Raw genomic sequence first — 144,179 nt, 5'->3', positions numbered from 1 at the left:
GTGACATAGTGATCATCGTCATGTTCTCAACATGACGATGATCACTCTGTCACGTTTCACCAATGCAGCCTTGTGGTGGAAGAAAAATGTGCGAGTTCAAACTCCGCGACGAGTCCCGGTCTCCACCGCCGCACACGCACACAAATAAATAAAGCCATCATGTCATGCAAAGTGATATCGCAATAATTGTCAATAAACATCAGAAAAAACACTCCCCCCCCCTCTCTTTCCCATTTCCCTTCTCCCCTTTTATGCTGTCATCTTCCCTCGAACCTTCCTGCCCCCCCCATATCAACTTTCACTTCTCTGCTAGAGGCTCCCCACTTGGGTGGGGAAATGTGCCCAATCAACCCCACCTCCACTGAGCCCTGCCACGCCGATCTCGGCTTTTTACTTGCGGAATCTCTGCCCCCCCCCCTCCCCCTCTTGTTCTGCGATCGGTGCTATGTACCGCGCTCGAGTTAAATTAATTGTATTTATTAATTCCCTCGTATCGACATCGTGATGAAAACACAATCGGGCGGTGGTGGCGGCACGCACCTTCTCGCTCTCGGCGTCCAGCGCGGACGTGGCCTCGTCCAGCAGCAGCACGCGGGGGTCCCGGAGGAGCGCACGCGCGATCGCCACGCGCTGCTTCTGCCCGCCGGAGAGCTGGGCGCCACGCTCGCCAACCACCGTGTCGTACGCCTGGGGCAGCACGGCGGACACCGCAGCGACGGCGAGGGCGGGCGAGGAAGAGGAGGGTGGGGGAAGAGGTGGAGGAGGGGGAGTAGGGGAGGAGGAGGAGGGGGAGCGCGCACGTTATGGAACGTCGACGCGAACCGCGAACTGAGTGGAAGCGCCCGGCCAACGTTCGCTCGGCGATGACGACGATGACGGTGATATTGATGACGACAATAAAGACGATGTTGATGACGATAAAGACGACGCTGATGACGACGATATTGATGACGACAAAAATGTCGATGTTTACGACGACGACAACAATGCTGATGATGACGACGATGACGGCCACAGGTCTCGTCACGCGAACCCGGCCCGCCGCTCGTACCTGCGGCAGGGACTCGACGAAGTCGTGGAGGTTGGCGGCGCGGGCGGCGGCGACGACCTCGTCGCGCGACACCGCACGGCTCACGTCGCCGTACGCGATGTTTTCGGCGATGGAGCAGCCGAACAGCACCGGCTCCTGCGACACGACGCCCAGCTGCCGGCGCAGCCAGCCCAGGTTCAGCTGCCTCACCTCCACGCCGTTCAGAAGCTGCCCGCGCGCGCAGACAAAGATCCACCGTGTAGCGTTAAAAGACTGCCCGGGGCAAGTGCTGTTCAGCGGGCACCTATGAAGGCTGGCACGGCACGCGAGGGGGTGGGTGGCCAGCACCGCACCCGGCTGCCTTTGTCTCCCCAGTGGCGATGTTTTACACACTGCACCGGGTACTTGGGGAGGTTCAGGATAGGTTCTTTCACGCCGTACGTAGCCCACTGTGCTAATCGGAGGCGCGGTAAACTTGGTGTGGAACACCACTTGGTGTTGAACACCACATCAAGTGTTCCTCTCACTTTGGCTGTGGCTATTAGTCACGACAAAAAAAATAAACACAGCAAACAAAATGGCAAAAAATAAAACGAAAAAAGAGAAACGGGATTCATGAATTGAATTGTGACCCTGGAATTGTGACAAATCATGGCATCTCTACATGGAAAGGGGGCGGTGAGGGGGTGAGGGGATGGATCGTGATGACTTAATCTGGATCGGCACGCGTTCAGGGGCCGATCATCTTCATCGCGTCGAAGTCCAATAGTCCCACACGCGCGAGTGATCGTGGGACATGTTTGATCTCAGCGGGCGACACACAGTCAACTTGATTAGGCCTCTCCTGGTGGTAAAAGGCGAGTTGTAAAATAATTATCCATTCGCCACTGGGGGAAAGGATTTGATTTTAATTTAGTGCTCAAATGTCGTAGCATCTCGAAGCGCAGCTTTACTTCTAGCGAAGGAGCCGTGACAATTGAGGGTGAACTGCTTGCATAGCCGGCACCACGAGAATTGACTTGGTGGGGAGACCATCATCCAGGAGTGGATTGATCATGGCTGACGATGGTTCTATTATTGCGTATTGCAGCGATGTGTTCGGGACCTGGATGCCAAAGTCGTTGTCTGCTAGCCGTGACGAGAGGGCTTCAGGACGAAGAATTCGTGTCGCTTTGCTTTTCCTCCTCGTCCGTTGAAAGAGCGCAGGCCACATTTGTTGACTCTATCGATCCATAGTCTGGGTTGCATGGACATAATCGCACGACTGTGGCCTGTATCTATGGGTTTAACATATGGTCCATAGCTTGGTTTTCATTGCCACAATCACACTACTGCAGCAGCTTGTCTTTAATGTATATCTATGGGTTTCTATGTATCTCAATGTGTCTATGTGTCTTTATTTGTCCCTGTGTAGCTCTATGTGTATCTATGTAAATACTATACGGTCCATAGTTTGGGTTGCGATGATTTTAAATGCATGCCACCACCGAATGCTCAAATGAGCATGGGCTGTTGCAAATTTTATTCTTACAGCCCTAAGCTAGTGGTGGAAATTCCATATTCCTATGGTGGGTGGTGAGTCTATCCAGAATACACTATCCAGAGGATATTCACTTCCGAGAAAGTGGTTCCCGTTTAATCAACACCACAGAAATGATTGATGATAGTGAGCTGAGTTATTTACATTTGGAAACCTCAAGTGGAACTAATAATACATGTGTATGTATTAAACATGTATTGTTATTATTTTTAGCTGTTTTGCTTTTGTTCTTTGTTTAATTCAAAGTGTTTTTCTCTATGATCTATTTATTATGACTCCTTAGATAAGTAGACTTCCATTCTCAATGGGCTATTAATAATGAATTTTACTTGTAGGAACCTCCTGGTTACACCAGCCCACAGGGGATTATTGCGTCCGTCCGTCGTGCATCCAAAAATGGGAGGGGTGGGGCTGGGCGGAGAGGGGAGGGTGGGGAAGGGCTGGGTAGAGAGGGTGGGGAGGGGCTGGGTGGGGAGGAGAGGGGAGGGTGGGGAGGGGCTGGGTGGGGATGGAGGGGCTGGGTGGGGAGGGTGGGGCTGGGTGGGGGGTGGGAGGGGTGGGGCTGGGTGTGGAGGGGCTGGTCACCCCGTGGTGCCTTTATAAAACTCAACGTTTAACCTACTCACGCCGGCTTGTGCCCGCCCTAACAGTCGGCCATATTTGCGGAATACACCACGCCGCCGTTGACCCTGGCCATTGACCGAGCAACCCAATGTTCCTACCAGCTCCCTCCGCAGGAATGTGTTTTGTATGTACGTTGAACTTCTTTTGCACCGTACGTAGCCAAGTGTGCTTATCGGAGGTGCGGAGCAAGGACAATACACTAATAACAAAGAGAAGTTCTCAAGAAATTAATTTTAAATTTAGAAAGAAAGTGCATAGCTCCAGTGGCTTCCTAATATAGGAAGGAAAAGCGTTGCAGATGGACGCAGAAGCACATCTGAAAGCTCTCGATGCGGTGACCGTCTTTATTCGATGGTCAGCCAAAAGCCGCCGCTAGAATGAACAAAGTTTGTGGTGATGATTTATGCTCCTTGACGAGATCAGCGAGGCATTGGTGGCTCATTTGTGGCAATAACTTCGTGTGTAAAGCGCGTGACCTTACAGTTAATTAACTGTGACTGGTAATTAATACATTAATCTTAACAACTCGAAATCCTCCTCTCCCCAGGATAGCCAGATCCCCGCGGCCGCCTCTTGTATTCGGATGCTCTCTAAATGCTATTTGTGCCGCACAGCATTCATTGTATGTGTCAGTGCGCGCTAGTGGGCGGGGTTGGCAGACGAGTGGGCGTGGCCTGTGGGCAGTGGGCGTGGCGAGAGAGGGAGGCAGCCAATCGCCGTGCAGACAGCGGCCGAGTGGGCGTGGATAAGTGAAAGTGGGTGGGGCCGAGGGAGAATGAGGGGAATGCCGTTTCACACACAATGCCGTTTCACAATGGTTGAGCCTCATAAACTCGGTAGCTTTATAACACTGGGTACATGGGACTCCTCTGCTTGCGAACGAGTTAGGTTCCAGAGGTCTGCTCGTAGGTGGATTTGTTCGTAAGTCCAAATTTAATCCCGTCGATGCCAAACGTGTTGTACGGCACGTACACTAAACAAGAGGAATGGCTTTAAAAGTTGTATAATCTCATGTAGATGCCACTGCTTCTTCCTGTTCTGCAGATGTAGATGCCACCACCGTCATCTATTGCGCGGCGGTTGAACCTTATACTCTGGGTCCAAACAGCTGCAACTAGAAACACGGACAGGTTTGTTCGTATCTCTGAAAGTTCGTAAGTCGAATGTTCGTAAGTAGAGGAGTCCCTGTGTTCTGTCTCCCCCCCCCCTCCTATCTTCCCCCCTCTCCCCTGCATGCTCAGGATCTCTGTCTGTAAGTTCGTTGTACCACCTCCTCTTCCCCAATCATCCCCGCTCCCCCCCCAATTTAAAAACCCCTTTTCCCCCCACCTCGACCTCCCCCCCCCCGGCCACCGCTATCCCCGGCATTTCCGTAGCATGCTGGTTGTTATTCTTCCCCTACCCTTTTAAATCTTCATCTTCCCGCTAGTGAACGGTCGTCAATGGGGCAGGGCAGCAGCCCCCCCCCCTTTTCCCTTCTTTTCTCTCCCTTTAGCGCGGTTCCGTTACGCCGGAATGGATGACCGCCGAGTTTAGTTTTTGTACCCTGTTACTGGAACTTTTCGGACGTGGCATGCCGGACTCACGTTTTGTCGTAACATCAAAAAAAGCCACAAAACACTGGGTGTTCTGGGTCGCCTGCTCCCCACTGCCCTCCCAAGCTGCCTCTCTCCCTAAGATCCAGGTGGGGGCAGGAGGTGTGTTGGTGACGAACGGCAAGCATTGCGCCACCGAGCCGGACGCGGCGCTGCCCTCACCAGCTGGCCGGCGCTAGAGTCGTAGAAGCGCAGGAGCAGCTGCATGATGGTGCTCTTGCCGCTGCCGCTGGGACCCACCAGGGCCAGGGTCTGGCCCGGGGCCACGCGCAGGCTCACGCCGCGCAGCACCTCGGCGTGCGGCCGCGTCGGGTAGCGGAAGTGCACGCCGCTCAGCTGCAGCTCCCCGTCGAAGGCGTCCTGCGGAACGGCGGGGGACGGGCACGCAGCAAGGGGATGTTGGATATAGGATGTGAGATACGGGGGGGTCCCTCAAATGCACTGCTCATGATTGTTTCCCCGACCGTGGTCGGGCCCTCGTTCGTTCACTCATTTTGAGGGTGCAATAATTCCGGCCTGCTGCATGTTGTTCCTCCGTCCTTTTGATATTCCCACTGATATGTTGGGCTATGAAAGACAACATAAAAAATGCTTACAATAAAAGATACGGGACACAGGAAATTGAATATGGGACACGGGACACAGGACATACTAGAGGTAACAAAGACATTAAACGTGAGGCGTGGGACGGAGGATGTATAAGGGATATTGGACCTGAGGCAGATTGTGACACGTGAGAAGAGGAACATGGGATACAGGACAGAGAATGTGACACGTGACGTGGGAAATCAGCCAAAGAACATTGAACACAGGACAGAAGATGTGGTGACACGGGACACGTAACACAGGCACATGAGACGCGTAATAACGTGATATAGGACGCAGAACGGATGACATAGGTAGAAGCAATGTTCGGTTCCAGGGACCAGGGAAGCATGACACGTGGCGGTGAGGGCCAGCGAGCCTCACCGGCTGGATGCCGCCCTCGCTGTAGCTGTCAATGGCCATCTCGCGCCGCAGCAGGGCCAGGATGCGAGCCGCCGACACCTTGGCTCGGCCGTAGTTGGGCGCCATCGCCATGGCCTGGCCCACCGCCATGGCGCCGAAAATGATGGCACCGAACACCCTGAGGGGACAGTGCGCGTCTGCATCAGCGAGTCCCCTCGCTGCGGGCGACGTCCGCTAGGTTTCCAGTGCGAGCTCCGATTCAACGATTTGCCAGGGCCCCCTGAAGCCAACCGCTTAGATCGAAGACGCTGATGTTACACCGTTGCTTCCTCGTCAAGGGTTTTTTTCCTAAGTCTCTGACGAAATCGAATGAGGACGCCGCGTCACAGCGAGTTCGATCAACACTAATTTGATGAATATGTAATAATTTAATCAAAGGGGGTGATAAAGTACGTGCGTTAAGAAGGCTCGATGACCCACCCCCCCGCCCCCCCCCCCCAAAAAAAAATCCATGGGGACTCCGTGGCAACACTGCAAAAAGCCACCCCTTCTTGTGCCACGGTGAAACGAAAAAAAAACTGGGTTCGAATAAAAGCGAGAGAGGACCAGGGTGATGATGCCCCCAATAGACGCCGTCACTCCAGAAATGTTGATGCGGTCCAGAAGATGGCGATTTGCGACAGAAGATCAACAGGCAGGAACAGAGCTGAGGCAGTGGGTAACCAGGTGGGGGGTCATCCCGGTGAGACGTGTGGACAGGGCCAGATTAAGTTTGAGGAAAGCTCGGGGTTGTTATGGTTTGGGAGTCCCTATTTATTCAGTTCCTTCGACTGTTTTACCATTACCCGCGCCCCGTACCAAACACTCCATTGATATTCTCCCCGCTGATTTCAGTTTTTTTTTTACTGAGATGTATGCGAATTGCCATACAGCTACATTGATAAGTGACAACGAACAGATGTATTTCAATTTTGGCACAAAAGGTTGGCAGTCATACACACGGTGGTACCTTGTTAAATTACTGAGAGCAATGGTGCCCAACTATTCCTGGACGCGTGCGACTACTGTCAGCCCTCTAAAACGTTCTTCTCATGGACCACCACTCGGTTTTGTGAAAAAAAGAAAACACCGCAACAGCTCCGTGGACCACTTCGCGCGTGTGGCCTTGCGGAGCACCAGTGGCCTGCAGACCACATGTTGGGCACAACTGCTCTATAGTGTCGCGGATCAACTGTTAGAAAGTGGAATATAATTATTGAGATCGGGAATGGGGGAAAGATTTTGAGGCCCGGGCATCAAGCTAAAGTAAACTATTTTTATTTTACCAGGTAAGGCCTGCTGAGCAATATAAATATTTTTTATCTGAAGCGACCTGGCCACAAATGATGTGGCTCAATGACGTGGCTGATCACGTGGAAATTTATAGCAGCCAAATAATTGAAATGCACGTTGATTCTAAATTGTGGAAGGAAAACCAGAGGACCTGGAGAAAAATGCACGCAACCACAGGGAGAGAGACATGCAAACTCCAAATATACAGCAGGCGTCAGGGTCGGGATTGAACCCACGACCTCCTGCATACCAGACGGGGTAGTTCACATCTCAGGAACGTAGCGCATCAAAATCGGATGCCCCCCAGCCAGTAGCCCCTAAATGCCGAGCGGCTGCGTTGATCAACCTCCGCGTGCGTGCGAGCGAGCGAGCGTGCGTGTATGCGAGCGAGCGTGTGAGCGTGTGTGCGTGCGAGCGTGTGTGCGAGCGTGCGAGCGTCGATGCAGACTCACTTGTAGACGTCCTGGAAGGTGAGCTCCCTCTGGGCCACGAGGAACCCGCCCAGGCGGAAGACGGCCGCGTACGCGAAGCACAGGATGCCCTGGGTGAAGCCGAAGGTGACGCTGAAGAGGTAGCCCCTGCGCTTCATCACCCTGCGGGCGGCGCGGCGGGGGAGACGGGCGCGCAAAGTTCGCGATCAAAACGGTGGGGGAGGGGGGGGGTTGCAACGTGTGCGAAGTATTCCCTCGTAAAGTCACGTAGAAGGGAAATAATAAAATAATAAAAATAAAACATTATTAAATAATTCTCACGACGTTTCGGCCACAACGCAAGCAGCCGTCCTCAGGTGAAGAACAGGTCTGTCGGAAAGACAGCGTCTGAATGAACACCACTAAGCTTGGCAGCGTATATTTAAGCTGGTGGTGTTCATTCAGACGCTGTCTTTCCGACAGACCTGTTCTTCACCTGAGGACGGCTGCTTGCGTTGTAGCCGAAACGTCGTGAGAATTATTTAATTATGTTTTATTTTTTTATTATTTCCCTTCTACGTGACTTTACCGAAAGAACCAAGAAGATTAATCCCTGCAGTCACAAAAGCTTTAAATCGAAATATTCCCTCGTAATTCACGAACTTGCTAACTGCAATTTTGGCTATCCGCGAATCGCATCTGGAACTCTGCATCGAGAGAAAAAAAAAGAAAGAAAGTGATGATGCGAGCATTATAATTTAAGGTAAGTTCATTTATAAACTATTATTTAATAAATCTTGACTTTAAGCACGTACATGGTTCAAAGAAAATAACAAAAAACTACGACGTTTCGATCACAACACAAGCGATCGTCATCAGGAGGAAAACAGAGGAGCAAAGCTGCTGAGGCAGACTTTTTTTAAGGTTTAAAATGGATGTAGCCCAATGGTCATGAAATGGGCGGAGCTAGTTATGTTAATGTGAGAAATTAGCATGTTAATGTAACTAAGCGACATGTCTCGGACCGTGTTCGTGAGCATAAGGCAGATTTGAAACACGGTAGGACCGACACGTCGGCCGTGGCTGATCATTGTTTTAATGCGGATGGCTCACACGAAATTGTAAGCCCACTGGCTATCAACAAAGATTCGTTCATGAAGCCATCCACATATACAGACACAGACACAATTTCAACGGAGAAGATGGGTACAAACTTAGAATCATTGGAAGGACGTTATTAACGAGTTTTAGTCATAACTGGCTGTGATGTTCCCATCCTGCCACCTTCCGATGTTAGTTGTTATTTTCCGATTTTACATTAACAGGTTCAGTTTCTCACACCAACACAGCCACCTCCGCGCGCCGGTCTCGACGCAGCGGTGGCTCTGCGATCTTCCATTAACATGCTAATCTCTCACATTAACATGCTAATCTCACATGAACATGCTAATCTCTCACATTAACATGCTAATCTCTGACATTAACATGATAATCTCTCACATTAACATGCTAATTTCTCACATTAACATGCTAATCTCTCACATTAACATGCTAATCTCTTACATTAACATGCTAATCTCTCACATTAACATGCTAATCTCTTACATTAACATGCTAATCTCTCACATTAACATCACTAGCCCCACCCACTTCGTTTATTACCCTTGGGCTACACCCATTTTAAACCTTTAAAACAGACTGCTTTTTGCAGCTTTCCCCCTCTGTTTTCCTCCTGATGACGATCGTTTGTGTTATGATCGAAACGCCGTGGTTTTTGTTTATTTAATTTTATTAATTTGAACCTATCTACGTGACTTGACCGAAAGAGGCAAATATTATGATTTAATACTTTAACATTTATTTAATGATAACCAATTGTTATGTTATTATATTTTTTATGTATTTTAAATGTTTGTTTATTTATTTAAGGTAATCCAATAAAAGTTGTTCGTAGGCCACCAGCATTATCCGCGAAATTTGCCATTCACAAGCATCTCTGGAATGCATCCCTCGCGAATAACGAGGAGGTACTGTACATATGTTGAACTTCTTTCGCACCGTACGTAGCGAACCATGCTAAACGGAGGTGCGAAACAAACGTGTCTTCAATTTAGTCTCAAAAGTGCATAGGTGCGAGCGAAGAGTATTCGGTTGCTACAAATTTCCACGCGACAAGCCACTTTGTTGATATACCATTTGTGGCAAAACAGCCACACAGATAGCTCAGTGGGCCTTACCTGGCACAACAAAATAAATTGCTTAGCTTAGTAGTTTCAGAACGAACGGCGGTGGGTCGACGGTCCGCACCTGTACGGCTCCAGGAGGCACTGCTCAAACATCCCGCTGAACTTCTCCTCGAGGCACAGGGACGCCACCGTCCGGATGTTCTGCACGGCCTCGGTGGAGATCTGCGGCGAGTTCACGGCGTCGCTCCGAATCGTCGCTCAAGAACAACAAAGTCGCCCCGACAACGCGACCCGCTTGCACGAGTTCCACCCGCGCTCCCAATTTGGACGAATTATTGTTGTTGCAGTTGCAGTGGTTGCGAGATAAAACTACGCAGGTCTTCGTCGTTGTGTCTTGCAGTGCAGCTCCCCGGTGCATTCTCAGGTTGTGCCGCGTGTTGTTCGGCACCGCGTCCGACGTTTCTGTTTTCCGAAGAGTCTCCCGGAAGCCCGTTAAACATGCCCGACGTTAGGCCAACGTTGGCATGTGGTTGGAACCATTGGACCAACACGTCCCGATTAGCATGGTTGGCTACGTACAGTGCGAAAGAAGTCCAACATACATAATTGTTCACGTGAAATTGTGTCATAAAAATAACAAGGGCTACACAAGTGATGTTTTTTGTTGCGTGCGCACAGCCGTACGAGCAGAGTTTAATTAATTCCCGCTCGAGCGCGCCACCATAGAAATGTGGAATTCCCACCACTGACTTGGGGCTGTAAGAATACAATGAGCAACAGCTCATGCTCATTTGAGAATTCGGTGACAGTCATACATTTAAAATCATCATCATACACACAACCTTGGCCTCACGTTGGCCAAATGTTCCACGTTTCACCAGGGGGCGTCTCGACAATTTAAATGTCACGATTCCACCGCCGTCGCCGCCGCCAGCGCCACCACGTGTCCCTCCTCGCGCCGCGCGGACCGCTCACCTTGCTGGCCTGCTCGTACGCCCGCTTGATGGTGGTGGCCTCGGAGCCCTGCAGGACGCTCTGCACGAGGCCCGCGCCCACCATGAAGGGCATGAAGGCGAGCATGAGCAGCGCCAGCTTCCAGCCCACGAGCAGCGCGATCAGCAGGCCCGTGGCCAGCCCCGAGAAGTTCTGCACCAGCATGCCGGCCCGCCGACCTGTCGCCTGTATGGCACGGCACGGTCAGCCGAAATCCTAGAACGAGCCAAGCTATCGGGAGGCGTCGGCGGCACCTCTGTTTTATAAATTGGAGGGGCCAAGAGAGCGTTGTGATGGCGGTGGACAGGGGTCGTGGGGGAGAAGGGAGGGGGGGAAGGACAGGAGCGTGGGGCTGCGGTGATGCGGCAGATGTTAATTAGGAGCTAATTGGCTTTTACTGCATGGAGGAGCTGTAGCCGAGGGGATGGGATACAACGCAGCTCCTAGGCGAGAGCGTCTCACCCGCACCGAGGGACGATCACTTTTGTAAGCCTGCAGCACATCGCGTATTTTGTTGTTCAATAAACCAAGGCCGTAGCCATGGAGTCAACATTGGGGGGACCAAATCTTCCAGGGTGTCTGGGGGTCCCAACCCAGAAAAATATCTACATTTGAAAAGTCCTTTACTGCCTAAAATATAAAAAAATCACTAACACATGGAATGGACTTTTCTTTTATACAAAGTCTAATAGTGTATTGTATTACATTGCTCTGTTTTTACTTTTTTTACCATTTCTTGTTTCATTGTATGTAATGGCAGAGATTAGGGATTAATAAAGTACAACCATAACCACAATCATATAAACATAAATCTATGCATTGATTTATCTGAAGACAAGTCCAGATATTGTGGCCAAGGTTTTGCAAATTGTTATTTTTATTTGCATAGCAATTATTATTTTTAATAGCAATATATTGGGGGGACATTTTGAGCATATTTGAATATTGGGGGGGATGTTTAATTTTTGTATTACAATTACGGCCTTGCAATAAACAGCAGATGCTATCGTAAGAGTTACGCGTCACATCGTCATCGTCGTCGACAGCGCGACGAGGGAAACTCACCCCCTGGACCTGAGCCGCGTCGGTGGACAGCTGCGCCGTGAGCGCGCCGGTGTTGTTCTTGTGGTTGTCGAACCAGCTGATCTCCTGCAGAGCACATCCCAGCACCAGTACCATCATCAAACACCCCCAGAGGTCGCAAACGGGTTTTGATTCCTTACCCGTACCCGGCCGCACCAGGGTCGCAAACGGGTACCCGTACCCTACCCGATACCCGTACCCTACCCGTACCCGGTACGGGTACCTGATTGCGACCTCTGGGATGAAGCCATGTTGCAGGCGCGGGTGGGTTGATTCTAGGATCTTGAATTGTGAAAAGAGACAAGACGTTGGGAAATGAGTGACAAACGGTGACTCACCAGTGACTCACGGCCTACCCGTACCCGGCCGCACCAGGGTCGCAAACAGGTACCCATACCCGGCCGGGTACGGGTAGCCGGGTATCGGGTAGGGTACGGGTACCCGGTTGCGACCTCTGACCACCCCCCTCCCGCGTCATTCCTTCCAGCCGAGCGGCATAGCTTAGGGACCGTCCATAAATGACGTCACGCGATTTTGGACGATTTTTGACCCCCCTCCTTAGTCACACGGCGTCAATAAAAGTCAGACCCCCCCCTCAAATATGACGTCACAAAGCTCTGCCCCCCCCAAAAAAACATGCTTTAAATCGCTTTAAACTATTGTCATTGTAGTGCGTATTTAATGTGGCGCTGCACTTTGATGTTGTAGGAGAAAACATTTATTAAAAAGTCTATTTAATTAAGTAGAACGTGTTGTCTATATTTATTGAAAGTTGCGCATTTTGATGTGACGTCACATTTCTCAAACCCTCCCCCCTCGTCACACATCGTCACAAATGTCTGACACCCCACCCCCCCCCCCAGGTGCGTGACGTCATTTATGGACGGCCCCTTACCGAGCACGCAGGCGGCACAACTGCCCGAGGGGACTCTCCCCCACGGGGCCGACGAAGAGGTCGGGGAGCCGGGAGCGCTGGCGGTGGGTTGCCTGGGGGCAACGCCCCGGCAGCGCCGGTTTTTTGGGGGCATTGGCGACGGAGGAATATGCCCGGGGGCCGGTAGCCACGAGTTGGGACTCGGCTCGCAAAGCGGGGGGGGGCAGAGGTCGCGAACGGGTTTTGATTCTTTACTCGTACCCGTACCCGACCGCACCAGGGTCGCAAATGGGTACCCGTTCCCTACCCGTACCCTACCCGAAATGAGTGACAAACGGTTACTCACCGGTGACTCACGGCCTACCCGTACCCGTACCCGGCTGCACCAGGGTCGCAAACGGCTACCCGTACCCGGCCGGGTACGGGTAGCCGGGTATCGGGTAGGGTACGGGTATCGGGTACCCCGTTGCGACCTCTGGGGGGGGGGGGAGGCTGCAATTTCCGGATCTGCAGCCGGGCATTGCTCGCCCCACACCACGGTCGGCACGAGGGGGACGCGAGCTCGACCGTACGTGCGTCGAACTTCTTTCGCACCGTACGTAGCTAATCGGGAGGCGCGGTACGATTAAGTAGCCGGAAGGTCAGCGATGAACGAGCGAATGGATGCAATCCAGAAGACATCGCGGCTTTCAAGGACTGGAATCGTGCACGAGATCTCGGCTCCGGGCACTCCGTGGATGTCGCTGCCCCGTCATGGTGGCGTCGCGAGGCACCGCTGGCCACCAGCGTGCGTTGTGGCTCATCGGCGGAGCGAGCGGCTCGCGATGGGAATGTCGCAAGTTCAAACGCTGGTCTGGGTGTTGGCCCTGCCCATCATCCCTCCCGGGTCGATAAAGTGAGTACCTTACCACTTTGTGGAGAAGTCAACAGTGGTTCTCCAATGGAGAGACTCACCCCCACCATAAGAATGTGGAACTTTCTGCCCCTGTCTCGAAGTTATAAGCAAGATTTCTGATCTCCTATAGATTTATATAGCACCTTTTCCCGAGGCATTTTACTACAATTTTCCAATTGTACATAAGATGTTAGTGGTTGTGATAAAGAGTGGGGTTGTTAAGAGTGGTGGTGGAGGAGAACAGGCGAGAGTGGTTAAGGAGGGTTTGGGGTAGTGATAGGGGTAGTGATAGGGGTGGTGATAGGGGTTGGAGTAGTGATAGGGGTAGTGATAGGGGTGGGGGGTAGTGATAGGGGTTGGGTAGGGTTAGTGATAGGTGATAGTGATAGGTGTATTGATAGTGTTTGGAGTAGTGATGGGGTAGTGATAGGGGTAGTGATAGTGTTTGGGCTAGTGATAGGGGTAGTGATAGGGGTTGGGGTAGTGATAGGGGTGGTGATAGGGGTTGGGGTAGTGATAGGGGTAGTGATAGGGGTGGTGATAGGGGTTGGGGTAGTGATAGGGGTAGTGATAGGGGTGGTGATAGGGGTTGGGGTAGTGATAGGAGTTGGGTAGGGGTAGTGATAGGTGTATTGATAGTGTTTGGAGTAGTGATGGGGTAGTGATAGGGGTGGTGATAGGGGTGGTGATAGGGGTTGGGGTAGTGATGGGGTAGTGATAGGGGTGGTGATAGGGGTAGGGTAGTGATGGGGTAGTGATAGGGGTGGTGATAGGGGTAGGGGTAGTGATGGGGTAGTGATGGGCTATTGATAGGGGTGGTGATAGGGGTTGTGATAGTGTTTGGAGTAGTGATGGGCTAGTGATAGGGCTAGTGATAGGGGTAGTGATAGTGTTTGGGCTAGGCCTTGTCGTAGCTGGGGGCGGGGACAGGAAGTAGCAGTAGCAGGATTAGCTCGGGAGATGAGATGGTTGACTACGTATGGTGCGAAAGAAATTCAACATACAAGGGAGGAGATGAGTACCAACGCAATCCTCAAGTTAGTCGGAAACCACTCTGCCTTTTGCAGCAAAGCTCAGGGGCGTGTTCACAGATCACTCTGTGTGTGTGTGGGATGATGCCGATGATGACGACGACCACGACGATGAGCCGTGCGCTCTGTGGTTGTGGGGTCGCACCTGTCTGACCATCGCTTTGAAGCTCCGCTCACGGAGCCTCCGCGTCAGCACCTCGCCGGACTTCCCAAACGTGTAGCCCTGTGGGGCGCAGCACACCGAACCGCCCGGCCGTTATGATTAAATATCCTGAGTTCGATTCCCGGCCACGGCATATTGCCAGGTGAGCGATAATATCAAATCTCCCGCTCCGTCAGCACATGTACAATGCGCGAACGCATGCTTCCTACCTGTATGGTGTTCACCACTAAGGCTGACCCTCCGATGGCGATGAACATGAGGCACCAGAAGACCGATGTCTCCCTCTGCTCCTCTTCTGTGGGCAGCGTGAACGTCTGAGGGCGCAGGCGGACAACATGAGAACGCGGCTCGCTCATCACCTGGTCAACAAAGTGTCCATCCGGCCCGCTGGTGGCACAGCGGCGGTCGAGCGAGCGGCTCGCAATTTGGAAACTTCCGAGATGTTGACTACCTCGCCTGGTGTACAGGAGGTCGTGGGTTTGATCCCGACCCTGACGCCTGCTGTATATGAGGAGTTTGTGGAATCTCTCTCCCCGTGGTCGTGTGGATTTTTCTCCGGGTCCTCCGGTTTTTTCCCTCCACATTTAGAAACATGACGACAGTGATGACGATGGCTGCTACTGCAGCCAAATACTCTAAATGCATCCAGCAGTAGATTGATAATGGCTGCTGCTGCTGCTTCTGCCGCTGCTGATGATGATCTCAACGGTGTGATTACCGAGGCGCGCGCTGTAGCCTCACCCCGATCAGCTCGGCGAAGATGATGGCGAAGACCGGCTGGATGGCGCCGTTCACCGCGGCCACCATGATGCCCAGCAGGATGTACGGCCACTCGGGGGCGTTGAGCCTCAGCATCTGCAGGAAAGAGATCCCTCGCGCCGCCTTCTTCTCGTCCTGTCAAGAAAAACCGCCATCATCACAGTCGTCATCACTGACGTCATCACAGTCGTCATCGCAGTCGTCATCGCAGTCATCATCACAATCGTCATCGCAGTCGTCATCATAGCCGTCATTGTAGCCGTCGTCATCGATATCACCGCCATCACGCTCGCCGGCATCGTTCGTCGCACCTCCGATTAGCGCGGCTGGCGTAGCCGAGCGTGCGATTTGCAATCGTAGTACGACTGGGAGATAACAGAACAGAGATCTGCGTCCCGTCCCTCAGAGCATCAACAGCACGGCTGAGTCACCAACCTCATCCTCCTTCTGCTCCTCCTCGTCGTTGCCATCTCGAGCCGCCACCGTGAGCTCCTCAATCCCCTCGCCATCGTCCGGTGAAGCCCCCTTGTCCGTGCGAGCGACGGGCACGGGGATGTACGTGAGCGCCGGGCGGTCGCCGGGACCCTCTTCCGCGCCCGCATCGCGATTCTCACGCGGCGGCTCAGCGACTCCGACCGCGTCCTTCCCGCTCGACTACGAACGTCAATGGTAAGCACAGATCATCGTCAGTGTCGTCGTCATCGTCATCGGGTTCGATGTGTCCACTGCCGGACTAAGGTCTCTGCGAGACGTCACCATCCGCCACGGTCCTGCGATGCGGAAATGCTTCGAGCCGCAGCTCGCGAGTTGGATTCACCGCTCCATCTCCGCAGTGGAAGTACTCTCGGGAGGGTCCCCTCCCCTTGATCGACATTCTGGCATCAGGCTTCTATCTCAGCCGGTGATGTGTCCTGCCAATCACTGGACATGGGAGCTTTTTATTTTTTGTTACCACGTCTCACCGTGCTGGTAAATGTGGGTTTAGGGAGGGGAGGTCGCGGAAAGGACCGACTCGTCGATTTAACCGAGCTGTGAAGTTCTTGGCTTCGTGTATACGTTATAGGGAGGTAGAGGGAGGGGGGAGAGAGGAAGGGAAACAAGGGAGGGAGAGGGGGGGAGCGAGCGGAAGGACCAACTCATCGGCTTATCTGAGCTGTGAAGTTGTTGGGTTCAAACTTGATTTGGCGCTTTCGTGACTGCAGCAATTACTCTTTGGTTCTTTCGGTAAAGTCACGTAGTAAGAGAAAATAATAAATTAAATAACAGCATACGACGTTTCGATTGCAACACAAGCAATCATCATCAGGTACAAATGAAAGAGAAAACAAAACCTAGTAAACTTAGAAATACAATACAACACAGAGAGTCGGCTAACATAACAGTCAACACCCTATCTGTGTTGATTACGCTCTTCCAAAGATTGCTAAATTTAAGAGAGAGATTAAACACAGAACAGGAGACACATAGACAGACACGTAAGCAGAGAGAGATAACACAGAGACAAAGATCCCCCGTATAGCCTTAACAGACTGTAGGGGCAAGTGCTATTAGCGAGCACCTATGAAGGCCGGAACGGTACACGAACGAGGGGGTGGGTGGCCAGCACCACGCCCGACCGCCTTTGTCTCCCCAATGGCGATGTTTACACACCGCACCAGGTACTCATTTAAGGCTGAGTCGACCTAGGAGAGGCCCAGGACCGGTTCAGATAATCGTCACTGGTGTTAGCCGTGAGCGGGAATCGAACCCGGGTCGCCAGGTTCATAGCGCAGCGCGCTAACCGCTACACTACCGCTCCCCATATAACACAGAGACACACGGAGAGAGACAAACACATAGGCACACAGAGAAACGATGCTTCTGTGTCGAGGCCTTGTTGGGTTCGTCTATAAGTAAATCATGTATTTAGAGCAATGGTTCTTAACCTTTTTGGAGGTACTGAACCCCACCAGTTTCATATGCGCATTCACCGAACCCTTCTTAATTGGCAAAATAAAATATGATTTTTTGAAATTCAAAACATAGGTATATGTTTTACTGGTGCACAATCATATGAGTCGGGTGTGTGTCTTAACCTCCGCCGAACCCCTGAGACTGACTCACCGAACCCCTGGGGTTCGATCGAACCCAGGTTAAGAACCACTGAATTTTAGAGGGAGAGGGAGTGGGGGAGGGGGGGGGCACACCTGTGCCTGGGTGAGGTTGAAGTAGATCCCCCGGCGCTGCAGCAGCTCCTCGTGGCTGCCCATCTCGGCCACGGCGCCGCCCTCCAGCACGGCGATGGTGTCGGCGCTCTGCACCGTGGAGAGGCGGTGAGCGATCACCAGCGTGGTGCGGCCGCGGCGAGCCTGTGTGCACGCACGACGGGCGGTCGGTCGGTCAGCATCGGCCGTCCCATAAAAGATTCGAACTTTCGATGTAAAGCTTTGCGTGACCGCAGGGATCCATCTGCTTGGTTCTTTCGGTAAAGTCACGTGGAAGGGAGATAATAAAATTATAAAAATAAAACATGATAAAATACAATTCTCACGACGTTTCGGCCACAACGCAAGCAGCCGTCCTCAGGTGAAGAACAGGTCTGTCGGAAAGACAGCGTCTTTGTATTTTATTATGTTTTATTTTTATTATTTAATTATTTCCGAAAGAACCAAGAAGATTCGAACTATTAGCAGCGTTGAAGCTGTCGGGGCAAAGTGTGTCCGCTGATTTGCAAAGTGTCCTGTTTTGCTTCGGACCGGGTCCCCAAATTTTAGGCAATGCTTTTGATCAATTTGGTCAGTAAAATTTTTTTTTTTATATAAAAAGGATACGTCCCCATAACAACGCAACTTTGCACTCGAGTTTTGGTCATATTGGATCATCTTTACGAGAGTTATCGCGTGTGTCCCACCACCCCTCCGCTGTAACGGATGTACAGACAGAGCTAATGCCTAAACTTTTTAATTGCAGTTGTTCAGTATTGCGAAGTAGAAACGATGGAAACGAAACGGTAAACACGGGACGAAAAAACTATCGCACCGTGAATCAGATCACAACCCGGCAGGTCGTGAAAACTCAGGCAAGTTGCGTTGAGGCCGAATCGCCATAATACTATCGGCGACGATTTTGCATTGCGGCATTTCAAGCAGGAACCAAAGCCGATTGCAACTCTAACAGCGCCTTCTTGGTTCTTTCGGTAAAGTCACGTAGAATGGAAATAATAAAATAATAAAAATAAAACATAATAAAACAATTCTCACGACGTTTCGGCCACAATGCAAGCAGCCGTCCTCAGGTGAAGAACAGGTCTGTCCAGAACAACAATAACATTGCTTTTATTATGTTGAATTTTTATTACTTTATTATTTCCATTCTACGTGACTTTACCGAAAGAACCAAGAAGATGAATCCCTGCAGTCACGAAAGCTTTAAATCGAAATCTAATAGCGCCATCCGTCGTTGGCGCGCCGGACGTTTTGGGGTCCTTGGGGGCTGTGCCCGACAAAGTGGGCGACGTGCCCAGTCAAGGGGCAAGGAGGTCGAGGTCAAGGAGGTCGAGGTCAAGGGGGTCGAGGGCAAGGAGGTCGAGGTCAAGGAGGTCGAGGTCAAGGGGGTCGAGGGCAAGGAGGTCGAGGTCAAGGAGGTCGAGGTCAAGGAGGTCGAGGTCAAGGAGGTCGAGGTCAAGGGGGTCGAGGTAAAGGGGTCGAGGGCAAGGGGGTCGAGGTCAAGGAGGTCGAGGTCAAGGAGGTCGAGGTCAAGGAGGTCGAGGGCAAGGAGGTCGAGGTCAAGGGGGTCGAGGGCAAGGAGGTCGAGGGCAAGGGGGTCGAGGTCAAGGGGTCGAGGGCAAGGAGGTCGAGGGCAAGGAGGTCGAGGTCAAGGGGGTCGAGGTCAAGGGGGTCGAGGGCAAGGAGGTCGAGGTCAAGGGGGTCGAGGTCAAGGGGGTCGAGGGCAAGGAGGTCGAGGGCAAGGAGGTCGAGGTCAAGGAGGTCGAGGTCAAGGGGGTCGAGGTCAAGGAGGTCGAGGTCAAGGAGGTCGAGGTCAAGGGGGTCGAGGTCAAGGGGGTCGAGGTCAAGGGGTCGAGGGCAAGGAGGTCGAGGGCAAGGAGGTCGAGGTCAAGGGGGTCGAGGTCAAGGGGGTCGAGGGCAAGGAGGTCGAGGTCAAGGGGGTCGAGGTCAAGGGGGTCGAGAGCAAGGGGTCGAGGTCAAGGGGGTCGAGGTCAAGGGGTCGAGGGCAAGGAGGTCGAGGTCAAGGAGGTCGAGGTCAAGGAGGTCGAGGGCAAGGAGGTCGAGGGCAAGGCGGGTGTTGTACCCGGTCGAGGGCGGCCTGCACAATGCCCTCACTGGCCGTGTCGAGCGCCGACGTAGCCTCGTCCAGCACGAGCACGCGCGGGTCCCGCACGAGCGCGCGCGCGATGGCGATGCGCTGCTTCTGCCCGCCGCTCAGCTGCGTCCCGCGCTCCCCCACCGGCGTCTCGAACCCCTGAACGGCAAAACGAGCATGTCAAAGCCATCGCAATCATCGTCATTAATATCGTCATCATCGTCATCGCCATCATCGCCATCGTCATCATCAAAATCGTCAACACCGTCATCGTCATCACCATCGTCATTATCATCAACGAGTACGGTATTCCCTCGTTCTTCACGAACTTGCTATCCGCAATTTTGGCTACTCTCAAATCGCATCTGAAACTGCACAGACTACATCAAGAGAGAGAGAAAGAGATGAAGAAAGTGACGAGATAAAGTGCTACCGTCTCCCACGGCTACGCAACATTGGCAGTCCCTATGCCAAGCACCTGCACGCGATTGTTCCAGGCTGTGTCTGACACTCCGTCGTTCATCTTGACTACTTTCATGAACAGTCAATGTGAGATCTATCTAACCAGTGGCATTTTACATCATTGCTTCTCATTATTATTGCTCATAATAAAGGTTTTTGGGTTAGACCGTGTTATTTATAAATGTGTCGCAATCCCCCACCACCCGACACGGCCAATCAGTAAAAAAAATTCACTACTTTAGCCCACCGGTGTGTTGAAGAGTGAATCCACAACATTTACAATTTTTAGTACGACGTTTTGCTGGTAATGACATCCAGCATCATCGTCAAAACGCCTCGCAGATCCTACTACAGTCTGTTCTGCTGTGGTGTGTGTGGATTTCATCACGCGAATTGGATACGACGCAATGAATGAGGGAACACATTTTTGTTATAACACGGATGCGAATTGAATATAACGTGATCGAGCCAACGTAACTACGGCGCGTGAGTAGGAGTAAGCGGCCGTACGGCTGCCTTGGCGTGGCATCACACAAGGCAGTGGGATGCTGCTGGATTCTTCAAGATGCTACCCACACGCCTCGGTCTTTGTTCGGCCTGCGTACGCATCTCACGTGTTATCACGGACTGTGCTTTGCATTACATATTCTTCATTACATCGCAATTTTTCCATAACGTGGTGTTCTTCAGGAACGCAAGCTACCACCGCGTTACAGACTGCATCGATAGCTATTCTCGTAACCCTCCACCACCCGACACGGCCAATCAGCAAAAAAAGTGTCACGTTGACAAAAGACAAATAGTACACTGCTTTAGCCCACCGGTGTGTTGAAGAGTGAAACCACAACATTTACAAAAAAAAAATTGTAAATGTTGTGGTTCCACTCTTCAACACACCGGTGGGCTAAAGTAGTGAACTATTTGTCTTTTGTCAACGTGACACTTTTTTTGATAGCTATTCTCGATTGTCACGATTCCCCGCCGGAGTCCGAGCGGTGGCGGCAGCGGCGGCAGCGGCGGCATCACCTCCGGCAGCGCCGCGATGAAGTCGTAGGCGTAGGCCTCGCGCGCCGCTCGCTCCACGTCGCCGCGGCTCACGCCCTCGCGCCCGTACGCGATGTTCTCGGCGATGGAGCAGCCGAAGAGCACCGGCTCCTGCGACACGACCGCCACTCGCTCCCGCAGCCAGTGCACGTTCAGCTCCCGCACGTCCTCGCCGTCCAGCAGGACCTGGGGGCCGCCCCGTCGCGCAAACGGCGAGTCAAGCGGCGGCGGACGCAGCGACGCTCGGACCACGTGTGGGCCAGGGCAGTTTTTTTTATTTTTTACCAAGGACATGTTGATCAATTTGCCAGGCATGGAAAGTCTGCAACAGCTTAATTGTGTATTTATTCAGAGATATGTCAAGCAGTGTGAGGGAACAAAGGTGAAATGTTTTGATCTGCAGTGAGGTGATGGACAAGTTTTTCACGGCCCTCAGATCTGTGGGGGCCTCAATAAGAGCTCAAGGGGCACCAGACGGGGCCTCATCCAGCATATGGTCCCTGGCCTCCAAAATGCTCTTCATGGCCCCTGGTTTTGTCTAAATGTCCGTCTCAGGACGATTTGCTCATTTTCACACGAAAAAACTCCCTAACCAATCGCTAGGAAATCATTCACATGAGCGAAATTGTAAAATGAATACTCTCAAAACATTATTATTTTCTCTATGCTGCATACCCAAGCAATCACTGCACGCGTGTTAGAACACATGTGCACATGTGTTTGCACACGTGCCTACAGCATTACAAACCTGTCCCTTTATGGCTCCCTTAATAAAATGGCTTTGCCAGCTTGTTTAATGTAATTGGTGGTGGTGCACTCCCTCAACGGAGAAACAGCAAAACTACACAAACTCCTTGTCCCTTGAAGCCCTCTCATCGTGGCAAGCAGAGCTCAATATTGGCATTTAGCTCCTGAACATATTTCCACATGCACGAAGAGTGATAGTGGCGGCAGTGGTGATGGTGGTGATGGCGGTGGTGATGGCGGTGGTCATGGTGGTGGCGGCGGTGGCGGTGGGGGTGACGGTGGTGATGGTGATTGTGGTGGTGATAGTGGTGGCAGTGGTGATGGTGGTGATGGTGGTGGCGGTGGGGGTGATGGTGGTGATGGTGATTGTGGTGGTGATAGTGGTGGCAGTGGTGATGGTGGTGATGGTGGTGATGATGGCGGTGGTGATGGTGGTGGCGGCGGTGATGGTGGTGATGGTGATTGTGGTGGTGATAGTGGTGGCAGTGGTGATGGTGGTGATGGCGGTGGTGATGGTGGTGGCGGCGGTGGCGGTGGGGGTGATGGTGGTGATGGTGATTGTGGTGGTGATAGTGGTGGCGGTGGTGATAGTGGTGGCAGTGGTGATGGTGGTGGTGATGGCGGTGGTGATGGTGGTGGCGGCGGTGGCGGTGATGGTGGTGATGGTGATTGTGGTGGTGATAGTGGTGGCAGTGGTGGCGGTGATGGTGGTGGTGATGGAGATTGTGGTGGCGATGGTCATGTCGGTGGTGATAGTGGTGGCAGTGGTGGCGGTGATGGTGGTGGTGATGGAGATTGTGGTGGCGATGGTCATGTCGGTGGTGATGGTGGTGGTGATGGAGATTGTGGTGGCGATGGTCATGTCGGTGGTGATAGTGGTGGCAGTGGTGGCGGTGATGGTGGTGGTGATGGAGATTGTGGTGGCGATGGTCATGTCGGTGGTGATGGTGGTGGTGATGGAGATTGTGGTGGCGATGGTCATGTCGGTGGTGATAGCGGTGGAGGTGGTGCCCGTGGTGGGGGCAGCTCTCACCTGCCCCTCCTGGGGATCATAGAGTCTCTGCAGCAGCTGCACGCAGGTGCTCTTCCCGCAGCCGCTGGGCCCCACCAGCGCCACCGTCTGTCCCGGCCGCACCTCCAAATCCAGCCCATTCAGAACCTGACACCAGCCGCAGTCGTCTTAGAGAAACCTCAGACTCGTTTGACCATACTTCACCATGTGGGACCCTTTTGCCAGTATAAAAAGTGATGAAGAAACAAGAATAGGCGTTAAATTTTGACTTGAAACTTTCGTGACTGCAGGAATTCATATTCTTTGGTTCTTTCGGTAAAGTCACGTAGAAGGGAAATTATAAAATAATTAAAATATGACATAATAAAACACAAATAAAATAAAAATAAAATAGCTTTTATTATATTTAAATATATATTTTATTATTTCCCTTCTAGGTGACTTTACCGAAAGAACCAAGAATAATAAAGTCAATAAAAAAAAATTAAGAAAAAATAAAAATAAAAAACAGGACGTTTCGATCCCTTGTGTTGCCATAGAAACGTTGTGTTTTTTATTTGTATTATATATTTTTTTGCATTCACTTTGTTATTATTTTTCTATCTACGTGACTTTACCGAAAGAACCAAAGAATTAGAATAGGCGTTTACCCATTTCTGGCAATAAAACAGGAGGTGTTCAAAGACAAAATCGATATACCTATTTCAAGGCATTGAGTCTGCATCAACCACACATATTTGCGGCAAAACATGCAAAACAAAGACGCTCTGATAATATACGCATCTTAACACCAGTGTTATCTTCAGAAAGGGCAAACCCTATTGTTATCATCCATCATGCTTCACCACTCTGGTCGATGAGGGTTAGTGATTGGGGAGCGTGGGGGGGGCACGGTGGGGCGGGGGTTTGGAGAAGTCATCGTAGCCATGATCGGCAAGTGAGTTTGGGTCACAGAGTTCACTGTGACTCGCTCAGTGGCACGCATTTCAGTGTCTCTGGAGGAGTCAATGAACTGTGGAATTGACCCCTGACCGGAGTTCGAACTTGTGGCTTCATGATTAAGGGCCCCAATGCTCTTACCACAGTGCCACAAATTCCGAATGTATTATTTGGTAGATGTAGTGTTTCATCATCGTCGTTGAATCCGTCTATCTTACCTGCTGTCATATGGATGAGAAACATGGACACTGACAAAGAAAATGGAACTAATGTACTATGAAGAGTGGAGAGGATGTACGATTGGAATGACACGAGAGACAGGAAGAGGAACACGTGGTCTAAACCACCCACTCCACCCCAAACCACCCACTCCACCCCAAACCACCCACTCCACCCCAAACCACCCACCCACCCCAAACCACCCACTCCACCCCGAACCACCCACCCACCCACTCCAAACCACCCCACACACCATTGCCCCCGCACCTTATTGTCCTTCCTCCTCACCTCCGATGAGCACGGTTGGCTACGTATGGTGCTAAAGAAGTTCAACATGAATACATTCACCCACCCCAAGCCACCCCGGCCGTCGCACCTGCACGTCGGGGCGAGTCGGGTAGCTGAACTTGAGAGCCCTGAAGCGGATGTGCCCCTGGGTGGACGAGGGCCGGCGCCCCGAGTCGGCGGCGCTGTCGATGGCCGGCGTGCGCTTGATTATAGCCAGCACGGGAGTGGCGGCGGCGCGCGCCGTCGAGATGTACTCCATCTGGCTGGCGGCCTCCCCCAGCGAGGACGCACCGATCAGCACCGAGAAGAACACCTGAGTCGACACACAGCGCGGGGGGGGGGAGGGAGGCCGGAAAAGGATTAAAAAAAAACAACCGCTGGTGACCATGGGCACTCGCCGCTACAAACGCCCGTGGTTGACGCTTTTGGTGGCACATTGGCGTTTCTCGAGTGGATTGCGAGGCCGGATCGGCGTGGAAAATCCTGACCTGTGGTGCCGAATTCACGGCCCAACTCGACTTGAATAGCGGCGTACGTGGAAAGGCGCAACCCTGGTTCGGGCTCAGGGTTACGGTTCGAGTTTATTTTGTTTAGGCAAGTGGGAACTTGAGCAACCAGGATACAGAGTCTCGTTTATGAGAGGGATTTGGGCTCACCAACTTGACAAAAACCAAGCAAATAAAAAAATTCGTCACCTCTTAAAAACTGCGGCGTGTTTCTTCGGGGAGAGTACACTTATACTCGTGAAACCCAGACAAAGTGTTGTTTCACATCTGTGTGTGTGCCGCAGTGAAACCAGGCACAAGAGCGTTGCGCACACACGGGGCGAGTACAGCGGCGTAGCGTGGCTTGCACGGGCCCCCCGATGCCGGAAATGAAATGGGCCCCCCCCACCCCGCTGTCCAATTTCGCCGTCTACGTGGCCCAGCGACTGCGCACTCTCCCGGCCCTGCACGCTCGACAACCACGGCGGCACTTGGGGGTCGAGCGGCTCGGCTCACCGTGATGAGCGTGCCAACCGTGTAGTCGTCGCTGTTTGGGTCCAGCACCAGCGTGGTGCCGTACCAGAACGCCAGGCCGTACGTTCCGTACACAACCAGCATCGTCATCCCGATGCCGAAGCCGTTGATGAGGCTCTTGCGCAGCCCCATCTTGCTCGCCGGCGCCAGGCTCCGGCTGTACCTGTGGCGGGATGGGCGGGGATGGGAGCGACGCTTTAGTGGGGAACAAGCATAACCCGCAATAACAAAGTTTTTCACTATAAATCCTTTATATGCGTGGCGGCTAGAGTCCTCTCGTCCTCTGGCTTGAGATGGCTGCCACCTATGGGTCAGATGATTACATTGCACCATTAAGCAATTGGTAAGTAAATATAATATTTTTGTCCTAAAAAGTGTAAAATTTTGGAAAGAAATTTTAACGAACATTAATTGTCACGCACAACGAGTCTGTGTGGAAAATGTCAGCTCGATTGGATCACGGGAGATTAAACTGGGTCTCAATGTCGAGTGAGGTGAGTGTTTCAGCCCAGTTACCGATGACTGCACGCAAAAAAACATCAAATTAAATTTGGCGATGCTCTCAAATGGGATAAACTGCAGCTCTGAAACTTAAAATACGTCTTCATGGCGAACGTGACTCAAGGTGGCAGGGTGCGAGAAAATCTGCTGCCCTCTACTCTGTGGACCAGGGATCAATTGAAGGGATCTCAGAGATAGCTCTGTGATATCCGCTTCTGTGGGCCGTTCTCAAACGCGAAGGGTTGCACTTCCTCCGCAAGAGACCCCAATGGATTCACCTCATGACATGACACCGATAACACAATCGCGATAAAATTAAGAGAAACGTTTTTGCGAAAAAGATAGCACAGTACAGATAACGAATGCAGTCAGATATTCTATAAAGATGTTCGCCGTAATTTGACAACTCCAACGATGCATCTCTCACCGCTCCACCTCCCGCGCCTCCCCTCCGAACGCCACGACGGTGCGGATGTTGGAGAGAACCTCGCTTGCGATGGCTCCCGCCTGCCCGTACGCCGCCAGCTCCTTCCTGCTCAACGCCGTCGACGCCTGCAGCGCGCCGTTGAGACAGGATGGGACGGGATGAGATGGGGTGAGACGGGATAGGAAAGGATGGGACGGGATGAGATTACATGGGATTGGACGGGATGAGATGGAATAGGATCAGATGGGATGAAATGGGATTGGACGGGATGGGATGAGAGGGGATGAGATGGGATGAGAGGGGATGAGAATGGACGGGATGGGATGAGGGCCGCCAAACATTTGAAACGGTTGGGGTTTTGACAGCATGATGGGGGTGTTTTCACATTTGTGTATTGTCGGCGGCCCCATGTCAGGGTCTGCACTAAAGCCCACCGGGGGCCGCCGGTGGCCCACGTGCCTTTCAACGAAGAACACTGATGTAGTGCAATAGAATAAAATAATGCTCAACTCTTTTCCGATTCACTGGAAGATGAAGGCCTCCGCATTCCGTGTCAATCATAAGCATTGCTCGACCATACTTCCCCGCGCTCGTCGGTGTTAGCCGGTGTAGTCTAAGGAGTCCAGGACAAGTTGGGGCTATCACCCGCCACTCATGGTAGCCGTGGTCGGAACTCAAAGCAGGGGTCGCCGGATTCATAGCGCAGCACGCTCACCGCTGCGCCAACTGCTCCACACCCCTCAGTGGATGGTGGATTATAAAATAAATTAAACGAGACAAAGGGCTTTGCCCTCACAAAACAAAATAAATAAATAAAAACGCTGCTTCAGAAGGCCATTTGCCTTTGGAATATCAACGTTATTTTACGTTTTTTTTGTTCTTTATATTTGGCTGGGTAAAGCGCACCCTTGAGTGTTTATTTTGGTGTTACATTTACCCACAATCACCCAAGACGGGTGCCCTAATAAATCTGGTGAGAGCGCGACTCTCGCGCAAACGCCACGGCGACCGAGGATCGCGTAAACTTTGATAAACGCCGGGCGGTAGATACGGTGTTTTGAGAAAGCGGTTTCTCCAATGTCACCCCGACTGACGTGGAGCCTTGAGGAGCCTGAGCTCTGCCCTTGGACAACCACGTGGCCCACTGCATCATTGTCGTGACCGTATCGCCCGGAATGTCTACATCACTGTCACCGCTACATCTGCGAGTCGTGGCGCCATGGGCCAGGCACTGTGGAAGTTAGGACGTGGAGGGTGGGGGGGTGGTGGGGGGTGGTGGAGGGTGGTGGGGGGGGGGTGGTGAGGAGAGGAGCGGGGGGGGGTAGAGTCCGACCCGTGAATGGTTCCCAGTGGTTGTTGACGCCGCATTGGTGAGATGTTAACTCCCTCGCCTGATATGCAAGAGTTCGTGGGTTCGATCCCGACCCTGACGCCTGCTGCTGTATATTTGGAGTTTGCATTTCTCTATCCCCATGGTCGTGTGGATTTTCCTCTGAGTCCTCCGGGGTTTCACTCCGCATTTATAAACATTCTTTTCGAGTATTTGGCTGCTATAAATTCCCACATCATCTCCATATTGCTGGAATGTCTATTCGATAACCTAGCCATCAAGCGAAGACGGTCGCTGCATCGCGCGCTCTCAGATGCGCTTATGCGGCCGTCTGGAACGCTCTTCCACCCGATCTTAGGAAGCCACTGGAGCTATGCACTTTTAAATCTAGATTGAAAACTAATTTGCTAAGATCTGCTTTTTCTGTTTAGTTTGTGGTCCTTCCCCCGCACCTCCGATTGGCGCGGTTGGCAATGTACGGTGTGAAAGAAGCTCAATATACATATATGATAAGCCACTTCGTTGATCTATCATGTGTGGCTAGGTCGCTTCTGAAATAGGTGAGCCTTACCTGCTAAAATAAAAATAGATTAGTTGAATAGTTAAAAAATACTTTCATTACAAATCCACAGTGAGCCGCTATGAGAGCATTACTGTTGTTATGCTATATGTAGGATTAACAAACCATATTTAACTTTGACCAGGACTGGGACATTGTGGGTGAGAATTGGCCACAGCTAACCGTGCCGTGATGTTTCTTAGCCACAGCTAACCATTCCGCAGGTGTCTCTTAGCCACAGCTAACCATGCCGTGGTGTCTCTTAGCCACAGCTAACCGTGCCGCAGGTGTCTCTTAGCCACAGCTAACCGTGCCGCAGGTGTCTCTTAGCCACAGCTAACCGTGCCGCAGGTGTCTCTTAGCCACAGCTAACCGTGCCGTGATGTTTCTTAGCCACAGCTAACCATGCCGTGGTGTCTCTTAGCCACAGCTAACCGTGCCGTGGTGTCTCTTAGCCACAGCTAACCGTGCCGTGGTGTCTCTTAGCCACAGCTCACCGTGCCGTGGTGTCTCTTAGCCACAGCTAACCGTGCCGTGGTGTCTCTTAGCCACAGCTAACCGTGCCGTGGTGTCTCTTAGCCACAGCTGACCGTGCCGTGATGTTTCTTAGCCACAGCTAACCGTGCCGTGGTGTCTCTTAGCCACAGCTAACCGTGCCGCAGGTGTCTCTTAGCCACAGCTAACCGTGCCGTGATGTTTCTTAGCCACAGCTAACCATTCCGCAGGTGTCTCTTAGCCACAGCTAACCGTGCCGTGGTGTCTCTTAGCCACAGCTAACCGTGCCGTGGTGTCTCTTAGCCACAGCTAACCGTGCCGTGGTGTCTCTTAGCCACAGCTCACCGTGCCGTGGTGTCTCTTAGCCACAGCTAACCGTGCCGTGGTGTCTCTTAGCCACAGCTAACCGTGCCGTGGTGTCTCTTAGCCACAGCTGACCGTGCCGTGATGTTTCTTAGCCACAGCTAACCGTGCCGTGGTGTCTCTTAGCCACAGCTAACCGTGCCGCAGGTGTCTCTTAGCCACAGCTAACCGTGCCGTGATGTTTCTTAGCCACAGCTAACCATTCCGCAGGTGTCTCTTAGCCACAGCTAACCGTGCCGTGGTGTCTCTTAGCCACAGCTAACCGTGCCGTGGTGTCTCTTAGCCACAGCTAACCGTGCCGTGGTGTCTCTTAGCCACAGCTAACCGTGCCGTGGTGTCTCTTAGCCACAGCTAACCGTGCCGTGGTGTCTCTTAGCCACAGCTGACCGTGCCGTGGTGTCTCTTAGCCACAGTTCACCGTGCCGTGGTGTCCCGACACCCGCGACGCCTACAGTATCTATGCCTCTGCGGCAGATGCTCTGCCTTCGCCAGCGCGTGTTGCAATCGCTCGGCTCGATTCGTGCGCTGGAGTCTTGCGACATTGCCCAAACACGTTGCCGGCGAAGGTCAAGGCATCGGCTGAGCGAAGGTATAAATGACTAACTTGTTTTGGAATGTTGCCCCCGTGTGCCCAGATGCCCACAAACCCAACCCTTGTTGCCATTATAATAAAATATCATTATTAATCGGGCGCCGGCACAGCGCCCAGATCCGCCCTGTGTGTGTGCGCTTCCACCGGGGTGGGGAGAGCTCGTGTCGTGTAGCCGTTCGCACGCTACGCTGCGAACCCGGAGACCCAAATTCAATTCCCGCTCACGGCCAACAAGATTATCTGAACCGGTCCTTGGCCTCCCCTAGGTCGACTCAGCCTCAAATGAGTACCTGGTGCGGTGCGTAACCTTCACCGATGGGGAAACAAAGGCGGCCGGGCGTGGTGCTGGCCACCCACCCCCTCGTGTGCCGTGTTGGCCTTCATAGGCGCTCGCTAACAGCACTTGCTCCAACAGTCTGCTAAGACTATACAGGGGATCTTTGTATATTTTTTTGCCCTCACCTTGCCAGCGCCAACGAAGATAACCGGGTGGCACCCACACACCGTGTCACTACTTGCAAATCGGTAATCTCTGCCCCTTTGCAATTTGATTTCTAAAATTACGTTTTAAGTATGTACCTCTCAAGTAGAGATTATTTTATGATCTTGCATTTGGCAGTAGTGCACAAGGACAATTAATTTAAAAAAAACTCAACGCATTCGCCAAAAAAATCCCTGTGGCCTTAAAAGAAAAAAAATATTGATATAATAAGTGGTAAGAATAGGTTTTACCCCTTTCTGACAATAAAACAGGAGGTGTTAATACGTTCAAACACCAACTAGATACCTTTGGCAGGGAATCAAGTTCGCATTAACCACAAGTACTTGTGATGAACATGCAAACAAACATGCTCTGATAATAGATGGCATTGTCTTTGAAACTGATTGGCTTACACCAGAGACAGCATCCTTCTTGATGGCCTCGTCCCATTACCAGTGTCAGACCAGAGAACGTCAAAGTACAAAGACAATGCACGTATCAGAGCATTTGTAGCTCGGGGTGAGCAGCTATATAATGCAACCTTTTTGCCAGTATCATGCTTTGATGCTGGCAAAAAAAGGTACCATGATATAAAAAGTGACATTTCAGGCGATTTTAGGCGATGGCCTTCATCGAACAGAGAGGGCAGAGAGAAATAATTAATAATGGTTGGACACCGCAAGTTACACCATGATGAGAATTACATTTTGATGACCAGAATTTAAATAGGCATATGACTAGTTGCCTAAAATTAGCCATTGAGTGACATACGATCCCTTCAGGAATGAAGAAGTAATACTCCGAAACAAACTTATTTGATTTCAAAGTAAAATTATAAAATGTTGTTGGCGCCTTGCATTGTGGGATGTAGCAGCAGATTTTCTCATTACTGCTTGATGCAATTATGTAATCACACGAACCCATTGTGGCCACTCGAGACGTTACAATATACTCTTAGGTTTTTTCGGTAAAGTCACGTAGGTAAAAAATAATATTAATAAAATATTAATAAATGAAAATAACTAAATTAAATCACGACGTTTCGGAGGCAACACAAGTCTCCGTCTTCAGGTGGGACCGTCACAGCCAAATTTACTGTATCAAGTGACTGTGACGGTCCCACCTGAAGACGGAGACTTGTGTTGCCTCCGAAACGTCGTAATTTAATTTAGTTATTTTCATGTATTATTATTTTATTTTATTATTATTTTTATTTTTTACCTACGTGACTTTACCAAAAAAACCTAAGAGTATGAATCATTGCAGTCACGAAAGCTTCAAATCTAGAACGTTACAATGTACCTCTCAAAATATATCTATTTTTGAAAAAGTTGAATCACAACCTCGAATCACGACAGGGGTTTGAAAAGCAAATGTTGTTGGAACAAATTGTCACAATTCAAGGATCGATTTGTTTTTCTCTGCCTCCTTTTGCACCATCTCGTTTGTATTGTTGTCTATCGTTGTGGGACCGGCACTCGCTCTCTTGTCCCGCGTGCTCAGAATGTATCGCAAAAGCCCTGCAGGGCCCCTTAAGCATCTTTGCGCAGACAATTACTTTATTTTAAAGCTTCTTATGCAGCCTCTGCAACGATCCTCCCCAGGATGGATTAATTCGGTCACGCATTATCCCTCAGCTTCCCCCCCAACCGAAAGCTATTACCGCATTGTTGACAAAATAAAACATTTGCGCGTTAAACTTCACAGAACTTCAGCGCACGCACAAAGACAAAGATCCCCCGTCTAGCCTTAACGGGCTGTAGAAGCAAGTGCTCTTAGTGAGCACCTACGAAGGCTGGCACGGCACACGAGGTGGTGGGTGGCCAGCAACCAAGCTCGGCCGCCTTTGCCTCCCTAGTGGCGATGTTTACGCACCGCACCAGGTACTCATTTGAGGCTGAGTCGACCAAGGGAAGGCCCAGGAACGGTTCAGATAATCGTCACTGGTGTTGGCCATGAGCGGGTCGCCGAGTTCGTAGCGCAGCGCGCTAACCGCCACGCCGCCGCTCACACGCGTGCGCTTGCGTAATAGTTGCGTGCTATCAGCAGCATTTATTCCTGCACATGGCTTTCTGTGACGATGCAACTGGTAAGCCGCTCGCACTTTTGCCACTCTTAACCTTTGCACGCTCGAGCACAGCACTCGCACAGGGGGCGGGCTCCCATGTTGATCTGCAGACAGACCCAGAGTAACCCTCCGGAGTCACCGACAGTCACCCCTCGGGAGTGAGAGAATCACCGCGAGACTAGACCCTTTGCTCACAAATTGCCCTGACAACTCCTTTTCGGGCGATATCAAGCGCGACCGGCAGGAAGCACCGTGTTCGGTGACTTACCTGGCCGATCGGGTTCAGGTGTTAAGGTGCAACGCGGCAGGCAGGTGAATGACCGACACGAACCTACTGCGTGAACCGAAGTAAACTTCGAAGTGGCACACAGCAACCCCCGTTCATCATCACTCAACGTTCTTTTCATATTTGTATGTTTTTGTCTTTCTACCCCCCCCTCCCCCCACAATATATTCCCAAGGTGGTATCGGTGTCACGTGATGAGGAATACGTTCGTTCTCTTGCAGGGCAGGTGCAATGCTTTGTGATACAGAAGATCCCACGGAAGCGGATATCACAGAACTAGTTTTTTATTTATTTGCTAATTGGTGCCCAGGAATGCATTGCGAAGTGGGTTGTGTATTGCGCTCACAAGAACAAATCTTCGCACGTTCCGATGTGCCAGCAACATTTTAAATATTTTAGTTTGAATATAATTGAGTTTATTTCGTAGGAATACGTTTTGATTATTGAAGGGGTTGTCTGTTCCTCAATAGCTACTATTAGTATGACTATTAATATGCCGATTTAATAACTGGTCATCAGAAATACTTTTTTTAAAACTTAAATCCTCATCAGACCCCATGGTGTAAACAAGAGCAGTCTCCAACTCTATACCATATCTCTGGCCTTTCTATGTGCTATGAAGAAGGACCATTACCTAAAACGTTGCCTCTCATTTATACGTATATTTTTTTCCTCTTAAGGCCACAGCGTTATTGACGTGCAATGTGTTTGAGATGTTAGTTCTGAAATCATTTTCCAACGACTTCTCAGCCAAAAGCGCGAAGACTCCCTTCGCGTACCGGCATGGGCCAGCTTGTGTCGTGTCTATGTCGTGTCTATGTCGTGTCTGTGTCGTGTCTATGTCGTGTCTATGTCGTGTCTGTGTCGTGTTTATGTCGTGTCTGTGTCGTGTTTATGTCGTGTCTGTGTCGTGTCTATGTCGTGTCTGTGTCGTGTCTGTGTCGTGTCGATGTCGTGTCTGTGTCGTGTCTGTGTCGTCTCTGTGTCGTGTCTGTGTCGTGTCTGTGTCGTGTCTATGTCGTGTCTGTGTCATGTCTATGTCGTGTCTGTGTCGTGTCTATGTCGTGTCTATGTCGTGTCTGTGTCGTGTCTATGTCGTGTCTATGTCGTGTCTATGTCATGTCTATGACGTGTCTATGACGTGTCTATGTATTGTCTATGACGTGTGTATGACGTGTCTATGACGTGTCTATGTAATTTCCACCCACCAGGTAGACGGCGCCGGCGGTGCCGGCAATGAGGGGGCTGACGGCCATGATGACGAGTGTGAGCTTCCAGCCCTGCGAGAAGCCGACGCCCAGGCCGGCCGCAAACCTCACGACGAGCTGCAGCATGACGCTCACCTGGTCGCTCATGCCGTCCTGCATCTTCATCACGTTGCTGCGCCGGGGACAGGCGTGGCAACGGACATAAATGCATCGCAATCAGACCCTCCGGCTTCACGGCAGGGAGCCGTGTGGCCGCGGTGTTAACCGAGGATTTAATATTTTGTTTAGTTTGTTGTCCTTCCCCCGCACCTCCGATTAGCACGGTTAGGCTACGTAAAAAAGTTCAACACACATCCGTCCGTTTATTTTTGTTCTCCCAATGTTATCCCGGTTGTGCTACTGGCATCACGTCATGGGATGGAGAATTGCCGTGGGGGAGCTCTGTGTTAGAGGACTGCCGATGGAAGCAAGTGGATATCACAGAGCTAATTCCGACTTCACTTCTTCAAGTGAAATCTGGTGCACACACAGTGGCAGTCACCGCTTGTCCACTCGCTCTGCATATGCGAGTGAGGTCCATCACGTGACAGTCAAACCGATATCTGCAATTCTTAAAGTTGGAAGTTAGCCAAATTTAAAGTGATGGATTTTTATTGCGCGGTCATTGGTGACTTTGCTGAAACCATCAACTCACGTGAATTGAGATTTAATCGCAGGCAGTTGTCCGGAAAATATTTCCACTTCCGTCACACCACATTCAGTCTATTTTTCGCCATAGATGTGGCCTGCCGCTGCACAATCTGCTCGACTCACAGGTTTTTTTTTTACTCCTCCTGATAATGTATTTTGTCTGATCGTGCTCATTGTGTTTACATGCTTGCCCTGTGCAGTGCATTGAGATTAAAAGCTCCATTAAATCAAATTATTATGATTATTATTGATTCTGAGAAAGGAGCATTTGAGAATTAGGACACAGGCCAGAAATCAGTACGGCCTGAGGTGGCAAAATGTTTTATTTACGCGGTCAATAAAAGTGAATTATGTGATAATCTACGAATTTAAAAGCTTACCACGTTTTCACTTTTACTCGTGGTGTAAATAAAGTGGGATCGTTAACATTTCGCCACCATCGGCGGTACCGACAGGTGACACCTCTGGTATGTGGCCCGTATAGGAACTGTTTAAAACACGTGGCTTGATTCTATATTTTTTAAAGAATCTTTCCCATCAAATAATATGGAATTTTAAAAACCTGGGAGATGGAGATCAAAACCATGGGATTTTTTTTCATTTTTATGATCCCACTAATAACCCCTAAACCATATTTACATCGCCTTAACAAAGTGGCCCAACACTTAATGTTGCTGATTAGCGCCACTGGCACGAATCAGGTTATTTTTTATATATAAAAAAACACATTTGCAGCAAAACGTTTGTGATCCTCCATTGGAACCTCATTTGCCAGAAGAAAAAATATGGTAATTGGTTTTGTACCCTTTTATCTGGCAACAAAACTGACACCTTTTTTACAAGGAGTCATGTTTGCATAGACCACAATACCTGCAGTCGTAATGCAAACAAAAAACATAACACTGATAATGTATGCACATTATTAAAAAAAGCAATTATCATGTTTGTGATCCTGTCAGGTGCTAAATTGCCCGTCCACAGCGACCGATTAGGATGAGGATCCTTGGAGTGTGCACGTTACGGTGGTCTGAGGAGAAGGCTCACTGCCTGACAGGGCCACCAAAAGGTTTTCGGCCTTTTTTTGTGGTGCCCCCTATGAGGCTCCCGCTGCTCGTTCTGAGACCTCTTCAGATCTGAGGCTCAAGGCAAACTGCTCCACCTGACACCCCCCCCCCCCCTGATATGTTGGTCTCAAACTCCTCTACAAATCGGCAGGAAGTGCCGAGATGATTTTCTAACTTTGGTTAATCAGGAAGAGGGCTACGTCGTGGGTACTGACACGGACGTGAAAACACGAATCTATTTCAACTACCTTGAAGCGGTCCAACCGCCTCCATCCGGCACCAGAGTTTGCCAAACCCGTCCGGAAGCACCGCGCGGTGCTGAATCAGACAGGGTTACCACCTCCGAGCTACAAATCACCGCAATTATACATCATGGGAAGAAGAAGTAGGAGAAGAAGAAAATATCTCGCATTATCAGAAGAAGGGATACCTTCACGCAAAATGAATTGTCTTGAGCGGTGGTGTTGTCATCACCGCTCCTGCTACTACTACTCCACAACTGACAAAAACCGGGGCTCTTTAACCTCCTGGGAACACTCGGAAGACTTCCCCAGGACGGGCTGCCACCTCACAGGGAACGCCACGGGCGGGTGGTAACCGCGGCTGGCCGAGGAAGGGGGAGCGGCGGCGGCGGCGGTGAGCGCCGGTCCACTCACTCGGTGAGGCAGTTGCCGAGCTCGCCGGCTTGGCTCGAGTCGAACCAGGCAGCGTCTTGCCGCAGGATGGAGCGGAAGAGGAGCCGGCGCACGCGTTGGGCCTGGCGTGCGCCCGCCGCCGCCCAGCACGCCACCTGCACCGTGCCCAGCACCATCACGGCCGCGCCGCCGCCCATGAAGGAGTAGGCGTACTCCGTCATCTTGTCCTCGATGCTGCAACGAGCGGGTGGGTGGGTGGGTGCCGACGCGTCGGTCAGCGTCAGTGTCGATGAATACGACAGGGGGATTGACGCTGATTTAATGTGGGTCAGTGTTGATCGTGAAGAGCATGCGATTGACACGCGGCGAATTCAGCGTGCGAAAGTTCAAATAAAAAAAAAATGCGCGGAGTTGAATACCTTTATAAATACAGTGACAGGGAGCCCCTTTGTCAAATCGCTGCTGGATGAGGGGCCTTCCCACGCCGCGCCGGTTATTTTGACCCAAGGCCGTAATTACAATATATATTGGGGGGGGGGGGGAGACATATCCCCCCCAATATTAAAATACTGTATGCTCAAAATGTCCCCACCAATATATTGCGATAAAATAGATTTCTGTTTATATGATTGTGGTTATGGTTGTACTTTATTAATCCCGAATCTCTGCCATTACATACAATGAAACAAGAAAAGGTCAAAAAAAGAAAAAGCAGAGCAATGTAATACAATACACTCCTAGACATTATTGTAATAAAATAAATAAATAGAAGCCCATCCCATGTGTTAGTGATTTTTTTTTCTTTTAGGCAGGAAATGGCAGGAAATTCGTTTTCAAATTTAGATTTTTTTTTTGCTGGGGGGGGGGGGACGCCCAGACCCCCTGGAAGATTTGGTCTCCCCCAATGTTGACTCCATGGCTACAGCCTTGTTTTGACCATACTTCACCACGCTAGTTAGTGCCGGATGGTGGCTGTGGAGAATGGGAGTATATAACTACACAAGTTGATGTGGCTGCTCTGGCGAGCCACGGCATAACCCCCCAAAACGATGTGCTGATGCCACATTTATGCCCGAAGAATGAACGTGACTTCAAACAATACCGAAAGAAAATCGGAAACGATGCAAATGAGAGAACAGATACGAGAAAAAAAGGAATCGATTCTTCATTTCAATGGTGAACCCCAGACCGTGACGATGTTTATAGAAATAGCTTAAGGTGTGATCGTTAAAAGCCTCTTATTACGGGCGAAAGCTGCCCGGTTGTTATTGTTGTCAAAGTAATTAAAATTGTCATCAATAAAACGAATCGATCTGTCCGCGCGCGTGGAGATCTTGCTCTCTCTATCTCTCACTCACTCGAAGGTGACGTTTGCGAGGATGTTGCCGATGCAGGAGAAGTTCCCTTGGCACTGGTCCACTTTGCCGAAGTCCACGAAGGACGAGGTCATGTCGCCAAACACCATGAAGAGGATGGGGTAGGTGACGCCGTGGCCCACGGCCGACAGCGTCCCCACCACCATGAGGAAGACGTCCCACCGGTCTGCAAAGCGGAACTGGGCCCAAGCGCAGACGCGTGTGGAGTTTGCGACATTGCCTTCGTTTTATTGGCCGGGGAATTGACTGAAATTAACCCCCGAGGCGTAACCTGAAGTAAACTCTGAAGTGACACCGAGTAACCTCGTTCACAGTCCCCGCATTTTCCTTTCACGCTTACGCATGTCGCGGTGTGCTCTTTTGTAACCACCCAAAATGTTATTACGATTGCGCTATCGACATCGCAACCTTCGATTCGCGCCGCTGGCTACGTACGGTGCGAAAGAAGTTCGACATACATACGTACACACACTGATGAAGCGTCCATTCGGACCTCCTTCAGAGCAGTTCGACCATTCGTACTCGAGTGCGGCCCCGCGGAGGCGGATATTGGAGAGCTACCTCTGAGATCCCTCTGGTCTACGCAGTCGAGAGCTGCACTGTCCCACCCACCCTGTCGATCACGGACTCACTGCGGTTGTACTCATTTACAGTGCTGGGCGGACAGAGGCCGAGGGTGGCGGGGGGGGTAGGGGCCTGGGAAAGCCGCTGGCCCCATTGTTTCAACTGCCGCGTCCTGGAGGTCAAGTGGAGCGGGCGACCTCTGTGAGTGCGAGTCCAATGTGCTGACCATTTACACCGCGGCAGCGTCCCGCACCGACACCAATTCCCCTCGTTCTGTTGTGGTGGTTTCGTTAAAGCATTTCTGAGTTTCTGACCCAACGGCTCTGTGTGGTTTGTATTGGTTCATAACAATCGGGGTGGCGGGGGTTCTGGGGGGGAGGGGGGGGGGAGAACGCGTAAAAATCTAAATGTGTCGTTAAACCCGCCACCACCCGACACAGCCAATTGGCAAGGTTTGTCACTTAAACAAAAAGGGCTACTTCAGCACACCGGAGTGTTGGAGAGTAAACCCGCAGCATTTACCATTCGCTGGTGATTACAACCAGCTTCGTCAGGCGATTCGCCATAATTGTACTCGCACGCGCGCACACTCACCAGGTCTAGCGGTCTTACTGGCTGCGATGTCTTCTTAGAGGGATCCTTTTTCTTCTCGTCCTGTAAGCGATACGACGCACATCGACAACGCGCACGTGAGCGTTGTAACAAGGTTGTGTGCCCGTTGAGCGTGACGGCTTTGTGAGAGGCCATCAATCCAGCAGTGGATTAATCATGGCAGATGATGATGGTGACTGATGATGAATATACCGTGGTGCACGACACCCGGTGAAGAGCCGATGACCAAATCACCCGGAATGTGCCCCGGGTCTCTACCAAGGGTGGCACAGCCGGGTTTTTTTACAATCGGGTTTAATTGTCTTTTTATATCCGGTTTAATTGGTTTTAATTGCAGAACCGCACTTCTCAACGATGGGCTTCATCCATTCCAAGCTAAGGAACTCACTGGCGCCTACGATTGTGGAGAAGCTCGTGTTCATCAAGACCAACATGCCCGCCACATTCTACGACTACCCCGTGCCCGCCGGCCCCGAGTACGGTAGCAGCACCGACGAGGAAGCAGCCTAAGCCTTTGATCAGAGTTTCGTATTCATTAAACCAGGTTTTAATTCCCCGAAATCGGGTTTAATTTTATTAAAGTAAAAACCCGATGCCTGCCGCTGGAAAAATCGGTTTTTTTTCCACCCATGCTCTCTACGGATCTCCGAAGCTAAACATGGGTTGGGAGCCAGAATAGTAATTGCATGGGATGGCCGCTGTGCATAGCAGGTGTTATAGGCTGCTGCGGGACTAGTGTGCGGTGCGACAGAGGGCAATGCAGCAACATCTATCGCTGTACTATACTTCTATGCTCCCGCGCCTACGCTTTCCACCTTCATCATGAACCCGCATGGATTCAGCGTGGTGCAATGTACAACTTGCTCAAAAGACACCCAGGAAGGACCTGCGCAGCGCACTCAATCTGAGATCATCATCCAGCAGTGGATTTGACAAGAGGCCTGCTGTACACATGCCGCCGTGGAAGAGGCAGAGCGCCCTAAGGCGTCCTGGCAACAGCTTGGCCACGTGGCGGCAAGCCATCAACGGTCGTGCGAGAGGCCCAGCACAGGTGTGAGTCACCATCACCTGGCCAACGTTGCAACAGCAGCAAGCAGCCGCTGTGGCCAATGGGCAACGTCAACAACAAAAGCAACAACAGCCACTTAGTGGCGGGGACGTCACCACGGGCGCTTGAGCCCTCAAAGGCGCTCGGTGCATTCTGAGGCCACGTGGTGAAGGATCGCTAACAGGTGACGGAAGAGACCCAGGTGCCACGTGTAACCCGCTTCCACCTTCATCTACCTTACCAATTAACCGTGGTGAACACACCAACATAAGCTTGGCCAATGTGCGAGACAAAGATCCCCGTATAGCCTTAACAGAGTGTTGGGGCAAGTGCTGTCAGCAAGGGCCTATGAAAGCCGGCCGACACGCGAGTGTGTGGGTAGCCAGCACCACGCCCGGCCGTCTTTGTCTCCGCAGTGGCGATGTTCACACAACGTACCAAGTACTCATTTGAGGCTGAGTCGACCTAGGGGAGGCCCAGGACCGGTTCAGAAAATCGTCACTGGTTGTTGGCCGTGAGCGGGAATCGAACTCGGGTCGCCGGGTTCGTAGCGCAGCGCGCTGACCACTACACTACCGCTCCCCTCACTGTGCGCGCGTACACACACACACTCACACACACACTCACACACTCACACTCACTCACTCATACACTCACTCACACACACATTCACACACTCCCACACACACTCACACACACACTCACACACGCACTCACACACACACTCACACACTTACTCACACACTCACTTACACACTCACACACTCACTCACACACAACAACAACAACAACCGCCATTCGCCACTAAGTGGCGGTGACGTCACCACGATGCTTGTGCCAGGCCAAGTGCACCTTGAGGCCACGTGAAGTGTCGAAAGCCCGCTGGCAGGAGGTCACGGGGCAGACCCAGGTGCCACGGGTCGACTGACCGAGATGACCGAGATGACTGGCTGATGCACCAACTGTGCCCCCTACTGTGCCAACTTGCTGTGCTTTAGCCACCCGGCGCTCCGCTCGTTGTTGTGAGCGTCGCTCCTCCGCCGTCCGTTGTTGTTGGAGGGCGACTGCCTCCAACTGCCCAGTAGCGTCCTTCACGAGCCTCCTCCACTGAGGCCGATCTTGACACCGCTGGTACCAGTCATCGGCAAGTCCACTCAGCTCCACGTCCTCCTGTACCACATCACTCCATCTCTTCTCCAGCCCGTGCCGCGCCCGTCTAGCCCCCTCGATCCGGCCGAACAAAAGCTGTTTAGGCATGCGGTGGCTGGGCATGCGGGCTACATGACCCAGCCAACGCAGCCTTGCCTGCCGGAGGAGCTCACTGATGGGACTTTGCCCAGATCTTTCAAGGATTTGTGAGCTCCTCACACAATCCAGCCTGGTTAAACCCAGGATGGATCGTAGGCAGGCCAGCCTAAATGTTTCCAACCGGCGAAGATGCTCCACCAGGGGGGTCCACGTCTCGCAAGCGTAGAGAAGGGAGGGAATGACCGTGGCCGAGAAGACCTGAAGCTTCGTGCGGAGCGACAGACCAGGTAGCTTCCACACAGCGTTACGCAACCGATGAAAAGATATTGCCGCTCGACTGATTCGGAGTGAGACCTCTGCTGATAGACTGGAGCCGGTCATAAGCACACTGCCCAGGTATGGGAAACTCTCCACTCTCTCCACAACTGCCCCATCACCAATTGGGAGTTGTGGGGGTGGAGTGTCCGATGGTACAAAATACCCAGGCAGGTGCTTGGTTTTGGTGGGGCTGATGGTAAGGCCCCACCTCTTAGTGGCACGCTCCAGTCTCAGCAGCAGCGCCTCCAACTCCTCTTCTGAATGAGCAGCTATTACCAAATCATCGGCATACATAACGTGGTTGACCAATAGGGAGCCATCCCTTGATCGCACCCGGGCGTCGATCAGCCTCCCATTATATCTGTACCAAACGGAAATTCCCCCGGTACAGCTATTGAAGGCTTCACGAACTACGCGGTCAAAATAGATGTTAAATAATGTGGGAGCCAGAGGACATCCCTGTCGCACCCCAAGGTGTACAGGGAAAGGCTCCGACTCCCGGCCACGTAGTTTTACCCGGGCCCGCTCACCATCATGAAGGTCCTTAATGATCGTGAGCAGAGGGTCAGGGACTCCGAAAGCACGAAGAACAACCCAGAGTCCAGTCCTACTGATGGTATCATAGGCCTTGACTAGGTCAATAAAGCAGAGATGTAGGTCTTTTTGGAATTCCCTACACCTCTGCTGTAGCAGACGGACAGAAAATATGGCATCTGTGCAGGACCGCCCTTTCCTGAAACCGCATTGGGGCTCCGCAAGCCCCTCCTCAGCGTGCCTAGCAAGGCGATGTTGAATAATCCTTGCCAGGACCTTACCCGGCACACTGAGGAGTGAGATGCCCCTGTAGTTGTTACAGTCTGTGCGGTCCCCCTTCTTAAAGAGGGGGACCACCAGGGCATCCTTCCAGTCCTGCGGAACCCGTCCAGTGGTCCAGACTGTTGTTATGATGTCATATAGGGCAGTCTGTGCACAAACGCCACCCTCCCTCAGCATTTCGCTTGGGAGATCATCTCTGCCCGGTGCCTTCCCTGGTCTCAGACTCCGGATCGCCCTCAGTACTTCCTCAACAGCTGGAACCTCAGCCAGCCACTCACAGGGGGTGACCTCTTCCAATATTTGAGGCACCGCAGCCTCAGCAGGGTTATCCCCACTTTGTGCCATGATGTTTTCCTGGCTGAGAGAATTTCCCTCCCCCAGGACCTCACAGAAATGCTCAGCAAATCTGCAAACCTGTTCCTGGGGGTCGGAGATTGGATCACCGTTTTTTCCTCTAATGATGGTAATAGGTGTGGCGCTGCAGGTTACTTTTTTGATGGAGTTAAATAGTGATTTGTGATCACGGGCCACTGAGGCAGACTCCATCTCCTCAGCAACCCGCGACCACCACCCATCCTTACAACGCCTTACGGCTCTCCGAACTTCCGAGCGAAGGCTGCGGTAAACCTCCTCATTCTCTGACGTGGGATGCTGTAGGCGATGAGAGTGGGCCTGTCGCTTTTTCTCAATTAACCTGAACACCTCCTCTGTCAGCCAGGGTTTCTGGGGAGGTCTGGACCGCGTACCCAAAGCAGCCATTGCAGCTGCATGAGTCACAGTCCTAAACCTCGCCCATTTACCCTCGACATCAGGTGGAGTGGGGGACGATGCCAACCCCAGCTGCAAGCGATGATGAAATTCTCGCTTGCAACTTTCATCAGCTAACTGAGACCAGGCCACTTTTGGTTGGAATGGGATCCTGGGTGTACACCCACCACCGGAGTGGAAGAAAGGCAGGCGCATCTTACAGATGACTAGTCGATGGTCAGAGGACAGATCAGCTCCACGGTAGGTCCTGGTGTCAAGGACATGGGTTCGCATCCGCTGGTCCGTCACTATGTAGTCCAGCAGATGTTCTTGCTTGGACCCGGCATGTATCCATGATGTTGTGTGGATGCGCCGATGCCGGAAGAGCGTGTTGGTAATTACAAGCCCATGGGCTGCACAAAAATCTAGCAGCCTCCTACCGTTATTATTGAGCTGATCTGGCCCATGCCTTCCAATCACTCCAGACCAGGTGTCAGCATCATGACCAACTCGGGCATTGAAGTCACCCAACAAGATGACTCTGTCCCGAGTGGCCACTTTAGCCAGCACCTGTGACAGGAGGTCATAGAAAGCGTCTGACTCATCGGCTTTGCTTGCATCCCTCCACGGATGTTCGTCTTCGGTGGGGGCATAAGTAACCACGACCACCACTCCTCGCCTCTGGTTGATGGGAAGGCGAGCCCAAAGTATCCTGGGGCTTACAGCTTCCCACACCTCACCGCCACGCTCCCACGCCCCCTTCATTCTTTTGTTCAGAAGAAGAGCCACACCCTGTTGTTTGGCAGTCTCCTGCCCCGAGTAGAGGACTGTCCACCCCTCATGGTGGCAGGAGCCAGAACCGGTCCACCGGACCTCCTGAATGCCACAGAGATCCAGGCGGTACCGGTCCAGCTCCCGACAGAGGAGTGGCAGCCTCTCCTCCGCAGTGAGCGTTCGAACATTCCACGTGGCCATCCGCAATGGTTTTTTGTTGTTTCTGGAGGAGCCCCGAGGGTGAAAATTCAATCTCCTGGCTCCGCCAAATGGGGTTTGGCCAGGAGACGTCATAAAAGCCTGACCCCCCGGGGCCTCCGGCACAAGCTTATTTGTTACAGGTTTATGTTTAATTCGTGGTTTAGTGGTAATGAATTGAAGGTGGAGGGGTTACCAGCCCCTCACACCCGTCCAGAGCCCCCGTTTAGCCACTGTGGTGGTCACAGACGCCATGAGGGGAGAGGCCAATGGGCATTGGCCCTCCCCCCACAGCAATGTCCACGACAGTGTTGCCCGTCCGGCACCGCGAGGAGGTAGGAGGTTGTTTTGCCGGACTACACTTACTCACACACACACTCTCACACACACTCACACACTCACACACACTCACACGCACTCGCACTCACACACACACTCACACAGTCACTCACACACTCACACACACGCACTCACTCACACACACACTCACATGACTGCAAGGGTCCATACTCTTTGGTTTTTTTCGGTAAAGTCACGTAGGTAAAAAAGAAAGAAAGAGAATAAAAGAAAAATAAATGTATTTTTATTTAATTTTTTACCTACGTGTCTAAGTATACTCCACATGTAATCCGCTATGTCTCGGGTAATGATACCTCACGCCTTCTTGTCCGAAACGTTGTCGATGATATATTTGGATTATTCATTTTACGGCCACGGTATTGTTGACGTGGGTGTTGGAGTTGGTTGTTGTTCGTTGTGCACTACTGCCAGTATCACCAAATACTTTTGAGTGCAGTAATACCCCGGTTTACGTCGGGGATGCGTTCCTGAAAAGTTCGACGCATATCAAATGGCGTGTATTACACTGGTCAACATAAAAAAGAATTCTGGCCTGGACTTTTGCAGCTGTTTTAGACTAATTTCAGGGTGTTGATTCTCAGATTTGCTCTATCACATCTCATTTTTATGCTATCGGCATACCCCATTTTCATTGATTTTACCCGAAATTAACTCTGTCACTTATGATTGCAAGTTGTTGCGAGTCAGTGACTGCTTTAGTGTTTAAATATGGTGCTGTATTTTTAGGATAGTGTGTTTATAATATAATTTTATGTAGATATCCACATTTATTTAATATTTTTCTTCTGCAGTTTTTATTTAAAATGCAATATTTGATATCTCAAAAACCTGATGTGATAGACAAAACCTGATGCCAGATTTGCAATCAGCACCCCAAAATTACCTTAAAGCCGTTGGAATACCTTATGCCAGAAAAAGTGTGTTGACCAGTGTTATTATTACTACGGTCTGGAACACTCTTCCTTCCGATATTGGGAACCAACTTTGAGCTATGCACTTTTAAATCTATATCAAAAACGCATTTACTTTAGAAGTGTTTTTTGTGTTTAGTTAGTTATCCGACCGGCTCTCTCCGAAACACGTGACATCACGGGAAATGACGTTGCTTGTTGTCCTTCCCCCGTACCTCCGATTAGCACGGTTGGCTACGTACGGTGCGAAAGAAGGACAACATAAAACAGACACACTGCGGTATTAACCAGGGCGGCCGCTGGTGTCGAACCGCGAATCTCCGCAACAACAATAAACGGCGAACCCGCTGCTTCCACGCAGGTGCCGTCGACAGCAACGAATCACAGGTGAAGAAGAATACGGCGAGTTCACAATCAGAATGTGTTTGTGCTGGAGGAATCCGATGAGCTATAACGATTTTTCACAGATGTCCAGTAGGAGCGGGTAAAAACGTTACTACAACATCAGACAATGCCAAAGACATGCTCGTCGTGCAAAGGAGAAGGTAAACAAATAACCCAAACACGAAGAAATACAACTAAATCATGAGTTCCCCCCGGTAATTTCAGCCCATTTTCAGCCCTGCCATTGTGAGCTTCTTCCCACGATATGTCCCGGTTATTTGTACCTTGGAGGTGGTAACCGTAGCTTGACGTGCGCACAGTTTCCTTTGATGCGCGTCTGTCTCAATGCCGTTTCACACAGCGTGTTGGAACATTCATCGAACTCTCAATATCGATCTGAACATGCATGTCGATCATTTTGATTATTTTGCTGCTATAAATGTCCAAAATCACAAGCCGTTTTTGTTGAGATATCATTTGTGGCCAGGACGCTTCTGAAAAAGGGCTGTATAGAAAGCGCAGTGGGGGGTTTTAGCTGGTAAAATACAAATACGTGTTATGTTACCAACATTACCTTGCCAATCAAAAGCAGCAGAAGAACAACAAGAAGCTGCTAGACGCAGCGATGGACGGAGAGAAACGGGGGAGACCACTGAGATACCGGTGACCGTAATGGACAAGCCCCAACGGCCCCAAATGCCAAGGCACTAAAGATGAAGTCCGTATGGTGGCCGACCTTCGCCGGCTTCTTCTCTGCGTTACGATGACACACCAATGGGGGCCGTGAGTCCTACCTTCATGGTTGGTGTCTGTGGTGGAGGTGCCTCCGATCGCCCGCGTGAACTGACTGCCCCGAGATGTGTGTCCCAACCTCACGTTTATAGGCGACGACACTTGGTGGCAAAGTCCGAACCATCGCCACCCGGGCCGGGCGCCGTTATCAGCGCCCCCATTATTTGCCACGGGTCTCCACGTGGGCAGAATCAGCAGCAGCGGCAACAGCACGCACAGTCATAATTGCACGGTTACTTGGGAGCAAAGAGCGGACTTGACCTGTGGTAACCCGCCTTGTTGCTCCCCCAAGTCGACATAGAAGGTGGGCCCCGCCGCGGGTGTGCGAGTCAGAAGGGGTCGCGATTCCTTGCGCGCGCGTGTGTCCATGTGTGTCTGTGTGTACGTGTGTGTGTCTGTGTGTCCGTGTGTGTCTGTGTGTACGTGTCTTCGACACTTCACGTGGCCTCAAGGTGCACATGACCTGGCACAAGCGTCGTGGTGACAACACCGCTACTTAGTGGCGAATTGCGGTTGTTGTTGTTGTGTCTGTGTGGCGGTAGTGTAGTGGTTAGCGCGCTGCGCTACGAACCCGGCACACTGGGTTCGATTCCCGCTCACGGCCAACATCGGTGACGATAATCTGAACCGGTCCTGGGCCTTCCCTAGGTCGACTCAGCCTCAAATGATAACCTGGTGCGGTGTGTAAACATCGCCACTGGGGAGACAAAGGCGGTCGGGCGTGGTGCTGGCCACCGACCCCCTCGTGTACCGTTCCGGCCTTCATAGGTGCTCGCTAACAGCACTTGCCCCTCCAGTCTGTGAAGGCTATACGGGGGATCTTTGTAGTGTGCGCGGAGCAGTGGCGCAGTGCTTTAGCGCTGCTGCGCTAAGGAGAGCGCGTGGAGTGAGATGGGAATGTGCAGAGAGTAGAGTGAGAATACGTTTTAAGATATTTGAGCTCTGCAAACAATCCAGTATTCGTGTGGTTAAACCCAGGATGGATCGTAGTTGAAGCCCAATACTTAATATTTCAAGCCGGCGCAGATGTTGCTGTAAATATTGTCCACGTTTCGTAAATATAACAAAGAGAACGACGCCCTCCTGTAGCCTGTAACAGACTGTTGGGGCAAGTGCTGTTAGCGAGCACGCGAGGGGGTGGGTGGCCAGCACCACGCCCGGCGGCCTTTGTCTTCCTCGTAGCGACGTTAACACACCGCAGGACCGGTTCAGACAACCATCACTGCACTGCCTCTGCTCTCATCTCACTCTATTCTCCCCACACAATCCCTACTCCAGAAACCAAGGATTTTTGTCGAACCCTCCCCTTGTAACTAACTTCTTCGTCTCCCCCCAGTGTCACAGCAGAGATTCATTTAAGGGTCTACCAACTGCGAGTCCAGAATATAGGCTCGGATAGATCTTGACTTAAAGCTTTCGCGACTGCAGGAATTGATATCCTTTTGGTCTTTCGGTAAAGGTCACGTAGATAGGTTCAAATAAACAAACACGACGTTTCGATCACAACACAAGCGGTCGTCATCAGGAGGGAAAAAAAGAGTAAAGCTACTGAGGCCGACTGTTCTAAAGGTTTAAAATGGGTGTAGCCATAACGTGGGCGGGGCTAGTAATGTTAATGTGAGAGATGAGCATGTTAATGTGAGAAATTAGCATGTCAATGTGAGAGATTAGCATGTTAATGTGAGAGATTAGCGTGTTAATGTGAGAGATTAGCATGTTAATGTGAGAGATTAGCGTGTTAGTGTGAGAGATTAGCATGTTAATGTGAGAGATTAGCATGTTAATGTGAGAGATTGACGTGTTAATGTGAGAGATTAGTGTGTTAATGTGAGAGATTATCATGTTAATGTGAGAGATGAGCGTGTTAATGTGAGAGATTAGCATGTTCATGTGAGAGATGAGCATGTTCATGTGAGAGATGAGCATGTTAATGTGAGAGATGAGCGTGTTAATGTGAGAGATTAGCGTGTTAATGTGAGAGATTAGCATGTTAATGTGAGAGATTATCATGTTAATGTGAGAGATTAGCATGTTAATGTGAGAGATTATCATGTTAATGTGAGAGATTAGCATGTTAATGTGAGAGATTATCATGTTAATGTGAGAGATTATCATGTTAATGTGAGAGATTAGCATGTCAATGTGAAAGATTAGCATGTTAATGTACAATCGGAGAGCCGAAGCCACGGGTAAAATCACAACTAACATCGGAAGGTGGTAGGATGGGTACATCACAGCCAGTTATGACTGGTTGATGATGTCCTTCCAATGGTTGCTGAGTGTGTACCCATCCTTTCCGTTGAGATTGTGTCTGTGTCTGTATATGTGGATGGCTTCATGAACGAATCTTTGTTGATAGCCAGTGGGCTTGCAAAGTACTTTCGTCTTAGAGAAATCAATTTTGTGTGAGCCAACCGCGTTAAACAATGATCAGCCACGGCTGAAGTGTTGGTCCTACCGTGTTTCGGATCTGCCTTGTGTTCACGAACACAGTCTGAGACATGTCGCTTAGTTTCCCCAATGTAACTACTGCCGCAGACACAACTTAGTTTGTAGACGCCAGGGTATTGTATATACGGGATACTATCCTTCACAGATGGGATCAGATCACGAATTTTATGTACTGTGATAAATTGAGCCTGGATCGTGTGTTTGCTCAAGATTTTGGAAATCATTTTGGTGACCCCTGCTATGTATGGCAAGGTGATGGTTTTGATTGGGTCCTCAGATGCTTCTTTCCCAGCGGTTGGGGTCATAGCTTTACGGATTGTGTGGTCCGAATATCCATTAATCTTGAGAGCTTGGTGAACGTGTTTCAGTTCACTGGCGAGGTGATGATTGGCTTGTTGTTGTTGCATGGCCAGGAATTGAACCCAGGTGGCCCATGAATCGTCGTGCGGTGCGCAAACTACCAGGCCACTCACTCACTTTCTTTTTTATAAAGAATCACTCTCGGATGTAATGCTCAACATTTTGTGAACAATGCCAGCCGAAACGTCGTCATCTTCCCATGTTCTCGGTGACAGTAGAAACAACAAGAAACACAGCTTTTTATTCTCAATTAATACTCTCATTCCGTGCATAAGCTCACACCGATGCAGCACCTTGATAACTCCGACACGATCCATCCGTTATTTATATCAGCCGCCGGGTCCTTGCTTGCCAGACAGACCTTGAGCCCCATCCTCCCCCAGCCTCGGCACGCCGAGCAAGGGCAAGGCAAACAAAGGAGCGCCGTTGATCGCTATCGCCGCACCACTGTTAGTCACTATCCCCTTCTTTTCCCCTCTCCCTTGGCAGACGCCCCCCATGGGGGGCCCACGTCTGGGTCAGGGCACGTGGTCTACGCGGTGCGAAGTTGATCAAGGCCCCACCCCCTCCCCCAATCCTCTTCGGATCGGCGGGGAGATAAAACGGCGTCAGCAATGAGAAGATGGACTTGTCGCGCGCGTTGTTTTGTGTGTTGGTGTGACGAAGGCGCGCGGTTACGCACCACACACACACACGCACGTGCGCGCGCGCGCTGGCTCTCACGCCCATGGCAAAGATCCCTCACCTTTGGCCCTGCAAACCGTAGGGGACGAGTGTGCCCTGGGCGAGCACCTATTTGTCACGGTGGCGAGATGTTAACTACCTCGCCTGGTATACAGGAGGTCGGAGATCGGGGGTGGAGGTTCGATCCCGACCCTGACGCCTGCTGTATATATTTCGAGTTCGTATGTCTTTTCTCTCTCTCTCTCTCTCCTCGTTGTTAATACCAGGGAATTCGAAAAGGAAGAGGATTTGACGGGAAAAAGAAACGGTCAGGGGTGGGGAAAGAAGTGAAAAGGGGATTGGTGAAAGGGGGGACTTGGGCGGAGGTGAGTAGAGATTTCAGAAGACGTCGGATGAGAGGGATCGCCGCGGTGGCGAGATGTTAACTCTCTCTCCCAGCATACAGGAGGTCGTGAGTACGATCCCAACCCTGACGCCTGCTGTGTATTTGGAGTGTGCGTGTCTCTCACCCCGTGGTCGCGTGGATTTTTCCCCGGGTCCTCGAGTTTTCCCTCCACATTTAGAATCGACGTGCATTTATAATTTAGAGTATTTGAGCTATAATTTGTGGCCAGGTGGCTTCTGAAAAGGGAGCTATATAGCTCAGTGGGCCTTCCCTGTATAAATAAAAATAGTTAAATAGTTTAGTTTTAATAACGGTGTGGTCAGCGACACGTTCCAGCTGCCTTTGCCTCCTCCCAAGGCTGATGTTTAAAATGCTCCCCCCCCCCGACCCCAATCTACGTGGCACGAGAAATCACTTGGAATGATCTCAGAGGCAGCTCTGTGGTATCCACTTCCACGGGGCGTTCTCTAGCATGATTGGTTGCAAGGCTCTGTGAGAGATCCGACATGACGTGACACAACACACAAAAAGAGGGAAACACTTTATTTGAAGATTGGTACATCGTACGAAGTGGCGGTGTGTCCAGGTCCACGGCCGGCTACCTTTGTCTCCCCAGTCTCGCAGCAGGAATTAATTTAAAGCTGAGTCGACCTCCTGCGGGTCCAGGATAGGTTCAGATAGGCTTACTTGGCTTGTTGTTTCGATTTAAAGCTTTCGTGAGTGCAGGGATTCATCTTCTTGGTTCTTTCGGTAAAGTCACGTAGAATGGAAATAATAAAATAATAAAAATAAAACATAAGAAAATAATTATCACGACGTTTCGGCCACAACGCAAGCAGCCGTCCTCAGGTGTAGAACAGGTCTGTCGAGAAGACGAAACGTCGTGAGAATTATTTTATTTTGTTTTATTTTTATTATTTATTATTTCCATTCTACGTGACTTTACCGAAAGAACCAAGAAGATGGCTTGTTGTTGTTGTTTTTGCGTGGCCATGAATTGAACCCAGGTGGCCAGGTCCCCTATGTCGCAGCGCACGTGGCCCGCCGTGCTAATCGGAGCGCGACGCAGGCTCGAGACTGGATTAGGGCTTGGATGGGTCACCGCCGTGCATGGGCACAGGTGTTATTGTGGGCTTCTGCAGGGCTACGTTGTCAAACGAGTGCAGTGCAGCAAGATCAATTATGTGCCCCCACCCCCCCACGCCTCCTTCGCCAACCCCACGGTTGTGGGGTGGGCCCTCATCCAGCAGTGGAGCGACACGATGAGAGTATGACGGAGGGAGGTCAAGTTGCAGCTTCCAAAGCACCCACTATAACGCGCAACACGTGGGCCTTCGCGACCAATGTTACCCATAATAGAGGCGTGCTTTAGCCGCACCGAACCTCACAAAAAAAATATTCAGGGCCTACCTTGGCTCCTCCCACCCTCAACCAGTATATATACAAATACTGTTTTCTTGGTATTTCTCTCACTTGATACAGCTGTCGTGCTGTGACGGTTCCACCTGAAGACGGAAGCTTGTGTTGCCTCCGAAACGTCGTGATTTTTTCTTATTTTATTTTTATTTTACTTTTATTAATTTAATTTTTTTACCTACGTGACTTTACCGGAAAAAACCTAAGAATATGAATCCTTGCAGTCACGAAAGCTTCAAATCTAGAGTTTTTGGGTGAGATCGTGTAAATATAAATGTGTCGTCAAACCCGCCGCCGCCGCCACCCGACAAGGTTTGTCACGTAAAAACGAAACATGCGAACACTCTCCAACACACCGGCGTGCTGTACTCGTAACGAATTGGCGTGTTTTTTTTGACGTGACAACCGCCTTACTGAAGTGGCTGCGTAGGGAGGTGGCGGGTTTGACGACACATTTATATACTTACGCGGTCTAACCCAAAAAAAGCACCTCTGTTATGGATAACACGCAACCTTCAGCCCCCCCCCCCCCTTGCCCCTCCCCCCTCCGTGACCTCCCTACGAGCTCATATCCAGCTCACTTGGCGGGTACAGGCATGGGAAAGTGGAATTTGCGCGACGCCGCCAGTCGCTGGCACGCGGCCATAGTTACCAGCGGCAGGAGTTGCACTTTCAATAACACATTCCTGCGGAGGGAGCTGGTAGGAACGTTGGGTTGCTCGGTCAATGGGCAGGGTCAACGGCGACGTGGTGAATTCCGCAAATATGCCCGACTGTGAGGGCGGGCACAAGCCGGCGTGAGTAGGTTAAACGTTGAGTTTTATAAGGGCACCACGGGGTGACCAGCCCCTCCCAACCAAGCCCCACCCCTCCCACCCCCACCCAGCCCCACCCCACCCAGCCACACCCCACCCAGCCCCTCCCCACCCAGCCCATCCCCACCCTCCTCTCTCCACCCAGCCCCACCCCTCCCATTTTTGGATGCACGACGGACGGACACAATAATCCCCTGTGGGCTGGTGTAACCAGGAGGTTCCACCAGTAAAAGATTTGACTCTCGGCAAAGTATCAAAAAAGCGACATACCGACATTCAACAAATTCGTAAATAACACCGTGGCCTTAAAAGGGTATACTGTACATATATGTGTGTGGTGACGTTTGGGCATTCGGACCTTCTTCAGGGCACGTCCATCATGAATTCTCTCTCACGGCTTTACTCCAAAAATGTCATAATAACAAAATGTTTTACATGGGGTAGGCAGTAGGTGGCAGCCTTTCCATGCTATGGGAGAGAAACGCGAAGACTCGGGCCCCACAGGTCAGTGTAGAGGGCAGCGCAGAGGAGGGAGCAGGCGGGGGGGGGGGCAGGATAGAGGGAGGCGGAGGGAAGGAGAAAGTGGATCAAGTAGCCCCCCCACCCTTCCTCCAATCGCTATTGAAGGTCTGCCCCCCCCCCCCACCATGCACCAAAACATTCTATAATTCCACGGTGACTCAATTCTAGCCGCGTACCCTTACACGTTGGTCCTTGAACCATTCATTGGACACACTCGGCTTATCGGTAACACCCAGGGTGACAAATGCTAACAATGATTTTCTCGAAACCTTTTATCTTCAGATCACAGCTCCGTATGATAGCAAGGTCGCAGTGGTAGATCTTTCCGAGAGAAAAAAAAATGTCATTAAAGAAGGGTACCGAGATATATTTAATGCAGAATATAATTTGGAGGGAAAAACTAACGTGATCTAAATCATCCTCAGAATATGAAAGTAGGAAGTGTCTTTGAACCAGACGGTATATACGCTAAGATGTTTGCCCAGTGGACACAGACCGTGGTGAATGCTGGTCATGGTGAACACTGCTCGTGGTGAACACTGCCCATAGTGAACACTGCTCATGGTGGACACTGGTAGTATTTGGCACTGCAGGTGGTACCGACAAAACTCTTTAGGTCTTCGATGAAAGGCAATCATTTTCACATTTAAAATGACAGACTGCAAACGCGTGCGTGTGTGTGTGTGCCCATCTGGGCATCCACACTGCATCTCGCAAATCAGATGCACACTTTCATGCGCATGCCCTGGGAACAATCTGCTAAGCCGTCCCAGGGATGTCAAAAGTCCGTTACGTAATAATTCAAAAACATAATCACCATACTAATTCAACCACTCACGACAATGCATGGACAGAGTCTTTGCCCTTGGTCTCGGCTGAGGCACCCGGTCTCCGTTGAGTCTCCCGCGATCCGGTGAGCCAGCCGATCTCGGCTGAGCCACTCGGTGACAGTTAAGCGATGTGGTCTCGGCTGAGCCACCCGGCCTCTGTTGAGCCACTCGCTCTCTGTTGAGCCGTGCAGAAGTTAATCCATCCCACCGATCAAGAGATCGCGCTGTCTCTCTGGTTACGGCAGAAGTGGGTGATGTTCTCTTTAAATTTGTATTCAGTGCCGCCGTCAACAAGGTCACAGCAGTGAACTATGCTCCTACTTAACTTTGCCCCTCGAATCCCTGGGGCCCCCAGAAATGTTGGCAGAACTCCAACAGGCACCACCACCAACACCACCACCACCACCACGACCACGGACCGCTGTGTATTAGAAGAGTGATTTTTTTTATTAAGCGACACTTTGCATATTATACGGTACCACAGGTACATTCGGTGAGCGAAGATGAAAGGCACAGAGTGTATTGGACTAAGTCTGACACACTCTACACGACGTTGAAGGACAGCACACGTCTGTACACGAGAAAAGCACCATACCAACAAAGGGGGAGAGGCAACCTACAATCATGTCTACGTGTTTTCTTATCTCTTTTATATTATCGTATATATTTATATATAAAATCAATTTCTGTTCGATCTAAGAAGATTTCTTTTTTTTTTCTTCAAAATAAATTACAATAAATTAGGCAAATAAATTACCGCTTGGAGGGTTACATTTCAAAATAAAATAAATCGGTCCTTTGCATTCTCTACGCCTCTAGAACTACTACCCACTAGAATTCATAAGCGTTAAATTAGCTGCGACGGCATTAACTTAAATCAAACATTTTTTTAATACATATATAATCACCCGCTAAAAATTCAAAGATCGAGCAAAGACGGACAACGAGGTTGCGGTGATCCTTACAAAAAAACGGGGGAGTTGTTGCACGAAAATCCGGGGAGCAATTTGTGAATGAAAGCAGCGGTGCGGAGACTCCGGGAACGCCTTCGACAGCCTTGGGCCCTTTGCGAATAAACAAAGACGAGGGATAGTGCCTCGGTAAAAAATAAAATAAAAACCCGTGCCAATTAACCCAACAGCGAGAGCACTGCACAGTAGCGAACCCAGGAAACACGGCAGTAGGGAGAGAGGGGGGGTGTGGACGAACTCGTTTCGTCCTCACGCTCGCTCGCTCACTCGCTCGCTCCGACCGCCTTGCATATTGCTGCATGGGCTCGCGTCGAAACCCCCACGCCGCCCCCCCCCCCCCCCCGCGATTTTTCAACTCCAACAGAGCGCGCGGCGGTGGAAGAGACGAAAAGAATTGACCCGTGCGCTAACAACCCCGGGTGCCAGCACGCGCGACAATCACATTGGCACAATACTGCGAGGGCAAAGCGAAAACGCGTCGCTCGGGAGGAGCAAGAAAACAAGAAACGTGAACATCGCAGTGGCCTCACAGGAAAGAAAAACAACCCACAGAAGAGCTGTCGTTCTGTTTTCTTCCGTCGCGTCGGCACGGTTCCTTTTTCAGACTTGCACCGTTAGAAGAGAAGGTCACGGCACAGCCCTGCGTTTCGCTTGCTCACGTTGCTGCTGGCGGAAGGGGCCTCGGCTAACGAGAGGGATTCCCCAGCGCCGCTCGACTACCCCAGAGGGGTAGTTGGCCTACTCTTCCACGATGGCCGGACGTCTTGGAAGGCGTGGGAGAGCCCGCCCACGCTTTGCCGCGACGTAACGGCGATCAGCGATGCTGTGGCTTTAGTGCTGTGCCTGTATTCGCGTTGTTACCGGTTGACTTGGGGATATATTTTGTACCAGCTCCTTCCGTACCGGCGCGGAATGACGACACACTCGAGCTACAATAACAACAAACAACAACAAAAATACGATAGCATCTTGTTTTTTTTTTCTCTGCAGTAAAAGAAACCGGATCGAGGAAACAACTCCCAACGACAGCCGTTGTTGTCTGTGTGTGTGTGTCTGTGTATGGGGGGGTGCTTTTACCTTCAAGTTAATTTCTTTAGCGACTCTTAGAGATACACGTCGCTGGGTGTTGTAACCCCCCCTCTCCCCCAGATCGCAACAATACAAAGTGCCCCCCCCCCCCACTACTTTAGGGATGTACAAAGAGAATAGTAATAATCCGTGCGCGTACAAAACGTTCATTATCACGCGCCAGCCCACCCCCCCCCCCCAATTATCAATCGCTCTACAAAACATTTCCCACCCCGTGAGTTTCCCTTCGCGCGAAGTAAAAATGGTTCGTAAAAGATTGGCAAGAGAAATATCGTCGGGCCGGGCCCACACAGCCCACCCACCCCAAAACCGTGTAAAATACTGTCGTGATGCATAGCTAACCACACCCGGGCGTTCACGGTAATATGCCTTTAGAGCATTTCCATTAAAATAATTTCTATGAAGAAGGCACCAAAACCACTTAGGTCAAAATATCAGGAGCAGACGAGAGAGAGGGGGGGGGGCTGTACGGAAAAAAAACATCACACGAGTCACCCTTTTTTGCGTGAGGCCGGTTTACACCACGGACGCAAATCTGCGCGACCGTAACTACAATATATTATTAATAAATACCAAAGAGGATTTTTTTTTCTATTTTTCCATTTGCGACCATAGCAACAAGGAGAAACCAAAAAAACCAAAAAAATTAAAGTACGCAAAGATGAGGAGGGCTTTTTTTGTTGTTGCCACACTTTGCTACGATTTAAATTGCACACGAAAACAACAGCGGCGTTTGCGACCGATAAACAAATGCCAACCCCCCCCACCAACCAACCTCTCCCCCCCCCCCCCCCACCGAATGACCAGTGTATTGTAAAAAAAATCCAAAGCAATCAACTACGTCAACTTTTATTTAAGCTTATCGTCAGAAACAAGCAACGAAAAGGCTTTTGGCGTCCCGTTAAATGGGCCACGTGTTCACCAAAGGGGGTCCTTCCTTTTCCCTGACCTTGTATTGCTGCTGGTTTCGAGCCTCAGCCGACAATCCCAGCTGCCGCAGAGGCAGACTGCATCTTAACGAGCAATAAATCTGACAAGCACCATCAGCCCACGCCCGCGCGCGCAGACACACAGACAACCTCTCGCGCGCACGCACGCACGCGCAGAGACGCACGCGCACTCCAGGCCAACACCGCATGATGTGTCCACATGTCTCCCAATTGTTTTTTGTGAGGGAGGGGGAGAAGGGGTTGAGATGTGGATTTTTTTTGGGACGTAATAAATTATCGTAACAATGTTTAAGTAGCACACGTGAGTAACGTGTCAGGGTGAATGCCGTCATGAGAAATAAAAATAGGATTTCATCGTCATCATTAGCAGCCGTGACCTATCTGCTGCTGGATGAAGGATCTCTCTCCCCAAAGCCATCTCCATCTCACAATCCCCGTGATGTTAACCATCCACGTAGTTAGTAACAGCACACGTGTCAATTTCATCGCTCCATCACAAAGATGGTCATGTAATTGCTCGAAAATGTTATATTTTAATTTATTTATATAGTGCGCAGAGATATTTTCCGTGCACCGTTTTATTATCGTCGCCGTCGTTTTGTATACCGCATACCGACACGAATGCCCCCCCCCCCCCGTTTACGAGTATGGCGTAAACATAGAATGTCGGCCTTGTGGGTTGGTGGTGTTAAAAATATTTTCAGAATTAAAAAAAATTGAGTCATTGAAAGTAATTTTGCGAAACACGTTTTCCGTTGATGAAGAGATAATGGGAGCGGAGACCGTCAGCGGTTGATAGATTTGCAGTGCAGTCGAAAGGCAACCTCTGTCTTCCGAGAGACTAATTAGGGGCTTCTAAAAACGGAAATTGGCGATCTTAAGCCACCTCATAGTGAATGTGTGTAGAGAACGACCCACGGGCACATAACAGAGACATTGATCCCCCATATAGCCTCCAACGGGCTGTTAGGGCAAGTTCTGCGAGCGAGCACCGATTATTGCCGACGTGGGGATTGGATGGCCAGCACCACGCCCTGTCGTTGTCTCCCCAATGCTGATGTTTACACGCGCACACTCCGTGCAAGGTACCTCTTCTTTTAGGGCCGAGTTGACCTCCGGGGAGGCCCAGGACCGGTTCAGATATACATCACTGACGTATGGCTGTGAGCAAGAATCGAACTCGGATCACCCGTTTCGTTGAACGGTGCGCTAACCACTGCACCACCGCTCCCCACAAGTTACCACACGCAACGAGAGCTTGTCAAACCGTTTCGACACTATTCTGTACGGCGTCTTGAGACGCGCTTGTATTTAGATGTGACACGGATCAAAATTGCGCGTTTCAGAAGGGACAAAGGAGTGTTGCAAACGAGAAGGAGCAAGAGGCACCACTGGGACGGGGCAGCAGTAAGAGTCACAGACCCGGGGGGTGAGATGGGAGGATGCAGCGGAGCGAGCATGCGAGGGCAAGTCGGTGTGTGACTGGAGAAGAGGTGCAGAATAGAAGCTCAAGGAGGGAGACATTCTGACCAGCTGACTCCATGCAGCATTGGGACCCCGGGCTTAGAAGAAGCTCTTAAGTCTACGGATCTCTCTGTAAGTCTACGAAAGTCTATGGATCTCTCTAAGTCTACGTAAGTGTATGGTTCTCTTTGTAAGTCTATGTAGGTGCATGGGTCTCTCTGTAAATCTATGTAGGTGCATGGGTCTCTCTGTAAGTCTATGTACGTGCGTGGGTCGCTGTGTAGGTCTACGGATTTCTATGCGAGGACGATGGTGGAGATGGGAAGATGCGTATAATAGATGCTCATGACTTCTGGCTTCGTGTTCATTGTTTTGTGATGAGAACCCAGCACCTGCCAAGCCGGTAACATCCATAGCGTCTCGATTGCAAGGACAAAACGTGAGATAACTGAAAACCAGTGCGGCGTCTACAAATCTGCCAAGCTACGCTGCGGGACCACAAAAGATGGCTGATGGGGAGGCCTTCATCCAACAGTGGATTGCTCATGGTCACCGCCGCTGAGGACGACAACGACAAAGATGATAACGGCGCTTGTGGGGCAGACGGATTGTCGTTGGAGCCAGCGACAAGGACCCTGGGAGTCGGTGGGGCGTCCACGGCGTCCAACGGTTTTGCTCGCGGCGCGAGAGATCCTTCGCATATGCTCGGGAGGAACGCCGTCCCTACGCGTCTCTCGCCCATCTGTCCCCGCGTCCCCAACGCCCACCACCACCCCCCTGCCACCACCGCCACCACCGCCGCCACCCAAATTCCCCCAACTGCACCCCTCCAACCCACCCACTCCCATCCAATGTAAGTCCACACGCGTTCACGTCTCTCTCCCGGGGCACCCCCACCCCCTCCCTCCCACTGGCAAGTGGCCAGACCCCTCACCTGGCCAGACAAGGCTGCCACCACCACCGCCACCGCGCTAAATCGTACCCATGGGGTGGGTGCCTGGAGAATTGGGAGAGTGGTGGTGGTGATGGGAGGGAAGGGCTGGGGGGGGTGCCGAGGAGAAAGGGGGGGGGGTGTTGGGGGGGTGAGGGGATGGACAGAGCCCACCACCCCAGGGAGGGCATTGTGTGCAGGAGGCGACGGCGGCAAGATAATCGGCCGCAAGTGATTTAGATTTTGACATCAACACCAACAATTAGGCGACTGGCCACACTCGCGCTGCACAATGCACTCTGATAAATAGGCGAATTTTTTTTTTCTTCACTTAATGGAGAAACATTAGCTCCCGTTCGAAATTGGCTTACATTTATTTTTTGTCGTTGCGCGGAATTCATTTACGGTGCCGCACACGCGCACAACCACAGCGACGATCGGGAAGAGTAACCTGAGGACGCCCCAAGAAGGGCGGCTGCCCTGCTTGGCGATTCCTTTGTTAGAATTCAACACGAGCAATTCCACGGCGTGGGTTAACGAGGTTAACGAGGTTAACGAGGTTAACGAGGTTGTGCTGCCCCGGCTCCCCTAAGAGCTCCGCGCGGCGTTTGGCACCAAGTCAGACGTTCCACGCCATGGGCTGGTCAGCTTCTATGGCTCTCAGAACGCAGAGTCGAAACGTCAAACATCGTGCCGAACAACAGGCGGGCGTACACCCCGTTCGATCGGAGAGCCGTACGGCCAATGTTTAACATCGCCAACCGCAAAACGCCAACGCGGCAAGGCGCGAGCGGCTGTCGCTGCTGCTTGCGGCGGGCCACGGTGCGGACTTGCGCCCCGGTGCGGGGACACAGCCGCGTGTTTCACCAACAGGGCCTCCAATTTAATTTTCGGGCTCGTTACGCGCACAGACGCAGCAGCAGTGGCCTGATTGGGGTGGCGGGAGGGGAGCGAGGAGGCAGGGAGGGAGGGAGATGCAGGAGGGATGAGAGGGAAGATTGAGGGGGTAGCAGCAGTGCGGGGGGCAGTTCTATGTCTCCTCCATCAACTCCCTCCCACCATCCAACTCCCCCTCCCCCTGCCATTATTTTTGCTCGCAGCCCCCCCCCCCCCCCCCCCACAGAAGGGTCCGAGACAAAAGTGAGTGGAGGGAGTGGCGGCGCGCGTTTTGCGTTGCGGGCGGGTGGGGGGCGGACTTTAGGGACGTGGATCATCGCCAACAAAAGAGAGACGACGCGGGCGAGTGCCTCCTGATCTGTGGAGGCGTCGGTGGCCGTGACGCGGTGGTGGGGGGCAGAGGAGGCGGGGGGGGGGGCGGAGGTAGGGGGGGGTTGCGGGGGAGGGGGCAAGTTGAGGCCACTGACTCAGGCGCAGACGGGGGGGGGGGGACGCCTCATGACTCAGACGAAGACGCACTCGCAACAAAGCGCGTTGGCGCGGCGCTAAATCCTCGTCGCGTCCACGGCGCTGCGTACACGCACACACGCTCACACGCACACATGCTCTCACGCTCACGCTCGTGTGCGTGAGCGTACACGCGCGTGGACGCACAGCGGTTAGCGGGCTGCACCGAGAACCTCGTGTTGGCCGCGAGCAGGAATCACTCAGGGAGTCAACACGAGCGACGATTATTTGAACCGGTCCTGGGCCTGCCCGAGGTCGACTCGGCCTCAAACGGGAACCTGGTGCGGTGTGTAAACTTTTGTCACCGAGGACAAAACGGGTGGTCGGGCGTGATGCTGGCCGTGCCGGTCCTTCATAGGTGCTCGCTGACAGCACCAACAGCCTGTTCAAACTTGACTTAAAGCTTCCGTGACTGCAGGAGATAGAACAATAATTATTTTATTGTTCTATCTACGTGACTTTACCGAAAGACACCAAATAATAATCCTTTGTGCGCGTGGTGGGGAACACTGAAATTGAACGCGACTAACCGTTTGGTCATACCTTTTATCATTCTGCTCAGTAAATAATAAACAGGCAGCACCCTCAATTTGCTTAAAGGGTCGCAAATAATAATTTGCGACGCATGTTGTGCGCATGTTAATATCATCGTTGATATTTTTCACCGTACGCGAAAAAAGGAAAAAACAAAATCGTGCGAATTCAATTAAATTGGGAGTGCACGCGGAGCACATTTGCGGTAAGGCCTCTTTGCGCAGACTCATCTTCACACGACGGCGGGGGGCGGGGGGGGACACTTTCCCCTCCCTCCCCCCGAAACAAAAATATTTTCAACAACAACCCGCACATCCCCCCAATTGCAGCTTCAGAAATCAAACTCTTGCAGTGCCTTTCCCCCCCCCCCCCCAACCCCCACTTGAGTCATTTCACATAAATAAAAACAGTCCATTCGCGCCACGGCCACAGCCACCGATGGCCCCTCGCCTCCCGACGGCATTCCAGCGGAGCCTCCCGCTTGTCGGAAGTCCCGCCTGGCAACGGTGGCACCGCGCGCAAGAGGCCGCCGCCACGTTTACCTCTCGGGGTGGGAGGGGGTTGGGGTCGTGTGCGCACCGCCAACGTTGGTGGCAACGTTCCGGCAAGCGTGCGGCAACGTACCGGAAAATGTACCGGCTAACGTACCTCCAAGTTGCCGCCAACGTGCCGGCAAGGTACCGACAACGTCGTGACCGACCGGGGCCACCGGCTCGACCCACAGACGGCTGTCTCTCTCTTCCATTTTGCTAAACACGAGTCCAATCTTTCGCGGGGTGACGCACACCCCCCCCCCCCCTTGCGTCCTATGCAGAACCCTAAATAGTTGTCGTTTGTTTCCATTCTAAACTCGTCCCGCAGTTTTAATTCCTGCAAGAAGAACAAAAAATGTATTTTCGCCGTCGTGGTCGTTTGAACACGACCGTCACCGCCGACGCTGTTGTGTTTTACCGAGTAACTTCTCGTGGTTCGTTTCGGGGTTTCTGTGACGAGGCTGGACAAAGCCGGCGGGGGGGGGGGGGGGGCTTGTTTTGTTCTCCCTCTCTCGAGAGCACGTGGCCAGCCAGGCAGCTTGCACTCACAGCCGTCACAGAGTTTCCCCTCCTGCCCCAGCCTTGCGGAGGGAGGCGGTGGTGTTGGGTGGGGGGGCGTTGGTGGGGAGGGCGCGTCACCGCCGGAGGTCACTGCAGGAGGCTGTCCTGCGAGCAGCCGGAGAGACGGAAACCGTCAGGGACCTCCGAGTCCATCTTGCAGATCACCTTGTAGATCGCCTTCTTCCACGACGGGTCGGCGTCCTTCCCGGCGGTGATGGCCGTGAAAAACTCTCGCAGCGTGATCTCGGACACCTCCAGGAAGCGCACCGGCACCTGGGCACGCACCGGCACGCAGATCGATGCAGTCGATACGTTACTCGCTTGGGAAGAACATTATGTACATATATATATTTTTAAAGAAATTATAAAGTATAAAAACTATCAACGATTTTTACGTTACCAGGTAAGGTCCACCGAGTTATTTTGCTCTTCTTCTGAAGCTACCTGGCCACAAACAAAAGCCCAATGAAGTGGCTTATCGAGTGGAAATTTATAGCAAGACAAATAATCTGAACGCATGTTGATGCTATATGTGGAGGGGAAAACCGGAGGGCCTGGAGAAAAAAAATTCACGTAACCAAGGGGAGAACATGTAAACTCCAAATATACAGGAATCGGGGTCAGGATCGAACCCACGACCTCCTGTAATACCAGGCGAGGTGCCCATACATATCAATAACGCCCACCCCCGACTGGCAGACGAAAGCCAATTTGCAAGGCCGACACTTTGAATGCCTTGTTCCACACAGGGACAGCTGCCGCTGGAAGTCCCCCGCAGCAGGGCATTGCGATGGTTGAGATGAGATGCGACGCAAAGCGCTTTGAGTTTCTCACGCATTTAAGCAAACTCCGGGCACCCTGACAGCGGCTTTTGGATAACCATCGAACAAAGACGGGCACCGCATCGCGCGCTTTTAGATGTGCTTCTGCGGCCGTCTGGAACGCACTTTTAAATCTCGATTGAAAAATAATTTCTTTTAGAACTGCTTTTTGTGTTTAGTTTGTTGTCCTTCCCCCACACACCTTCCATTAGCATGGTTGGCTAGGTACGGTGAGAAAGAAGTTCAACATACATAAGCAAGAGCACTGTACATGGAAATCCTAAATCCTCACGTAATAAAGGGGCGAGATAGGTCTTAAATTAAAGAGGGAATAAACATAACGTATAGCTGTCATGGTCAATCTACTGCTGGACGGACACAGCCCTCCCCGTGCCATGTCAGTCATTGGGGTTTGTTCGGCCATATTTCTACAAGCCAAGTCGGTGCCAGTTGGTTGTTAATTTGGGCCGGTAATCGAACTTGGGTCGCTGGGTTCATAACGTGTTCACAAGCCACTGTGCTAAAAGTAAAAGCAACAATGGAATTAAATCGGAGGCATTCCACGCGTCTCCGCCGGCTGATAATGTGTAACTTATTATGACTCACGGCCACATAAAGCGCCGAAATAAATAAATACAACTTCGATTTACGTTGCGGCGGAATGTGACCGCATCTCGACACGCAGTACAGTACAACAACAACAACAAAACTGGGCCAAAAAGTGTCGCCGCAGTTGGATTCCATCTCCGGCCATGGCAGTTGAAACGATGTGGGGCAAAGTTTCTTAAATCCCTCCCGGCAACCTCTGTCCATCCCGGCACGGCAAAACAACTATGGCTGGCCGCGTGCGGTGGGCTAAAGTGTGGCTTTTTCGCTCACGTCTGGCCAACGTGGAAGAGTAGGCCAAGTAACCCTCCCCAGAGTTCGCTCGAGCGGAGGCCCTTCCGCCAGCAATGAGAAAGCAATTGCAGGGCCGCACCTTTACCGTGTTTTCATAGCAATGCTTTCACAGACAGAGGAGAGACCATGAACACTCAAGGTATCATGATGCACCCCCCCTACCCACGCCACCAACCCCTTACCCTGGTGATTCGATACTTTTTATTTACGATTCCGGGAGAGTTGCCAGTTTCAATGATCTTTCTTGAAAACATTTTTTTTTACTTTAGATTGTGGCGAATGTGAGCGGCCTCCAGTGGCTGCAGGGTGAATCTGTTTAAATGAAAACACGCACGAATCAAAACGCATCGATGTCTGTGTGGGCGACGCGCGCACACATACGCACCGAGGGCTTCGACAGACGATATTCGTTGCCCGAATGATGAACAACAACAACCATCAGCTGTTACCAGCCACGAGGGTTTACTTGCTGTACCGCACATGCAAACCGGGCGCAGCGGGTGACACGCAGGGGTACTCCGCTACGAACCCAGCGAGCCAGAGTTCAATTCCCAGTCACGACCATGTATGTATGTATGTATGTTGACCTTCTTCCGCACCGTACGTAGCCAACCGTGCTGATCGGAGGTGCGGCGTCAGTGGCGGATGAAATCGCAGCTGGGTACGAGCCACCGTCCCTTAACCAACGCACGTTCACCAGTGTGGGGTGAAGTGTGGTAAAACAACCCCGATGAGCTTAATGGGATGGGAATATCTTCATCCAGCAGTGGATTGATTAAGGGCGGTACACGCATGCAAACCGACAAGCCACGCAGCAAAACCAAAGCTTCCAGAAAAGCGTTGACCCAGTTGCAATGCTGTCAACATCAGCCAATGCATATCCACGTGCACAGCGACGCGTCGTGACTGGGTAACACGCGGCTCACGCCTCAATGGCAAGGGTGCTCTTGGCAGCGGCACACGGCCGCTTGGTTTAAACAACGAAACCCAGAACGGCCACGAGATGGCGGTGCAGAGAGCGGGTTTGCGAACCCATCTGCACATTCCTGCCCCATCGTAATTTCCAATAAAATATATATCCCTGCACCCCCCCGCCCCGCCAGGTTTCCACAACCAAAACGGAAATCGGCCAAACACCCCAAGGGCAGGACTCCTCCCCCCCCCCCCCTTCTTGCGGGGTCGCGAGACTCTTCCTCGACGTCGTCACAGACTCCGCGAATTCCGACGGCGCCCTTTGCCCCCCCCCACCCCAGAGGCGGTTGAGCAACGCCCCGTGCCCCCCCCCCCCCCTGTTCACGCGTTTGCTCTCCTCCCCGCGCTCTGCCAACGCCGTTCGACAACACGTGTTCAGAGTGGCAATAACACGCGATCCGCACGAACGCCCCGCCCGCCGATACTCAATATCGCGGAATGCACGGGTATGGCACTTTGGTGGAGGGAGGGAGGAGGGGGGAGGAGGGGGGGCAGCGCAATGGCCAAACCCAGACGGTTGCAATTTGATTTGCGGGGTTTTTGACGACGGCAGCGCCGCAAACAAGGGGTCGCGGTGCACCATCTATAACGGGGGGAGGGGGGGGAGCAAATCTCTACAAGTAGCGCGCAGGTTGGCCGCAGGTTTGCCGAGGGACACCGGACAACTCGACCCCACGTGGCGGAGACGCCGTCAGGCAGCTCATGGGTTAGTGCCTTTTTTTTTTACTACGACTACCACTACTACTACCATCCTCGAATCTTAACTTTTAAATAACTTTGGCGCGTCTGAATGGGGGAAGGATGGACGGGGCTTATAATTAATGCAGTGTATCAGATAGAGTGCCCTTGCACTCCTGACCTTCACATCAATGAGCGCAGTCAAAGCATGTTCAAAGTGCCCAATGTAATATTCATGCAACAAGCAAGCAGAGATCAAGGCCCTGTCCTGGGGTAAAAATACAAAAATGCTGTACCAAATAAAGAACGGGGAGCAGAGGAGTGGGGGTGGGGGCAGGGAAGAAGAGAAAAAAACAGGGGGAGGGGTGGGTGCGGAACGGGAAAAAAACAAAACTAAAGGCGACTCGCATTGAAGTGAGCGGCAAAAAATGGTGTTGGGGGCGCTGGCGAGAATTGGGAACGACATCGCGCGTCTCCAGCGCACGCCGCACCCCCCCCTCGCTCGCTGTTGGCCCGCCATGCGCTCGCCGGCGCAGTAATCTGATTTAGACAGTGATCAATAGTGCTCTGGGTATTGCGAAACGGGGCAGATGGCAGCAAAAGGGGGGAGAGAGAGAGAGGCAGAAAGGGGTCAGAAATGATACGCCCCAAAACCCACTGCCCTGGCCACCCTCGACCAGTGGTATTGACTCCAGGCATTGTCCGCAAGCCAGCCAGAAGGCATTGCCATGCAGCTTAACCATTAACTCACCAACCTCCTCCTCCTCCCTTCCCTTGACCTTTTGTTTCAAACGGGCATATGTTAACCTTTCTGCCATTTCATTAATCTGCAGATGCCACTCCAGACGAGTAGGCACCGCACGTTACGCCGCGGAATTGCTTTTGTTCACGTGCCCACCGGCTAATGACGGCTCACAAATAAACGCCGTCACAGCCACCACCGCCGCCGCCGCCGCCGCCGCCGCCACTCGTCGCAAATCCTCCCGACTCGACACTGCAAAGTCGCGTCGGAGGCTCTGACAAAGTTGCAGCCGAAGGAGCAAACCCCAAGTGGTTATCGCACAGCGGCGGAATTAACGGTGGTGGTCAGACGACACAAGGGGCTTCGATGCAGCTGCAACAAACTGGGTGGAAAGGGGACGTGAGGGGGGGGGGCAGGGGTGATGGGGGTTGGAGGAGAGGTGGCTGGGGGAGATTTGGGGGGGGGGTGAGGCAGCAGCTCATTTCCCCGTCCACGGACGGCTCCGCCCCTGCCACCCTGTCCCTTGCGCGGCTCACGGAGTTGGGAGCGGTGGCGGTGGCGGTGGCGGTGGCGGTGGCGGTGGCGGTGGCGGTGGCCGTGGCGGCGGTGGCGGTGGCGGCGGTGGCGGTGGTGGCGGTGGCGGTGGCGGTGGCGGTGGCGGTGGCGGTGGCCGTGGTGGCGGCGGTGGTGGTGTCGGTGGCGGTGGTGGCGGCGGTGGCGGTGGCCGTGGCCGTGGCGGCGGCGGCGGCGGCGGTGGCGGTGGCGGTGGCGGTGGCCGTGGCCGCGGCCGCGGTGGCGGCGGTGGCGGCGGCCATGGCGGTGGCGGTGGCCGTGGCGGTGGCGGTGGCGGTGGCGGTGGCGGTGGCGGTGGCCGTGGCCGTGGCCGTGGCGGTGGCGGTGGCGGTGGCGGTGGCCGTGGTGGCGGTGGCGGTGGCGGTGGCGGTGGCCGTGGTGGCCGTGGTGGCGGTGGCGGTGGCGGTGGCGGTGGCGGTGGCGGTGGTGGCGGTGGCGGTGGTGGCGGTGGTGGCGGCGGTGGCGGTGGTGGCGGTGGCGGTGGCGGTGGCCGTGGTGGCGGTGGCCGTGGCGGCGGTGGCCGTGGTGGCGGTGGCCGTGGTGGCGGTGGCGGTGGCGGCGGTGGCGGTGGTTGGTGGCGGTGGTGGCGGTGGCGGTGGCGGTGGTGGTGGCGGTGGTGGCGGTGGCGGTGGTGGCGGTGGTGGTGGCGGTGGCGGTGGTGGCGGTGGCGGTGGCGGTGGCCGTGGTGGCGGTGGCCGTGGTGGCGGTGGCCGTGGTGGCGGTGGCCGTGGTGGCGGTGGCCGTGGTGGCGGTGGCGGTGGCGGCGGTGGCGGTGGCGGTGGCGGTGGTGGCGGTGGTGGCGGTGGCGGTGGCGGCGATGGCCGGCGCAAGGAGAAGGGTTAAAAGCTGCCAGAGCGGAGCAGATGGCAACGCGGCGCACGGCAACCTTGATGCGTCCCGACGCCAGTGATTGGTGTCTGCCGCTTGTGCCGACAGAGCGAACACAGCCCGGAGGCGTGATATATATAAGGCCGTTACTGTGAGCTAAGAAAGATCCACAAGGAGAAACGGGACAGGAAGGGCAAACGGGCAGCCACGCGCAAGCCAAAGAAAAACGTGTAATTTTTAATAGCACATTTTTTTTCTTTCGCCACTCAGTCCAGGCGATTGTTTTGCAATTCAAAACATTCCAGGCTCTATCCGTGCAATAAATGACCGCCCTTGCCCTGGTCATCCAATAGAACATAGCGGGCCCTTGTTTACACGCAGTTTGCAGTCTGTGTGTAGCATTGTTCATCCTAAGTTTTTCGGGGCGCACAACTCCTTCAGTATTTATGAGTCTATTCGGCTTCTGAAAATGGCAAACAATAACACTCCATCATCACGCCCCTTAAGGGGGTGGGAGAAGCCCTTGGAATTTTTGCCTCCATAGCCGATAATTGTGGGGGAAATTACCATGGACTCAATGGATGGGAGTTATTTGAAAATGGGCAAATTCAAATAAATGAAGGCCACACTTTTCACGCAAACTGAAGGTGTCCTTGGGTTCGAAATGTAAAAAAAAAAACGCAATTTTGCGTCAAATGTTCAGAATAGTTTCTAAAGGGTTTATTCAAAACGCGTCCCTCGACGTTAATTGCTCCAAACCACCAATTGACGCTTTACAAATGATGATGACACTTTGTTTCCTCCATAGAAAAAAAATGTTCACGGAGAAAAAAGTTCATTATCATATTATTATTATTATTTTTACCAAAAGTGACATCGCCCCTTATAGGTTCGGACAGCGCTTCATTAAATCCTAGACGAAAATGTCAGCAGTGGGAAAACAGGTGTATTTGCATATAACCTCATTTCACAAACACACAAATCTATTAGAGTGGGGAAGCAGATGTCAGAACCTTGGAAATGGCCCATTTAGAGGTTTCACGCAGCACATCGTAAAGCAAAGTCGTGGGCGAGAGTATTGGAAAGTGACAAGCTGCCACCAGATGATGTATTACCTCCTTAGCTCGGCACAAACCAGGGGAAGGGACAGCTATCTGAGCGCGGAGTAAACAGCTAAAACTATTCACCGTTTGTAAAAATAGGTCAAAAAAACAGAGGGCTTCAAAAGAAATTGCGTTCGCCCTCTTGCTAATATTCAAACAGGCTGCAGTGACCTGCTTGAAGAAGGGGGGGGGACTTTTTTTTTATTCCAGAGGCCCCCGTCAACTAACCAACCGCAGAAAAGCAAACAGTTGTCTGCTGATGTTTGCTTGATAAAATGTGGCCTTTGCCTGCTAAACTTTAGCTCGCCCGGATGAATAATTAAACGGCGCAAATGAGACCCCCCCCCTCCCGCCGCCGCCTTGCCGAGCCCGCGTGCGCGTTTCCGACAGAACAGGTTTTCCGCCCTTGCTGAAGAGCCGAGGAGGAGGAGGAGGGTTGTCTGGAAAATGCGGATGAGGGGCACGAGCGACTTCGCCCCACAATAATCGCTCGCTCGGCTCCTCGCTCGGCTCCTCGCTCGCCGGGGTGAAAAGGGAAGGCACAGCTGGCACTCTCGCCGAGATCACGCCGCGCGCACAAAGGCAAAGACTCCCTCCCATCTCCCCTCCCTCCCATCTCCCCTCCCATCTCCCCCCACCCTCCCCTCTCCCCTCCCCTTTCCCCTCTCCTCTCCCCACCCTCCCTTCCCCCCACCCTCCCCTCTCCTCCTTCCCTCCCCTCTCCTCCTTCCCTTCCCTCCCCTCTCCTCCTTCCCTCCCCTCCCCTCTCCTCCTTCCCTCCCCTCTCTTTTTTTTTTTTTTTTTTTTACGATCAGTGGAAACAAGAAGATGCTCGGTGTATTCGGCACTTTGTTTCGGTCATCATTTCGTAATTTTTTTTTTTTTTTTTTTTTTTTTTTTTTAAACGGGGCTTTATGTTGCCCTCGCTCGCTCGCTCTCTCGCTCACTCGCTCTCTCGCTCGCTCTCTCGCTCGCTCTCTCGCTCACTCTCTCGCTTGCTCGCTCTCTCGCTCTCTCTCACTCGCTCTCTCTCTCGCTCATTCTCTCGCTCACTCTCTCGTTATTTACGCCGCCCCCCTCGCAGTCCTATGGCCTCCGACGGGTAGCTCATAACAGCATGCAGAGCTCCCCGTCATCTGCCACGGAGCACACGGCCTCCTCCATCGCCCACTGCTCCTTGAAGGCCGGCACGGCGTGGGTCAGCCGCGCGTGGCGGAACTCCAGCCACACCCTGGCTCCGACCAGAGCGCGGAAGATGCCCAGGCTGCTGGCCGGACGTTTCCCCTCCAGGGCCACCTTCCTCGCCCTGTATATGGCGAGCTTGGCGTAGCCGACGAGCACGTTGACCAGCCCCTGGAGATGTTGGGGTCCGTCGCCCTTTCGGTATCCAAAGATGAGGACCGTCGGGGAGAAGTGGAGGCTGAACTTTAGGAGGATGTTTCTCAGGACCTTGAACAGCGAGTCCAGGCTCTTGCACTCCACGTATTGGTGCGCCACCGTCTCCACTTTTCCGCAGAACCGGCACTCCGGGGGCGTGTCAGTGAAGCGCGCCAGGGAGGCGTTGGTGGTGACGGTGCCGTGGGCGATGCTCCAGCTGAGGTCGCCGATGCGGTTGTACGTCGGGCTGGAGTAGAGTTGCCTCCAGCGAGGCCTCTCCGGAGAGATGCAGGGCAGGGCTTTCCTCCAGGCATGGTCCTTATGGCTCCTCAGGGTGTCCTGTTGGTGAAACCGGACCATGTAGGAGTAGAGCACCTTCCTCTTGACATTTGCGAAGGCCACCTCTGGTAGGTCCTCCAGCCGGCACAGGTTGTGATCCGCCTTCGCTTGTCGGCATTGGCGACGCAGTGGCACGACGGAGAGCTCCGGTGGAGGGGGACCGAGAGGGGCCTCGTCATCCCCAACGCCGATGGGGGGCGTTCTCCCCGCTGCCGCTGAGAAGGCCACCTTGGCTTCGGCCAGGATCCGGGCAGCCACCCGGAGCGATTGCAGCCCTGTCTTTGCGGCCATGTCTGCTGGTCCGAGCCACCGGCCCCGTGTTCCAGGCTCCACCAGATCTCCCATCCTGGTGAGCCGCGCGTTGGTGAGGCGCCTCTCCATGCCGGGGGTGGCGGTGGTGGACGGCAGCTTTGTCTGCGGGTTCCTGAAGATCGGTTCGAAGACCAGATCCTCGGCCGATTGCGGCTGGTTCAGCCTCCTGACGGCGAGGGAGCTCCACGTCTGCAGGACGCTCCTGTAGAAAGGTGGCAGCTGTCCCAGTGGGAGGCCCTGCAGGTCCATGTAGAATAGTTGTTTGGAGCACTGCAGACCCCCCAGCTGTTTGAGTAGGAAGGAGGCCGTGACGCTCCAGGCTGGTGCAGGGGTGGTGGCGTGCAGGAACTTTTGTGCGGCCTGCAGTCGGAAGGTGGCCAGCTGACTCCGCACGCACACCAGCCCGTGACCGCCCTCGTCCAGTGGCAGGGCCAGGACCCCAGCCGCGACCCGGTGTCCTCTGCCCGACCAGAAGAAGTCGAGGACTCGCTTCTGAAGCGCGTTGACGAGGCTCATGGGGGGGTGCAGGGAGAAGAGTCGGTGCCACAGCATGGACGTCACCAGCTGGTTCACCACCAACGTCTTTGTCCTGAAGGTGAGGAACTTGCACAGGCGACTCCAGGTGCCCAGCCGCTCCTTCACCTTCCCCTCCAGCTCGACCCAGTTCCTTTGCGGTGGTTCCTCCTCTGGTCCCAGGAAGACCCCCAGGTGGTGCAGGGATGTCGTGCTCCAATTGATGGTTTTTGCCTTCTCCGGACACTCGGTCATGTCCCACGCTCCAACCAGCAGGCCGCTGCACTTTTGCCAGTTCATTTTGGATGAGGAGGCCTTCGAAAAGACCTCCTGACACTCGTGCAGCAGGGCGACATCATCCAGGGAACGAAGGATGAGGAGGATGTCATCGGCGTATGCCGTCAGGACCAAACTGACATTTGGTTCCCTGAGCACCAGGCCGCTGAGTCTCCGCCTTATGAGATTCAGGAAAGGCTCTAATGCCAGTGCATAAAGTTGGCCCGACAATGGGCATCCCTGCCTCACTCCTCGGTCGAATTTGACAGGGGCAGTGAGGGTGCCGTTGATCTTGATCATGCACTCCGCCTTGGTGTAGAGTAGGCGGATCGTTCGGACAAACCCATCTCCAAAACCAAAGGCCTTGAGGGTTCCCAGGAGGTATTTGTGGTCCACTCTGTCAAAAGCCTTTTCCTGGTCAAGGGCCAGAAACGCGATTGGGATGCCCAACCTCTGGGACATCGCGATGAGGTCTCTGACCAGGAAGATGCCGTCGTGGATGGATCGTCCGGGGATGGTGTAGGACTGGTCCCTGTTTACGACTTGTGCAATCACCCCTTTCAGTCGCAGGGAGAGAGCCTTCGTCAATATTTTGTAGTCGGTGTTCAGGAGGGACACCGGACGCCAGTTTTGTAGGTGCCTCAGGTCTCCGTTCTTGGGAAGCAGAGTGAGCACCGCTCTCCTCCAAGACTGAGGCATCACCCCGGTGACAGAGGCTTCCTCCAGCACCTCTCTGTAGTCCTCCCGTAGGGATGGCCAAAAAGCGGCGTAAAACTCCCCTGTTAGCCCGTCTAACCCTGGAGATTTATTTGGGGCCAGTCCTCCTACAGCTGCGTCAAGGTCATTCCTGGTGAGCTTTAGCTCCAGCAGCTCCTTCCCGTCTTCCTCCAGGGTGGGTAGACCGCTCCATGCCTCCGCCTGGGCCGCTCCCGATGTTTCTTCAGGGGAGAACAGGCTGCCGTAGAAGTCTCTGATGATGGTCGACTTCTGCTGGAGTTCGTGCGCCAGGACACTGTCACCATCAAAAAGGCACTCCATGTATTTGCGTCTCCCGTTCTGCCTCCCGAGGGAGTAGAAAAACGGGGATCCCGTGTCGAGGTCTGTGATGAGCTTCACCCGGGATCGCACAAACGCTCCCCTCGTCTGCTCCTCCTGTAGGCCTTTGAGACGCTCCCTAATCTCCTCGTATTCTCGGAGAAGAGCAGGGTCATTGTCCTCGGCGAGGCGACTCTCCAAATCGAGGACCCGGGCTTCCATGTCGGTGATGTCCGCGTTCTTCAGTCTGGTGCTCCCCCAGGTGTATTGTTGGCACAACAGCCTGGTGTGCACTTTGCCCATGTCCCACCATTGGGCCAGAGAGTCGAACTGCGTTTTGGTTTTTTTCCACTCTTCCCAGAAGTCCTCGAACATCTCTATGAAGGTGCCATCCCCCAGCAGCGAGTTGTTAAAATGCCAGTGGGACGCGCCCTCGCGGGCTCTCTCCAGCCTGACACGGAGCACGATGAGGTTGTGATCCGTGAAGGGTGCCGCCCTGATGCCAGACGTTATGGCGCACGTCACAAAGTTCTTAGAGATGTAAAATCTGTCGAGCCTGGACTGTGTCACCGAGCCATCGCGCCTCGTCCTCGTGTACGTGAACTGGCGTTGGCCAGGGTGATGTATGCGCCACACGTCCACCAAGGCGGCGTCCTCCAGTAGTCCCTGCATCTCCCTCTTCGGCCCAACTCCCCCCTGCTGCCTTCCCGAACGATCCAGGGCGCCGATTGTGCAGTTGTGGTCGCCACCTACAATCACGCACTCGTCGTCCGGGATCCCAGCCAGGTGCCTCCTCAGGAGGTGCAGGAACGGGATCTTCTCCTTGTTGTTGACCGGCGCGTACACGTTCAGTAGGTGGGTGGTGACATCGCCCACCCTGACCGTTACCGCGAGCAGCCTTCCCTTCACCACTTCGGTCTGGGTGATGAGCTCGGGATGAAACCCTTTAGCGAACAGGGTCGCGACTCCACAGGAGGTGTTGTCAAGGTGGCTGTAGAAGGAGTCCCCTCCCCACTCCTTTCTCCAGTCATTCTCGTCCTCGACCGTGAGATGCGTCTCCTGAATGAAGAAGACAGAGGCAGCGTGTTTCCTCGCAAGAGACATCGCGGAAAACCTCCGCACTGCCTCCCTGCAGCCGTTCACATTTAGGGAGGCGATGTACATAGGCATTGGTTTTTGCTTGCCTCCATGTCCTCCCACTTCCTAATTTGTCTGCGGAAATATCTCAGCTTTGCCCTCTCCTTGCCCCGGGACTTGAGTCCCTGATTGGCGAGGACTCTGTCGGCTTGAGTCACAGAGGCCTTTATTGCCTTGCTGTCCTTCCATCGAACCATGGCCATGTCCGCTCTGTCCTTCCTCAGGTTGGTGTCATCAAGGAATTTCCAGAGATCTTCCGAGGAGACCAGGCAAGTCTGAGAGTCAAGGACTGTAGACTCCTGGCTGCTGTCGCTCCCCACACTGAGGCAGTCGTCCCGATCAGAGTCGATTACCCCGGCGTCCGTCTCTGCTGGAAGAGCTGCAGCGGCTGGGCTGGCGCATGGCCCAGCGGCATCCTCTCCCCCAGTGTCGTGGACGATTTGGGATGTCTCCTGCTCAGGCTCTTCGGGTGGATGGCCCCGGGGTGTTTCTTCCACTGGTTTTGGGTCAGCAGTGGGACGGGGACCTTCCTCGTCATTCCCATCCATTTCATCCTCGGTGAGTGTGCTTGATGACTCTCCACCGACTTCCTCATCTTGGTCGAGGGCTGAGCCAATAGGATCTGTCATCGTTTCATGCATAGCTGGTGGGGAGTGAGTCTCTATCACCGCAGTAGACGGGTCGATTTCCGTGGCGATGTCGCCTTCATCGTCCGCGCTCTCCTGCTGTGGAAACCCGTCCCCAGACACACGCTGCTTCTTCCTTATGACGAGTTTCTTCCTCGCCGCCCGCGCGTCACTCGGCGTGGCGTCCGGGATGGCGAAAACCATGTCGTCGGCGTCCGGCAGCTGTTCTGGTTCCTCCCCCGGTGTGGGAGGTTTCACCGCTTCTTCCGGTTCGAGGTCTGGGAGGGGTTCCTCCTCTGAATTAGACCCTTGCGATCCGGTTTCTTCAGTATTTTTCCTCTTGCGATTAGTCGCTTGAGGTGGCGATGTTGGGGCCACTACCTCAGGTGTAGGAGGCTGCGTGGCTGGCGGGTCCGGTGTGGGCTGTTGGGGGCCTTGTTGCAGTGGGGGCTCTTGCTGCTTTCCCCCCTCTGCTGTGCCTCCCTCCTCCCCACTCTTTTCTCCGACCCTTGGCGTCGTCGGTTTAGGGCAATCCCTTCGGAAGTGGCCCTCTTCTTTGCAAAGATTGCATTTGATGCAATCCTTGGCATAGTACAGTCTATGGGCAACGCCTGCATAGACAATCACAAACGATCCCTCCCCCTGTTGTCCGGGAGTCAGTAGGACTTGCACCTGCCTCCTGAAACAAAAGACGTGTTTCAGGGTGGGGTGTCTGCACCCCAGCGACACGCCACGTACTGGCGACACGACCGTGCCCAGCTTGGACACGTGCTCCAGCATGTCCTTGTCGGGGATGTAGGGCGGCACGTTGGAAACGACGATTCGCGCCGCCACCGAAACGATGGGTTCCAGTTGGACGTACACTCCCCGCACGGTTATCCCCTTCTCGACGGCCGCATCGGCCACCTTCTTCGTCGTCAGGAAGAAGACGGCTTTCCCGCTGAGCTTCGCGGCGTGGGCGATGGTGTCTGGCGGGACGATGGCGGCCAGGGCCATGACGTACTCCTCGATCATGACGGAGCTCGAGGCGTAGCAGCGGATGCCGTTCTCGCGCGGCGGAAATGTTCGCTGCGCGCTTGGGGGGGTTGGCCTTGGAGCAGAGGCCCGAGTGGGGGGCCTCGTGGCTCCGGGCAGATTGGCAGCTGCGGCCTGTGCGTAGGTGGCCATTTAATGCCTCCTACCCTCAAACGCTGCCTGACTGTGGTGTAGCGCTTCTATATAGAGCTCCCCTCGAGAGTGTAAACTGAGGATCAAGAAGTAATCCTCGTTGAAGAAAATAAAGAAAGTTAGGAAAAGGAATAAATTAATTTATTGAATAAATTAGATGTATTTATTATTTATTGAATAAATTAACCTATTGAGAAAAAATAGAATGTACAAATAAATAATAAATGGAGATCGAATTATAAATTTACGTCATAAATAAATAAATAAACTGTACCTGCGCGAAAGGAGCCCAATAGTTAATCATTAACCATTAGGCTTCCTAATCCGCAAAGTCAACAGTAGCGTTCAAATTATCGTGTGGCTTAAACTCTGTGCTTTAACGGCAAATGCTCACACTAGAAACAAGTTATAACAAATCTTAAATAGTTTGAGAATCGCAAACTGAGATTAACAACATAAGCAGAAGAATACCGGAACTATAAGCAAAGTATAAAAAGCCAGTTAAAGTATGAAAACGATGCTTGAATAAACTATGGGTTCGACCACCGCACTTTAGAAACCACAGCGTGTTTCAGAAGGCTGTGCCTCCCCCGAGCTGTTAAGCTTCAGAAAGTAAAGAAAAATAGAAAACCACACAAATATGACTACCTGTGTGTGCAAGAGGCAGAATACTTACTCTTACTGAGTAAAATCTGTAAAGAAAAGAAGCAGTTAGAAGCGGGTTTTTAAAGAAAAATTATAAGAAAGTCAGGAGCTCAAAACGAAGCGCGCCTCTCCTCTCTCCTCCCTCCCCTCCCTCCCCTCCCCATCCCACCCTCCCCTCCCGTCTCCCCTCCCCTCTCCCCTCCCTCCTCACCCCCGTACAGCGTGAACAGACTGTTTGAGGGGGGAGACAAGCGCTGTTCGCGAGTAGCGCCGACGAAGAAGGGCGGAACGGCACACGAAGGGGGCGGGGGGGGGTGGCCAACACCTTGCCCGGCCACCTTTGTCTCCCCAGTAGCAATGTTTCTTTTTACGTGTACTCGTTTGAGGCCGAGTCGACCTAGGGGAGGCTCAGGACCGGTTCAGATAATCGTCACCTATGTTGGCCGCGGGCGGAAGTCGAACTCGGTTCGCCAGGTTCCTTGCGCGGCGCGTTAGCCCGTTGCTCTAGCGCTCCCCACGTGCGCACGTGCGTACGTGTGTGCGCACCTAATGCGTGCGTACAGGCGCAGGAGGGCACGCGCGCGTGTATGTGTGTGTGTGCCCATATGTAACATCACGCGTACAGATGCCTTTGGTGTGGTTGGGAATGGTGTGGGGAGAGGGAAGCAGCTCTGAGGGGGGTGGCTCGTGGGGACAAATGTGTTGAATGTAGAACACGTGTTATACACTGTGGATACAGACGACGTGTTATACACTGTGGGATACATACTAATTCACGGTGGAACACGCGTGTGTCCACGGTGGAACACGCGTGTGTCCACGGTGGAACACGCGTGTGTCCACGGTGGAACACGCGTGTGTCCACTGTGGAACACGCGTGTGTCCACTGTGGAACACGCGTGTGTCCACTGTGGAACACGCGTGTTTTCACTGTGGAACACGCGTGTGTCCACTGTGGAACACGCGTGTTTTCACTGTGAAACACGCGTGTTTTCACTGTGGAACACGCGTGTTTTCACTGTGGAACACGCGTGTGTTCACTGTGGAACACGCGTGTGTCCACTGTGGAACACGCGTGTGTCCACTGTGGAACACGCGTGTGTCCACGGTGGAACACGCGTGTTTTCACTGTGGAACACGCGTGTGTCCACTGTGGAACACGCGTGTTTTCACTGTGGAACACGCGTGTGTTCACTGTGGAACACGCGTGTGTCCACTGTGGAACACGCGTGTGTCCACTGTGGAACACGCGTGTGTCCACTGTGGAACACGCGTGTGTCCACTGTGGAACACGCGTGTGTCCACTGTGGAACACGCGTGTGTCCACTGTGGAACACGCGTGTGTCCACTGTGGAACACGCGTGTGTCCACTGTGGAACACGCGTGTGTCCACTGTGGAACACGCGTGTGTCCACTGTGGAACACGCGTGTGTTCACTGTGGAACACGCGCGTGTCCACTGTGGAACACGCGCGTGTCCACTGTGGAACACGCGCGTGTCCACTGTGGAACACGCGCGTGTTCACTGTGGAACACGCGCGTGTTCACTGTGGAACACGCGCGTGTTCACTGTGGAACACGCGCGTGTTCACTGAGGAACACGCGCGTGTTCACTGTGGAACACGCGCGTGTTCACTGAGGAACACGCGCGTGTTCACTGTGGAACACGCGCGTGTTCACTGAGGAACACGCGCGTGTTCACTGAGGAACACGCGCGTGTTCACTGAGGAACACGCGCGTGTTCACTGTGGAACACGCGCGTGTTCACTGAGGAACACGCGCGTGTTCACTGTGGAACACGCGCGTGTTCACTGTGGAACACGCGCGTGTTCACTGTGGAACACGCGCGTGTTCACTGTGGAACACGCGCGTGTTCACTGTGGAACACGCGCGTGTTCACTGTGGAACACGCGCGTGTTCACTGTGGAACACGCGCGTGTTCACTGTGGAACACGCGCGTGTTCACTGTGGAACACGCGCGTGTTCACTGTGGAACACGCGCGTGTCCACTGTGGAACACGCGCGTGTTCACTGTGGAACACGCGCGTGTTCACTGAGGAACACGCGCGTGTTCACTGAGGAACACGCGCGTGTTCACTGTGGAACACGCGCGTGTTCACTGAGGAACACGCGCGTGTTCACTGAGGAACACGCGTGTGTTCACTGTGGAACACGCGTGTGTTCACTGAGGAACACGCGTGTGTTCACTGTGGAACACGCGTGTGTTCACTGAGGAACACGCGCGTGTTCACTGAGGAACACGCGCGTGTTCACTGAGGAACACGCGCGTGTTCACTGAGGAACACGCGCGTGTTCACTGAGGAACACGCGCGTGTTCACTGTGGAACACGCGCGTGTTCACTGTGGAACACGCGCGTGTTCACTGTGGAACACGCGTGTGTTCACTGTGGAACACACGTGTGTCCACTGAGGAACACGCGTGTGTCCACTGTGGAACACGCGTGTGTCCACTGTGGAACACGCGTGTGTCCACTGAGGAACACGCGTGTGTTCACTGTGGAACACACGTGTGTCCACTGAGGAACACGCGTGTGTCCACTGTGGAACACGCGTGTGTCCACTGTGGAACACGTGTGTTCACTGTGGAACACGTTTCTTCACTATAGATTTTTCCCTGTGGAACACGCGTGTGTTCACTGAGGAACACGCGTGTGTCCACTGTGGAACACGCGTGTGTTCACTGAGGAACACGCGTGTGTCCACTGTGGAACACGCGTGTTTTCACTGTGGAACACGTTTCTTCACTATAGATTTTTCCCTGTGGAACACGCGTGTGTCCACTGAGGAACACGCGTGTGTCCACTGTGGAACACGTTTCTTCACTATAGATTTTTCCCTGTGGAACACGCGTGTGTTCACTGAGGAACACGCGTGTGTCCACTGTGGAACACGCGTGTGTTCACTGTGGAACACGCGTGTGTCCACTGTGGAACACGCGTGTGTTCACTGTGGAACACGCGTGTGTCCACTGTGGAACACGTGTGTGTTCACTGTGGAACACGTTTCTTCACTATAGATTTTTCCCTGTGGAACACGTGTGTGTTCACTGTGGAACACGTGTGTTCACTATAGATGTGTTCACTGTGACACGCATGTTAACTGTGACACGCATATTCACTATATTTCAATGCTCACCACTAACCAGTTGACGACAAGTTAGTGGTGAGCATTATGAAAGCGGTAAACGTCTACATTAAGGTTAAGTGATGACTGATTAGCACGGTTACCTACGTAAGGTGCGAAAGAAGTTGAACATACATGTAGGCGAGTGTCACTCGAGTGTCACGTGACCCCGTTTACAGGACTGTCTGACCTCTAGTTCCCTATAGATGATACAAAAAAAGTCAGTCAGTGTCCGGGTAGACCAAGTCCTCCACGTGGGTTTCGGAATCAAGGAGTGAAGTTCACAGGAAGAGCAACCGCGGTAGTAGCGCCAGAAGAGTAACAAGCAGCTGATGGACCGCCGTGTGAACGAGTCACCGCAGGAGTGAATGGGCGAGTGCTAGGATCGCCAAATGGGTGCGGCGGTGGCGAGATGTTAACTCGCTCGCCTTGTATGCAGGAGGTCGCGAGTTCGATCCCGACCCTGACGAAGCCCTTTGCATGTCTCTCTCCCCGTGGTCGCGTGGATTTTATCGCCGCCTCCACTTCCCCCTCCACATTTACAATCAGCATCACGCGTTCAGATTAATTTGGCTGCTGTAAATTCCCACGCGACGATAATCCACTTCGTTGAGCTATCATTCGTGATAGCCAGCTCGCCTCTGAGAAAGCGCTACAGAACTTTACCTGGTGAAATGAAAAAAAAAGTTCAATGAGAAAAAAATGACTGTCTTTCGACGAATTCTGGCCAGTGTGGTGGGGTTGACGTGTGACCTGGGGTGCTTCCACCCGGGGTGTGGAAAAGGGAGAGAGGAGCTCCATGGAGAGAGAAGAACAGGGCAGAGGTTGGTGGGGAGGTTGGACTGCGCTGCTGGGGGTGCAAGAGGCAAAGGGAGACGTTGAAGAAGGGAGAGAGACTTACAGGGTTATTTGAGGGTTAGATCGCGTAAATATATCAATGTGTCGTTAAACCCGCCACCACCCGACACAGTCAATTTGTAAGGTTCGTCACGTGAACAGAATATGCCAAATCGTCACTAGTACAGCACACTAGTACACTCGTACTAGTGTGCTGTACGAGTTAAGAATGTGCACACTAGTACGAGTGTACTAGTGTGCTGTACTAGTGACGAATTGGCATATTCTGTTCACGTGACGAACCTTACGAATTGGCTGTGTCGGGTGGTGGCGGGTTTAACGACACATTGATATATTTACGCGATCTAACCCCCCAAAAAAACCTCTATTATGGATGATATTGGTCGCGAAAGCCTACGTGTTAAACGGCGAGCGACTTGTTTACAGGAATATCGTGTGTTATCGATTGCACGGTTTTGCGTCAAATTAGCACTGGTGCCTTACGACGGGTAAGCGCCCTTGCCGGTAACCATCAAATAGAGACGGTCACGGCATCGCGTGCATTCACGTACCTTTTTGCGAACGTCTGAAACGCTCTTCATGCCGATATTCGGAAGCCAGTGGAGATATGCACTTTTAAATCGAGATTGAAAACTCATTTCTTTAGACCTGCTTTTGGTGATTTGCGTGTTGTCTTTCCCCCGCACCTCCGATTAGCACGGTTGGTGACGTTCGAAAAAAGTTCACACATATGAAACCGTAAAACTCAAAAGTATTTTTCTTCTTGGTTCTTTCGGTAAAGTCACGTAGAAGGGAAATAATAAAATAAGAAAAATTATTTTATTTTGTTTTATTTTTATTATTTTATTATTTCCCTTCTACGTGACTTTACCGAAAGAACCAAGAAGATGAATCCCTGCAGTCACGAAAGCTTTAAATCGAAATGTAAACTATTTAGTTTATTTTACCAGGTAAGACCCATTGAGCTGTATAGCTCTTTTTCAGAAGCGACATGGCCACAAGTGGATAGCCCAACGAAGTGGCTAATCACGTGGAAATTTATAGCAGCCAAATACAAACATCTGGCAGATCACCAGCGTTGGTTCGCGCAAGCCTGACACTCTGCTGACGAGAAACCGAATGCCGACACTGATACGGGGGTAGGTTTGTGTTGAATCGAAACTATGCAATCCCAGAAGGCCGTGTGACCAATCGGCTCGTGTAAACAAGACTCTCTTATTTTGTTATGTTGCGGGACGGATATGTGAAGGATGTGTCTTGTCTGCTTAATTATTTAGTTTACAGCAGCGGTTATCAAATCGGGTGGGTGGGGGGGGTAACCCCTGGGGGTACGTCAGGTGATTTGACACGTGTGAAATTATATCATACGTGAGAGCCATTGGTGAACGATCACGTACGAATCTGCCAATATAAAATAAGTATGGAAATATTTTTTGTTTATCAATACGGTAACCGAGAACGATAAAAAAAGACCTTTACAAACCCATTGATGGTAATCAACGTAAACAACGTAAACAACGCGGTTTCCAAGGGTAACCGGCGAGCACAACCAAATGACGTCACGCGCCAAGAGCGTCAGTTGACTTTGTTTTATTTACACGCTTTCATTTAACTCACTCTGTTGTTGTTGTCGTTGTATCCTCAAATCTTGTAATTCAATTTTAACCCACTTCCCAATGTGGTATCGACTGCAAACTTGGTATACTTATGTCATACCAATGACAATACTATATTCTATCAGAAAAAATAAAATACTGTATATATTTATTCGCTTGCAGTCACTTAACTAGTTAGGATACCTCGCGAAATGGACAATGGTTAAAATACTGATGTTCATTCATTCATGCGTTTATTTATCAAAACCACGTTTGGCTCAAGGGCAAGGGGGGGGGGGGTGGGCACTACACTGGGTTGCCGACCAAATTCAACAAGGGGGTACACCTCGAGCCAAAACAAGGCTGAGAATAACCACGGGTTCAGAGGATTAACAGATGCTATTGCTGCAGGGAGCATTGTGGGTAAAACGGCGACATAATTTGCGCTGGGCAATGCTGCCACGGTCAAGCGGTGTCAACAACAAAGGACAACTCGTGCGGAGACTGTGGTGGTCTCCCACCCCCCTCCCCCATCTCCCGAAACATCCCAGGGTGGAATGATTCTCAACCCTCTACCCCTGACCCCTCCGTCCCAGCGAGCTGATGAAGTGTCGCGATTCACGGTCACGACTTCTCACGCGGCACCCGTGAACGAGACCACGTGACGATGTTACCTCGGCCGCTCCACCGGCTCCCAATCCAGCCCCCTTGATCGCTTTGAAGATCGCACACTCACCGCCTTCAAGATCATCCATCGACTTGCACCGGGCCTACGACCTCCCTCCCCGCCCATCTCTCACTCTACTCCCCTCCACTCACTCTCCCACTCTCTCTCTCTCTTCTCACTCGACTCCCCGCTCCCGCAACCAAGGCTTCCCATCAAAGCCCCCCACTCAACCTTCGCTCAGTGGGAAATGCGTCATCACCCATGATGACGGACGCTTGTGTTGCGACCGAAACGTCGTGTTTCTTTTTTTTTCTATCCACGTGACTTTATCGAAAGAATCGGAGAGTATGGATTCCTGCAGTCACGAAAGCTTCAAATCAAGACTCACTCATTCTCCTCCACTGCCCCCCCCCCCCATGGCCTGGAACTCCCTTACCCCACCCTGCCATCTGTGCTGTCAACTCCCTGTCCCTGTTCAAGTCGAGGCTCAGGACCTTCCTCCTCTGCCCATGCCTCTGCCTCTGCACAGCCGCTTGAGATGCGGTCACATGTAGACGATTCTATACAAGTTCACAATTTATTTTAAGAGCCAATGCAATAATCGATTCCTTTTGTAACACTGTGGTGAAAACAGCGGCCTCAAGTTGCTGGAGGAATCACGTGACTCATTGCATTCGAGTAGCATCGTTATCATCATAAGCAATTGTCAGCCCACTGCTGGATGAAGGTTTCCCCAAGTCGTCGCCATCTCTCACGGTTCTGGGCTGTAGCCATTCGGAGTAAACACATGGAGAAGCATCGATTCGTACAGACGCGGCTCGCCGCACACATCCCAAGTCATCACGAATCACACGTACAACTGGCAATCGTTAATTGGCACGTTAAACGCTTGCACGCGTGACAATCTCGCGTTTCTCGGGCTACGTTGGGTGGTGGAGGGTTACCACAACAATGCTTGTCTCTATTGTCACACGGCCTAACCCGATAATCTATTGCAAATCATTGATCAATTTAATTGAAGCGTCATTACGCCCATACCCTACATATTGGAGGTCAGAAGCAGAGGGAAAATACAGCGAGCCAACGTTCACAGATTCATTGTTATTATCATTATCATTCTTGTTACAGGATTCCCTCATTATTCGTGAGGGATATGTTCCGGAAATGGTCATGCATACCAAATTTTGCGGATAATGATTTTGGCCTACGAAAGCTATTAAATACGAGAACATGATCATAACACAAAAATGGATCATGACACAACAATGGTTATACTAAACATGAAGTAAATAAAAAAATATTATTAAAGTATAAAATAATAGTTTATGTTAAACGTCGTTTGCACCGTGCATAGCCAACGATGGCTAATCAGAGGCGCAACGAACGCCGGTGCGGGATTTGGCAGAAACAAAATAGCCGATTGGGAAATTTGCCGTGGATACGAACTAACCTTAAATTACGATAATGCGGCACAATCGAAGGATGCAGCGAATGATGATGCTGATGATGATGATGCGATGTCGTTACTGCTCCTACACAGACGTAGTTCCAGATGCAATTGGCGGATAACAAGTTCGTGAATTACGAGAGATTACTGTGTAGTCCCTCGGTTAACAGTGACATTGGCAATCGGTTTTTCGGTTAACGTTTTGCCTTCCATAGGACCCCATGGCTTTGACGAACGCTAAAATGTTGCTTTGACATCGATTCATGGTTTTTCGGTTAACGTTTCACCTCCCATCGAACCCCATTGTTTCGATTAATGTTAAAATGTTGGTTAACGGTATGTTAACGTCATGCACGCGGGTGCCAATTATCGGCCAATCAGAGGGCTCCTAAGTGGGGCTGAGCCATGCCCTCAGCCAATCAGCGACGCTCATTTATGAGCGTTTCGAGCTCGACTGCGTTTGTTTACATTGCCTTTTCTGTTTTGGCAGTAGAAACTGCTGTTTTTTGCAGACTCAGTGATTTTTTTTTTGTATTTTTCAACTTATGAGTGAATTTTAGTAACAGTTATTTCGGCGAAACGGTCGCTTTCGTGGAACGGATTAAAAACGTTAAGCGAGGGACTGCCGTATTGGCAAATTGACACGTTCCGAGTCGCCCTTGAAAATAAAAAGTGCTTCTAAACTCAATGGGCTTTATTCGGTGGGGGGGGTTTGGGGGTTCAAAGAAAAAAAAATAACAAGAAACGCACGTGGCCAAAACAAGAAAGGCCACTTGCGTCGCCTCCGTATCTTGTGTGTGTGGTTCTTTTGTAGACAGACAGAGGTGGGGGCGGCGGGGGGGGAACAGCGGTTTGCTGACGGAATTACTGCCACTGCGTTAAAAAGCGTAACGACGCTTCCGGTTATTATTCGTAGTTTGGGTTCTTTTGTTGTTGTTGTTGTACACAACCACCATCGCGGGCAGCTCTGCGGTGGGAGCGCCTGGAGCTGAGAGAGGGGCATAACAAACAATGGCTCAAATGCAAAAGGGGGGGTCCGTTGGGGAGGGGTGGGGGGGGGGCTTCGAAACGCCCTCACTATAATCTGAGCAGTGACTAATTACGCAGCCTTTGGGGGGAGCTGGCCCATGAGAAAAAAAAACGGCACTTGGAGAGGAGATCAAGGGGATGCGACGGACGGATCCCACCGGCCGCGTTGGGTCTGACGACGGGGGTGGGGGGGGCACGTTAGATGGGCACAGAACGCGACGATCGTTTGGAACGTGTTTTTTCAAACAAATCGCACGGATGGAGCCATAGAGAAATGTAACAGTTGAGCGGGCAATCGGGGGCGGGGGGGTGCTTGGTTTGGCTCAAGACACGGGATTGATGGCTCGACGGACGAGGCCGGTGACGGAGTGGCAGGCGCGTGCGGGAGAGCGCGTTGCGAGAGGCGGGGTGGTGGTGACATTTGGTTTCGCGTGCAGGGTGAGAGGTGGACGCTGGCGACGCAGGACCGTGGAGGGATAGCGACGGCGTGGCGGGAGACGTTCATCCAACAGTGGATGGAAAATGGCTGATGGTGATGAATAAGTGGATCATTCGCCTCCTTCGCCGCACGTTAAACAATTTTTTTACTGCCTCCCTTCGGGCGCACAGCCTTATGGGAGTGCGTATCACTTCAACAGCATTGGATTTCACATACAGCCAAAACTGTGGACCAGTTTCGACATCCAGCGTCTCGTCGACAGAGTCAAGCTTGCTGGAACCAATCCTGGTGCGCTGCCAGATGTTTACAGGCAAGGGCCCTCTCCGTTTGATATGGGTCCTGGCTTTATTCCTTGCCGTTTGTCAAAACTTTTTCCGTGTTGTTGTTTTTTGTCCCCCCCGCCCGCCCGCCCCCCCCATCCTGCACCCCTCCCCCCGACCCCCCGCCCCCTCTCCAAGGTAATTATTGACCAGCACATGCGGGTGAGTCAGGATTGAAGGACACCAGTGGCAGAAGGCTGGTCTGCTGCATGAGTGAATGTAAAAAAAACATTCAAAAAAATATTTTTTTTCTCTCCTCCTCCACCCCCTCGTTCTATTATCAAGGCTATTTAAGGGGAAGGCGATATGACAGTGAGAATAGGAAAAAGGCACTTCGCTTCACTGTCGCGAACAATTTGCCACAAACACCAAGGTCACACCGGCGAGAGACACCGCGCAGGCAACGATAGCAGAGTCCTTTTGCCTTCAAAGGGCTAAAAAAAAAACATCCGCATCTTCAAAGAACCGGCTTGGGCTCCAAAGTGTCACTCGGATGAAATGGGTCCCTTTTTGCAGGGAGGGTGGCGACGAAAGCCTTCGTGCCAAGCGTCATGGGACGGCTAAAAGCGGGGGGGGTCCGCGCGGGTCTCTCCGAACGAAGTGGCCGTTCCCGGGGCTTTTGAGCGGCTCGCGGACGTATATTTGTCACGCGCGCGCGATGTACGAAGATTAAAGTGCTTGCATGCGAGGACCACTTCAGGTGCCGCGCGGTTTCTTGATTTCGGTTTCTCTGTGGTTCGCTATTATTTTTTTGTGGTCGTGCCGTTGTGTTCATACGGGGTTGCGGTAGCGTGCCCCGAGCTCCTGCCTGTCACGTTCGGAAAGGTCGCAAGTTCGAATCCCGGTCACGGGTCGAATTATCTCACCACCAACACGATCTCTTTGTGGTCGATAAAATTAGTACCACTTTGTGGGCAGTAAACCAGGATTCTGTCCGATGAGTAAACAACTGGCTCCTGCAGCCAGAATGTGGAATTTCCACCGCTGGCCGTGGACTGCCAATGGAGGTGTGCGCTGCCCAGTGGTGCACCAATCGAGTGTGCAGGCGGTGCAACTGCAACTGGTGGACACTGGGTCGGTGGGGGCCTTGGCACCGGGCTACTAAAAGGGCAGGAGATTAGATGGAATGGGGAAGGGGCCACCCATATTTAATTCCTTACTCTCAGGGCCAATGCCAACCACCCGACGCCACTTCGATGGTGGTGGGTAGTGCAGTGGCGTAGTTATCGGGTTGGCGCATGCCAACCGCGCTACGCCACGTCATGCCACGCCACTGGGACCGCCCGGCACTCCATCGAGCAACGGAAATACATACACACGCGCTCACGGAAGGACAGACAGGGACGCACGGATGGACACACGGACACACACACACACACACACGGCTCCAACTCCACCGAGCTTAGAATCGCGCACGGGTCGTCCCGCTGCATGCCATAACATCCCAGTCACGCGCGTCTGTGGTGAAATTAAGGACACTCACTACTGATTAAGAAAGGGAATTAGGATGGGAAGGGATTAGATGTGATTTGATGTGCTAGTTGTGTGCTTTGGGCTAAAGGCAGGAGGGTAGGGCAGCGAGAGATGGAGGGGGGGGGAGAAGAGGGAGAGAAAATCCTCCAGGTCATCAGCTGGAACCGGTTGCACTCCGCGGGGCTGTGAATCCAACCAAGCAGACCCTAGCGGTGATGCCATGGGGGGGAAAAAAAATCTTCCATGATTTAGCTTCTGCATTATAATCCATGGAATATCTGCTGGGGGGGGGGGAGGGGGGAACTAAATATATAAATAAATACAACAGCTAGAAAGTTGACTTATGGATTTTATGCTGGTACGGATTATGCCGTACAAAGTTAAATTTACAGGACGTTCCGTTAAGGATTACGGAGGAGAGAATACAGTAAGAGGGGGTTTTGACGTTCCAGACGATCAAACTCTGGCAGCACCAAGCGCGGGGCATGCACACGGTCTAAATGCACACGCACACGCGTGCACGCACGCACACAAATGTCACTTAACGGTTTCCACGTCTCAGGACCTCAATAGGCAATTTTATGAATTCATTAATTTTCTAAATAAATCATAATCTTTAGGCAATGCCCTTTAACCCTCCTCCCCACGCTGCAAAACCTTCAATACCACACAAGGTCATGTATAACAGAAACTTGCGCTAAACAGAAAAGCATAAACCAAACTCGTGCAGCACGGCAAGACCGTTAAATAATTCGTCAACGGCCGTCCGTCCGTCCTCACAAACGTACGAAATAGTTTTGCTGTTGTTGTTGGGCCGTCAACCTCTGTGGGCCTCTGGAAATACACCACCCACCAGTAGCATTGATTTTAGCGGGCACGCACTCTGCACCGTCGCACGAACCGCAGAAGCCACGGACGCGTGGCTGCAAACGCGCGCACACACACAGAGGGCGGCCACGCGTCCCTCATCCGCTGCTTTCTTCTGCGGGAGTACTCTGTGCCGGTCGGAATCAGAGTTCGCAACCGGGTACCCGATACCCGTACCCTACCGGATACCCGGCTACCCGTACCTGGCCAGGTACGGGTACGGGTACCCGTTTGCGACCCTGGTGCGGCCGGGTACGGGCAGACCGTGAGTCACTGGTGAGTCACCGTTTGTCACTCATTTCCCAACGTCTTGTCTCTTCTCACAATTCAAGTTCCTAGAATCAACCCACCCACGCCTGCAATATGGCTTCATCCCAGAGGTCGCAATCAGGTACCCGATACCCGTACCCTACCCGTACCCGGCTGGGTACCCTACCCGTACCCGTACCCTACGGGTACGGCCGGGTACGGGTACCCGTTTGCGACCCTGGTGCGGCCGGGTACAGGTAAGGAATCAAAACCCGTTTGCGACCTCTGGTCGGAATAATTCGGTGCCGATCGGAAGAAGACACCCTTCTCGGCGTCGCGCGTCCCCGCGGGGGATCGCGCCGCCAAGCGAGGCGTCTTTCGCAACACCGCCGGTGAGAGAGCGACCGAGGGCTCGTGCGGTAGCCGCAGGCGCACGTACGCGCGCCCTTGCTTTCCGGCGCGCGGAACGCTTCTCTAATAATTCGATTCTCCTTGGCTTATGTTTTTTCCCCCCACCCCCATTTTTTTTTTTTAAAGCGACATTGCTTTTAAATCCAGTCCTAAAGCCAAGCCACCCGCCCCCACACCATCCACCCTCCTCCATCAATGAACAACAATCAGCCAGGGTAGGGGTGTCTCAACCCCTTGGCACCCATAAAAAGGTGATGCTACAGCAGCATACTTTTAGATTAAAATCATTATTTGGATGCCGTGAACAGGCCGAGTTGCCTCGCCACAGAGCCAAGTGGCCTTCCGCTGTATTCAAACGGCTGCAAGGCGAGCGAGCGTGCGCGCGCGTACGTGCGTGTGAGCGAAACAAAACGAAGCGTATGAATGAATGAATAGACGAGCCGGCTCAAGGGGTCCGATAGAAACCGGAAGAGAGATGGCCGGAGCGCTGAACTGGCGTCGCTCAGATCCTGGCTTTCGAAGTCAGGCTTCAGCTGCTGCCCGCGATTAAACTGGGTTCTCAAGTGGAAGTGAGATGACATTCAGCAAACATGAAGGCTTACACAAATATCCGTATCTGAGAATTCAAATGTTCTAAGTTTGACCGTTTAGTGTCACGTGATGAACGTGAACCTTAGTGGCACACGCGAGTGGGATGGTTCTGGCTCCTACTGTGTAGCACAGAGGCAACCCAATAGCAGAGCCTTGTTTAAAAGGGGGGCGAGTACACAAACCGAAGGGGGGCAAGACGCAGCCAACCCAAGAAAAACCTTAGGTGATAAAAATCTAAATACGAGGCCGAGCCTTCAGCAGGGGGGGCTCAGGTCATTTGCAGGAAACTCTTACTCCAGTAGCTCTGTGGTATCTGCTTCCACGGACCATTCTCTCAACACTAATGACTTGCACTGTTCTGCGAGAGTTACAAACAGATCGTCTAGTCTCGTGACGCGGTGCCGGGAGAGAACCGGTGGGGGGGGGGGGGGGAACGATGAGGAATATAAAAGGTAACAGATAGAGAGAAATGTGCGACCTTCATTTAAGGAGGGCGGCAGTGGGAGTGTGACAGAGAGTGGGAGAGAGACCGGAGCAAGCCGAGAGGGGGTTTGGGGGGAGGCGGGCCCGCGGGTTGGCCGCTGGAGGTGCGCCACCGCACGCACGCACGCACCTCGAAGTCGTTGGCCTTGTTGTAGTGGACGTTGAGCGCCCGGAAGAGCTCGCAGTCACGCGTCACCCTCAGCTCGTCGACGTTGGTCACGCCCTCCGTGATCGCCTGCCGCGCGAACTTTTCCACCTGGATGTAGTAGAACTCGCGGAAGTTGCTGAACCACTTGATGAGCTGCGACGTGATACACCTGTTGAACTGCGGGCGCGGAGGAGAGGGAGGGGGGAGGCAAGGCGGCGTCAACGAGAGCAAAATTTATTTTTTTATCGTGAAATAAAAAAAAAACCTTGAGCTCCCGGGACGCGCGCTAAATTGGACGTGTTCGTTTGTAAAAAAAAACACAAAGATAATTACATGTTCATTAACGCGGACGTTTGGCAAAAGACCGCGTGCAGTAATAGAATACAACTGCAGACGCGTCGGTGTATCGCTGTTATTATTATGATGGGGTGTTCTCTCGCGTGAAGCCCTCAAAGGCAGCGGAAAGAGAAAAATACGACACGCATTTGTCGCGCGGCATCAATTAATAACGCAACCTGTCACAACACGACAAGGCCGCTGCTATCATCACCGCAACCACCATCATATACATTTCTTTCAAAATAATCCAACAACAGCACGATGAGGACTAAAACACGTCGTATGCGCGGTAGCTTTGTTTTCGCATTACATTCTTTTTCCCCTCTTTGCCCCCAATCAGTTGTCGTCGTCGTCGTGCCATTGTCTGTGTGATGTGGGCATGCCGTGCGGGAGAGCGGATTGAGGTCAGGTGTAGGAGGGCGACGGTTTGCCTTTGTGCCACCCAGGCCGGCACTAATTCCTGCCAGCCCTAATCCCCAGGGGCCATCCCATCTGGCATCTGGTAAATGCCCACCAGACAGCGCAGGGACCGGGCGTGGGCAGGGGACGCTCGCCCCCGTCCTCCACGTCCCCTCCCCGCCAGCGCTGCCCGGCGCACGGAGCGCGGCTGAGCGCGAGCGGCCGAGCCACCATTGTTCTGCTCTCGCCAACGCTCTTCCCCACGCTCCTCTTCTTCCAACGACGCTCGACGCCGATTCATTGTCGCGCGTCGTTGTGGAGGATTTTTGTTTGCCGTAACGGTGTAAAACGACGCCTCCTCTTTTACGTATATTTGTGCGGCCACAGAATGGAACAAAATTAAGTTGAAAAAAAAATGTGTACGCGCAACCCTTCGCGCTGCATAGCCTTCTGGGAGTGAATGTCAGCGGCAGCAGCATCGGTTCAATGCAAGCAAGCTCGGGACCGGTTTTGAAGCTTGGGTTGGTCAGAGAGTCGAAGTCGAAGGGACAGAAGTGATTCATAGGTTCATTGACTGAGACAATTTTTTTACAAAGTATCGGCCAAAAATTAATCAAACAATGATCGCGCCCGTGGAAGGTCTGCATCAAGCAAGATCATGCAACGATTGCGATTTCAGATTCGGCTCCAGTTTAACGCCACTGGTCTCGCCCTATCGGTCACTTGGGTCAAACGCTACAAAGAGTCGATTCGGAAATGGAAGAGTTACCCCCTGACCCACGACAGTTCATCGTGCGGCAGAGGACGTGAATTGGTACAGGCCCAGTTAAAATCGGCATCATCAGCAGCATCAGCAAGGCTGATGTCACCAGATAAGCACCCAACTATTCCCAGACAGGAACCAAAACGATGTGTAATTTAATTGCGCCCAGACAAAAATGGGCCAAAAAAAAACAATGCGCAGTTTTATATACGCGCACATACATTTATGCACGCACGTGCAAAAGAATATTTCTTTCGCACCGCGAAACATTTATTGTGGACCGTATCATCTCGCGACAACAATCGCGCCGCTTTCACACGACGCGCGCGGCGCCCGGCTACCTGGAAATACGATCAGACGGACAGACGAACGAACAAACAAGGAGTGACACCCCTCGAAAACGGTTATTACGCCAGGCCCGTCACCGAGTTAGCGGCGCATCTTTCACGTCGCTCGTATTTTACGCACTCCGAGCCGCGACTCGCAAGACGCCCCCCCCCCCCCCCCCCCCCCCGTACACCACCACCGGGTCTTCCTCGCGCACGCACGCCGGCGCTACATGCGCCAGCTGTGCCTCCGCGCCCGATTTATAACCGCTTTCCATTTATCTAATCTGCGCGGCTATAAATGAGTCTCCTATTTTATCTGCGCAGAACGGCTCCCGGGAGGCCCGGTGTATTTGAGGCTTAACACCGGCGCTGGCGGACGCCCGAGGTGGGCTCAGACACTAATGGCGAGGACCTCCCGGCGAGGAGCGTCGGAGGACCCCCGGCGTCCCTCGGCACAGTGCGCAGAGAGAGAGGAGGCTCAGGGGGGTCACCGCAGCGGTGGCAGTGGTGTTTGGGGCTGTTTTCGGCAGGTGGTAGCGGTGCTGGTGTTGGTGACCGTGGTGTTGGTTTTTGCTTGTTAGCAGTGGTGGTGATCATCGTGGTGGCAGCGGCGGTGATGGTTGAAGTGGTGGTGGTAATAATGGAGGTGGCATTGTTGGTGTTGGTGGTGGTGGCAGCAGCGATGGTGTTGTTGGGGGCCGTCGCGCTGATTGGGGCAGCAGTGATTGTGGCATTTGGTGTTGGCGGTAGTCGTGGTGGTCTTGGTGGTGGCAGCAGTGATGGTGGTGTTGGTGGCAGCAGTGATGGTGGTGTTGGTGGCGACGGCGGCGACAGCGGTGACATTGGCGGCAGCAGCATTGGCGGTGGAAGAGCCGGAGGCTCGACGTTGCCGTGCGCCATCAGCTGGCTGTGCTCGGTGCGCCACGAGGCGGGGCAACCACAGGGCGACGGCGCCGTGTGTAGCACGAGAGTCGCGGGGCACGCGAGCCGCGAGCGACGCGACCGCGACGACGATGATGACGACGACTGGAGGTTGCGGTGATGTAAGGTGTTTGAAGGACTCCGGAGCCAAAGCGCATCTTGATGAATACTTTCCTCTGGATAAGCAATATTTACATAATATATTGGTTTGTTTTGCTCCGGGTCTGTTTTTGTTTTTTACTTTGATTTAAAACGCAGCAATTTCATAGTGCCTGATTTTAAAGCATTCATTACCACATGGAACCCTGCCAATGACCACATTTGCGAAATAAAGTTTTTTGTTGTGCTTTCATTTACGTATTCCCTTCCCCACTCACCGCCCCCTGCCCCCCATCCCTCCCTCTGGCCCCTCGCAGCGAACTCTAAATACGCCATCTCGGAGGCGATTTGCATTGTCTGTGCTATTACCATGCTCCTTCAACCCCCCCCCCCCCCCCCCGCTTATCACTTATCTCCAGGAAAACGTCCATGTTATGAAAAATTATTCGCAGCTGAGTGTCATCGCTGCTGCCAGCTGAGGCCAACGCAACCTAATGGGGCGTAATGACAGAGCCGGTACTTGAGTCCCTTTGTGCGGGCATTCTAAGGAGTTTTAATGCGTCAAAATGCATTGGCCAGAGGGTAATGGATGGAAATGGCAGTGGCAAGAAGTGCAATCAAGGGGGGGGGGGGGGGCAGCAGCGGCTTGGCCCAAACTCCGCATCTGCGTTGTAATTGCTGTTTTGTTGTGCCGCGCGTGGGCTTCTGCCGCAGCTAATTAAAAGGAGAAGTGGACGGCCGTCACCAGAAATTGCTTCGACTGCGCGTGGGGGTTCAAACATGCACTTAACCCAGCGCGCTCGCGTCTTGTTTGTCCGATTTCGCCACCGCCAGATGCCCGCACGGATCTGATTAAGAGCGGGGACTGAGAGTGGCTTTGACCGAGCACGTGTATCCAGTTTCATTCCAACTTGTCTGCATTTGCTCCGTCTGTTCACTGTTTCGACGCCGCCCTCCCCCCCCCTTGATTTTCGTAAGAGGGAGGTGGTGGGGTGAGGAGAAGGAGGGCGAGGGAGCAAGCGGGGGGGGGGGGGGGGGTTGCGAGTGAAACGGCCGGGGTTCCGCGTACAGTGCCGTCGTGTAGATCCACCACTTTCGCTAAAACACGCGTGCGCGTGTGCCGGGCGAAAAAAAATTAAAAGTTTCAAATGTTTGTCAAAAGTAAATCATTATATTCCAAATCATCCCTTGGATGAAATTGGCATTTATATACACGGTTCATTCAGTGTGGCCTAATTTGAAAAAAGAGAAAACTCGACTCTGCTTCAAAATGAAATCCTGCCAGTGTGTTGTCAATCAAAGGGGCTTTTTTTTCTCTCCCCCTGAAAACCGGCGTAATTCTGTGATCTAAACGAACAGGCGCAGTAGAATGTGCTGCACTAAGCCTTTTGTGTATTCATCATTCTCCTTTTCAAAAGGCAACGCACATCCTGGTAAAATGCCTTAATAGCGATGCCCTTGTTAAGCACTCCAAACAAATCTGGTGCCCGTGGTTTTTTTTTTAAAGATGCGTGCCTGGCACTGATATGACAGCAAAACGAGTACTCTTTCAAGCAGCCCGCTTTTGTTGAGCCGAACAGAAGCGGTGGGTCCCCCCCTAGGGACCCCCTCCCGCCTCTACCACCACCGCCCCCACCTCCGTAATCCACCTCTCCTGCGCGACTGCCCCATCTCTCTCTCTCTCCCCCCGTCTCCCATTCTCTCGCCTCCCTCATTTTCATTTTTTTCTATACCTTCCCGAAGATACATATTCAGCGCGGGCCTATCGAAAGAGCACACTAAACAATCACACTGACATCTTAATTCCACAGACCGATGGCCGGGCGTCTCTCGCTGTGTCACTGCGTGCTGCCTGTCAGCCCGTGGGCGATACGACAGCGAGGACTCGAGTCGTTCTGTCTCTTTGCTCTCCTGCTCCACCCCTCCCCCCCCTCCTTCGCTCGCCCGCTCGCTCACTCAAATGCTCGGGATGCGTTCCTGAATTTCGGATGATTCGGGAAAAAAATCCAAAGATTCGGCATAGCTAGGAAATTTCGGGCAAGCCAAAATATGTTTTGTTATTTCCGACCGGCTGTCTCCAAAAACGGGACATCACGGGAAGTGACGTTGCTCGTTGTCCCCCCCTCCCCGCACCTCCGATCAGCAAGGTCGTCTACGTATGGTGCGAAAGAAGTTCAGCGTACATACGTACAGGTCACTCAAGCACTGCTCTGCCTGCCACAAGTGATGTCACATGGCATCATCAGATGATGTGACTTTCATGAGGACGAGGGCACATGGCAGTCTGTTATTACATCGTGAAGATGATCCGGACATACGAAAACCAAACAGAGATCTGAGACCGTCCTTCAAAATGCAAACTCCCGAGATGTTTTAATCCTAAACTTATTCCTACTAACCAGCCAGTTTGCTGGTGAACTTACTGGCTTTTTTCAGTTGCTTTAAACATGAAAATTAATCCATTTCACTTCACAGGGTCCTTCTGTTTTACAGCGTTAGAGGGTGAAATGGGGGGGAAGGGCGGGGGGGCGAAATCTGTAAATAATTACAGATCACGCTGTCGCTTTTGGCCGTGGTGAGAAATGAGTCTGGTTTTATTCGCGGCTCTAATTGAAAGGGATCGAGTGTTTGAGAAGGGTGCGGCGAGAGGGGTGAGAGGGGCACGGTGGTGGGGGGTGAGGGGGGGGGCATGGCAAGGGAGGGGGCGAGGGGTGAGGGGGGGGCATGGCAAGGGAGGGGGCGGGGGGTGAGGGGGGGGGCATGGCAAGGGAGGGGGGTTGGGGGTCGGAGAGGGTGGGGCAACCCAGCCACCTTCAAGGCAGCTGCCTTCTCAAATCACTTGCATCTTTATTGCGCAAAATTGCTGCACTCAGCCAGATATTTTTTTTTTCCGAGGGCACGGGCTCGCGCGCTCAGATTCTGCTATTTGCGCATAAAGACGGCCAGTGCGACAGCGCGTCAACAACATCCCACTCCTGCCGGAGTTCCAGCGCACCGCGCGGCGACACCGGCCACGTGCGGTGGCCACGGCTACGCAACGGCCGCGCAGGAAAATACCACCAACCATGGTCCGAACAAAAACCAAAGCGTAAACATAATCGCTCGTGCTAATGAAGAAGAGCTGTCGTCGGCCACTGTACGTTTAAGGCCACCACGGCGAGATCGACGAGTTTGTTGTTGTTGTTGTTGTTCAGCTGTGCTTGTGCACCACTGCCAACGCACCAGCAGCAGCAGCAGCCACCAAGTAATGCTACGCACGCTTTTCGTCAAATAGTTCAATCGCAGAATGATTTTAAAAAGTCCAAGTGACATCATGAGCATGGGAGGCATTGGTGCTCAACATCCAATTTACACACCTGAGCCAGTGGTGGGAATTCCACCATCCCATGGCGAGAGTTTCTCTCCACTGGGCCACCCCCCACCTGGTGACCTTCCAAACAAAGTGATGCAAAATTTTTGCCGACCCTGGAGACGAAGATGTGCCGGAGTTCGAACCCCGAACCAGGGATTTGAACTCGCAGCGCCCCGATCGCGGGCTGCACGCTCGCTGGGTGATCTGCAAAGTTGCACGAATTCCAAGGTGGAAGTTGCTTTCTGTTTTGTTTTCGTAACGACGCCGCACGTCGCAATGCCGCGTGCATGCGCGTGCGACAAAGTGCCCTCAACAAAAAGTCCGTGTGAGAAAAGTCGGAGAAACGAAAGTCGCCATAACGTTTGGGCAGCGTGATGTCCTGCCAAAAACCGTCGTGAACGCCATCCCCCCCCCCTCCCCCACCGGTGCCAAATCTTGCAAAGATGTTAAGTATTGCAAAATGAAAGCTCTCGCTCTGGCAAAAAAAAAAACCCTATAAAACAAATTGGCCAATTACGGCAGCACGTTTTTTGAATTTGCAGACCCGCACAATACGGCTGAGTGTGCGTCTCCGCAGCGAGCAAGGGGGGCCACCCGCACAAGCGATCGTCCCTGCAGAGTCGCGGAGTGGTAATAACATTCTTTAAGCGATAACATTTTATCCAAACAAACACATTCTGGAAGGGTCCCGTGAGAGCGCCATCAAATTAGAGTTGCGTTCGCCCAGCAGAGCAACATGAAGCGCCAGATTTTTTTCTCTCTCTCTCTCTCTCTCTGTCCATTTAAAGCTGATGATTCAACTAATTCTCAGCTACGCCAAAATGTAGTCAACTAAAAAAATAAACTGTTTGATCTCCATAAATTAAAATCTTCTCAACTATGGAGAGGTCCTTTTGTGAGCGTCCTAATGAGATGAATGCCACCGGAGTGGGTCCATCTTGAGGGGGTGCCCCCCAGCCCGTGCCCCCCGCCCGCCCGCCCTCCCCACCCGCCACCCACGCGTGTCACCGCGAGCCCTCACCTTGACGTCTGAGAAGTAGATCTTGAGCATGTTGGAGCTGGGGTAGCGCGAGTAGAAGAACATGAGCTTGGCCTTCTTGAGGTGGCTCGGAGTGAGGCCCTCCTGGAGGTGGTCCCCCAGAGTCAAGGACAAAGATCTCAAAACGACAGCAGACCGCGAGAGCTCACGAAATGCGATTGAGCCCCTTTTGTCTCGGATAAGGGGGTGGGGGGCGGTGGGGTGGGGGCGCGGGGGGGGGGCGACGACGACATTAACCCACGGTGCGTGCGCGTGGCTACAAGGTCGGCGGCGAAGGTCAACACTGTCGATTCACTGCACCTCACTCGCGCTCACTCGCCTCGCACGCACGCACCCACGCAGACAAACGTCCCCCTTGTAGGCTGCGTAGAATGTCAGGGCAAGTGCTGTTAGCGACGCACGAGAGGGTGGGTGTTGGTTGCCGTCACCGCACCGAGCCGGTACTCATTTACACACCAGGATCCCCTTTAAGGCTGAGTTGACCTAGCAGAGGTCCAAGACCGGTTCAGATATTCTTCATTGATGTTGGCCATTAACAGGAATTGAATTCGGGTTTGTGGGTTGAAAGCACAATGTGCTAACTGCTACCCTATTGAGCTATAACCTGCACACAAAGACAAAGATCCCCTGTATAGCCTAAACAGACTGTTGGAGCAAGTGCTGTTAGCGAGCACCTATGGAGGCCAGCACGGCACACAAGGGGGTGGGTGGCAACACCACGCCCGGCCGACTTTGTCTCCCTGGTGGCGATGTTTACACACCACACCAGGTACTCATTTGAGGCTGAGTCGACCTAGGAGAGGCCCATACTCGGTTCAGATAATCATCACTGGTGTTGGCTGTGAGCGGGAATTGAACTCGGGTCTCCGGGTTCGTAGCGCAGCACGCTAACCGCTACACTACCGCTCCCCACTGCACACACACTCACATTCACGGGATCAGCACCAACATCGTGAATGCCAAGTATTGCCTTGTGGCAGTTGTGGCCAATACATTTCGTGCATCCAGAATGTGCATGTGTACATTACATATGCATGCATTTATGATGACGTACACTCATTGCACAGTGGCGATTTTACAGCATACAAATATACATGAAGACACACTCCATCCGTGAGTGACTCATGTACATGTTCCGGAAGGGCTACAAAGCTGACTGTCTACGACTATAACAAAAAAATGATTGCAACCAGATATGCAATAAAAACAGAAGTTTGACGTGTGCAGGGTGAATTATTACAGCGCGGGGTCGTGAGATGCGATGGTGGCGGCACTTCATCCAGCAGCAGCTTGACGATGGCCGATGATTAAAGCCAAAACTTTCAAAAACTTTTATTTTACCAGGTAGAGCCCACGGAGAAATATTGCTCTTTTTCAGAAGCAAGCTGTGTAGCAGCCAAATATTTGAAACGCATGTTTCTAAATGTGGTGGGAAAATCCGGAGGACCTGGAGAAAAATCCACGGGACCACGAGGAGAACATACAGCAGGCGTCAGGTCTAGGATTGAACCCACGACCTCCTGCATACCAGGCAAGGTAGTTAACATCTCACCACCGTTCATGAATGATGAGGACAATGCTGATAAGGACGAGGTGAAAGAGCAGGAGGCAGCAGGGAGTACGGGACACGAGCACGCAGAGGTCACAGAGGTCACAGAGGTCGCAGAGATCAACGCTCGAAGACAAACCCCCCCCTCCACCCCCGTTCAAGTCACCTGCAAAACTCCCGACCTCACCGAACGACTCCGCTCCACGCGCAGGCACCAGGGATTAAGGCGCAGACCCCAAGCCCCTAACTGCATTATACCACGGCGCACGTGGGCTGGGGGGGGGGGGGGGCGCGGCGGAACGAACCGGCCCCCAGCGCTCGAACGGGGAATCGCAACGCCAAGACGACGGCCAGTGGACGGACAGGTGGCTCTCCAACAGGCTATGATTAAATGTCTCGTGCTCTCGGCCTGCCCAGCTGGTGACCCATTTACATTTCTCTGCCTGCATCTGTTAAGGTATAAACGTGTGTGCGCGCGCGTGCACACGTGCACACGTGCACGCGTGCACGCACACACACACAAGATGCGCACGGCAACATGGGTCATTTTCAAGGACGCGCTCTCATGCAGACTTTGCATCGCCTTGGGTCGGAGACAACGTTACATTTCGGAAAATGCCATTGAAGGACAATGCACTCGCAATCCCAGTTATTTGCTTTCAAATGCTTTTAGCATTCTATAATGCCACCTCTGAAAGTGTAATTCTTGCGAACTCTGGCGCGAATGAAAATAGAGCGCGAAGATGAGAAATTAACAGTTTGAAAGTTTAAGGCCATTGCCGTTATTATTGTTCGGTTGTAAATAGTCCACCACCGATGTATTTTAACGCGCGATGCAACTGCAACCTTCGCCCGTGCGAGTAAACAACGTTTTTGCGGCGAAGCTCACTCTTCTCCACGCCGGGGTGGTCATGTGGGGCACGGTTGACCGTACTTCACCACGCCGGTCAGTGCTGATTGGCGGGAGCGGTTCGGATATCTCGCGCTCGCCACACCGAGGGGGTTTTTTGTTCTTGACGCTCACGGCCCGACGATAACTTTCGCTCCGTTGTGCTTGGGAGCCTCTTCCGGAGGGGGTTCCTGAAGAAGCTCCCAGAACGTGCAGCGGAAACGTCAGACATCGTGCAGAGCCAACAAACGGAAGCAACCCTAACAAAAAAAAAATCCGCACAAGCCAGGGAAGCTGTACACGTCACAGACGCTCAACATGACCGAGAATCGAACTCAGGCCCACCGCGGTCACGGCATGCCGCGCAAACCGCCGCGCCACCGCGGCAACGCCACCACGGTGACTTTTATCTGCCACCAAACAGCCACATCGGCGGGCGCGGTGCTCCCCGGGGAGAGTAATTGCCGATGTGCACGGACTTGTCGCGGGGATTTCAGAAGGATTGGGCGTGGACGGAGGACATCTGAAGTGTGGGAGAGAAGACGATGGTGGGCGTGGGTGGAGGGGAGTCCCGTGAAGCGAAGACAGGGCTGAAAGGGGGCTGAAGATGGATTCAGCCCCCCTCACCCCCCCCCCCCACCCGGTGAAGGTTCAACCCCCCCTTTTAAAGTCTTAGTTAAAAATGTAACACCGTCGGTCATGTTTAATCAGCCTGTCCTCCTCGTACGCACACACACACACAGGCCGTGAGAGCTGTAGAGCAGAGTGCACGACGGGACAAAAGCGGTTCTGGGCATTACTCATTCCGTTTAGCGTTAAATATGTTTGAAGTATTTTTAATGCTGGTTGCATCGTCATCGTCCTCCCCCCACACCCCCCCCTCCCCCCATTTACAGGGCTGGTAGAGGACGATGCCAACGGTAGTGCGGAAGAGTTGAGCAGTCGGTGAGAAAGGACGATCAGAGCCGGAGTGACGACACGAGATCGCCCGACTGGCGAATTGACGCCATTGCGAAACGCACCTCAAATGTTGATGTCACAATTAAACCGGATGTGTTTTTTCCCCTCTCTTCTTAACCACTGGCCCAACGGTTCAAAATTCCAAGAGGTCAGCAACAAACGGCACTATTGAAGGTGTCAAGACGTTAATCGATTTGAGCAAGGGCTGCAAAAAACTTGGGGGGGGGGGGAGAGAAACGATGGGAGGGAATTCAAAAGTGGCACAAAATTTAGAAAAAAACCGCAAGCCGAAGTGGGTTCCCAGCTCCATGGAATTTGAGGTGGTGATGTATTTCCCGATAGCAGCTCTGAGCCCGAGGTGGAAATTCCCTAATCCCATGGCAGGAGCAAGTCCGTCTGCCTCTGGTGGTGGGAAATTAATGAAAAACGCAAATGTGATCAAGTTTGACAGGGGAGTGTGCCACAGTAGGTAAATGTTGTGCTTAAACACTGATTTTAAACATCAATTGCAGCCAGCCTTGAAGATTCAGGCACTGCACACTCAGTGGGACTTGCATATGAATTGTGTTGTTGAGATTTGTGATCACACAATTGTCTTCTCTGCCACTTATTGTTGATGTACTTATGCATGTTGTACTTATATATATTAGATATTATATTTCGTGACTTGCTTAGCGTTCCTACACTTTGCCGTTTTGGTATTATTTGTTGTTGTTGTAGCAGTAGAAACTTTCTAACCCACCCCAACTGGAACATCTGTGAAATAGAGCTTCATAGCTCATCGGACACTTCTAGTTCAACTATTCTGATTCTGATTCTGCGCCGTTAGGCAGTTCGGCATGCAGTGATGCGGAAACATCGTCATCGTCAATAGGCACGATCAATCTACTGCTGGATGAAGGTTTCCCCAAGCCGTGAGAGATCCTGCGATGCTACAATCCATATGGAACCTGTGCGCGAGAACTGGCGTCGACTATAATGAAGCATTAAATATTTCATACAAACTATTTTGCACGTAAGTAGCAACTATCCATCTCACTCGTGAAACAACTGGCACATTTTTATGAATGTTATTTAAATCCCTTATTATCCATTCGTGGAATAAAATTTTATTTCAAATAAATATTTATTTTGACAGCGATATATACTGTATATGTCCTTGACTGCTGAGATGGGTCAGCGTGGCCGTTGTGTTCAACCAACACGAATTCGTTTTTTTTTACATTTTAAACGTTATTAAATTTTATTAATTACTGCGGTAATTTTTCCCTCCGCCCTTTGGAAACCGTAAGAATGGTCGGCCATAATTTAATATCTGGCGGCGGTAACTGAGATCGCCTTTCGAACCAGGTGGGAAGAATTATTGCAACGCGTCGCGCACCACCATGGGTTGTAGGGGGTCCGGGTGCGAAATAAATGGGCGACTCTCACGCTTGCCAAAAAGAACTCACGGCCGCGCTTGCTCGCGCTCGTTCGCTCGCTCGTTCGCTCGTTCGCTAGCTCGCTCGTTCGCCCATCGCGTCATTGTTGAGCAGCGGCAAAGACGGCACGACGAGAGGAGAGAGCGAACGCGGAGAGAGAGAGATGTGGGGGGGGGCAGGCAGCAGGTTGGGTGGGGGTGGTGGAAAAAAAACTATCGCTGTTGAGCTTTCAAGGCCAAGAGAAGTGAATTTGCACTGATGAAAAATGGGAACATAAAGGAAGAAATATGTCAATTTTCGCCGACCGTGAAGGCTTCACCTTTTCCCCCGCTTGTTTTTGCCCCGAAGCCGGTGCGCGCGCGGAACCAGTGGTCGCAGCACTCTCCGAGGCACTGATAAAGCAAACAATGCCCCCCCCCCAACCCCCTGAAACATGAGATGGCCAAGCAGGTGCAGCGCAGACAAAGGGAGAAAAGGGCCCATCGCAGGCGCACAAAAGCCGGAGAGAGCTGAATGGTGGCCATTTGCTCGAGAAAGCACGGTAATCTAAGGCTAGCCAAAACTTCACGGGGGAAAGTGCCCTTTCTTGCTTGCGCGCACTCCGCCCTTTTTTAGACGCGTCGCAAAATAGCAAAGCCGCCGCCGATGAGAGCGCCGCCTCCCAAGTCACAGTCCTCGCCAGCATCGTGACAGCACAACAACGACCACGAGACCACGACAGTGACCGTAACAGCACGACAGCGACCACGAGAACACGACAACAGTCGTGAGACCACGACAGCGACCGTGAGAGCACGACAACGACCACGAGAGCACGACAATGACCACGACAGTGACCACGACAGTGACCACGAGAACACGCCAACGACCACGAGAACACGACAGTGACCGTGACAGCGACCACGAGAACACGACAACGGTCGTGAGAGCACGACAGTGACCACGAGAACACGACAACGACCACGAGAGCACGACAGTGACCACGAGAGCACGACAATGGTCGCGCCCAGCGAGCGGACTGCACACGTTTCGAAGCCGCCGGCGCAAGAAGCACCGAGGAGGTGGCCGCGTCGGCTGCCGAGAGCAGAAGACGCCCGAGCCGGCACCGCTGAGAAGCCAGGGTTCAAATCCAGGCTTCAGCCGTGATCGAAACCGGCTTCTCGAGTTGAAGTGACCCCCCCCCCCCCCGCCGCCTCTTTCCATCCAGAGGAATAAATGAGCAGATGGGAAGGTGCGGCCCCTTACTGTGTGGACCCGAGGTCGCGTGAAGTGATCTCAGAGGTAGCTCTGTGATATCCACTTACACAGTGCCATTCTCATCATCATCACGATCCAAGGGCAGATAGCCCATGAGGTGTCCACTGCACATTTCGTCATTTGTTTCCACCTTTCCTCCACCGTGTGCCAATGTGTTCAAGTAGTGCCACATCGTTCTGGCACCAATTTCTAACGTCTCTCTCTACCGTGCGTGCAATGACACTGCTACGCGAGATTTTCGATTGAGTCCTCCGCCTCATGAACACCGACGGCTCAATCAAGATCAACTTTGGCGGAGAGGGTGGGGGGTGTGGAAATATACCCAAACGCTTAAGAAGCATAAATGAAATTGAAAGAGCGGCACGGAATACGGCACCAGAAGACTTCGCCGCCAACCAAGCAGATCTCCATGTCTGCCGTCGGCAGCGGGCGGCGGGGTAACGCTAAGGAGATGAAGAGGTCCTTATCCTCAATTCATTTCCCAGTTAGCTGAACAAGCGACGGCGCCACCGCCGCCGCACGCTAGTTTAGCGGCGCGGAAATTATTGCGTGTATTTTTTCTTCACAGATACACAAATCGGAAACTAATATATTATATTATTTGTTTTTAATCGTTCGCGAAGTAAATGGCATTGACGCGCGGGTAATGGAACCTGCGCCGCCGTAGCGGCAGCGAAATATATTAATAAATAAATGACGGAGTTAATGATGTAAATGAAATTTAATTTGCGACTCCGCCAACATACCGAAGCGCAAATCAACAGAAGCATTTCGGCGGTGGGTTTATAATCACTCGTTTTCCTGCGTGCGGGCGCGCACGCACGGTGCGCGCATGTGTGTGTGTGTGTGTGCCGCTCTTTCATCCTAACAAGCCAACAGACTTACTCAGAGGCGGTGGATTTATAACTGATAGATGAAAGGTGTGCTCGCTACCTTTCCCGACAGTTGGCGCCATCATTAGCAAAAAAAAAAAAACACGCACAAACGGTTGTTTTTTTTTTTCAAAAACTCTCTTCAAACCTTTTTACGGGGATCAAAGGCACCGGGGGGCGAGACGCGCAAACGCGGATCCGCCGAGGCGAACACGCGCACTTGACCTGAATTAAAATATGTTTTTCACGCCGCTCAACCGCCGCGCACGACATTGACAAAGGCCAATCATTGCCGTCGACAGGTCGCTTCGTCCGACTGCGCGACAAGAATCTCTTTCCTGTCTTTACCCCCCCCGCCCCCCGCCGCCTTCTCAAGCGATTAAAAATACCTTGGGCCCTGTGATACACATCGCCGTGTCGAGCGCCTCCGTCTCCTCCAAAGCCGCAAAAGTGACGCGGAGCTCCTGGCAATTTGATAGCCGCCCCGGAATCGGTTTCTTTTAAACTGACAAAACAGAACAAACCAGACCTTCAAATAGCTACGGTTTCCCTCTAAGATCTATTGAAAATTATTTCTTTCTCTCCACCAGCCCCCCCTCCCACGTCCCCCCCCCCCCCACACTTTTAGAAATCTGTCTCCCGCACTATTCTGATGCTTCAGACTATGCCCATGGCAATATATTTCCTTTAAAGATCACAACATCAAAGGGGTCCCCAGAAGAATATGGAGGAAACCGCAAATGCCAACCATCTGCTTTTTTTTTCAGATGTCTCTTTCTTTGGGAAAAACAATAGCAGCGCGCGGGATCCTCAAGGTGCACAAGATACAGTCTCCTGAACGCGAGCGCGGCAAAGACAATTACATCACCGTGGTTCCGAGATGCCAGAGAAAATTAACGCTCCGGGTTTTTGGAAAAATGCAAGAATTTCGAGAGATCACTGGGCGCAGCGCAGCAGTCAAGACGACGGTGAAAGTTTCCGTCCACCGCCGAGCGGCATAAATGGGTAACCGCCGCAGTGAGTCGACTGGCAGTGGGGCAAAGTGTGGGTGGACTCCCACCTCTTCTGAGACATCTGGAAAGAGCAGCAGGCCAAACGCCCTCCAGCGTCGGGCTCCCGATGAGATCTTCCGCCCAGCGGTAGTGGCGTGGTCGGGCAATAGCAGGGGCCGCGCTTTTGCCTGCCGTTTGGATTTACGTCGCTCAAGCGAATCCAACTAAGATGTACAGGTTACCAGAGCGGTATCGCCCGGCCGTTGGCCCACGGGCATTGTTTTCTCTCTCACACACACGAGCGCGTGGCTTCGGCAGAGCGAGAATTTTACGACGGAGATTTTAACCGAATTAAATCCTGACGGATCTCGACAGGGCAACTCTCTCTCAATGCCGCCACTCTCCGCTCCCATCACTTGCCCTTTAGCTGCCCGAAAGCGGTGGGTGACCTAATTCCCGCGGCACAATTAATCTTATATTACACCCATAAACCACACGCAAAAGGACTTCCCGGCGGCTAGTAACGCTCGCAAAGGGGAGACGCGTCTTTTTTTATTTCTGATCGCAAACTTTCTCGTGAGTCACCCCCGCAATTTAAACTCCAGACGAAAAAGGGAAACTCCCCCAACCCCACCTCCCACGATATTATCTTGGGATTAATGACACTGGCAAAACACCGCAACCGGCTTATTTTTTTCTACAATTTGACAGAAGTTGAAGTCGCACCCCCCGACCCATCAAGCTCGCGAAATCCACTCCCGATCGCGCCAAGCGGCCGCGAGCAAAAGACTGCGCGTGGATCTCGTGCCGCGTGGACCTCGTGCCAGCGGCACCCCCCCCCCCCCCCCGGCGGGGTCGATGCCAGACCGTGCCGCGCGCCGTTGGCCAACGCACTTGTGCCGTTGCGCGCAACTCTTTGTCATCCCCGTCGGATTTACACAACAACGTAAATGATTAATAAACTGCGCCGCAGCTATGTGGGCAGATAGAATGTGAACAGAAAGCAAAGAACAACCCGCCATCCCCCCACATAGCCTCGAACAGACTGGTGGGTCGAGTGCCGTTCGCGAGCGCCTACCAAAGTGTGGGTCAGCACCACGCCCGGCCGCCTTTGTCTCCTCAGCGCTGATGTTTACAACACCACAGCAGGTGGCTCATTTGAGACCGAGTCGATCTCGGGGACAGCCTGGACCAGGTCAAGTATGTCCCACTGGTGTTGTATGTACGCACGATGTTGAATTTGTGTCGCACCGTATGTTGACAACCATGGTAATCGGAGGCGCGTAATTGGTCACGAGCGGCAATCAAACTCGAGAGCGTGCAGGTTCCAAGCGCAGTGCGACAACCAGCGATGATGTTTGGATTGTATCCTGGTGTAACCACACATGGGTTGTTAGCGAGCGCCTATTGAGGCCTGCTTAAGAGGAACACCGTACCTCGCATACGCAGCCCTCTTCATAGCCCTCCCCCCCCCCCCCCATTGCTGATTAATTTAAATTATATCAGATACTAATTTTAGGCTGAGTCACCCGAGGGCACACCCAGGCGGCAGATAACAATCACCCGATTTGATTGCTCAAAGACAGGCCACCGAGATCCTAACGCAGTATGCTACAGATGCGCATACATACGTACACACACACACACAGACATGATACGTATTGCTTCTGTACACGTGTACACTCGCACGCGTACAATATAGTGTTTAAATGGGGCACACAAATGCGTAAAAAGCACACAGCGTTTGTGCACGATGCAAATAATTCATCGGCATTTCCTGAAGAAGTGCATTGTGGTAAATAGATCATGGTCAAAATAAAAAAAAATATTGACAAACTCTCTATGTCATGAACATTAAGAGTGAAATAAGAATACCGAATATCGTGTAAACACACACACAAGCTACACAGACACACTGATATACGGCATTTATACAAACAAAAACATATCATGCATACAGACAGAAAAAACACATTGAAAAACCACATGTAATTAACAGAAACATACACAAGCAGGCTATACAAAATACACGGCTTGTAGCAGATTTCACACATCATGCACACACACATACAACAGATACACAACACATGTTATGTACACCCAGGCTACACATATGGCAATACAACATGTCGTATCCAACACATAGCAATAACTGAAAATCATGAACAAATATTCTGAAAACAGACACACATAAAGTACACACTCTGTATACACAAAATCACAAAAACACAAAGTGCCGTATGCACAAGAAACCGCACAAACAGAATCACAGCTCAAATACTACATAGGTTATGAAGACAAAGTTCCCCCCCACATAGCCTCAACAGACTGTTGGGGCAAGTGCTGTTAGCGAGTAGCACCTATGAAGACCAGCACAGCACACGAGGGAGTGGGTGGCCAACACCACGCTCGGCCGCCTTTGTCTCCCCAGTGGCGATGTTTACACATCGCACCAGGTACTCATTTGAGGCCAAGTTAACCTCAGGGAGGCCCAGGACCGGTTCAGATAATCGACACTGGTGTTGGCCGTGAGCGGGAATCGCGAACTCGGGGCATCGACGTTCCTGGCACAGCACGGCGAACCGCTTGCTTCACAGCTACCAACACAGAATCGACTCGGTTCAATTCCAGCAGCCGCCCTGGTTAATACTGCGATGGTGCGGTATTAGTTTAATACATAGTAGAGCTTTTGCAACCAATGTTATCCACAACAGGTTATTTTTTGGGGTTAGATCGCGTAAATATGAATGTGTCACGTAAGCCAAACGTGCCAACCAGTAACTAGTTCAGCACACCGGTGTGGTGGAGAGTAAACCCACAACAATTACCATTCGAGTAAAACGTTTTTGCCGTTAATTACAACAAGCCTCATCAGGCTACAGACAGAATATCCTGGCATTAACCAGAGGGAATACTTCCACGCGTCTCTTCCGTTTCCTGGCGGCACTGGATTCCGTATTTGGCAAATTATGAAATTGAAACGGGAAAAAAATAATTATTCTAATTATTATTGGGATTGCACACACAGAGAGCAGCAAACTAATTCCATGGGTCACTCTTGCAAAGGAGACTCATCCTGGCCTCTCGAGTGCTCCCCTGGTTTAAACAACAGAAAGCTACGAGAGTTAAAACTCAACACACGTGCAATGTGCACGGAGACCTCATGGGACCTCCCTTGCCAGGATCAAAATATAAGAATAAGTTTTACCCTTTCTGGCAATAAAACAGTTTGTGTTAAGATGTTAGGACACAAAACTGAACCCTTTTGCAATGAACCATGTCACTGCATTAACCACATATACTTGTGGTGAACATGCAAACAAAAACCATGCTTCTGGTAGTATATGCATCTGGTGTGGACAAATCAGTTTCAAAGACAATACAGCATATACCACCAGAACATGTTTTTGTTTGCACGATCACCACAAGTATATGTGGTTAATGCCGACATGATTCCTTAAAAAAAGTTTTCAGTTTGGTGTTTTAATATGTTCACACCTGTTTTATTGCTGGAAAGGGTAAAACATTTTCTTATTTGCACCAAGACTCGACACGCGTGTCATGTATACGAACAGCAGAAAGTGAGAGTTGTAATACACACGATGGGGGATTAATGAACACGACTCCGACCAGAGGATCAGTCCTCACCATCATGGCTTTGCCCTGCACGTGACATCACCCTACTTTGCGTGCAACTCACACATCCTTGCTTTAGAATTAAACGAATTATTTAGTGATGATGATGCTGCTGCTATATTGGCAGTGGTGCACAAACGCAATTAACTAAAAACCCCACACACACGCGCTCGTCAACAACACTGCCACCTTACGAGGAAAACCGACGCCGGCCTACCTTCATAAAGCACTCACCAACTAACAATTGAAGACGCGATATTTTAGACAATCGCGGCAAAGACAAAGATCCCTCGTATAGCATGTAACAGACTGTTGGGGCAGGTGCCGTTAGCGAGCACCTATAAAGGCCGGAGTGTCAAACGCAGTCGGTGGGAGGCCAGCACCACGCCCGGCCACATTTGAGGCCGAGTCGACCTAGGGGAGACCAGTTCAGATAATCGTCACTGGTTTTGGCCGTGAGCGGGAATTGAACTCGGGTCGCCGGGTTCGTAGTGCAGGAGCGCTAACCGCTGCACTCCCGCTCCCCACAACCACAGCACCCACAGAACCACTTACACGTCACATACAGACGCGCAAACCCATTGTGTACACACACATGACACTGTCAACATGGAAACACATACGTGTCATGTACACACAGAGCCTGCGACGATACACACATATTGCATGCCATATCCGCACACACAAACCCATTACATGTACACGCAACTGAAACACAGAATCAAGTCGCATACACATACATACATACATGCACGCACACACACATAATTTCCAGCACTTTGCACGCCAAGAGGCTATACACAGGGAATCACAAAATGTCACACACACACGCCATCAACACACACACACACACCTGTGCTTCATCTTCATCCACACACACACACATGTGCACATCATCAACACACACACACACACTTGTGCTTCATCTTCATCAACACACACACACACGTGCACATCATCAACACACACACACACACTTGTGCTGCATCTTCATCAACACACACACACACACGTGCACATCATCAACACACACGCCATCAACACACACACGTGCACATCAGCAACACACACACACACACCTGTGCTTCATCTTCATCAACACACACACACACACGTGCACATCATCAACACACACACGTGCACATCAGCAACACACACGCCATCAACACACACACACGTGCACATCAGCAACACACACACACGCCATCAACACACACGCCATCAACACACACACACACACCTGTGCTTCATCTTCATCAACACACACACACACACACGTGCACATCAGCAACACACACACACACACACGCCATCAACACACACGCCATCAACACACACACACGTGCACATCAGCAACACACACACACACACACGCCATCAACACACACACACACGTGCACATCATTAACACACGCCATCAACACACACACACGTGCACATCAGCAACACACACGCCATCAACACACACACGTGCACATCATCAACACAAACAGACCGGTAAGCCTCGACGCTCTAGGCATCGTCAGCAAGCATCGCCAAATCCAAGGATATGGTGGTGGCCGAGTAGGGCGACACGTCTGCCGAGTCCGACTGCTCCCCGCACTCCGACTTGACCATGGCGAGCGACAGCGCGTCTCCCGACGCGGTGGTCAGCACCGGCGACGGCGCGTTATTCTGCCCGTGCGACATCAGCAGCTGCTGCTGGTGATGATGATGATGCTGCTGCTGCTGATGATGCTGCTGCAGCTGCTGCTGATGATGATGATGGTGCTGCTGGTGATGATGATGGTAGCCGCGTAGCCGCCCGCCCCCCAGGTGGCTCTCCCGCGACAGCCCCTCCACCAGCTCCAGGGGCGGCGAGTCGAGCTTGGACGTCGCAAACGAGGGCGGCGGAGGCTGCGGCGGCGGCGGCGCGCCTCCCGGCCCGACGCGGTCGAGTCCACCGGCCAGCGTGTAGGCCAGGATGGGCAGGCTCAGCCCCGGGTGGTGGTGGTGGTGCAGGGGGAAGCCCGGCGGCAGGTGGTGCAGCGGCGACGCTCCCGGGTAGCCGTGCCCGCCGTGGTGGATCGCCGGGGATGGCAGCCGCTCGCCGCGGTGCTGCTGGTGCTGCTGCTGCTGCTGGTGCTGGTGGTGGTGGTACGCGACGACGGTCGAGGGACGCTCTGGCGACAGCTTGCGCACCACCAGCGAGAGGGCCTCCGTCTGGTCCACGTCGTCGTCGTCGTCGTCGTCGTCGTCGTCGTGCCGCTGAGAGCCGGCGCGGGCGGGCGGCGGGAGCCCCGGGCGGGCGCCGGCCACCGTGTTGGCGTCGCTCAGCCGCTGCAGCAGGCCACGGCGCTCGAGGAAGCCGGGGGGCTCGTTGCCGTTGGCGGCGACGGCTCCGGGGCCGGCGGAGGTCTCGACCGGCGTTTTGAGCGGCGCGCAGCTCTGCGGGCCGGCGAGCTCTCCGACGCCGGCGGCGGGCTGCTTGGGCGCGAACATGTGCACCACCGTGTCCACGACCTGCGACACCGAGTTGGTGAGCTTCTTCTTCAGCGTCTCGGCGAACTCCTTGCCGTCCTCCAGCTGCCAGCCCCGGCCGCCGCCGCCGGCGCCACCCTCGGGCACGTGCCCCTTGCCGGCCTCGCCGGGCCCCTTGCGGTCGCTCTCGCGCACGACACCCTGCACGGGCACCAGCGTGCGAGTGCGGTTGAGCTGCCCGCCGGCGTGGCACGTGGTGTCCACCGAGAAGCGGCGCGCCGACTCGCACACGTCCGACGACACGCCCTCGTCGGACGTGTCCACGTCGCCGTTCTCCTCCTCCTCCTCCTCATTGTCCGACTCGCTGCTGTGGTTGTACACCTGCAGGAAGCGCTCCTGCAGGTGCCGCAGCTGCTTCTGAAGCTGCTCCAGCTGCTGTTTCAGCCGCCGGCGCTCTTCCAGCTTTTGCTGCTGTTGGGCCTGCTCAAGCTGCTGCTGCTGCTGCTGAACCTGCTGCTGCTGAGGCAGCCTCTGCTTGCGCTTATTCTCCCGCTGCTGTCCATCGTGCGGGCTCAGCTGCCCCGAGGCCTCCTCCTCATCCTGCTCCATCGACGAGACGCCACCCCCGGCCGCGTCGCCCGCCCCGACCTCCCACTCTTGGGGGGGCTGCCGTGCGGCCCCCGCCACGTCCCGGTCCCTGAGCGCGGCGCCGGGCGACACGCTGATGCCGCGGATGATGTTCTCCACGCGCGCCCTCTTCACCTGGTGCAGCCTCTCGTCGTACGTGCGGCTGCCCGGCTCCGCGAAGGCCCCCGGCGGCTGGGCCCCGTGGGCCGGTGGGGAGCGGTCTCTGTCCGAGGGGGACGCGCAAGGTGGGGGGGACGACGACGACGGGACCGGCCGTCGCGCAAAATCGTCGGCCCCGGCGAACGCCGCGTCCGCCCTCCTCTCGGCCGCCCCTCCATCGCCGTTGCCGCCGTCACCGTTCTCGACTCCGACGGCCCGGCGAGCGGCCGCCGCCGCCTTCAGGTGCGCCAGGTGGGCCCCGTACGCCGAGCAGTCATCGTGGAAGTGCCGCCCTCCGCGGCCGTCCCCGCGCAGAAGCGTGCGCAGCACGGCCGAGCTCTCCGCGTCGACGTCCCTCTCGGCCACCCCGGGCGGGAGCGGCACCGCGGCCAGGGGCGCCGGCGCGGAGGCCCCGGCGGTGTCGCCGACCGCCGCGTTCATCATCATCATGGCGGTGGCGGTGGCGGCCGCCGCGAGCTGCAGGCGCCGCCGCTTGGTCCTCCTGGCGTGCGGGAGCGCGCGCGCCGGGCCGCGCATCTCACGTGCGCCGAGCCGCGCTCAGCCGCTCCGGCGCGGCGCTGGAGCCAGCGAGCATTACCCGGCACCGCGGAGATGAAGCGTCCTGCAGGGGTGAGGGCGGGGGGGGGATCCAAATGGGGAAGAAAAGACGAGTGGGGAGAGATAGAGGACATGGTTAGAGAGAATGTGAGTTGGTAGGGAGCATATCGAAGGTGCTACCAGCTGTGTCACTGGCATCATCAGGGTTTCGTTGCAGCAGAAGCTGTCAGGGGCTGAGTTCGAGGGGTGGTGGGGTTCGGGGGTTCAGGGGATTTGGGGACCCAAAAAGTATCCCGTGTGAAATTAAGTTCTGAAGAATCGTCGTAATCATAGGCAGCGTATTATCATCATTACCATCGTCGCCGCCGTTATCATTATCGTATTATTCACGCCACTACTCTTGTTCATCAAAACAATAACAGCATCATTGTTGCCATTATTGTAACTCTGTTCTGTCGCCATACCTTTATCGGGCTACAAGGTGAATGTAACTTGTACATTAATAATTGTACACGTGCACCCCTCTTAAAGGGACACGTACATGTGGAGGACTTAAAGGGACACGCGACAATAAAAAACAAACAGCTCGGATTATATAGGTTAAGAGGCCAGTGTTTACCCACGAGTTTTAAAGCGTCGTTCATTAAAACAATAAAAGGCTTTAAAAATCATGGTGGTTAGGAGCACGACCGTGGGGGTACATAAAATAAACGCAACTTTTTATTTAACCAGGTAAAGCCCACTGAGCTTTATAGCTAGCTCTCTTTTCAGAAGCGACCTGGCCACAAATGATGGCTCAACGTGAAGAGGAAATATAGAACTGCCAAATACTCTAAACGCATTCTGATTCTGAATGTGGAAGGGAAAAAAATCCACGCGACCACGGGGTTGAGAGACACCGCAAACTTGAAATATTCAGCAGGCATTGTCAGGATCCGGATCGAACCGACGACCTCCTGTATACCGGGCGAGGTAGTTAACATCTCCTAGCCACCGTGGCGCTCACAAAGTCGGCTTTTAAACCCCGTGCCGAGGAACACTGGGACGACGTCACTGGAGTCCCATAGCGATGCTCCAAAGCCGAACTACGGGCACACTCTCTAAGTGTGAATTGAAGACAAAATCATTTCGTGGTTTATGCCTATAAAGTTGCAAATGACAAACTATTGTTTCTTTAATAATACGTTTTTTTTTACATTAAACTTGCAGCCACTCATGTTATACATCCGCCGCCCCCCGTACCCCACACGGGCATCAAATCACTCATCCAGCAGTGGATTGACCAAGGGCTAAATACTTATACTCGGCAGTCGCCTGCATTACGGTACTAACAATGAGAAAGTTGAACAAGAATAGCTGGATGGGGTGGGGGGGGTCAATTGTCATTACGCTTAGGAAATGAAAACAATGTATTCATAAACCAGGCCCAAATAACACACAGAGACAAAGATCCCCCGTGTAGTCTTAACAGACTGTTGGGGTAAGTGCTGTTAGTGAGCACCTATTAAGGCCGGCACGGCACACGCGGTGAGTGGGTGGCCAGCACCACGCCCGGCCGCCTTTGTTACCCTAGTGGCGATGTTTACGCACCACACGAGGTAGTCATGTTGAGTCCTGTGTCGACCTAGGGGAGGCCCAGGACCGGTTCAGATAATCGTCACCTGTTGTTAGCCGTGGTTGGTAGCGCAACGCACGAACCGCTACCACCATTGCCCAAATAACACACGCGTGCGTGAGCGGGTAATCATTTCAGCGTGCGATGATGATGATGATACCATCACACACTCGGACATAGCGCTGAGGACACGAGGTGATAGGAGGGAGATGATGGATGGAGGAACCCAGTGGGGGGGTGGGGGGATTTATGGGTTATGGGGGGGGGTGATTCGGTTGTCAGACACAGACCATCCGAAGCCTGGCCCCCCACTCTCCCCTCCTGTCATTCCGAAGTCTATTTACATCTATACGCTGTTGTACTCGTGCCGTGTGTCCAGGCTATTAACGACAGACCCCCCCCCCCCCCCGATTTGATTTGCTCTGCGGGATTATTGTTGTGCGATCAAGCGGAGACGTAGCGGGTAGCGCGTTGCACGACGAAACCGGCGAGCTGAGAGTTCGATTCTCGGTCACGGCTGACATCAGTGACGAGTGGTATCTGAGCCGCACTGACCTGCGCGGTGAAGTATGGTCAAACGAGCCACCATGGCCGACGGAGCAAGATGGATGGAGCATTTACTCAGCAGTGAATTGGTAATGGCATGCAACTTATTCATTCCTCTTTTACGCACATCTTTAAGACGTGTGTTATGCCGTCAGTTTATGCTGTGCGTATGATTCACTATAAACCGGATTTAATTTGGTCTATTAGCGTTATAGAGTGGGGAGCGGTGGCGCAACAGTTAGCCCCCCTTCGCCACAAACCCTTCACAAATGAGATCGACTGCCAGCCACTTATACCATCAGAGGCAATTATATATAATCTGAACCATTCCCGGGCCTCGCCTGGGTCGACTCGGCCCTAAATGCATATCTGTTGCGATGTGCAAACACCAGCATTGGAGAGACACGTGCAGCAGGCGGGCGTGGCACAAGTCACTCGCACGCCAACGCGCGCAGGCCTTAATTGGTTCTCGTTAACAGCACTTGTCCCAACAGTATCCGAAGGCTACACGGGGGAACTTTGTCTTTGGTATGTGTAACAGTGGCTGAGAACTGGTTGCGAGGATGTATTTGTCACTGGATCATCAGAGTCAGCGACTCTCTTCATCCTACAGTCGGATCGGAGAGTTCCTTGCTTCGGGATGGCCCGGGAGTTTAACTCATCCCCTTGTACGCTCGGGCTGAACGATTAATCGATTTCAAATCGAAATCGCAATTTAAAACAATGCGATTAGCAAATCGGAAAGGCTGCGATTTTTTCGATTTGAAAAGTCTTGTTACTTTCTTATTAGAATTGTTTATTTTTATTATTATAACTTTATTTATTTAACTTAACAATTGTTTTATGTTTGATTGTTCTATTTCAATTAAAACATTTTAATAAATACATGTTGGAAGCAATTTATACATTTTAAGTTCACATCCTTACATTAGAATATATAGAGCAGTTTATATTTTGATGGTATCATGGTGGTGATGCTCCATGACATATTCTTGGGTCCTTCGGTAAAGTCACATAGAAAGATAGAAAATTAATAGATCACGACATTTCGATCGCAACACAAGCAACCGTCATCAGGTGACACAAACACAGCAGGAAAACTGCTGACGTCAGCTGACATCAGCTGACTCCTGCTGTGTTTGTTTCACCCGATGACGGTTGTTTGTGTTGCGATCGAAACGTCATCATCTATCAATTTTCCATCTGCGTGACTTTACCGAAAGAACCAAAGAGTATGGATTACTGCAGTCACAAAAGCTTCAAATCAAGATTCACGTAGATAGGTTCAAAGGAAATAACAAAAAAATTACAAACAAATATTTTTTGTTATTTTCTTTGAACCTATCTACGTGACTTTACCGAAAGACCGAAGAATATGAATTCCTGCAGTCACGAAAGCTTTAAGTTAAGCTCCATCACATGTTTTAAATCTATTACACAGTGAATATTGAACTGAAGCTTGACTTTAAAATGTTATCGCAAATCAAATCGCAATGTCAGAAAAATCGCAATTAGATATTTTTCCCCGAATCGTTCAGCCATATTGAACGCTCTCTGCTGCCTCCGAACAACGCCCACTGACCATTCTAACCAATATAACGAACTTACAATCAGGTTTACTCTGGCGGACAAATGATTCACGCAATCTCTGCTCTCCTCGCAATGGCCGGAAAGTCACCTGCTAAAATATAATGTTTCCTTTCAGAGCAATGCTGTTGACGAAGATGGTGAGATTTCACTGGGACGAATGGGGTCAACCTCTCAGCCTGCGTCTAGATCACACCCGAGTCTGCGCGACACTGGGAAGCCGAGCTGGCGACGAGTGCTGACGAACGCCGGGTATTGTACCAAGTGCTGTCGTAAGAGGCTTGCGCTATAAAGTGCCCGACACATGGCAGTACAAGCAATGGAGCCTTAAATCTATCCAGAGCGAATCCTAACGACTCAAATGAAGCAAGGACCCTCTTTGAAAAAGAGTTCCGAAACTTTGCGAGGCTTTCCCCGGTAAAGAAAAACGGGTAACCACCACCATAATGATTTGACCAGCGTGGTGATGCGTGGTCAAATGACTCCCACGACCCGCTGAGTCGACCTTATTGTCGACCTGTTTGGGGAATCTATCGAGGGGTTCCATGAATATAATCCCCGTGTAGACTTCAAGAGGCTTTTCGTGCCATTCACGAGCACGATATGATGGTATGGCCAGCACCACACCCGACCGTCTTTATCACTCCATCACTGACGTTTACCAATCGCACCAGCGTAGATTTCTTTTTAAAGTGCCGAGTCGATCTTCGGCCCAGAGCCGGTTCAAATAATCGTCACCGGCGTTGGCCATGAGCGGGAATCGAACTTGCTAACCGCTACAACTACCATATCCTGTATATCACACCGACAAGACAGAGATCCCCTGTACAGCCTTAACAGACTGTAGGGGCAAGTGTTGTTAGCGAGCACCTGTAAAGGCCAGCACGGCACACGAGGGGGTGGGTGGCCAACACCACGCCCAACCGCCTTTGTCTCCCTAGTGGCGATGTTTACACATCGCACCAGGTAATCATTTGAGGCCGAGTCGACCTAGGGGAGGCCCAGGACCGGTCATTGGTGTTGGCCGTGAGCGGGAATCGAACTCGAGTGGCCAGGTTAATAGCGCAGCGCACTAACCGCTACAAAGACAAAGATCCCCCGTGTAGCCTTGACAGACTGTAGGGGCAAGTGCTGTTAGCGAGCACCTATGAAGGCCGCAACGGTACACGAGGGGGTGGGTGGCCAGCACCACGCCCGACCGCCTTTGTCTCCCTAGTGGCGATGTTTACACACCACACCAGGTACTCATTTCAGGCTGAGTCGACCTAGGGGAGGCCCAGGACCGGTTCAGATAATCGTCACTGGTGTTGGCCGTGAGCGGGAATCGAACCCGGGTCGCCAGGTTCATAGCGCAGCGCGCTAACCGCTACACCACCGCTCCCACAGACACACAAACATCGCTAAGATGCCGTTCACACGGGCGGGGCGGAACGGGGTGGGGGGGGTCGAGGAGGAGGGGGGAGCGCAGTGGTGGTGGTGGTTGGTGGCGATGGCGTTAAGGTGCTTTGACAGGCGATTGTGCCTGCGCAGCCGTCTGCTAATCTGCCGCACTTTCTGCTTCATGCAAACGGAAGGGGAAACACAAAGAGGGTGCTAGTTTAGGTGGTGGGGGGCGGGGGGGGCGCCGTGTGAGAGGGGTTGGTGGTAGATGGGGGGGATTCAGAGCCACACAACGATAGAGCCCCGGGTGTTACGCGGCTCGTTACGAGACTTAACTCTCCTCCACGCCCGCCCAGCAGCCCCGTAATTAAATCAATGGACGGAGGCGCCCGCTTTTTGTGTGTGTGTGTGGTGAGTCGACGCGTCGCTTCACCCGGCGGGCTCGGCCTCGGCTTACGCACGGGGCATCCAGAGCGCTGATGCTGGAAAATTGCTCGTAATCACCCACGTCACTCATCTGGCCTCGTTAAAGCCATCACCCACCGCGTGAGTTGGTGGGGGGGGTGGTGGTGGTGGTGGGTGGGTGGGGGTAGAGAGAGAAAACACACCCGGTTATTACCAGATCCATTCCCTCATCATCTTGCATGACAGGGCGTGGTGGTGAGTGGGGGGTGGTGGCGAGATGGGGTGGAAGCTACAACATTTGGGGATATTTCAGACAGCTACCGGATTAACGCATTAGCAAACGAAAGCAGTGTTGTGTGGCCCCAGTGTCATGCAGCCGGTGCGTCGTGCTGTGTACGTACGTGCGCGCGTGTGTGTGTGTGCGTTTTATAATTTAGTCTAAGCTTTCAATTCCTGTCTTTTTTTGAAAACGTAAATGCCTCTGACACATAATAATAATAAGAGGAACCGCCTTCAACTTAGCCCCACCGCCGCCTCCTAAAGAGGTCATTTTTAGCGCCGATTAGAACGAATTTTCGTGCGCGATTTTTTTTGGAAGGGGGTTTTTCCACTCATTCCGACAATGGGGATGTAAAATAAAAACACGGTCACTCTCCCTCCACGGTGGCGTTACACTTCTTCGTTTGACATTGGCCTGCCCGTGTGACGCAGCTGCGGCGTGGTTTTGAAAGGCGAGAATCGATCCGACTTGTCGATAATTTCATCAAAGCCAGTGGAGCCCGTTTTTGTTTTACGACGATATCTTACGTCGCATTTTACGCGCTGCCGATTTTACACGTTCCCAATTTTACGCGTTCATTATAGCCACGCGCACGCATACACACACCACACGCATCCGCTGCTTAGCCTACATAGACAGTTCTTGCAAGCCCATAAGAGGTTGTTGTTTTAGCCCCCCAAAAACCTATATTATGGATGATATTGGTCGCGAAAGCCGACGTGTTAAACTGTTCTTGCAAGCGTTGCTAGCGAGCACCTATTAAGTCATAAAAGCAAGTCCCTCGTTTACGACAATATCTTAACCTCGTACTTTTACACACTGCCTCGTCTGTTTACACAATAATCACCCTCCTCCTCATCACCACATATACAACCACAACGATCCTTCAACAGAATTTTGGGGACGAGTGCTCGCCAGCGAGCACCTATTAAGGCTGGTACAGCCACTACGAATGGGTGTTGTGGCAAACACCACGGCCGGCCACCGTTGTCTCCCCAGTTCCAGACACTCTCATCACAAGGTGAAGTCGACTTGGAAGCGGGGAGGCCCACCCCAGCACTCGCCACCGATGTCAGCCGTGACCGGGGATCGAGATCAGGTCCCCGCGGTTCGTAGCGCGGCGCGCAGACCCCTACACCCCCCCCCCTCCCCCGTTCACACAAAGACTTTCTAGACTGTTGGGGGACAAAATCGCACTAAAAAAGGGTGGTTGGTGGTGGTGGGTAATACCCACAACCCGGTCACCGTTGTCTTCCCAGTACTGATGATGTTCACACCGCGCCAGGGTGCTCATTAAAAGGTTGAGTCGACCTCGGCAGGGGGTGGGGGGGGGCTGGCAGGAACGGGTTCAGGTGATCACTCGCCAACGATGTTGCCCGTGATCGCAACTCCAACTCGCGTGGACACTAGCGCTCCCCACCATAGACACTAGCGCTCCCCACCATAGACACTAGCGCTCCCCACCATAGACACTAGTGCTCCCCACCATATACACTAGCGCTCCCCACCATCTCCCCACCATAGACACTTGCCCCAACAGCACGATGAAGGCTATCGGGGGGATCTTTGTACCCCCCCCCCCCCAACCATTGCATTTACAGATACATACAACGATACATTACACACAAGTCTAAGATTAATATCCTACTATAGCCTTCACAGACTGTTTGGGCAAGTGCCGTTAACGAGCACCTATGAAGGCTGGAACGATACACGAGGTGGTGGGTGGTGAGCCCCGCGCCCGACCGCCTTTGTCTCCCCACCGCACCAGCTACTCATGTCGAGGCCGAGTCGACCTATGGGTGGCCCAGGACAGGTTCAGATAATCGCCAATGCTGTTGTGCCGTGAGCGAGCATCGAACTCGTGTCACCAAGTTCGTTGCGTTGCGCGCTTACCGCTCCTCGACCTCTCCCCCCACATGCACACTCGCATAAACAATTGCGCATGAACGCGTTTACACAGACACTCGCATATAACCGCACAGACACACTCCCCATTACGCACACGGGCACACATACATAATACACACACAGGCGCACAAATACAAAGACACGTTACACAACAAAGACAAAGATCCCCCGTACAGCCCACACGGGCTGTCCGTGCAAGCTAGCGTGCAAAAGACAAAGATCCCCCATATAGCCTTGAACAGAGTGTTGGGGCAAGTGCTGTTCGCGAGTTGCAGCACCCCATAAAGGCCGGCACGCCACGCGAGCTACTGCTCGTTTAAGGCTGAGTCGACCTAGGCGAGGGCCCACGACCGGTTCAAATATCCGCCCCACACGATTTGGCACGAGCGGGAATTAAACTCGGGGTCGCCGGGTTTCCAGCGCGATGGGCTTCCGACACAACCGCTCCACTAAATATTAGACACGAAGCAGGTTCTGGTAGTTCTGTGAGCGATCACAAATACACAACGCACACAAAACACAAACACCGCACAGTAACGTACAAAGACACGTGCATAATGACATACAAAGACACATCATAATGACAAACACCCCCCCCCCCCCGACACGCGTGTAGCCTACACAGGGTTGGTCGCAAGTTGCTGTTCGCCAGCACCGATATGAAGGCCGGCACCGATATGAAGGCCGGCAAGGACACACCGAGTGGGTGGCCAACGCCACGCCCGGCCGCCTTTGTCTCCCCAGTGTCGATGTTTACACATCGCACAAAATGCTCAATGCACACAAGACAAAGATCCCCCGCGTAGCTTTGACAGACTGTTGGGGCAAGTGCTGTTAGCGAGGAGTACCTATGAAGGTCGGAACGGCACACGTGGTGGGGGATGGGTGGCCAACACCACACCCGGCCGCCTTTGTCTCTCCAGTGGCGATGTGTTTTTCACACACCGCACCAGGTACTCGTTTGAGGCTTGAGTCGACCAGGGGAGGCGCATGACGAGTAGCGGGGATCGAACTCGGGTCGCCGGGGTTCGGAGCGGTCAGCGCGCTAATCGCTGCACCACCGCTCCTCACACAAACACAAGATAAAGATCCCCCGTGTAGCCTTTAACGGACTATTGTTGGGGCAAGTTCTCGTAGCGGCGGTAACGGCGCACGAGGGGTCGGGTGGCCTGCACCACGCCCGACCGCTTTTGTATCCCCAGTGGCGATGTTTACGCACCGCACCAGGTACTCATTTGACGCCGAGTCGACCTAGGGGAGGCCAAGGACCGGTTCAGATAATCGTAACCGGGTGTTGGTCGTGAGCGGGAATCGAACCCCGCGTCGCCGGGTTCGTAGCGCAGCGGCGCTAACCGCTCCACTACCGCTCCCCACATACACACAGAGACACTCACACACAGACACACTCTCACACAGACACACACAAACACACTCACACACACAGACACACAGACACACTCTCACACATACAGACACACTCTCACACACACAGACACACTCTCACACACACAGACACACTCACACACAGACACACTCACACACACTCACACACAGACACACACAGACACACACACACACTCTCACACACACACAGACACACAGACACACAGACACACACACACAGACACACAGACACACTCTCACACACACAGACACACACACACAGACACACACAGACACACACACACAGACACACACAGACACACACAGACACTCACACACAGACACACACTCACACACAGAGACACAGGACACACTCACACACAGACACACACTCACACACAGACACACACTCACACACAGACACACACTCACACACAGACACACACAGACACACACTCACACACAGACAAAGATCCCCCGTATAGCCTTAAAAGACTGTTGAGCAAGTGCTGTTAGCGAGCATCTATGAAGGCACAGACACACACTCACACACAGACACATTCACACACAGAGACACACAGAGACACTCACACACAGAGAAACTCACACACAGACACACACTCACAGACACTCAGACACACTCACACACAGAGACACACGAACACTCACACACAGAGACACTCACACACATACACGTGTAGAAAGCTGCACGCAAAGTATACCTGGGGTACACGCGGAGCCGTAGCGCATTAACGGCGCGGCGTGTAATTTACAGCTGTTGATGTCGCCGTATCCGAAGCTCATCGCAACAACAACAACAACAACATCAAAAAGCCGCCTCTCATTTATGAGTCACCAGTTTATGTCCGAGAGCACTATGGTAATAATTGGTGCGCGCGGAGCACAAATTGCGCCATAAACTCAAAGACAAGCGGCGCCCTTGGTGGAAACTCCACCGCGTGCGAAGGGGGGGGGGGGGGTAAGGGGGGGGGGGGTAAGGGAGGGGGTGTGCTGGGAGAGGAAGCCGATGGCAGGTGCAAGCAGCCTTCGTTCGTTCCCCTCCGCCGTTCTTCATTGATTTCCATCCATCGTTCATCTTTAACAATCCCTCCCTCATCATTCATTATTCATTGACCGCAGCATCCCCCAACCGCCCCCACCGCACGATCATTCCTTCCTTCCCTCCATCATTAATTGTTTTTATATCCCTTCATCCTCAATCCGTCCATCCTACCATTCCTTCTATCATCCATCACCTCCATAATTCATTCGCTCCGATGTGCCCCCCCCCCCTTCATCATTCAATTCTTCCATATTTCAATTGCACTCATCATTCATTCCGTCCATCACCATCGTCCACATCCCCAAGACTTTAAATATCATCGTCAAACGCTTACGCCGGTGCGGCGACCTTTAACAACACCACTGCCACCGACACCACAACAACAACAACAGCCGTTCGTTTTGTTTTTTGTTCCCCTTGTTTTGTTTAAAGGGAAACACAACAACAGCATCAGAACCATACGCGAGACATCGCGCGCGGCCCGCCATGGAGTTAACGAGTCCCGGCGAGTGACTCCTCCCCCTTACCTCCTCAGCTCGCCGCCAAACAAGAAGTGAGAGTGGAGGAGGAGGAGGATGATGATGAAGCGGAGGAGCAGGAGGAGGAGGAGGAAGAAGAAGAGTCTCCGAACGGCCGCTTGTGAAGTGCGATTCGCGCTCTCACTATCCGTGCCGTCCGCTCTCCGCAGCGCTCAGGGAGACGCGACCCAGCTCACGGCTCTTCAAGCAAGAAAAAAAATAAAGGATCCTCCCTCCCTCCCTCTTAGCTCCCCCTTACCTCCCACCCAACCCCACCTTCCCTCCCTCCCCCCTACTCCCACCCCCCTACTCCCACCCCGAGTCCCCCTTATCCCACACCCCCCCCCCCTTGCGCTCCTCCCACCACTACTACTGCTGATGCCACCGCCACCGCCACGCACCCGTCCCACACATCCACCCAACCTCCTCTCTGCTCTCCGCCCCAGCTCCGCCCTACCCAGACAGGCGAGCAGCAAAGATCTCCTCCCCGCAGACGTCGGGATGAAGGGACATGGGGGAGCAGGGGGGGGCGCTGGAGGGATGGAGGAGGAGGAGGAGGGAGGAGGCGTCACGGGGCGTCGCTTCCCCGAGCCAATGGGAGCGGCGAGGCGGACCCCGAGCGCCGTGGCCCCCAGGGGCCAGGGACGACCGGGTAGGAAGAGGAGAGGAGGTCAGGGTGGTGGTGGTGGTGGCGAGGGTGGAGGATGGGGGTGGATGGATGGGGTGGGGAGTGCGTGGGGGGGGGTTGGAGATGTAGGGGAGGGAGCACCAGCACGGGGACCCGAAACTCGAGCAGACGTGTACCGGGAGGAGATGGAGCAGCAGAACGGGACGGAACGGGTTCAGGAGTTGGCGGGGAGGGAGTGGGGACCCAGACTCAAACCAAGAAGTTTGTGGGTCGGATTAGGTCGGGCCCACAAAGCTCCCGTGTACAGTGGCGCGTTGCGACAGCGAGAGGGGGAGCAGGGGAGAGGGGAGCGAGAGAGTGGGGAGAGAGAGAGAGGGGGGAGAGAGAGGAGCTTGTTTTACAACTCAATAAATCGGGCAGCCGATAACCACATTATGCAGCGTGCGTGATGAATGCGCTCGGCGCTCTCCGATCCTAAAGGCGGCGCGCATTACGCGCAGCGTGCGCGCTGTCTTTGCAGCAACTTTGTTGTGGCCGCAGAGATTATGGATAGCGTCAACCACAATCGTGTCTCTATCATCATCACCGCCGCCGTCGTCCGAATGTTTTCGCCGTACGACGCGTCACAATACAGATCCGTGCGTCTCCACCACCACCACCACTGTCATCCTCATCGCCACTGTCTTGGGGTTGTAACGTGACATCTGCAAACGTGTTCGTGCGGTTCTGCGTCGATACGCGGTGTTGCGAATGTGCGCAGTGTCAAGACAACGGTCATCATCGGCACCATCATCGCGGGCAGCAGCTGTCATCTCACGCCTTACTCGCACCCGCGTTGCTTCCACCTGGCGCTCACTCGGCCTCAACCTCGCACCACCGATCCTGCACCCACCCTTGCACCCATCTCCTTCCGACAATCCCACCTGCACCTTTGTTGAACCCAACTCCCTCCCACCGAACACCCACACTTTAACCCACTCCACTTCACTCGCTTTCAGCTGGATCCCACTCACTCCCACCTGATTCCACATATCTCCCACACCCACCCTGCTTCCACCTCCCTCCCACTCACGCCTACCTGATCCCACCTCCCTCTCACTTTCACCTGATCCCACCTCCCACTAACTCCCACCTCCCTTCTACTCCCACCCTGCTCCCACCTCACTCCCACTCTGCTTCCACCTCCCACTCGCTCCCACCTGATCCCACCTTGGTCCCTCATCCCTCCCACCCGCGACTCCACCCTTCCTCGCACGCCCTGCGAACACTTAACTCACGCACCTCGCACTCGCCTGGCTCCCACAGCGCTCCAAGGTCGTGCCACCATCCCCCGAGCCCCACCCTGGCTCCCACCTCCCCGTGCCACCCGTGCACCCACCTCAACTTCCCGTCTCGCAGAGCGAACCGCGTGTCGAGCCGCACTCTCCCCGCGCGTCGCGGCGCTTTGGATGGCTGCGAAACTCGATGCTGGGGGGCGGGCGGGCGGGGGGAACACAGTAATATAATTATTTTTAAGTAGAAATATTATTAAAATATCAACGGCGCGACGTCGTCCCATAAAGGAGGCCATAACCCGAGAGCGACTGTGCAAAGTTCAAATGCAAATAAATGAATCGATAGCGTGCATTTTATATATCGTTCGCCGCGCTTGGATTCACATCGAGAGGCAGAAAAACACAGACGGTTAAAGGATAAACGATCGCGATCATCATTACGGTTGGCCCTGCCGCTGCCTGTGACGACGAATGGGGTTCGCAAGAAGTCGCAAACAAAACGCCTCGCGAGAGACGCGAAGAGCAAAGTTCCCTCCCCGGCAGTCGATCTCCACCGCAACAACTGCTGAACCACGACCCCCTGAACCGCATCCAGTGCACAAACCACGGCAGCAACAGGCGCGAATACTCCGCGACGTCTACGACGACGATGATGATGATGATGCACAAATGGAAGGTTGAAAACTCAGTTGTGCGGAGACTGCGGTCACCACCCAGACAAGAGCCGCGTCACGTGTAACGGAGACATCACAATGGCCGATCCACGCGTAGGAAGGAGTGGGGCCTCATGACATTGGCGATACGGCGCAATAGTCGGGCTTAACCACCTGGATGTAAAATGACACAAGTGATGATGACCGATGGACAAGAATAATGACGAATTCTAGATTTAAAGCTTTCTCACTTGATACAGCTATCGTGCTGTGACTGTTCCACCTGAAAACGGAGGCTTGTGTTGCTTCCGAAACGTCGTAATTTTTATTTTATTTTACTTTTATTAATTTTATTTTTTTACCTACGTGACTTTACCGAAAAAACCTAAGAATATGAATAATAATGACGGAGTGGCAGCCACGGAATGGAACGCGTCCGAGAGAAGTGGTCTACCCGGGAAGATTTGTGATCTGATTGCCTCTCGAATCTGAAACAACAATCCGTATTGAGTCTATCTGTGCGGAGCTTTGAATGTCTCCCGCTCGAATGCGTCGGTGGGTTGTCTCCGGGATTCCCCGGTTATCATCCCACGCGAATCGAAGCCACGCGTAAAATGGAATTGGCCAAACCTCCCATGCAAGGTTGCAAGGCCCTCTTGAAATAAGGCATTGGGACTCACTGGGGTTGTGCTGGGTGAGTAATTGACCCCGAGAAAGTCCCAGTGTGAACAGTGGACGAACGCGTGAATCTTGGAGTCACCTCGCACGTGTTTCTTTTTTAAATCCTTTATATTAAGTTCACTTGCGTGCTTGCTTGCGCGCTTACGACCGTGCAAATCTTTCGGTCGTTTTTTAACCCACTTCCCGTGATCCAATCGAGCTGACATTTTGCACACAGACTCGTTGTGCGTGACAATTTATTTTCGTGAAATTTTTTTTTCCAAAATTTTCAACATTTTAGGAATTTTTTTTTATATTTAATTACCAATTGCTTAATGGTGGCAGGCAATCATCTGACTCATAGGTGGCAGCCATCTCAAGCCAGAGGACGAGAGTACTCTAGCCGCCACGCATATAAAGGATTTATAGTGAAAAACTTTGTTTTTACGGGTTACTTTTTTTTATAACGCACTCGTCGGCATCCGTTGAACGTTTCTTTAAAGCCCCAGCCGCCTCTGTCCACCCAGCAGCATACATGGATGCACCACAGTTAGCCAGTAGATCAGCGGGTCGCTTGTGGGTGGGGTAAAGCCTGGCTACTCTCAGCTCTTCCAAGACGTTTCAACGTCGTGGAAGAGCAGGAATAATACCACCGTCTACCAGAGGGGTGGTCTCCAGAGCTCCCTCTAAGTCGAGTTCTTCCGCCAGCAGTGGAGTGAGCAAGCAGTTGCAAGGGCTGCACCTTTACTTTCACTTGTGTATCCATTTACACGATAGTCAGAGTGCTTGAGGGGGGGAAAAAACTTCGTGTAATGAGTCTCGCCCTCCTAAATACATATTATCTTAACGCTTGATTTTTAATTAACCGGAGATGCACTTTACACCGTAGGGGACTTGAGAAAACCGCGACATTTTAAGAAAGTTAACAAATTAACCCGCAGATGTAAGTTAGAAAACGGGCAGCTTTTCCATCAAATGAAATCTAGCACCAATGTAACTCCTTGCCGGACGTAGGCCAAAATCCTCCTTAGAGAGGCTCTCTGGAGCTTCCTCACGGAGAGGTTACTGTCCACCAGCAGTGGCGTGAGGGAGCAATTGCAGGGCTGCGCCTTTCGCGATTTTTTTCCTGACAGACATAAAAGGAATGTTGGGACTCATAAATCTCATCTACCAATCTCATATCTATTTATCTACCGAATGTGTCATCCTTCAGCATAGGAGTACAGTACAACAATGGACTTGTTTTGCCGAACTTGCCTTCCGCTGCCCAACCACGTACATGACAGGCACGTACATGATGGGGTTACATGGACCTAGCCGCAGTGGCACAAAGTAGTAAATAAAGTATATATTTAAATAAAATGCTAATCGCAGAAGGAGAGAAGCCGCGTGCTCTCGCGCAGCTCGGCGGAAACAAACAGCGCGCGAGAGAAAGTCCTTGACCAAGCCAAACTCTTTGTTTGTCAAAGGCTCTGCGAGTTCTGCTGAGTTTGGCGCACGGGGGTGGCTTGTCCTCTCTATGGACAGACGGCCCCGATGTTTCGGCGCTGCGACCACTGACAAAAGAACAACCACACACAAAAAACAGACACAATGAAAAGAGAGGCCCTGGCGAAATCGGTAGGTATGCATGGGGTCAGCGTTGAATTCATGGCGCGCTAATGAAACTAAACTATAATATATTTCCTCTTCTTGGTTCTTTCGGTAAAGTCACGTAGAATGGAAATAATAAAATAATACAAATAAACATAATAAAATTATTCTCACGACGTTTCGGCCACAACGCAAGCAGCCGTCCTCAGGTGGAGAACAGGTCTGTCGAGAAGACAGTCTGAATGACAAGCCCCAGGCTTGGAGCGACTATTTAAGCTGGGATGGAGGGGCGAAGAGCGCCTTGACAGACCTGTTCTCCACCTGAGGACGGCTGCTTGCGTTGTGGCCGAAACGTCGTGAGAATGATTTTATTATGTTTTATTTTTATTATTTTATTATTTCCATTCTACGTGACTTTACCGAAAGAACCAAGAAGATGAATCCCTGCAGTCACGAAAGCTTTAAATCGAAATATAATATATTTATTTTATTTTAGCAGGTAAGGCCCCAACTGAGCTATGCAGCGCTTTCTCAGAAGCAACCTGGTTATCACACATGGATAGCTCAACGAAAGTGGCTCGTCGTCGTGTGGGAATTTATCGCAGCCAAACACTCGAAACGCATGATGATGTTGATTCTAAATGTCGAGGGGAGAAAAATCGGAGGACCCGGAGAAAAATCTACGCGACCACGGGCAAAGAGACATGTAAACTCAAAATATACAGCAGGCGTCAGCGTCGGGATTGAACCCACGACCTCCTGTTAACCAGGCGAGGTAATTCACATCTTGCCAGCTTGGCGTCCCCAATTAGCTGGTTAAGAATATATACGTACAGTACATACGTATCTCTATCATTGTTACGTGTTATTACGTTTGTTTACCCAGAAAAGCCTCGTGGATCTTTGTTCAGGCGGGTCCTGCCACGTTTGTCGCAGAAGGAGGCAATGCTGCTGCTGCTACTGCCGCTGTGTGTGTATCATCCCAATTGAGCAATTTCCCGGTAGTTTCTCAGCATTGGGGTGTTTGGAAAATATCACCGGAGAACTTCCAGAGGAAACACGTTCAGAACAGGAGGAGAACATACGAGCTACACGGAGAAAGGAACTCAAACCCAGGGGCTTATTGCTGTGAGGCACGAGTGTTACCGCTGCAACTATCCCTGCGGCCCACGCAACGGTAAGATGGGACGGATCGATGAGACGGATGTTGAGTATGACGACCAGATGAGAGATTAAGCAAAGAGCGCATTTATTCAAGATTTGAAGCTTTCGTGACTGCAAGGATTCATACTCTTAGGTTTTTTCGGTAAAGTCACGTAGGTAAAAAATGAAATTAAAAGTTAAATAAAATAATAAATCGCGACGTTTCGGAGGCAACACAAGTCTCCGTCATCAGGTGGGACCGTCACAGCCAAATTTACTGCATCAAGCTGTGACGGTCCCACCTGATGACGGAGACTTGTGTTGCCTCCGAAACGTCGTGATTTATTATTTTATTTAACTTTAATTTTTTTTTTTACCTCCGTGACTTTACCGAAAAAACCTAAGAGTATAATAAGCGCATTGCCTATGACCAACTTACCCGGATTCCGCCCGACTTCACCGCATATCGCAAGCTAAGCAGGGGGGGGGGGGCTGGGGGTTGAGCCTGGATAACGCCTGGATGAGCGATGGCCACGCGCACACCAGCAGGGGCTACTGCTCAGCTGACTGGCGAGAAAACAACAGCAGTAGCACGCAGAGAAAAACAAATCTCCGTCGTTGTCGAGCGCGACCTGCGTATGCCGCCTCCGAATGCATGTACGCCGAACTTCTTTCGCGCGGTACGTGGCGCAAAGTATGTGCTGCGAAACAGGGCCATTACGTGGAACGTCGCTTATCATGACGTCGTTTTCCTTTCAAAGCCGCGCAGTGTAATTGACGGGTGTGTTGAGCGACGTTGTTATTGTTGTTGTTGTTGCTGCTGCTGCTGCTACGATTTGTGTCTGGTGCACCACTGCCAACGCAATATCACCGCATTCCATTCTGTTATTCTCTTTCTTGTTTATGGCAGCAATGTGTCCGGGAGATAAATGCACATTTTTAACCCCTGCGAGGCACGGAGAGATGGCTTCAGGTCAGAGAGAGAGAGAGGGAGAGAGACAGACTTCGTGTCGTTTTGCTGTTTCTCCTCCTCCTCCGTTGAAGGTGCGCAGATGACGCTGGGTGCACTCGATCGGTCCATAGTCCGGGTTACATGGCCACGATCGCAACAACTGTGGCTTGTTTTCAAGGTGTGTATAGATATACAATATGTGTGTCTCTATGTATCTCTAGGAGTCTCTATGTGTCTGTGTATCTCTATGTATCTATGTGTGGCTCTATGCATATCTATGAGTCTATATTTGTCGATGTATCTCTGTGAGTCTCTATTTGTATTCTTAGGTTTTTTTCGGTAAAGTCACGTAGGTAAAACATTAAAATGAAAATTAATAAAAGTAAAATAAAAATAAAATAAAAATCACACCGCGAACTCTTTACCTACGTGACTTTACCGAAAAAACCTAAGAATATGAATCATTGCAGTCACGAAAGCTTCAAATCTAGACTCTCTATATGTATCTCTATTTGTCTCTGTATAGCTCTGCGTATCTCCATGAGTTTACGATATGGGTCCGTAAAATCTTGACTTGAAGCTTTCGTGACTGCAAGAATTCATATCATTTGGGTCTTTCGGTAAAGTCACGTAGATAGGTTCAAAGATAAGTTCAAAGATAGGTTCAAAGAAAATAACAAAAAACTACGACGTTTCGACCGCTTGTGTTGCGACCGAAACGTCGTTGTCTGGTCGTTGTCTTCGAGGAGGAGGGGGATGACCAAAGCCAAATAATTCGTGAGCGTAACGCGTTGGTCACTTAACTCAAACGACCCGCGCGGTCGAGGAACTCTTCAAAGTGCCGAACACACACACACAGACACACACAGACACACACAGACAGACACACACACAGAAGCGCCGCGTTTACCCCGCACTGATTCCTATCGCTGTGTTTACACACAAGAGCGCCCAACGTCACGCTCGGCTCAGCACGCCGACTTATTTAATCTACACACTTGCCGCGCTCACTGGCCGAAACGTCACCCGTTCACGTGTCTCTTCTTCTCTGAAGGCCAACACGCAGCGCTATTGGACGAACGTTTAACACGTAGACTTTCGCGACCAATATCATCCGTAAGATGGTTTTTTTTGGTGGTTATATCGCGTAAATATTGCCGTTAAAACCCGGCACGTTCTGTTTACGTGACAACCCTTACGAGTTTGGCTGTGTCGGGTGGTGGCGGGTTTTAACGACACATTTATATATTTACGCGATCTAACAAACAAACAAAAGCCCTCTTATTATTGACGGACGTGTTTGAAATGTCATTTTTGTCGTCCGTGTTTTCCTACCCGTGAGTTCCGCTACGTGGCACTCACCCTCGCCAGCCACCGTTGCGTCTTCTCCAGACTCCTTGTTAGGAGATTTCTGCTCATAAGTGCTGGGGTGGGGGGGGGAGCTATTAATTACCAAGTACACACAAGACACTCACAATAGCAATAATGAGCGGGCCCCGAGACACCTGCCGTACGGAACAGATGCCATGCGCGCGTGTGTATATTATCAAGCCACGAACGAGTTATCAAAACCCCACCATTCCAGTTAGGCCAGTTCCCTCCTCCCCTCGCGTCTCCCTCCCTCTCTCTCTCTCTCGAGGAAAGAGGCTTAAGGTGACGGTTCTTCAGCTGACACCGAAGCCTCTTAGAGAATCGAGGCGTTGCCTGTCCCTGTGCGAATGCTCGGGACAGGTGTCCTTATTTCGGGGGAGTTGGCTTATGAGAGACGTCGACACCCGACCGCCTTTGTCTCCCCGGTGCTCATTGTCATGAGGGGGGGGGGGGTGGTGAGTCGACCGAGAAGGTGGCACCGAATTATGGGCTCGGATACGGCTCGCCAACTGATGATGGCCGTGTCCGGGATTTGAACTCGGCTGCTTGGGATTCGTTGCGCAGCGCGGAGACGTCAGCAGCCCCCGTGCACTGCGACGCTTGTGCCAGGCTAGGTGCACTTTGAGGCCACGTTAAGTTTCGAAGGCTCGCTGCTGGCTCCTGCCACGGGACAGAGCCAGACTGCCATGGGTTGACCGACTAAGCTGACTGGCAGATGCACCACCTGTGCTCCACCACTGTGCAAACTTGCTGCGTTTTATTCGCCCGGCGTTCGGCTCGTTGTTGTGGGCAATCGCTCCTCCGCCCTCCGCTGCTGATGGAGGGCAACCACCTCCCACTGCCCAAGTAGCGTCCTTCACGAGGCTGCTCCACAGAGGCCAGTCTTGTCACCACTGGCACCAGCAAGTCCGATCAGCTTTGAATCATCCCGAACCGCATCGGCCCATCTCTTCTCTAGCCGCGCCCGTTTAGCCCCCTCCATCAGGCCAAGCAGAAGCTGCGTGGGCATGCGGTGGCTGGGCACGAGAGCTGCATGAGCCAGCCAACGCAGCCTCGCTGGGCACAAACAAGACAAGGGCCCCCTTAACAGACACGCACGCACAGACGCAAAGACGAAAATCCCCCGTATGGCCTTAACAGACTGCAGGAGCAAGTGCCGTCAACGAGCACCGATTGAAGGCCGGTACGGCACACGCACAGACACACGCGGACTGTACACGCGTGTCTCGGTGTTTCGAGCCAAGTTCGATCCCGAACCCCGACTTCTCCAATGAAGCCACGTGCCTCTGTTGCCCTTCTTCCTTGGCAGCCGTTGACTGCTCAGCGCCGCTTGCTATGAAGGAATCTCCTTTACACTCTAATGGCTTTTTAATGTCCTCATTAGTTATATCTCTTGCCGCTGCTTCCTCGGGTTTATTCCACTTATCATCCTAAGCACCATCATATCTCGCCTCACGCAGTCTCTCCCAGACCCCCCCCCCCCCCCGTGAAGCCTAGCCCTGCCGGCTCAGCGTGTTCACTTTGTAAACATCATCATCATCATCACAAGGGGCATTCATGGTAAACCCCCGCAGCTGTCCCGGGCTGAGCTGCGGAAAATATCTATCAATGCTCCCCCCCCACCCCCCTCCCCCACCCCCCGGTAAATGATGGCATGAGGAATGAACGCGATGACAATGCCGTATTCACCGGATTACGAGACGCGCTGTCCCCCCCCCCCCACCCTGTGTTTTAAAGTTACGTGTTGAGTGCGTCTAATAATTATTATTCGGTATGTGAGAGAGAGAGAGAGACCACATTTGAATATCTTTATCGACACCGGGAGGCACACGTCTGAGACGCGTCTTGATACACCGCGGAATTCGGCAGAGCACGAGTGGCGAGGCTGTGTCCGTGCCTAGCGAACAGCCCCAATACCTTCTGTCAATCCACTGCTGGATGAGGGCCTCCCCACGCAGTGCGGGTCGTAGTTGGGGGGGGTGCGGATGGGGTCCTTTTTGGATCATACTTCACCACGCCGGGCAGTGCAGGTTTGGTGAAGGCTGCAGGAGGTATACAATGTATACCGTGTGCACAATACATGTTATACAATCTACATTGTATACCATGCATTGTATACTATACATGGTGGTCGATTGTTCAGAAAGACATAATCCAGGCTCAAACCTGCTTAAGTTCCAAGCTCTGGGGGCATGCCTGGCTATATTTGGTTCTAGGCGATTATTATAGCGATTGTGCAATGTTTATTATAACTTAGGTTTATAAGTAGATGTCCAGGATGGGCAACAACAACAAGCGCCATTCGCCTCGAAGTGGCGGTGACGTCACCACGGCACTTGTGCCAGGCTATGTGCACGTAGAGGCCACGTGAAGTGTCTGACGCCCTTTGGCAGGAGATCACGGGCACAGACCCAGGTGCAACGGGTCGACTGACTGAGATGAGTGGCCGATGCACCACCTGTGCCCCCTACTGTGCCAACTTGCTGTGCTTTACCTACCCGGCGCTCCGCTCGTTGTTGTGAGCGTCGCTCCTTTGTCCTCCATTGTTGCTGGCGGGCGACTGCCTCCAACTGCCCAGTAGCGTCCTTCACGAGCCTCCTCCACTGAGACCGATCTTGACACCGCTGGTACCAGTCATCGGCAAGTCCACTTAGCTCCACGTCCTCTTGTACCACATCACTCCATCTCTTCTCTAGCCCGTGCCGTGCCCATTTATCCCCCTCTATCCGGCCGAACAAAAGCTGTTTAGGCATGCGGTGGCTGGGCATGCGGGCTACATGGCCCAGCCAACGCATCCTTCCCTGCTGGAGGAGCTCACCGATGGGACTTTGTCCAGATCTTTCAAGGATATGTGAGGAGCTCACACAATCCAGCCTGGTAAAACCCAGGGTGGATCGTCGGCAGGCCAGCCTAAATGTTTCTAACCGGCCAAGATGTTCCATTAGGGGGGGGGGGGTCCAGTCTGGGCGATCCAGCCAGCACCCGCCCATGACCTCGACTTGGGTGGCGCCATCTTCTGGCCGGTGGCCCTCCGGGGACGCTGCTCCATTCCTGGGCTGTCATCGGGCTGCTCGACCGGAGGTCATCATCCCATCCCCTTTTGAGCCACGTGTCCTGTCGACCCAAGCGCCACTTACGTTCCTGAGGTTTGAATGGTGCCCTTTGACCTGCGTGCGTGTGTGTGTTAGCCAATCGACGTGCAGTATTCCTCTTTGTGACTCTCAGTTCTGCTCGTGGTGTTTTAATTTTTTTGATTAGGCCGTCGACTGAATGTGACTGAGTGCTTTTGGGGGAGGGGTGGGGGGGTTAAAAACGGAACTTAATCATGGAAAGGTAGCGATGTGGCCTAATCAGCCATCGAACAAAGACGGTCGCTGCATCGCGCGCTTTCAGATGCGCTTCTGCGGCCGTCTGGAACGTTCTTGCGTCCGATATTAGGACGCCACTGGAGCTATGCACTTTTAAGTCACCTAGATTGAAAACTGATTTCTTAAAACTGGTTGTTGTGTTTGGTTTGTCGCCCTTTCCCCGCACCTCCGATTATCACAGTTGGCTACGCGCGGTGTGAAAGAAGTGCAACACACCGTACATGCATACCAAGGTGTTTCACGAGTGCGCACTATCTGCTGTGACAAATGGATTAGAAACATCGCGACGTTTGACGAAGAAAGTGGAACGCAAACTAAGAAGGGCGCACGCTTGGGACGACGCTGCTGAGAGACGTGGATTCGAGAGCATAGGGGCCGTCCATAAATGACGTCACGCACCTATGGGGGGAGGGTCAGACATTTGTGACGATGTGACGAGGAGGGGGGGTGTTTGAGAAATGTGACGTCACATCAAAATGGCCAACTTTAAATAAATATAGACAACACGTTCTACTTAATAATATATACTTTCTAATAAATGTTTTCTCCTACAACATCAGAGTGCAGCGCCACATTAAATACGCGCTACAATGACAATAGTTTAAAGCGATTTGAAACATCTTTTTTTTGGAGCGGGGCAGAGCTTTGTGACGTCATATTTGAGGGGGGGTCTGATTTTTTTGTGACGCCATGTGACGAGGGGGAGGGGTCAAAAATCGTTCAAAATCGCGTGACGTCATTTATGGACGGCCCCATACGCAGATTCGAGGCGTCGTAGTGACGGGCAGGAACACCGCACGTTGCCGAGAGGGACGGTAGCCGGTGGTCCGTGTGTGTGTGTACGGTGAATGTATAACTTCTTTCGCGCCGTACGTAGCAGCAAAGCCCCCTGCTAATCGGAGGTCTGTTAACCTCGCGAGCAACGGCAGCAGGGAACCCACTCGCGAGGCCTCCGAGCGCGGAGATGGAGCGATGGAATCAGCTCGAATGCAGCGGGATCTGGACGGATTGATTGTTGCATCGCAATAATACGTGAGAAAGACAGATAGAGAGAGAGTGAGGGCAACAGGCGTGGGGGTTGAGGCGGCAGCGAGAGAGACGTAGGGTGGGAGGAGGGGAAGGGCAGCAGCAGGAAGAGGAGGAGGAGGCTTTCATCCAGCGGTGGATAGACCACGGCTGATCATCACGATGACAAGAAACCGAGCCACCCTCGGGGGACCCGCCACTTCTCGGGCCTGTTTGCCTAACCTGCACCAGCATGCTAATAGCTCTAATTACGGGTTATCAATGGGTTGTCAGGGTAATTAATTGGGCGAGACGCTCTTTATGGCAATGGCGTGGTACAGCTGGATCAGAACTTCCCACGCGGTGCACCGACGAGGACATTGAGCGCGCGCGTAATGCCCTGCAAATTGCCGCTGCTGTTCTCTGCGCTTTGTTTAATCCGCCCGCCCGCTCGCTCGCTCGCTCGCCGTTTAAGTCGATGACTTCGGCTCTCGGCTCTTGGCGCTCGCCGGTTAAAGGAAACCTGCACGGTTAGTTGGTGGAGCGGTGGCGCAGCGGTCGGTAAGCGCACTGCGCCGCGAACCCGTGCCGCGAACGCGCCGTGTCCGACGTTTCGCTCCACTTGCTGGGAGCTTCATCTTCTTGGTTCTTTCGGTAAAGTCACGTAGAAGGGAAGTAATAAAATAAGGACGGCTGCTTGCGTTGTGGCCGAAACGTCGTGAGAATTATTTTATTGTGTTTTATTTTTATTATTTTATTACTTCCCTTCTACGTGACTTTACCGAAAGAACCAAGAAGATGAATCCCTGCAGTCATGAAAGCTTTAAATCGAAATTGCCGGGAGCTTCTTCGTCTTCTTCTTCTACTACTACTACTGCTGCTGCTGCTTCTTGGTCTTCTTCGTCTTCAGGAACTGAATTGAGTTCTTCTCGAAGTGGCTTCTTGAAGAAGCTCCCGACACGTGGAGCGAAACGTCGGACATCGCGCCGAACGACGCGCGGTTTACGATCCGCAAACACGTCCCTGTCCTGAGAGCCACCGACTGTCCCGTCTTCGTATTCTTAGTTCTTTCGGTAAAGTCACGTAGGTGAAAAATGAAATAAAAATAAAACAATAAAAATCACGACGTTTCGGAGGCAACACAAGTCTCAGTCATCAGGTGGGACCGTCACAGCCAGATTTGCTGCATCATGTCTTCGCCGGCTTCAATACAACTTACAACGACGCAACACCGCCAGCTATGTCAACAGCTTGTGACATTACTCTCTTGGGTAGAGGTGTACACCTCGTCAGGCAAAGGGATGCGACAAGGTGAGAAGAGAGGAGGGAGCGGTGGGCCCCCCCCCACCCCCCCACCCCCCCGTGAAGGCGTCACGCGCACAGTGCGATACGCGATGAGGATTCGTCGAGGAGAGTCACGGCTGCACGTTCATGTCACCCTCATTACCCGAGATTAAGGTCAAGCGTCGCACAACAACGAAGCGGCGTGTGAGTGTCGTCTGAGTGAGTGAGTGTGTCTGTGTGTGTGAGTGTGTGTGAGTGTGTCTGTGTGTGTGAGTGTGTGAGTGTGTCTGTGTGTGTGAGTGTGTCTGTGTGTGTGAGTGGGGAGCGGTGGCGCAGCGGTTAGCGCGCTGCGCTACGAACCCGGCGACCCGGGTTCGTTTCCTGCTTACGGCCAACACCGGTGACGATTATCTGAACCCATCCTGGGTCTCCCCTAGGTCGACTCATCCTCAAATGAGTACCTGGTGCGGTGTACAAGCATCGCTATTGGGGATACAAAGGCGGCCGGGCGTGGTGTTGGCCACCCACCCCCTCGCGTGCCGGAACGGCCTTCATAGGTGCTCGCTAACAGCACTTGCCCCAACAGCCTGTTATGGCGATACGGAAGATCTTTGTACGAGAGTATGAGTGGTGGTGCAGCGGTTAGCGCGCTGCGCTACGAACCCGGCGACCTTAGTTCGATTCAAGATCACGGCCAACACCGGTGACGATTTTCTGAACCAGTACTGGGTCTCCCTTAGGTCAACTCGGCCTCAAATGAGTACCTGGTGCGTAATGTAACCATTCGCATCGGGGAGACAAAGGCGCTCGGGCGTGAGGTTGGTCGTGTGTATCTAACACAATGGAACAAGGAGCGGGTCGACTCAGCCCTCAAGCGAGCACCAATTGCTTCGTATCAAAGATCAGCAAAAGGAAGACAAAGGGGGCCAGCTGTCGTTCTGACCACACCACCCCTCGTGTGCCGTGGCCGGCCTTAAAAGGTGCTCGCACTCGTCTCAATCGTCTGTAAAGAGGCTAAACGGTGTGCTTGTCATGAAATCATGTTCAAAATGCAAAGACGGTCAAAATATTTGTATAACTACAAAGCTCAAGGAGGGTTTCGGGAGGGTTTAAACTCACGTCTTCGTTTGCTTGCCATCGAATATAGTAAAGTGTGTTCGTGTTCAATTAAAAAAAAACTTTTGTCTCGGAGAGAAAACAAAGGCAATGATCCCCCGCGTAGCCTTAGCATACGGTTGGGCCAGGTGTTGTTAGCGAGTAGCACCTATGAAGGCCGGCACGGCACGCGAGAGGTGGGTGGCCAGCACCACGCCCGGCCGCCTTTGTCTCCCTTCGTTGGCGATGTTTACACACCGCACCAGGTACTCATTTGAGGTTGAGTCGACCTATGGGGAAGCCGATCAAACGGTTCAAATAATCCGTTACTGGTGTTGGCCGTGAGCGGGAATCGAACTCTGGTGGGTGAGTTCGTAGCCCGGCGCGCTCATCACGACAATTTCGATCCCCACTCAAATTAAAAGACTATCCTAATACTGTCACCATCATCACCGGCCACGACCAATCCGCTGCAGGATGAAGACCCTCATACCGTGTATGTCGATGATATCGATGCGAAGCCGATGACATCCGCTCGTAGCCGTCGCGGACGAATCAAAGTCGTCGAAATCAGCCCATGTTCTATCCACTGATGGACGGGGGCCTTCCTTCACACGCCGTCACCAATACCACGGCCCTGCCATGGCGCAACCCTCATCACTGCTGCTGCTGCTGAACGAGCTGATGATGGTCGCTTGCTGCATCGCACCTCCGATGAGCACGGTTGGCTGCGGACGGTGCGATAGAAGTTCAACATACATACTGCCCATAGACTAACACCGCCCATAGACTCAGTCCTGCACCACCGATTAGCACGGTTGGCTAGGTACGGTGCGAAAGAAGTTCAACATACATACATGCCCATAGACTCAGCACTGCATCCGATTAGCACGGTCGGCTAGGTACGGTGCGAAATAAGCTCAATATACATACTGCCCATAGACTCGACACTGCACCTCCAATTAGCACGGTTGGCTAGGTACGGTGCGAAAGAAGGTCAACATACATACTGCCCATAGGCTAACACTGCCCACAGAAAAGGAGGGAGGGCCCACAGACGGGCATGGAAAGGCAGCAGTCACGCAATGAGCCGACGGCAAATCCCTCCCCCCACCACACACACACCAAGCTCTGCGGTCCTCTACATATATATGAATTTGTGTTTTCGGCCAATGAATTAGTGTTTACGTGTGGGAGGAAACCGGAGCACCTGGAGAGACCCCACGCGTGCCGAGGGGGGGGGGGCAACGCTGTATCCTATACGGACGGGACGTGTGGAGTCCACATTGTTTGCTGTGCCGCATTTCCCTGGCCCAGCCAGGGAATGGCTCCTCCTCGACCCCCACGGAAAGGGAGATTCACCACAACATCAGTGCGGTGGTGACCCACCAACCCTCGCCACTGCCTCCATAGTGCTGGGTCACTGGCAGCAACCACGTGCAGCGTAGGCACCACCGCCCGGCTCTGGTTCTATGTTGTTATATTTTGTTGTTGTAGTTGTTGTCGTCGTTGTCAATGTGCACGTTTGCCATGTAGACGCGGTGGTGTCGAAGCGGCGGCGATAGCTCGGCACACACGGGTCTGGTAAGCATTAGATGAGAGTTGTCTGTTGGTATACTAAGTGTTCACGTTGACATCGTGAATGTTGCCCACGGGGTATGTGTGTAGAACTTCTTTGCGCACCGTATGTAGCCACCCGCGCTAATCGTAGGTGCGATGCGCTACCACTCCAGCCGCTATTGCATCTCTACATCGCAAGGATGGTGTGAAATGTCGACGTGCTGCTGCTGATGATGATAATTATTGCAACCAGCAGGTGGATGGATGACGGTTGCCCACGCTGTTTAAGATGTTGATGACGATGATGATGTAAAGTTTCTCTCGGGTTGCGAAACGGTTAAAGCGCCTCAAGCATGGGATAGCGAGCGGCTTCCCATGAGGAAGGTTGCGAGTTCAACTCCCGGTTGGAGATTGACTCATCATCCCACCGGGGTCGATAAAACGACCACCAAAACAGTGGTTGGCCTATAGATAGAATCACCTCTCGCCATAGGAACGTGGAATTTCCACCGCTCGTTAAGGCCTGTAAACCGGAGGATGCGGCCCCGTCTCATTGCTCATTTGAGGAGGAACTCGCTTTGATTTCACTCATCTTGTGTGCCTCACTGTTGTGCGATGTTTACTGATGCGCGATACACACGTGGCCCCACTCGTTTTGTACGTGTGGATGATCAGAATGTGTATTTATACTGCAGGAGGAATCAGATGAGCTGTAAAGCTCTTTATCGCATATGTCCAGGAGGGGCAGGTCAGAGCGTTCTAATAACAAACAATGAAAAAACAAAATAGGAGTAAAAATAAAAAAAAAACATAGAACGGTGGAATTAGCTGACAAGCGTGTGTGTGTTTGTGGCGCAACCTCAAATGAGTACCTGGTGCTGGCCACCCACCCCCTCGTGTGCCGTGCCGGCCTTCACATGTGCCAGCACTTGCCCCAGCAGTCTGTCGAGGCTATCCGGGTGCTCTTTGTCTTTGTAATGATGGTCAGCATTAGTCTCCCGCTCGCTCGCCCCACCGCCGAGCTCACCCTCACCCCTCGTTAATGTCCTAATCAGTTATTCTTCTGTTCCCCATCCCCCCCATACATTCTCAAATCCCCCCCTCCGATTTCTCGCACGCTCCACCCGCTGGCCTTCACGGGGGGGGAGGTGGGGGGAGCGCACTTCATCGAGGGCGATGCGGGACACCCGTGCCAATGACGAGACGTCCGTCTCGGTGTCATTCGGCATCATCAACAATCAACAGCAGCAGCCGTGGTGGTGGTTCTATCCGGCGCCCGAGGCTGCCCGCCACCTCTCACGTTCTCGTCGTGATCGTGCCGCAACGCGGTCCAACTCGCTGCTGACCTTTAGCTGCCGTTCCGTCGCCGGTCTCGTCCAAGGAGCACGTCCCGACCTTATGCATCATCACCCGATAGGTGATGCGTCCTTGCGGAATCGCATTTTTTATAAGTCAAGTAAACATTACGTCTCTGAATTGTGTTAGTTCTGCTCCTCTTTCTGTCTCTGAGTGGACCTGCAATCGCATTTAAATGCATGTTCAATCCCCAGCTGGATGAAGGCCTCCTCACGTCATGTCGGACATGGTTTTTTTTTGTTTAACCATACTTCACCTCGCTGGTCAGTACCGGCTGGTTAAAGGTGGGGACCGCAGGACCGGGTTCTACTATCACTCGCCGCACAATGTGAAGTCGCTTGATGTGGCGCGGGCCATTAATTGACCCACGCGCTTAGCGATCAACAATGCGACTACAGCCCCTGGTGATGCCTGGGAGGACGAATGGAGTTGAGAAGAAGTCACAAACAAACGCCTCCTCGTGTACGAGCCGACCACGCAGACGATCCCTGTGGCTCCTATCTTCCGCCTAGCTTCATGGGCCACAACTCCCTGAACCGCATCCGCACGCAAACCATGGTGGCAGCAGATGCCATGATGGGTGATACTTCTTCTTGGTTCTTTCGGTAAAGTCACGTAGAAGGGAAGTAATAAAATAATAAAAATAATAAAAATAAAACATAATAAAATAATTCTCACGACGTTTCGGCCACAACTGCAAGCAGCCGTCCTCAGGTGAAGAATGAAACACCACCAAGCTTGGAGCGTATATGTCATATACTTGGTGATGGTCATGTTACGAACTGAATGTTGAGCTGCTTTCGCACCGTACGTAGCCAACCTTGCTCATTGGCGGTGCGGGGGAAGGACAACACACTAAACACAACATGCAGTTTTAAGGAAATTATTTTCAATCTAGATGATGATTTAAAAGTGCAACACTCTAGTGGATTCCAATGTCGGAAGGAAGAGCGTTCCAGACGGCCGCAGAAGCGCATCTGAAAGCGCGCGATGCAGTGACCGTCTTTGATTCGATGGCTTGGCAAAAGCCGCTGCGAGGATGAGCGGAGTTCGCGTGATGGTTTATGCTCGGCAAGGTATTGTGGTTCATTTGTGGCAAGCACTTTGTGTGTAATGAGCGCGATGATGAACAAATTAAACATTAAAAAAAAAACTCTCCGGGCAATTGACCGATTGGAAAAACCATGAATCCCTCTTCGTGAAAATAGTGACATCGCACCTCCGATTAACACGGTTGACTACGTACGGTGCGAAAGAAGTTCAACAGACATACATGCCCATCGACTCAGCACTCCGATTAGTACAGCACACGCACATGCATCGCACCCTCCGAGCCCTGGCTGGAACTGAGCATTTAAGCCACGTGCTTCAAGGCAGGGAACGGGAGTTCGAGACCAGATGGTCCCCCCATTCTTGCGGAGCCTAAACAGAGGTGTGTGGGCGAAGAGGTCGGGTGGAGGGGATGGGGGTACGGGGGGGGGGTGCATGGGGGGGTGGGTACACGGGTGGGGTTGCCTCCCCTCTGCCGGCAACAGGCGGGAGTGGAGTGCTGCTCTGTGGGACGTTAACCCACAAGTTCACATGTCACGTGTGTCTATTCTTTTGTTTACGGTGTTTTATTTTACGTCCCCCCCCCCCCACTCCTCTCGGTCCCCCCCCCCCCCCTCACTTCCCCTCTCTCAGCTCCTCACGGGGCCCTGTCGCGTCCGACTTGGGCGTTGCTCTTTGCTGAATTTCTGTCCCCCCCAGCCCCCCCAGCCTTCCCAGCCCCCTCCAGCCCCTCCCAGCCTCCAACCCCCGTTCGGTGATCGGCGCTTTGTACCGGGCTGGCGTTGAATTGTCATAAATACAAAAAAAATATTTTATAACAAAACACGAATATTTCAGCGTGCGGAGAGCGCGGAGAAAGTGGTCACCAACCAGAACGGAACCGCGGAGCGTGCAACGTCGAACTCGCCACGCGGCTCACAAACACGCAGCAGCAGGAGCAGCAGTAGCAGCAGGAGCAGCAGCAGCAGCAGGAGGAGGAGGCATCGGCGCAGCGGCGAAGATGCACCGCCAACGGCCGCTACTCCTGACGCAATCGTCTGGGGCTCAGGCACATTAATGTTAAATCATAGTTGTTGCTCAACATCGATGAGAGCCATACGAAAACGATGGCCTGATGTTAGCCGCGGCCGTGATTCGAACTGAGGTCACCAGGGTTAATAGCGCGATGCACTCACAATTTTCGATGCACGTCACCCACCGAAGTTGTGTATCCCAATTGCCAACTCTTAAGGCGGACAGCGTCACCGAGACTCAAGATCATTCTCACGATGTTCCTGCTCGGGTATATTTAATCAATTATGCCGATAAAATTAGAAACTCAGCAGCGAGGTTAACAACCTAATTGCTCTACTCTCTTCTGACAGGCAAATTGGAGCCCAGTAGGCTCCATCTGTGTGTGTCCACGCTTTATTGACTTGCGTGCAATCCCGTCGGCGTAGAATATGTAATATTTAATAGTGGTCAGCACCAGTTCTCCAGATGCAAGGTGGACTGCAACATCGCAAGATTGCTTGCGGGTGTCGGGAGCCCGTCATTCAGCAGTGGATAGACCACTGCTGTTGATGTTGATGCTACAACGACAGCCGCACAGCGATGTCGATTGGCGATCACTACGGTGCATGGCAAACAGGCGCTGTGTGCTACGTTGTGGGCAGATGGCAGTGTAGAACAAACTCCATTGTTGTGTTGTCCCTCTATGCTACCCTTTCCCTGCCTTCACCAAGCCGCACTGACCAGAGGGGTGAGGTATGGCCAAGCAATCTCTCCGCCCACCCCATGAAGACCCCCTGTCCAGCAGAGGATTGGCAAAAGGGCTGCAACATGTGCAAACGCCAGCTGTGTTGCCAAATTGTACTTCACTTTTTAAGGAGTACC

The 144,179-nt window shown here is 52.5% G+C and overlaps 2 protein-coding genes across 4 annotated transcripts in view; both read right to left on the bottom strand.

Moving 5' to 3' along the window:
• LOC133341430 (ATP-dependent translocase ABCB1-like) overlaps positions 1-46,389 on the bottom strand; it is a 49,396-nt gene extending 3,007 nt beyond the window's left edge. The window contains exons 1-24 of one of the 3 annotated variants that reach the window (XM_061550054.1): positions 46,342-46,389; positions 38,726-38,785; positions 37,550-37,746; positions 36,213-36,425; positions 33,803-33,974; positions 26,421-26,545; positions 25,475-25,655; positions 24,562-24,786; positions 23,049-23,174; positions 21,251-21,454; positions 19,751-19,921; positions 17,650-17,811; positions 15,899-16,117; positions 15,446-15,598; positions 14,914-15,018; positions 14,687-14,764; positions 11,724-11,807; positions 10,641-10,844; positions 9,787-9,887; positions 7,522-7,662; positions 5,759-5,915; positions 4,952-5,149; positions 1,052-1,258; positions 541-687 (exon numbers count right to left, since the gene is read on the bottom strand). In XM_061550054.1, coding sequence (XP_061406038.1) covers positions 541-687; positions 1,052-1,258; positions 4,952-5,149; positions 5,759-5,915; positions 7,522-7,662; positions 9,787-9,887; positions 10,641-10,844; positions 11,724-11,807; positions 14,687-14,764; positions 14,914-15,018; positions 15,446-15,598; positions 15,899-16,117; positions 17,650-17,811; positions 19,751-19,921; positions 21,251-21,454; positions 23,049-23,174; positions 24,562-24,786; positions 25,475-25,655; positions 26,421-26,545; positions 33,803-33,974; positions 36,213-36,425; positions 37,550-37,746; positions 38,726-38,785; positions 46,342-46,347 — 3,636 coding nt within the window. In that variant the 5' untranslated portion in view covers positions 46,348-46,389. Of the gene's footprint in view, positions 1-540; positions 688-1,051; positions 1,259-4,951; positions 5,150-5,758; positions 5,916-7,521; positions 7,663-9,786; positions 9,888-10,640; positions 10,845-11,723; positions 11,808-14,686; positions 14,765-14,913; positions 15,019-15,445; positions 15,599-15,898; positions 16,118-17,649; positions 17,812-19,750; positions 19,922-21,250; positions 21,455-23,048; positions 23,175-24,561; positions 24,787-25,474; positions 25,656-26,420; positions 26,546-33,802; positions 33,975-36,212; positions 36,426-37,549; positions 37,747-38,725; positions 39,550-40,229; positions 40,360-46,341 lie in introns of those variants that run through there. The other 2 variants (XM_061550055.1, XM_061550053.1) reach the window with 2 other exon arrangements.
• A 15,141-nt stretch (positions 46,390-61,530) lies between these two features.
• Positions 61,531-123,506, bottom strand: LOC133341429 (prospero homeobox protein 1-like). The gene is made up of 5 exons (XM_061550051.1): positions 123,322-123,506; positions 110,373-112,688; positions 97,227-97,335; positions 89,986-90,180; positions 61,531-62,512 (listed from the first exon to the last, which is right to left on the bottom strand). The coding sequence occupies exons 2-5, from the start codon at positions 112,601-112,603 to the stop codon at positions 62,327-62,329; spliced, it is 2,721 nt and encodes a 906-aa protein (XP_061406035.1). The 5' UTR covers positions 112,604-112,688; positions 123,322-123,506; the 3' UTR covers positions 61,531-62,326.
• Between the last annotated feature and the right edge of the window lie 20,673 nt (positions 123,507-144,179).

This window comes from Lethenteron reissneri, chromosome 11, assembly GCF_015708825.2.
Source record: "Lethenteron reissneri isolate LAM-NWPU_2019-01 chromosome 11, ASM1570882v1, whole genome shotgun sequence".
In the NCBI taxonomy this organism is placed as follows: domain Eukaryota; kingdom Metazoa; phylum Chordata; class Hyperoartia; order Petromyzontiformes; family Petromyzontidae; genus Lethenteron; species Lethenteron reissneri.
This window is presented reverse-complemented; position numbering and strand designations above follow the sequence as displayed.

Excerpts from the sequence above, each read along its gene's own strand:
- LOC133341429 (XM_061550051.1), bottom strand. The coding sequence starts at position 112,603 with ATGCGCGGCCCGGCGCGCGCGCTCCCGCACGCCAGGAGGACCAAGCGG. Across the intron at positions 97,336-110,372 it reads TCGCCCTACTCGGCCACCAC|CCTCCAGGAGGGCCTCACTC; the intron begins CATATCCTTGGA and ends TCTGGGGGACCA. Across the intron at positions 62,513-89,985 it reads ACAAGGCCAACGACTTCGAG|GTGCCGGTGCGCTTCCTGGA; the intron begins GTGCGTGCGTGC and ends GTGCGTGCCCAG.